Source organism: Salvelinus fontinalis, chromosome 15 (assembly GCF_029448725.1).
Source record: "Salvelinus fontinalis isolate EN_2023a chromosome 15, ASM2944872v1, whole genome shotgun sequence".
Classification (NCBI taxonomy): Eukaryota; Metazoa; Chordata; class Actinopteri; order Salmoniformes; family Salmonidae; genus Salvelinus; species Salvelinus fontinalis.
The window spans coordinates 42,073,109-42,195,004 of NC_074679.1; the positions used below are offsets into that span (position 1 = coordinate 42,073,109).

The 121,896-nt window shown below is 42.0% G+C and overlaps 2 protein-coding genes and 1 long non-coding RNA gene across 5 annotated transcripts; 2 read left to right on the forward strand and 1 right to left on the reverse strand.

Moving 5' to 3' along the window:
• Positions 1 to 7,670: 7,670 nt before the first annotated feature.
• LOC129812004 (uncharacterized) lies at positions 7,671 to 10,084 on the forward strand. Its single transcript, XR_008752970.1, has 2 exons — positions 7,671 to 9,344; positions 9,461 to 10,084. It is a non-coding gene; the product is annotated as an uncharacterized LOC129812004 (long non-coding RNA).
• Positions 10,085 to 12,245: 2,161 nt separating this feature from the next.
• On the reverse strand, positions 12,246 to 71,210 carry txndc16 (thioredoxin domain containing 16). 3 transcript variants are annotated; one of them, XM_055863871.1, is made up of 19 exons: positions 62,662 to 63,205; positions 61,920 to 62,002; positions 61,541 to 61,614; positions 61,291 to 61,365; positions 59,543 to 59,664; positions 59,107 to 59,197; positions 52,871 to 53,033; positions 52,369 to 52,535; positions 51,929 to 51,989; positions 48,669 to 48,780; positions 48,230 to 48,376; positions 44,362 to 44,421; positions 43,760 to 43,934; positions 42,781 to 42,917; positions 42,609 to 42,693; positions 35,415 to 35,553; positions 26,912 to 27,087; positions 26,319 to 26,509; positions 12,246 to 13,450 (listed from the first exon to the last, which is right to left on the reverse strand). In XM_055863871.1, exons 1-19 carry the CDS (start codon positions 62,816 to 62,818, stop codon positions 13,206 to 13,208), a joined length of 2,460 nt encoding a protein of 819 aa, XP_055719846.1. In that variant the 5' UTR covers positions 62,819 to 63,205; the 3' UTR covers positions 12,246 to 13,205. The 3 variants fall into 3 exon arrangements, with proteins under 3 accessions (XP_055719846.1, XP_055719848.1, XP_055719847.1); XM_055863873.1 differs by lacking the exons at positions 61,541 to 61,614; positions 62,662 to 63,205 and adding an exon at positions 70,877 to 71,210; XM_055863872.1 differs by lacking the exon at positions 61,541 to 61,614 and having other exon boundaries at positions 62,662 to 62,752.
• gpr137c (G protein-coupled receptor 137c) lies at positions 63,556 to 121,667 on the forward strand. Its single transcript, XM_055863874.1, has 7 exons — positions 63,556 to 64,253; positions 100,205 to 100,254; positions 101,852 to 102,104; positions 102,478 to 102,627; positions 107,143 to 107,268; positions 112,019 to 112,143; positions 114,125 to 121,667. The coding sequence occupies exons 1-7, from the start codon at positions 63,867 to 63,869 to the stop codon at positions 114,351 to 114,353; spliced, it is 1,320 nt and encodes a 439-aa protein (XP_055719849.1). The 5' UTR covers positions 63,556 to 63,866; the 3' UTR covers positions 114,354 to 121,667.
• The last annotated feature ends 229 nt before the right edge of the window (positions 121,668 to 121,896 follow it).

A 121,896-nucleotide genomic window follows, 5' to 3' on the forward strand; every position in this document is an offset into this window, starting at 1 on the left:
ACCATGCTCAATGAAGATCTCCAATAAAAGTGTTTTTTTAGTCCATGACTTGACTTAATCTGTGTCTGGGAAACCATCCCTATAACTGTGAAATAATTCAGAGTAGGTCAGAGAAAGCCTATCTAAATGCTTGCTTGCTGTCAGGTCATGTACTGTATACACGTGTGCCCCACAAAGGTGCGTGCTCAGTCCCCTCATTCACCCATGAGTGCATGGCCACGAACGTCTCCAACTCAAATCGGTGGTCGTAGTCAAAGTAGTTTTTAACTGTAATGCAGTTGATTGATGAGAACATGAACATGTATTGGGCTTGACATCCATTACATTCAGATTTTTACTTCAACATAAACAGTAGCCTAAATGTAGGCTAATTTTGCTGGGGGGAAATGGGGAAGATTCGGGATGGAGATGCAGGTGTGAAAACGGTGCAGCCTATTTATGTCATGCTATCTTGGCTGAGCTCCTATGTCAAACACCGGGAAACGGACTCCAACATCTCAGAAGAGGTAAGGTCTTGTCTTTTTGTTCAGCCAGTTGCTTTTAATTAGCTGGATGGCTATAGAGATTAGCCCTGAATCACTACGAGTGGTGAGGTGCAGACCAATTTATTGGATGCGTATGAAAGCTCCCCGAAGCATGAATACTCTGACTTCTGTGAAGGCCGCATGTCAGTAAAGGCTGACCATTCTGAACCAGTCAGCCATGCCACAGTATAGATTCAATGTTTGGAGGAAAAAGAGGATCTTACTAACATCTCATAAGAGGATTAATACCACAAGTGTGTGGGTGTAAGTGTGAGAGAGGAACAGAGAGTGGAGGCATGAATACTCAATAATGACCACTCGGCACTTCTACTTCTCTATACTTGGTGTAGCTCTGAGGTAAGACTGTCAAAAATCTGTTACCTTGAACCATGATTGTGTTCTCATGTCCAAATCCCACAATCACATGCGTTTTAGTCTTCATTAATCGCAGAAACGAACTGCGTAATTTCACATAACAACCAGTGAGTCTACTGGACGAGGCCAGGTTTCTTTAAAGCCACAATCAGGAGTTTGTGTTTTCAGCACAGCGGCAGTCCTGGCCGCAACTTGGTTTGAGGGATGGGGCCTTGAAAAACCCTCTTACATTTTTAGACTGAACTACGGATGCAAGAAAGGACAGACAGTCCATGAGATCTATATAAAAGTCCTTAACATATGTTGAAGGTACATCTGGATTGCATACAAAGACCCAACACCAAAAACATTATGGAGTTACACAACCCTAAATTTGGGGTTATGATAGGTGAAGATTGTTGAACCATACATTTCAGTTCTTCGAGAGTCAATAAGGTTATCAGTAATTAAAATGACCCTTCATTGCCCCCAATGGAAATACAATGCACTTCCGGGTTGGAGGGAGTAGTCGCATTCCGCTTCGCTCCACAGGTAGTATTACCATTTCATTTTCATTACAGTACAACGGTTTGATTTGTTTGATCTTAGCTAGCTACATAGCCGTCTTTGTATCAAACATAATTGTGTAGTTATTGAGGTTCGCTAGCCAGCTATTTTCGTCCTAACGTAACGTAACGTAGTCAACACTGCTAGCTAGCCAGTTAGCCACCGAATAGCAGCACTGTAGAAACGATTGCATTACAACGGAACGACTTGATTAGTGTAGTGTTAGCTAGCTACACAGTTGTCTTTGCTATCTTTGATTTGTTTGATCTTAGCTAGCTACTTAGCTAGCTACATAGCCGTCTTTGTATCAAAGATAATTGTGTAGTTATTGAGGTTCGCTAGCCAGCTATTTTCGTCCTAACGTAACGTAACGTAGTCAACCCCTGCTAGCTAGCCAGCTAGCCACCGAATAGCAGCACTGTAGAAACGATTACATTACAACGGAACGACTTGATTAGTGTAGTGTTAGCTAGCTACATAGTTGTCTTTGCTATCTTTGTATCTAAGATAATTGTGTAGTTTTGGGTAATTATCGGTTAACTAGCCAGCTATTTTCGTCCGCCGCGCTGCCGTTCTCCTACCTAGTCAACACTGCTAGCTAACATTGCTAGCTAGCCAACTTCTACCGAATAGCAGCACTGTATAAACTTACATTACAACGGAACGACTTGATTAGCGTAGTGTTAGCTAGCTACATAGTTGTCTTTGCTGTCCTTGTATCCAAGATAATTGTGTAGTTTAGAGAAATTTAGAGAAATTGTCGAGGTTACCTAGCCAGCTACACTTTCAACAACGCAGCCACTGCTAGCCAGCCTACTTCACCAGCCAGCAGTACCATATCATTTTAGTCAATAAGATTTTTAATTTTTTTTTGCAACGTAAGCTTAACTTTCTGAACATTCGAGACATGTAGTCCACTTGTCATTCTAATCTCCTTTGCATTAGCGTAGCCTCTTCTGTAGCCTGTCAACTATGTGTCTGTCTATCCCTGTTCTCTCCTCTCTGCACAGACCATACAAACGCTTCACACCGCGTGGCCGCGGCCACCCTAACCTGGTGGTCCCAGCCCGCACGACCCACGTGGAGTTCCAGGTCTCCGGTAGCCTCTGGAACTGCCGATCTGCGGCCAACAAGGCAGAGCTCATCTCAGCCTATGCTTCCCTCCAGTCCCTCGACTTCTTGGCACTGACGGAAACATGGCTCACCACAGATAACACTGCTACTCCTACTGCTCTCTCTTCGTCTGCCCACGTGTTCTCGCACACCCCGAGAGCTTCTGGTCAGCGGGGTGGTGGCACCAGGATCCTCATCTCTCCCAAGTGGTCATTCTCTCTTTCTCCCCTTACCCATCTGTCTATCGCCTCCTTTGAATTCCATGCTGTCACAGTTACCAGACCTTTCAAGCTTAACATCCTTATCATTTATCGCCCTCCAGGTTCCCTCTGAGAGTTCATCAATGAGCTTGATGCCTTGATAAGCTCCTTTCCTGAGGACGGCTCACCTCTCACAGTTCTGGGTGACTTTAACCTCCCCACGTCTACCTTTGACTCATTCCTCTCTGCCTCCTTCTTTCCACTCCTCTCCTCTTTTGACCTCACCCTCTCACCTTCCCCCCCTACTCACAAGGCAGGCAATACGCTTGACCTCATCTTTACTAGATGCTGTTCTTCCACTAACCTCATTGCAACTCCCCTCCAAGTCTCCGACCTCTACCTTGTATCCTTTTCCCTCTCGCTCTCATCCAACACTTCCCACACTGCCCCTACTCGGATGGTATCGCGCCGTCCCAACCTTCGCTCTCTCTCCCCCGCTACTCTCTCCTCTTCCATCCTATCATCTCTTCCCTCTGCTCAAACCTTCTCCAACCTATCTCCTGATTCTGCCTCCTCAACCCTCCTCTCCTCCCTTTCTGCATCCTTTGACTCTCTATGTCCCCTATCCTCCAGGCCGGCTCGGTCCTCCCCTCCCTCTCCGTGGCTCGACGACTCATTGCGAGCTCACAGAACAGGGCTCTGGGCAGCCGAGCGGAAATGGAGGAAAACTCGCCTCCCTGCGGACCTGGCATCCTTTCACAACCTCCTCTCTACATTTTCCTCTTCTGTCTCTGCTACTAAAGCCACTTTCTACCACTCTAAATTCCAAGCATCTGCCTCTAACCCTAGGAAGCTCTTTGCCACCTTCTCCTCCCTCCTGAATCCTCCTCCCCCCCCCCCCCCCCTCCTCCCTCTCTGCAGACGACTTCGTCAACCATTTCGAAAAGAAGGTCGACGACATCCGATCCTCGTTTGCTAAGTCAAACGACACCGCTGGTTCTGCTCACACTGCCCTACCCTGTGCTCTGACCTCTTTCTCCCCTCTCTCTCCAGATGAAATCTCGCGTCTTGTGACGGCCGGCCGCCCAACAACCTGCCCGCTTGACCCTATCCCCTCCTCTCTTCTCCAGACCATTTCCGGAGACCTTCTCCCTTACCTCACCTCGCTCATCAACTCATCCTTGACCGCTGGCTACGACCCTTCCGTCTTCAAGAGAGCGAGAGTTGCACCCCTTCTGAAAAAACCTACACTCGATCCCTCCGATGTCAACAACTACAAACCAGTATCCCTTCTTTCTTTTCTCTCCAAAACTCTTGAACGTGCCGTCCTTGGCCAGCTCTCCTGCTATCTCTCTCAGAATGACCTTCTTGATCCAAATCAGTCAGGTTTCAAGACTAGTCACTCAACTGAGACTGCTCTTCTCTGTATCACGGAGGCGCTCCGCACTGCTAAAGCTAACTCTCTCTCCTCTGCTCTCATCCTTCTAGACCTATCAGCTGCCTTTGATACTGTGAACCATCAGATCCTCCTCTCCACCCTCTCCGAGTTGGGCATCTCCGGCGCGGCCCACGCTTGGATTGCGTCCTACCTGACAGGTCGCTCCTACCAGGTGGCGTGGCGAGAATCTGTCTCCTCACCACGCGCTCTCACCACTGGTGTCCCCCAGGGCTCTGTTCTAGGCCCTCTCCTATTCTCGCTATACACCAAGTCACTTGGCTCTGTCATAACCTCACATGGTCTCTCCTATCATTGCTATGCAGACGACACACAATTAATCTTCTCCTTTCCCCCTTCTGATGACCAGGTGGCGAATCGCATCTCTGCATGTCTGGCAGACATATCAGTGTGGATGACGGATCACCACCTCAAGCTGAACCTCGGCAAGACGGAGCTGCTCTTCCTCCCGGGGAAGGACTGCCCGTTCCACGATCTCGCCATCACGGTTGACAACTCCATTGTGTCCTCCTCCCAGAGCGCTAAGAACCTTGGCGTGATCCTGGACAACACCCTGTCGTTCTCAACTAACATCAAGGCGGTGGCCCGTTCCTGTAGGTTCATGCTCTACAACATCCGCAGAGTACGACCCTGCCTCACACAGGAAGCGGCGCAGGTCCTAATCCAGGCACTTGTCATCTCCCGTCTGGATTACTGCAACTCGCTGTTGGCTGGGCTCCCTGCCTGTGCCATTAAACCCCTACAACTCATCCAGAACGCCGCAGCCCGTCTGGTGTTCAACCTTCCCAAGTTCTCTCACGTCACCCCGCTCCTCCGCTCTCTCCACTGGCTTCCAGTTGAAGCTCGCATCCGCTACAAGACCATGGTGCTTGCCTACGGAGCTGTGAGGGGAACGGCACCTCAGTACCTTCAGGCTCTGATCAGGCCCTACTCCCAAACAAGGGCACTGCGTTCATCCACCTCTGGCCTGCTCGCCTCCCTACCACTGAGGAAGTACAGTTCCCGCTCAGCCCAGTCAAAACTGTTCGCTGCTCTGGCACCCCAATGGTGGAACAAACTCCCTCACGACGCCAGGACAGCGGAGTCAATCACCACCTTCCGGAGACACCTGAAACCCCACCTCTTCAAGGAATACCTAGGATAGGATAAAGCAATCCTTCTGACCCCCCCCCCCCCCCCTTAAAAGATTTAGATGCACTATTGTAAAGTGGCTGTTCCACTGGATGTCATAAGGTGAATGCACCAATTTGTAAGTCGCTCTGGATAAGAGCGTCTGCTAAATGACTTAAATGTAAATGTAAAATGTAAATACATTTGAAAACTTTGTTACCCACAATGATTTTAAATACATTTGATCCACATGTTGTGGAATTGTGCTTTCAAAACCCTTGAATTGAATGGGAATCTTACGGGCTGTGGTTTTAATGGCAACTGTGTTTTGTACACACACCCCCCCCCCCCCCCCCCCCGCCACACACACTTTAATGTGATGGTGATTGTTAAAGTTAATGTAAGTAACCAAATACATAGGTCATTTTCCTGCTGGTAATTGGCCAGACCCTTACATATCCTTTCCATAGCACAGACACTCTGGAATGGAAAGGAGAATGGTGGGGAAAACAGCCAGGAGCCAATCAGAGAAACCACAGGCCCCCATCAGGAACCAATAAGAGGACATTTCCATGACACAAAATCTCAGAATGGATTGATACTTTTGATCATTAAATAGAATACAAAACAAAAGTGAGGAATATTTTAAAAAACGGTGAATACTACTCACCAGTACTCACCATTTGTTTTATATTCTATTTGACGATCTGTCATTATTTTCTACTCACTGAGTAGTCTACATACGTACTTAAAAGAAAATGCATGAGGTTTCGGAAAGACACTAAACACAGAAGAAATGAATGAGGAAGTTCAGGATTTTGCAACTTGATGTTTTCTCACTCTGAAAGTTGTCTCCTGGGCCTGAAAAAACAGTCATCCATGGTTTGGTTCTTTAAACAGCTGCTACAAACTTCAGCTAACTTTAGTTTCCATTAGCTAACAATCAATTTGAAGTGAATGAGGTGTGTGCATGTTCTTTTTAAATGGCCAAATCACCTTTAAGTAGCATCAAACCAAATTTCAAATCAAAAAGTTTATTGGTCACGTACATAGATTTGCAGATGTCATCGCAGGTGCAGCAAAATGTTTATGTTTCTAGCTCCAACAGCTCAGTAATATCTAGAAGCAGGGGCGCAACTGGGGACAGGGGGGACATGACCCCCACACATTCTGAATATGCATTTTTGTCTCCCCCAGTTTTATCATTGCACTGTGATATAAAAAGTGGCAACAGTGTACTTTAGGACCATGCAGACGCCTCAGAGCTGTCAGGTAGGCTGTTTGACGGTTTCAACCAGCTGGATTTAGGACTACACGGACACCACAGAGAGTGCAAACAGAGGCAACTGTTGTCTGTGTGTTTTATGCTTTTTCTCCGAGTTGTAAAAAGAAGCAGAGCAGAAACTGTCTACTCTTTATTTGACTGATGTAGCTGACAAAGTAACTGCTGTTTGACTTAACAGAAAAAAGTATTTATTTCCAGTGCTAAGCCAGTAGTGTAACTGACATGTAATGGTAGCTAACGTTTCATTCTCTCTCGACTGAAGTGACTAAACTCTCTAACTAACATTAGCTAGCTAGTAGCTACCACAGCCAGTTCACAGCTGTTGTGTGGAAATGTTTTGCAGCCTTTGTTTTGTCCCATTTCAACAGAAGTACATTAACTTGGCTAGTTTTCGCCAGTTGATGTAGCTACCATTAGAGCTAGCTAGCTAGCTCACAATCTTTAGCTATTATTTTTTTACCTCAATCACACTAGACCTGAATCAAATGATGAAAGCAGAGGCCAAACATTGAAGACGGATATTCTGACGTTTTTTGACAACGCAATGTGAGTTTTTATTAGAGTCAGTATAGCGATGTAAGGCTAATGTTGGTAATTCCCTACTTTTCACACTGACACGGTTTATAAACAGCTCTACAGGCTTCACTGTCATGGTGCACAGTCATTACACAACACTATGCCCATCATACAAGGATCTTAAGAGAATCAGATGGTGACAGGTGTTCCAGCAGGGTCAGACAGCCAGGGAAGACCAGTATACAGTGCTCAGGTGAATTTTGCAGTATATGAATGGATACAAAGTTCCATCTTGAGTTGATGGTAGGCTACAGTCTGGGATGTGGGAATAATGGTCCTTTAAATTATTGAACCATTGATTATATTATTGGATAATATAATGTATAAATAAACCCCAAGGTAATTCTTTGTCATGCCTCATCTGAGCAGGACCAGATGGTGACAGGGGTCTCACCAGGGTCAGGAAACCAGGGAAGACCAGTCTGTGACAGCGCTGAGGTAAACTTTTGCAGATGCAACAGTTTATTCTCTCTGTGCAGCAAACACTGGACAAGCCAGAAGCTTCAAAGATTGAAACTATTTTAAGGAAGTCTGACAAACCTATAAAATTGATTTCCAAACTGTATCAAGGTTTGATAGAGGCTTTTCCTGATGACACAAAACATGTCAAAACAAAAATGTGAGTTCGACCTGGGAGACACTATTGACAAGGATTAATGAATACAGACGTGTTTGAATGCCAAGTCGTGTTCTTAAATCTCAGACATAAATGACTGCAGTTTAATACCATCCACAGAACATACTATACTGAACAAAAATATAAATGCAACATGTAAAGTGTTGGTCCCATGTTTCATGACCTGAAATCAAATATCCCAGAAAAGTTCCATACGCACAAAACGCTTATTTCTCTCAAGTTTTGTGTACAAAAAGTTTATTTAACAGCTTGATCATTACACAGGTTCACCTTAGACTGGGGCCAATAAAAGGCCACTCTAAAATGTGCCATTTGTCACAACACAATGCCACAGATGTCTCACATTTTGAGGGAGTGTGCAATTGGCATGGTGACTGCAGGAATGGCCACCAGAGCCTATGGCAGAGAATTTAAATGTTTTTCTTCTCTACCATAAGCCGCCTCCAACTTCGTTTTAGAGAATTTGGCAGTACATCCAACCGGCCTCATAACCGCAGACCACGCCAGCCCAGGACATCCATATCTAGCTCTTTCACTTGCGGGATCGTAAAAGACCAGCCACCCGGACAGCTGATGAAACTGAGGAGTATTTCTGTTTGTACAGTATGTATGTATGTATTCAGAAAGAATTCAGACCCCTTGACTTTTCCACATTTTGTTACATTACAGCCTTACTCTAAAATTGATTATATCGTCTTCCCCCCTCATCAATCTACACACAATACCCCATAATGACAAAGCAAAAACGGTTTATACAGTTGAAGTTGGAAGTTTACATACACTTAGGTTGGAGTCATTAAAACACATTTTTCAACCACTCCACAAATTTCTTGTTAATGGCTGCAGGGGCAGTATTGAGTAGCTTGGATGAAAGGTGCACAGAGGTGCCCAGAGTAAACAGCCTGCTCCTCAGTCATAGTTGCTAATATATGCATATTATTATTAGTATTGGATAGAAAACACTCTGAAGTTTCTAAAACGGTTTGAATTATGTCTGTGAGTATAACAGAACTCATGTGGCAGGAAAAAACCTGAGAAGTTCCACTTCCTGTTTGGATTTTTTTTCTGAGGCTGCTAGATTTTCAACCAAGCTCCCATTGAAATTACAGCAAGATATGGATGAGTTTTCACTTCCTACGGCTTCCACTAGATGTCAACAGTCAATAGAACTTTGTCTGAAGACTCTAATGTGAAGGGGTGCCGAAGGAGACAGGAATGATTCACCACTGCCATGAGGTGACCACGCATTGAACACGCGCATTCACCGGAGAGGCAGCTCCGTTCCATCGCTCAACTGAAGTCAATGTAATTCTCCGGTTCTCTGATTGATGAAGGCATGTCATCCAGCAAAGGCAGCAGCGCAGTCATCCTATGAAGGAAGCGCTGTGACATGGGTCAACATCCCACTGCTGGTTGGACTGGAGGATGGTACGGTGCTGGTGGAAAGCTATGGCTGGCAACAACACCTGACTCTGACCAGACTCTGGCCACTGCCACAGATCAAGCAGTACCAGCACTTCAGGTGAATATACTTTTAATTGCATTGTATGAGGTTAATCTTATCTAAACTTGGGAGGTGAATTGATGTTGTGTAATGTAATGTCTTTACATTATTTGTTGTTATTTCCTGTTATACAGCTTTGATGCCCTGGAGCCTGGTGTTGTTGTAGCCAAGGAGCGTTTGGACTCAGTCGGGACCAGGATTCAGTTGTTGCGCAACGCTGACAATCTTCCTCCCATAGATGGCCTGCCTGTACAAGCACCACCTGGACTGGACACAGCTAAACAAACTTATAGTTTGAGAAGATCAGGGAATTTTGGGACGAAGAGGCTATGGACATCACATGACCTGCACCAAAGTCAAGGGCAGGACAGAAACAGGCTCTCCGAATATATATTCCCTTGTTCATGCGTGGTTTGGAAGGACCAGCTGCAGTGCCTCTTTTATCCTGCTGCTCAGCCACTTTACCCCTGATTGTATGTCTATAGCTAACTCGTCTATCACTGATATTATTATTGTACATACTGTATATTATTTTATTTATATTGGCACTATCTATTTCTGATATTGCTACTATGCAAGTAACCATTTGGCTGTACTGTTTATACCTTCTGTAGAGACCCATCCACTTAGCAAGATGTGGCCAGTGGTGTAAAGTACTTAAGTATTTTTGAGGGGTATCTGTACTAATTTACTATTTATATTTTTGGCAACTTTTACTTCACTACATTCCGAAATAAAATAATGTACTTTTTACTAAATACATTTTCCCTGACACCCAAAAGTACTTGTTACATTGTGACAGGACAATTGTCCAATTCACACATTAATCAAGAGAACATCTCTGGTCATCCCTACTGCATCTTATCTGGCAGACTCACTAAACACAATTGCTTAGTTTGTAAATTAATGTCTGAGTGTTGGAGTGTGCCCCTGACTAGCCGTCAAAAAAAAAAAAAAGTAAATACATTTGTGCCATCTAGTTTGCTTAATATAAGGATTTTGAAATTATTTATACTTCTACATTTGATACTTAAGTACATTTTAGCAATACCATTTACTTTTGGTACTTAAGTATTTTTTAAAAACCAAATACTTTTAGACTTTACCTCAAGTAGTATTTTACTGGGTGACTTTTACGGGAGTCATTTTCTATTAAGGTATCTTTACATTTACTCAAGTATGACAATGTAGTACTTTTTCCACCACTGGATGTGGCTGGGGGTTATAGCATTTCTTTCACATGACCCATCAATTTAGACAAGTGTGTCTGAGTGTCATCTAATATTTATCAAATATTTTCATCTGGACACTTTATTACGTGGAACTTTTCCTCATTGTAGGCTACTACTTTTAGTCTTAATCTTTACTACACTACTCATTGTTTAGCACATGACCTCACATGTGAATCCTTAATGAGATGGGTGGGGCTGGCTTAAGAGGGTGTGAACAATGCTGAAGGGGTGTAGACAAAGGAGAGCTCTCCAGTAGGTACCAAAATTATTTAAAGGCCCTTTTCTCAAAAGTGAGTTAACAAGTTTATCTATTTTCAAAGCAGAATTACTTTCCCATTGTTCCTCAAAAATGCAGTGTATGATATACCATTCTGTAGCTCTGAGTCTACTTTTATCCAATGTAAAAAACACGATTTCTAATTTTGCTACATAAGACCGATTTGAGCCGGTTGGTCACATTTGTGCATCCATAGCTTTCTCAGTCATTATTCACACTTCATTCAGGATTATCCATAATCATGGTAGCATCCACATTCATGTGGAAGTGTTTTGAAACATATTTTCTTAATTACAATAAAAGTGTCCCCAAAAGGGACATATGTAGATTGTGTATAAATGCAGGAAACGAGCTATGTCCCCCCCACTTCTAAAACCAAAGTTGTGCCAGTCTAGAAACAATATTGGGGGAAAAAGTATATAAAAAATTAATCAACTTCTGTTGATTGTTCACTAGTGTAGTGTGTGTTGCGACAACCAAACCTTACCTTACTTTCAGGGTGAGTAACCATCTAACATCAAATTGTAACAATTAACTATTCCATTAAGTATAAATACAATCTGTGAATATATATACATTCTGTGAATATACAAACTCAGCAAAAAAAGAAATGTCCTTTTTCAGGACTCTGCCTTTCAAAGATAATTTGTAAAAATCAAAATAACTTCACAGATCTTCATTGTAAATTATGAGTCAGATTCGCATTTATCGTCGAAGGAATGAGCGTTACACCGAGGCCTGTACTGGGGCGGTGTGTCACAGTATCATCGGACTGAGCTAGTTATTGCAGGCAATCTCAATGCTGTGCGTTACAGGGAAGACATCCTCCTCTCTCATGTGGTACCCTTCCTGCAGGCTCATCCTGACATGACCATCCAGCATGACAATGCCACCAGCCATACTGCTCGTTCTGTGCATGATTTCCTGCAAGACAGGAATGTCAGTGTTCTGCCATGGCCAGCGAAGAGCCCGGATCTCAATCCCATTGAGCACGTCTGGGACCTGTTGGATCGGAGGGTGAGAGCTAGGGCCATTCCCCCCAGAAATGTCTGGAAACTTGCAGGTGCTTTGGTAGAAGAGTGGGGTAACATCTCACAGCAAGAACTAGCAAATCTGCTGCAGTCCATGATGACGAGATGTACTGCTGTACTAATGCAGCTGGTGGCCACACCAGATACTGACTGTTACTTTTGATTTTGAACCCCCCTTTGTTCAGGGACACATTATTCAATTTCTGTTGGTCACATGTCTGTGGAACTTGTTCAGTTTAATGTCTCAGTTGTTGAATCTTGTTTTGTTCATACAAATACTTAAACATGTTAAGTTTGCTGAAAATAGTTGACAGTGAGAGGATGTTTCTTTTTTTGCTGAGTTTAAGTACATACATACATATTACCAGTCTAGAGTATGGACACCTCATTCCATGGTTTTTCTTTATTTTTACTATTTTCTACACTATGAAATAACACATATGGAATCATGTAGTAACCCCAAAAAGTGTAATTTTATATTTGAGATTCTTCAAAGTAGCCACCCTTTGCCTTGACAGCTTTGCACACTTGGCATTCTCCCAAACAGCTTCATGAGGTAGTCACCTGGAATGTATTTCAATTATCCATATCTGCAGCACTCCACCAATCAGGCTTTTATGAGAGTGGCCAGATGAAAGCTACTCCTCAGTAAAAGTCACATGAAAACCTGCTCCAGAGCAATCAGAACCTCAGACTGGGGTAAAGTTTCACCTTCTAACAGAACATTGACCCTAGGCACACAGCCAAGACATCACAGGAGTGGCTTCAGGACAAGTCTTTGAATGTCCTTGAGTGGCCCAGCCAAAGCCCAGACTTGAACATCTCTGGAAACCTGAAAATAGCTGTGCAGCGACAATCCCCATCCAACCTGAAAGAGCTTGACAGGATCTGTGTGCAGGTGTGCCAAGCTTGTAGCGTCATACTGTACCCAAGAAGACTGGAGGCTGTAATCGCTGCCAAAGGTGCTTTAACAAAGTACTGAGTAAAGGGTCTAAATACTCATGCTAATGTATTTTGTGTGTGGCTATAATGTCTAAAAACCTGTTTTTGCTTTGTCATTATGGGGTATTGTGTGTAGATTGATGAGGATCTTTTCAGTCCATTTTAGAATAAGGCTGTAATAGAACAAAATGTGGAAAAAGACAAGGGGTGTGAATACATTCCCAATGCACTGTAAAACAGCTAAACCACATACTAGGAGGCTCAGTGGATCTCACAGCCCATAAAGCTATCACTATCTAATAGCGTCAGTGTAGCTTATCTGTTAGAGGTGATTCTGATCTAAGCAGTCATTGGTTTCCTCCAGCCTTCAGAGGTCAGGGCTGCTGTTCTAGCCCCCTCATAGCTCAGAGTGGTGGTGAGGCGTCTGTGGAGGCTTGGTGGTGGGTGACCCTTGGGGGTTGTGTGCTCCAGCTCGGGCTTGTCTTTCACCACTGCTGCTCTTCTCTCCCTCTGCTCTCTCAATCCGGCTTGTTTTAGTCTTAGCGCTCCTCTGGGAGGCATAGCCCGGTACTTCCTGGTCCATGACGGACAGGAAGTCGTAGAAGGGCATGGAGGGCATCCATTTCTCATCCACGATCACACCTGGGTGGGGGAGAGAGAGAGGAACAGAAGCAGAACCTGTTTAGAAAGCACCAGAAAAACCCGAAGAAACAGAAACAAGAAAAACAAGACAAATCCGTAAAACGATATAACCCATGAAAAGATGTGCTAGGGGTTATTTTTTGACAGAGCATACAGTAACGTTATAAGAGAACAAACTTACTCAGGCTGGTTATAGGCAGACTATCACATTCCACCTATACCGTAGCCCATATATCCTATTTAAAAAGGACTGAATACAAAACAGATCATTTGGTTCCATTTCTACCTACCTACAGTTGAAGTTGGAAGTTTACATACACTTAAGTTGGAGTCATTAAAACTCATTTTTCAACCACTCCACAAATTTCTTGTTAACAAACTATAGTTTTGGCAAGTCGGTTAGGACATGTACATGACAAGTCATTTTTCCAACAATAGTTTACAGATTATTTCACTATCACAATTCCAGTGGGTCAGAAGTTTACATACACTAAGTTGATTGTGTCATTAAACAGCTTGGAAAATTCCAGAAAATGATGTCATGGCTTTAGAAGCTTATGATAGGCTAATTGACATAATGACATAATTTGAGTCAATTGGAGGTGTACCTGTGGATGTATTTCAAGGCCTACCTTCAAACTCAGTGCCTCTTTGCTTGACTTGGGAAAATCTAAATAAATCAGCCAAGACCTCATAAAAATGGGTAGACCTCCACAAATCTGGTTCATCATTGGGAGCAATTTCCAAACGCCTGAAGGTACCATGTTCATCTGTACAAACAATAGTATGCAAGTATAAACACCATGGGACCACGCAGTCATCATACCGCTCAGGAAGGAGACACGTTCAGTCTCCTAGAGATGAACGTACTTTGGTGCGAAAAGTGCAAATCAATTTCAGAACAACTGCAAAGGACCTTGTGAAAATGCTGGAGGAAACAGGTACAAAAGTATCTATATCCACAGTAAAACGAGTCCTAAATCGACATAACCTGAAAGGTTGCTCAGCAAGGAAGAAGCCACTGCTTCTAGGCCAAGTCTAGATTATGGCAAGAGCAGCTCAAATAACCATAGAGAAACGATAGTCCATCATTACTTTAACCTGTCTGGCACCCCCCCCCCCTCCCCCCACATTCCACTGAAAAGGCAGAGCCGCGAAATTAATAAAAAAAAATAAGAATCTTGGGCAAAGAATCCTTTCTTGGGTCTAATCGTCTTTTGGTCGAAAGCTGTCCTCTTGCCATGTAGAAATGCCCATTGCGTTCGGCATGAACTGGAACCGTGCCCAGAGATTCACAGTGTCTCAGAAATAAATGTCCCAAAATCGCACTAAACGGATATATATTGCTATAAAACGGTTGAAATTAACTACCTTATGACGTTTTTAACTCCTATAACGAGTAGAAACATGACCGGAGAAATATAACTGGCTACACTAATGCTTGGAAAAAGAGTATGTCGGTGTCCTCCGCGCGCCTGACGCACCTGGAAAAGAGTTCCTACCTACACGTGTTTTTGTTTTATAGGGGCTGTGATTGCGCAATCGATACCATTCAAAGCATCATCACGTAAAGGCATCCAGGGGAAGACGTAAGCAGTGTCTGTATGCTCATAGCAATAACAGTGACCTTTTAACTGACTCCAGATCAGGGGCTAAAATGTGTGAAATCTGACTCCATGTCAGGGAAATTGCTGTAGAATGAGTTCTGTTCCACTCAGAGACAAAATTTCAACGGCTATAGAAACTAGAGACTGTTTTCTATCCAATAATAATAATAATAATAATATGCATATTGTACGATCAAGAATTTAGTAGGAAGCCGTTTCAAAAATTACACGATTTCCATAAATAGTGACAACAGCACCCCCTAGCCTCAACAGGTTAAGACTTGACGGTAAGTCAATCCAGAACATTTCAAGAACTTTCAACGTTTCTTCAAGTGCAGTCGCAAAAACCATCAAGCACTATGATGAAACTGGCTCTCATGAGGACCACCACAGGAAATGAAGACCCAGATCCTCTGCTGCAGAGGATACGTTCATTAGAGTTACCAGCTTCAGAAATAAATGCGTCACAGAGTTCAAGTAACAGACACATCCACATCAGCTGTTCAGAGGCGACTGCGTGAATCAGGCCTTCGTGGTCAAATTGCTGCAAAGAAAGGACACCACTCATAAAGGAAACCAACAATAAGAAGAGACTTGCTTGGCCAAGAGACACGAGCAATGGACATTAGACTGGTGGAAATCTGAGATTTTATTTTTTATTTTTGGTTCCAACCGCTGTGTCTTTGAGACACATAATAGGTGAATGGATGATCTCTGCATGTGTGGTTCCCAATGTGAAGCATGGAGGAGGTGGTGTGATGGCGTGGGGATGCTTTGCTGGTGACACGGTCTGTGATTTATTTAGAATTCGAGGCACACTTAACCAGCATGGCTACCACAGCATTCTGCATCGATACACCATCCCATCTGGTTTGCGCTCAATGGGACGATCATTTATTTTTCAGGACAATGACAGGACAATGACCAAACACACCTCCAGGCTGTGTAAGGGCTTTTTGACCAAGGAGAAGCGTGAGGGAGTGCTGCATCAGATGACCTGGCCTCCACAATCACCCTACCTCAACCCAATTGAGATGGTTTGGGATAAGTTGGTCCGCAGAGTGAAGGAAAATCAGCCAACAAGTGCTCAGCATATGTGGGAACTCCTTCAAGACTGTTGGGAAAACATTCCTCATGAAACTGGTTGAGAGAATGTCAAGAGTGTGCAAAACTGTCAAAGGCAAAGGGTGGCTACTTTGAAGAATCTAAAATATATTTGGATTTGTTTAATAAGGAGCATGTCGACGCTGCACTTGATGAATTTATGAAATTGCTTCTTCAAATATTGATAAAACATGCACCTGTTAAGAAACTGCCTCAGGCTCCATGGATTGATGAGGAATTGAAAAACTGTATGGTTGAAAGAGATGGGGCAAAAGGAATGGCTAATAAGTCTGGCTGTACATCTGACTGGCTTACTTACTGCAAATTGATAAATTATGTGACTAAACTCAACAAAAACAAAAAGAAACTGTATTATGAAGCCAAGATCAACGATATAAAGAATTATGGAAAAAAAAATTGTAGTTTAAATGGAATTATGGGCAGAAAGACAAATTCAACTCCATCTTTCATTGAATCAGATTGCTTATTCATCACAAAACCATTTGATGTTGCCAATTAATTTAATGATTACTTCATTGGCAAAGTGGGCAAACTTAGACAGGAAATCCCAACAATGAACAGTGAGCCATCGTATTCATGCATAAAAAAACTAATAATGAAAAAAAAGCATTACAAGTTAGAATTTTGTAAAGTTAGTGAGAGAGGTGGAAAAATTATCGTTATCGATCAACAATGACAAACCTGCTGGCACTGACAACTTAGTCATCTACCATCCTCAGTAGCTTTCCATCTATTGCCAGTCCTTAATGTCATATCTTTAATCTGAGCCTAGAGGAACGTCTTTGTCCTCAGGCCTGGAGGGAAGCCAAAGTAATTCCGCTACTCAAGGGTGGTAAAGCGACCTTTACTGGTTCTAACAGCAGACCTATAAGCCTGCTGCGAGCTCATAGCAAACTGTTGGAAAAAAATTGTGTTTGACAAATTAACAGACTTTCAGCATGCTTATAGAGAAGGGCACCCAACATGTACTGTACAGATGACTGATGATTGGTTGAAAGAAATTGATAAGAAGATATGTGGGAGCTGTACTGTTAGATTTCAGTGCAGCCTTTGATGTAATTTACCATAACCTGTTGTTGAAAAAAAACTTATGGCGTTTCAACCTCTGAATCCATGATATGGCAGCGCTATCTAATAGAACTCAAAGGGTTTTCTTTAATGGAAGCTTCTCTCATGTCAAACCTGTAAAGTGTGGTGTACCGCAGGGCAGCTCTCTAGGCCCTCTACTCTTTTCTATTTTTACCAATGACCTGCCACTGGCATTAAACAAAAAATGTGTGTCCTTGTATGCTGATGAGTCAACCATATACGCATCAGCAACCACAGCTAATGAAGTCACTGAAACCTTTAACCTGTTGAGGATGGGGGCGCTGTTGTGACTATTTATGCTAATCGTGTAATTTTTGAAACGGCTTCCCACAAAATCCTTGATCGTACAATATGCATATTATTATTATTATTGGATAGAAAACAGTCTATAGTTTCTATAGGAGTTGAAATTTTGTCTCTAAGTGGAACAGAGCCCATTCTACAGCAATTTCCCTGACATGGAGTCAGATTTCAGAAATGTTGGCCCCTGATCTGGAGTCAGTTAAAAGGGCACTGTTATTGCTATGAGTATACGGACACTGCTTACGTCTTCCCCTGGATGCCTTTACGTGATGACGATTTGAATGGGGTCGATTGCGCGTTCACAGGCACTACAAATTAAAAAACCCTGAGGCTAGTCACTCTTTTCTTGGTGCGTCATGCGCCTAGAGGACACCGACCCGCACCTGTTCCAAGCATTAGTGGAGGGAGTAATATTACTCGGGTCATGTTTCTACTCGTTATGGGAGTTAAAAACATCATAAGGTAGTTAATTTAAAGCGTTTTATAGCAATTTATATCCGTTTAGTGCGATTTTGGGACATTTATTTCTGAAACGCTGTGAATTGCTGGGCACGCTTCCAGTTCATCCCGAACGCAGTTGGCATTTCCACATGGCAAGAGGACAGCTTTCCACCAAAAGACGATTACTCCCAAGAAAGGATCCTTTGCCCAAGATACTGATGGAAGAACAGCTCAAAGTAGGACATTTTTATTATGATAAATCGTGTTTGTCGAAAAATGTTAGTGGCTTAGGACGCCATGTTTTTTGACGTAGCTTCGCTTGGCGCAAACTGTATTGAAAAGTAAGGATAAATAAAAAAATGTAATTCCGCGATTGTATTAAGAATTAAATTGTCTATCAATCCCTGTCCACCCTATATTTTTTAGTCACGTTTATGAGTATTTATGTATAAGAGTAGATCACTGTCTAAGTGGCGCACGGACATTTTCTCACCAGCTTGGCTACATTTCACATTGTCTAACCATGATTTTGGTGGCTAAATATAAACATTTTCGATCAAACTCTATATGGATTGTGTAATATGATGTTACAGGAGTGTCATCTGAAGAATTCTGAGAAGGTTAGTGAAAAAATTAATATATTTTGGCGATGTTGATGTTATCGCTCACTTTGGCTAGAATCAATGCTGGGCTGCTATGTGCTATGTGCTATGCTAATATAACGATTTATTGTGTTTTCGCTGTAAGACACTTAGAAAATCTGAAATATTGTCTGTATTCACAGGATCTGTGTCTTTCGATTAGTGTATGCTGTGTATTTTTACGAAATGTTTGATGATTAGTAAGTAGGTAAACACGTTGCTCAATGTAGTTATTCTAGTCCATTTGTGACGGTGGGTGCAATTGTAACCTATGCCATCTACCTGAAATATGCACTTTTTTCTAACAAAACCTATCCCATACCATAAATATGTTATCAGACTGTCATCTGATGAGTTTTTTTCTTGGTTAGGGGCTATAAATATCTTAGTTTAGCCGAATTGGTGATAGCTACTGGTGTTGGTGGACAAATAAAAGATTGTGGATCATGCTAATGTGTTTTTAGGTAATAGATGTACATCTTTACATATTGTGTCTTCCCTGTAAAACATTTTAAAAATCGGACATGTTGGCTGGATTCACAAGATCTGTGTCTTTCATTAGCTGTATTGGACTTTAATGTGTGAAAGTTAAATATTTAAAAAAAAAATATTTTTTGAATTTCGCGGCTCTGCCTTTTCAGTGGGGGGGGGGGGGGGGGGGGGGGGAGTGCCGCTAGCGGCACCCTCATCCTAGACAGGTTAACAAAGGAGTTGCAGTCCATTTTGGAATGGGTGGCCAGTAATAAACTCATCTCAAACTAAGAGCATTGTATTTGGTACAAATCATTCTAAGTTCTAGACCTCAGCTGAATCTGGTAATGAACGGTGGCTGTTGAACGAGTTGAGGAGACTACAATCTAAGGTAACGCCAAGTAATTTAAACTGTCATGATCAAAACATATACACTGCTCAAAAAAATAAAGGGAACACTTAAACAACACAATGTAACTCAATGTAACATTTTGCAGGGCTCTGGCAGTGCACCTCCTTGCACAAAGGCGGAGGTAGCGGTCCTGCTGCTGTGTTGTTGCCCTCCTACGGCCTTCTCCACGTCTCCTGATGTACTGGCCTGTCTCCTGGTAGCGCCTCCATGCTCTGGACACTACACTGACAGACACAGCAAACCTTTTTGCCACAGCTCGCATTGATGTGCCATCCTGGATGAACTGCACTACCTGAGCCACTTGTGTGGGTTGTAGACTCCGTCTCATGCTACCACTAGAGTGAGAGCACCGCCAGCATTCAAAAGTGACCAAAACATCAGCCAGGAAGCATAGGAACTGAGAAGTGGTCTGTGGTCACCACCTGCAGAATCACTCCTTTTTTGGGGGTAATTGCCTATAATTTCCACCTTTTGTCTATTCCATTTGCACAACAGCATGTGAAATTTATTGTCAATCAGTGTTGCTTCCTAAGTGGACAGTTTGATTTCACAGAAGTGTGATTGACTTGGAGTTACATTGTGTTGTTTAAGTGTTCCCTTTATTTTTTTGAGCAGTGTAGATTCAATGGTTGCAGAGATGGGGAGAGGTCTGTCCATAATAAAGAGATGTTCTGCTTTTTTGACACCACACTCCAAAAAAGTTCTGCAGGCTCTAGTTTTGTGTAATCTTGATTATTGTCCAGTCATGTAGTCGGGTGCTCCAAGGAAATACCTATTTAAGCTGCAGCTGGCCCAGAACAGAGTGGCACGTCTTGCTCTTCATTGTAATCAGAGGGCTGATATAAATACTATGCATGCCAGTCTCTCTTGGCTAAGAGTGGAGGAGAGAGTGACTGCATCACAAATTTTTATAAAGAAACATTGTTGAAAATCCTAAATTGTTTGCATAGTCAACTTACACACAGCTTTGACACACACACACACACACACACACACACACACACACACTTATCCCACCAGGGGTCTTTTCACAGTCCTCAAATCCAGAACAAATTCAAGAAAGAGTACAGTATTACATAGAGCCATTATTGCATGGAACTCCGTTCCATCTCATATTGCGCAAATAAACAGCAAACCTGGTTTGAAAAAAAATAAGCAAAACCTCACGGCACAACACCTCTCCCCTATTTGGTCTAGATAGTTTGTGTGTATGTATTGATATGTAGACTACGTGTGTGTGCCTTTGACAAAACATTTTTTAATGTAGTTCTGTCCTTGAGTGTTTCTGTATTATGTCATGTTTTATGTTTTGTGTGGACCACAGGAAGAGTAGCTGTTGCTTTTGTGACAGCTGATGGGGATCCTGATAAAATACCAAATATGCAGCTGGATTTTAGTGCAAGGTCAAGGATAGGTTGCTGAACATAAGGAATAATTCCATGACAACATGTGGAACTTAAATTTAGAATTAGATTTTCCACTGGCGCTCTGAAATAGATACAGCAGGAGAAAAAGTCTAAAATGACCAGCAGGATCAAACACCAGATCCGTAGTGCACAGTTAAAGGGATAGTTCACTTAACATGCAAATTGCATCACAGTTTTTGCTCTGTACTGTAAGTTTTCCATCTTTAAAACCTGACTACTGACATGCACACTTGTTTAGGGTTGTATTAACAAATGGACTAATGAACAAATACTAAAATCGTCTTTGAGTGACCTATACCTCATGTTAATAATAACACCACCACATTGGGTTCTAGAAAAGTGCTATATACACCCAAAGACGTTTATGTGATAGCCTGTACACTTTTGTAGCACTAAAAGTAAGGGTTTGACCCTTCACAGATAACTCATGATCTATATATACAGTCAGGTAGAAAATTATTGTCACCCTTGATAAAGAGGAGCAAAAAAAGTACTGTAATAATAATATAAATACTGAGCTATATTGATTGTACGGTCAAAAACATGGGAAAATTATATTTTATACTAATTCAATTGCTCAGAGAGATTTTGTTCAACAAAATGTATTTTTTTAATCTAGAAAATATATTGGCACCCGTTTTCAATCATCTATAACCCTCCCCTTGCAGATAAGGGAAGGGAAAGGGGGATACCTAGTCAGTTGTACAACTGAATGCCTTCAACTGAAATGTGTCTTCCGCATTTAACCCAACCCCTCTGAAACAGAGAGGTGCGGGGGGGGGGGGGGGGCTGCCTTAAAATCGACAACGTCTTCGGGGCCCGGGGGACAGTGTCAGCTCAGATAACAGATCTGGGTTCAAAGACTGCCAGGTATCTCAATTACCTTTCATTAAAATGTCAAAACAAGTATTCAGATAACCCTTATATGAAAAAACAACAATAGTTGAATATTGGAATGCATTTGAAAATACTATTTGGAAAGTATTGCCATGTATTTACAATTACTTCAAATACATACAGTATCGTTGGACGTATTTGAAAGAGTATTTTTAAATTAATATTTGGTATGTATTTGAAAATAGTTCTGAATGTAAATGATTTCAAATGAAACCAACAACTCTTACACGTGAATGTTACTTTCTGCATATGCGTCCGTTCTCCAACACCAAACCCACCACTGGTGTGTGTGGCCAAAGAGCTCGATTTTAATGTCATCTGACCATATAAGCATATCAAAAAAATACCTCATATCTACTGTAAAATTTGGTGATGGATCTTTGATGTTATGGGACTATTTTGCCTCCACTGGTTAAAATCAACGACACCATGAACGTTACCAAGTACCAGGACATTTTAGCCAAAAACCTATAAAAAAACAAAACCAAAAAAAACTTTACTTAACTAGGCAAGTCAGTTAAGAACAAATTCTTATTAACAATGACGGCCTACCCCGTCCAAACCCGAACGACGCTGGGCCAATTGTGCGCCGCCCTACGGGACTCCCAGTCACAGCCTGGATTTGAACCAGGGACTGTAGTGACGCCTCTTGCACTGAGATGCAGCGGTCTAACAATAACCCCAAGTACATCAAATGCTTAACTGACCACAAAAATCAACATTTTGCAATGGTCATCTCAGTCCCCGGACTTGAACCACATTGACAACCTGTGGTTTGAATTGAAGAGAGCAGTTCAGAAGTGCAGACAAAGGACATCAATGACCTGGAAAGATTCTGTATGGAGGAATGGTCTAAGATCCCTCAAATATTTCAAACGTTTTAGAAAAAAAGCTCAGTGTCGTTATCCTTGCAAAGGGAGGGTGTTGGAGTATTGAAAACAGGTGAGCCAATCATTTTGGTGCCTATCTTTGAGATTTGTTAAACCAAAATCTCTGAGCAATTAGTATAAAAGATTCACTTTTTTGTTGTTATTGCATACAATATAGTTCAGTGTTATTTATTATAGTCTTTTTGCTCATCTTTATCAAGGGTGCCAATCATTTTGAACCAGACAGTAGCTTTGTCTCTCCAGACGGGAATATTGCATTATATACAACTTGTGCTTTTACAGCAGTTACTTAATATGGGGCCAATTCCATCTCCCATTTCCATGCTTACAGAGACTGACTAAGAGACTTTGTGGCCGTCTCTAGGAAATGGACAATAAAGTCATCATCTTCATTGTGCGGTGAGTGGAATGCATAAGCCGTCAATGTGTAGAGAGGGGTAAATGTGAGCCAAAAATCCACTCTACTGTCATTTCAGGCTTTAGTGGGATTGGGCTGGTCTTTAAAAGTAACTGTCTGAGTACATGACATTTACAACAATACAATGCTTGAATTACACAGTAAAGTCATGATGTAGGTTGTGTACATTATCACCTGGTCGACCATGAAAGGAGTAATTTTGTCACCTTGCCAATGGGTGCAGATCCTAGACGTGAGAGGCGTGCCATCAACCAGAGGGTTGCCGTTTCAAATCACAGGTCTGTATCAAATCCTAGATGCCATCTCCTGCATTTGTGCCCTGCTCCAGGCTTTACTATGGCTGACCCTGTGCTCAAAACTCGTCTCGCTGTGTGTGTGTGTGTGTTTTTCAAAGAGTTGGGATGAAGCAGTCAAATTTTCAGCTCTGTGATAAATGGACAATGATCATCGTGTGGAGAGTTGAACGCATTAGCAGTTAATACGTAGCGAGAGAGGGGAGAAACATGAGCCAACACACTACTGTCAAATCAGGCTTTAGTGCGATTGAGAGCATCTTTGAAAGTAACTGTAACATGGCATGTACTTAGACAATGAGTCAATGCTTGAATTACACTGTAGAGTAATGATGCGGGTTTTGTGCATTATTGCCGGGTCGACTGAAAGGTCAAATTTACAGTCGGATTTGATACAAGCCACTTTGTCAACCTGACAATGGGTGTAGAGGTTAAAGAGGGGTGCCAGCAACAAGAGGTACTGAAAATGTCTACTGGTAGGGGTAGCTGGTATCAAATCCTGAAGGCCATCTCAAACGGTTGTTCCCTTTAGCAAGGCATTTAACCTAAACTGCTCCATTGTCCCTTTACCATGACTGACCCTGTGCTCCAACCTCTCAAATGTGAGTGTGTCTAGAAGGTGTGAGTGTGTCTATAAAACACAAGACATGATATGGCATTAGTCATCAATGCGTAGAGAGGAGAGAAATGTGAGCCAACGACCCACTCTACTGTCAATTCAGGCTTTAGTGGGATTGGGCTTGCCTTTGAAAGCAACTGTAAATGTCATATACTCAGACTGAGACAATGGATCGGTTTTGAATTACACATAAATGAGAAGCCAAGACATATGAACAGGATGTGTGCATTATCGCCTGGTCGAGCTTGAAAGGAGTTATCTGCCATACTCTCAATGGGTTTGGATCCCTCTGGTAAATGCAAGCAGTTTGGTGGGAAAGACCTCGGATTTGTTCGGGAGGGTGAAATGTTACCAAACGTCCAGACAGAAATGTATTGTATAGAGCAGACTGGTTCACAGTCTGTGGAATTGGGAGTAGTGTCAGCTCCAGACATCGCAGCGCTATCTGCAACGGTATACAGAATAGTCGAGATTGAATTCTTAACGCATCTAAAAATGAACTTCTTCCAAGTATGATTTTTTCCTAAACGATATTTCCACATTTCGTAACTGAACAAAATGTTAATACGGATCAAAACCCAAATCAAATGTAAGATACAGTAAGCTTAGTATAGAAACACGAGTATCATAAGATGTCCTAACAGCAAATGTACCTTTCCGTCAAAGTTTAACCACCATACTACTGAACCACTGTAATTGATGTCTATAGGGTTTCTGATTATGATGGATGAATACAAACTCTCGTATTCATTAAAAACAAGCGTTTCTTATTGGACAACTCCAGGTAGGCCATCCCCCTTTCAGTCCGTTTTCTTCCGTTTGATGCCTAATGAACACAAACCAGAAAGAGGGGGCGTTAGCCTGAAAAAAAAACTAAATCTATGGTGAGTGCTGTATGATGACTCAGGACTATAACTGGCAACCATCAGACACAATTAAGAGATACAGTTCCCTCCAGAGACAGAGGATGTGGATTGGAAGCGTCTCAGGAAAACACCCTCCTTCTTCCTCTACTGTACTTCCTTCATTTTCAGCTCCCTCTGTGTCACTAGAAGTGGAATAACTGAAAGAAAAACCTGACGCCTAGTCTTTGGAGGTCTGTCGATGAGTGTGCATTTTGGGTAGAAACCAGCAGTCTGTCACACACATATACAATACTAATCCGCCCACAAAACAATAGCGATTGGATTAGCTCAAAAAGGCACTGGAGAAAGAGGTTTGAATGAATGAATAAATAGAGGTGGTGATCTCATGAATGGTGGTGAGACGGAGCTGTGTGGTACAATACACAGACACCTGAGATTAGTCTCTTGGCAAAGTCTCAATTGACAGGAAAGCACATACAGTACGTACACAGAATGGCTTGAATGACACAATCAGGAAAGAGACCATAAGATCAGCCTACTCCATTATTCACTGACCCATAGAGTAGAGAATGGGAAATGTATAATGTGATTAATACGTTGTGTTGACATGACTACAGATTATGTGTGTGATGTGGAGCATGTGACGCAATGCACATTTCTGTGCATGAAGACAAAGTACCATCTCAACACAACCAGACACGCTTACATTTGCATATGTAGCACAACACTTTTATACACAAGTAATACATATGGACAGAGGCAGTGGTGAATGAATTAACTGATGTTGGGAACGTGCAAATAGGAGCTGGTAGTCAGAGCCTTCAACTTGCAGCCATGGCAGCAGGGCTGTGCCCCCTTAAAACTTATCTAGGATAGGGAGCAGCATTTTCACATTTGGATGAAAAGCATACCCAAATTCAACTGCCAGCTACTCAGAAGATCCCCAGAAGATAAGATATGCATATTATTAGTTGATTTGGATAGAAAACACTCTGAAGTTTCTAAAACTGTTTGAATCATGTCTGTGAGTATAACATAACTTATTTAGCAGGCAAAACCCCGAGGACAAACCATTCAGATTTTTTTTCTGCATTTCCTCTGGTTTTTGGCCAAGTGGGACAGTAGCGTCCCGCCTACCCTAGAGAGGTTTTAAAGGCCAGAAACTGCAGGTGCAAATGCAGCATTCGTCAATCATCATAGAGTGCACTTCCATAGGGGGAAGCAAACCAAAGTTATTTTTCTTTAACTGTTCTTTGCTGATAAACTTATTTCTAACAGTGGTCATTTTGGTCACTGCCAGTGTAAAGTGTGTCAATCAAGGAGACACTGGACTAACCAAGTACTTTAACCCCCCCCCCCCCCCCCATACCTGTAGGTGGTTCTTCACCATCCTCCACTCTCTGTAGCCACTGCAGAATGGGCTGTACCATTAGGGGTCTGCCAGTGGGGTAGTGGAAGACCTCTCCTCCTGTGGCCAGCTGGGAGACCACCAGGGCAGGAAGCAGGGGCAGGAAACCCAAGTATGCCTCCAGGACAGCCTTACCTGCAGGGGTACGACCCCTGGAACACACAAGATACCCATCAACACCAAAATACACCCTGCATTCACTGGTTTTTCCATCCAACCATGACTCAGTCAATGAGCTGAGATTCAATTCAAAGACAAAAGTAAAAGACAATCCGTGTTGAATAGTGGGTCATTGGCAGTTGAAAAGACAATGGAGTTATAAAACCCCAATTCTGAATCATACTTTGCCTTGAAACAGTATATTGAATTGTTCCTCCCAAGTGGACGACAAGATAAAGACAATGACGAACATTTAATGCTAATGCCACTAGAACTAAACCTTTCAGTCACATAATTGGGCTATGGCTGCCTTGCCCTGAACTTTGTGTTCCCGACACTCTGAAACCCACTGTAACCCTTCATTGACGTGGAACACGTAATACTCCGGTACATACAGGTGGATCCAGCAGGGCAGGTAGGGGTTGATCAGTCCTGTGTTCAGCAGACTCCTCATATCCTCCAATACTCTCTTGTTCTCTTTCCTCCCCCTCTCCTCTTCTCCCACAAACAGCACCAGAAGTTGTTTTTTTAGCTCCAGATACAGGGGCAGGTTCTCCACTGTCAATTCCGGCTGGAAGGGGTACAGAGAGAGCAAAAAAAGGTGATCAATAATAAATACAGTGTGTTGCAAAAGTATTCATACTCCTTGGATTTTATTTTGTTACAAAGTGGGATTAAAATTGATGTTCATTCTTTTGTCCACAATCTACACAAAATACTGTCAAAGTGGAAGGAAAATTTGATTTAAAAAAAGAAAGAAAAGCTAAATAAAAATCACACACATACAGTTGAAGTCGGAAGTTTACATACACCTTAGCCAAATACATTTAAACTTTTCCTGACATTTAATCCTAGTAAAAATTCCCCGTCTTAGGTCCTTCCTGAGCGGTATGACGACTGCGTGGTCCCATGCGGTTTATACTTGTGTACTATTGTTTGTGCAGATGAACGTGGTACTGTCAGGCGTTTGGAAATTGCTTCCAAGGATGAACCAGATTTGTGGAGGCCTCAATTTTGTTTCTAAGGTCTTGGCTGATTGCTTTTGATTTTCCCATGATGTCAAGCAAAGAGGCATTGAGTTTGAAGGTGGACCTTGAAATACATCCACAGGTCCAATTGACTCAAATGACGTCAATTAGTCTATCAGAAGCTTCTAAAGCCATGACATCATTTTCTGGAATTTTCCAAGCTGTTTAAAGGCACAGTCAACTAAGTGTATGTCAACTTCTGACCCACTGGAATTGTGATTAAGTGAAATAATCTGTCTGTAAACAATTGTTGGAAAAATGACTTGTGTCATGCACATAGTAGATGTCCTAACTGACTTGCCAAAACTATAATTTGTTAACAAAAAATTGGTGGAGTGGTTGAAAAACGAGTTTTAATGACACCAACCTAAGTGTTTGTAAACTTCCGACTTCAACTGTACACACGCACACACTAGTTACATATGTGATTTAAGCCAAAATTGGCTTAGATGGGCAAGCCTAAATTTAGGCTTCAATCACATAAATTACATGGAAAATAATAGAGGTTGAAATTATTTTTGAATGACGAAGGGAGCATTTTGAAAGCCTCAAAGGTCAGCCATTGGTAGATGGGTAACAATAACAAACCAGACATTGAATATCACTTTTTTTTTTACTCCCTTTAACTCCCCAATTGGTAGTTACAGTCTTGTCTCATCGCTGCAACTCCCGTACGGACTCGGGAGAGCCGAAGGTCGAGAGCCGTGCGTGCTCTGAAACACAACCCAACAAAGCTGCACTGCTTCAAGACACAATGCCCACTTAACCCGGAAGCCAGCTGCACCAACATGTCAGAAACACTGTACATCGTGCACTGCCCGCCACAGGTGTCACTAGTGCACGATGGGACAAGGACATCCTGGCCAGCCAAACCCTCCCCTAACCCGGACGATGCTGGGCCAATTGTGCACCGTCTCATGGGTCTCCAGGTCATGTACTCAAACCCAGAATCTCTAGTTGCACAGCGATGCAATGCCTTAGACCACTGCGCCACTCAGGAGGCCTTGAATATCTCTTTAAGCATGGTCAAGTTAATAATTATGCTATGGATTATGTATTAAACTAGCCAGACAAAGACAGCCGTCCTTAACGGAGCTGTAGGATAGGAAGGAAACTGCTCAGGGATGTTACAGGCCATGGGTGATGGTAGAAAACTGAGGATGGATCAACATTGTAACAACTCCACAATAATTACTTACATTTGTATTACCTTTATTTAACTAGGAAAGTCAGTTAAGAACAAATTCTTATTTTCAATAAGGAACAGTGGTTAACTGCCTTGTTCAGGGGCAGAACGACAGATTTTTACCTTGTCAGCTCGGGGATTCAATCCTGCAACCTTCCGGTTATTAGTCCAACGCTCAAACCACTAGGCTACCTAACTCCCCATGACAGAGTGAAAGGAAGAATACAAATATACAGAACATGCATCTTGTAAGCAACAAGGCACTAAAGTAATACTACAAAAAAAACATGGCAAAGGAATACACTTTCTGGCCTAAATGCAAAGCCTTATGGTTGGGGCATATCCAACAATACATCACTGAGTAACTGCAGCCTTATTTTCAAGCATGGTGGTGGCTGCATCATGGGATGGGTATTCTTGACATCAGCATATACTGGGGAGTTTTTCCAGGATAAAAAGAAACGGGATGGCGCTAGGCAAAGGCAAAATCCTAGAGGAAACCTGCTTCAGTCTCCTTTACACTAGACACTGGGAGAGGAATTCACCTTTCAGCCGGACAATAACCTACAACAGAAGGCCAAACCGACACTGGAATCGTTAACCAAGAAGCAATGGTGTAAAGTATTTAGGTAAAAATACAAACTTTTTTTTTTGTATCTGCACTTAATTTATGCTTGACAACTTTTACTTCACTACATTCCTAAAAAATGTAATGTACTTTTTACTCCATACATTTTCCCTGAAATCCAAAAGTACTCGTTACATTTTGGATGCTTAGCAGGACAGGAAATTGGTCCAATTCACACACTTATCAAGGGAACATCCCTGGTCATCCCTACGGTCTCTGATCTGACATACTCAATAAACACAAATGCTTCATTTGTAAATTATATCAGTGTGCCCTTGGCTATCCGGAAAAAGAAAAACAAGTGTGCTGTTATGGTTTGCTTAAAAGATAAGGAATTTGTAATGATTTATTACTTTTACTTTTGATACTGACAGGTTTGGTTTCTGAGCTTTATATATTATTAATCATTAGGTATAATAGAGACATGAGGGGAGTCATCAGTAAGTTTGGAAAGGGCTGAGTGCAGGGAAAACAATCACATGTAGCAGCACTTATAAGGGGAGGAACCGCGTAAGGCCCATATCACTCAGCTCCCTGCAATAATGATGCAATGTTTAGTGATAAGGAGGAGACTACAACCAAAGCGGGGAATGTATACTACCACGGGTAAAACCATGTTTTTGTCTAATGCAGCTGTATTGACCCTCTGGACAGAATAAACTTGGTTTAAAGCTTTCTTAGTGTCCGTTGAGTTTGCACTCTGAAAATTAGAACCTAACAATACTTAAGTACATTTAAAACCCAAATACTTTTACTCAAGTATAACAATTGAGTACTTTTTCCACCACTGCCAAGTTGAAAATGGCAAGACTTCAAAATTGCCATCAGAGAGCTTAATATTTTATTTAAGACAAAAAAATAAGCTACTATTGCATAATCCAGGTGTGTAACGCATTGACTTGGCAGCGACTACAGCTGTGTCTTGGGTAAAAGTGTTTCTAACATGTATTGACTAAGGGAGCTGAATACTCATGCAACAACTATATTTTAGTGATTTAACTTCTATGAATCTTTAACAAATGTTGAAAAAAAATTGTCCACGTCGACAGTGTATTTTGACTTAAAATATTGTATTAAATACATTTTAAAACACACTATGTAAGAATATCAAGTGAAGAAATCCAAGAGACCAAGATCAAAGCACTCTATATATCTGATTAACACTCAAAGTACGAGAACATTATAATTAAAACAATTAAGAATAATCCATTAGGAAATTTGGTAATACGCATTTATAAAATTGACTACCTATGAAAAGTAGAGGAACGGCCTCCCGAGTGGCGCAGCGGTCTAAGGCACTGCATCACAGTGCTTGAGGCGTCACTACAGACCTGGGTTTGATCCAAGGCTGTCGTAGCCGGCTACAACCAGGAGACCCATGAGGCGGCGCACAATTGACCCAGCATCATCCGGATTTGGCCAGCTGGAATGTCCTTGTCCCATTGTACTCCGGCGACTCGTGGCGGCCGGGGAGCAGTGTTTCCTCCGACACATTGGTGCGGTTAGCTTCCAGGTTAAGCGAGCAGTGTGTCAAGATGCAGTGCGGCTTGGCAGGGTCGTGTTTTGGAGGACACATACCTCTCCTGAGTCCGTGCAGGTGTTGCAGTGATGGGACAAGACTGAACTACCAATTGGTGTAAAAAAAAAAAAATACCACAAAAAGTAGAGGAGCACATCACTACAACGCTTGTCTCCATTTGCTCATTCCCAACATACTCCATTACACTACGAAATACACTCCTTCATACATATTTGGACAGTGAAGCTAAAATGTTTTATTTGGCTATACTCCAGAATGTTTCATATTAAGCGACAGTACAGAAGTCAGCTTTATTGAGGGTATTTCATACATGTTCTGCTGTTTAAAAATGTAATTAAAAGCATTTGTATCTAGTCCCCCCATTTGAAGAAGTCATAAGTATTTGGACAAATTCACTTACACTGCCTTCAGAAAGTAGTCACACCCCTTGACTTTTTCCAAATGTTGTTGTTTTACAGTCTGAATTCAAGACTGATTCAATTTTGATTTGTCACCATCTACACACAATACCCCCATAATGTCAAAGTGGTATTAATTTGACTAATTAATACAAAATGAAAAGCTGAAATGTCTTGAGTCAATAAGTACTCAACCCCTATATTTTAATAAGTTCAGGAGTAAAAATTTGCTTAAGTCACAAGTTGCATGGACTCTGTGCAATAGTGTTTAACATGGTTTTTGATTGACTACCTCATCTCAGTAACCCACACATACAGATAATTGTAAGATCCCTCAGTTTAGCAGTGATTTTCAAACAGATTCAACCACAAAAGACCAAGGAGGTTTTCCAATGCCTCGTAATTTAAAAAATATATAAAAGCAGACATTGAATATCCCTTTGAGCATGGTGAAGTTATTAATTACACTTTGGATGGTGTATCAATACACCCAGTCACTACAAAGTGCTGGCATCCTTCCTAACTCAGTTGCCAGAGGACGGAAACCACTCAGGGATTTCACCATGAGGCCAATAGTGACTTTAAAACATTTACAGAGTTTAATGGCTGTGATAGGAGAAAACTGAGGATGGATCAACAACATTGTGGTTACGCCACAATACTAACCTAAATTATAGGGTGAAAAGGAGGAAGCCTGTACAGAATAAAAATATTCCAAAACATGCATCCAATTTGCATTAAGGCACTAAAGTAAAACCGCATTTTTTTTTAAACTTTATGTCCTGAATACAAAGCGTTATGTTTTGGGCAAATCCAATACAACCCATTACTGAATAAAACGCCATATTTTCAAGCATGATCGTGGCTGCATCATGTTATAGGTATGCTTGTCATCAGTAAGGACTACGGAGGTTATGATACAAAGAAACAGAATAGAGCTAAGCACAGGTAAAATCCTAGAGGAAAACCTGCTTCAGTCTGTTTTCCAACAGACACGGACACAAATTCACCTTTCAGCAGGTCGATAACATTTTTACATTTACATTTTAGTCATTTAGCAGACGCTCTTATCCAGAGCGACTTACAGTAGAGTGCATACATTTTATTACATTTACATACTGAGACAAGGATATCCCTACCGGCCAAACCCTCCCTAACCCGGACGACGCTATGCCAATTGTGCGTCGCCCCACGGACCTCCCGGTCGCGGCTGGCTGCGACAGAGCCTGGGCGCGAACCCAGAGACTCTGGTGGCGCAGCTAACACTGCGATGCAGTGCCCTAGACCACTGCGCCACAGTGGTCTAGGGTTAGTGGTCTAACCTAAAAAACAAAGGTCAAATATACACTGAAGTTGCTTACCAATACAACATTGAATGTTCCTGAGTGGTCTAGTTACAGTTTTGAATTAAATCGACTTGAAAATGGCTGTCTAGCAATGATTAACAGCCAACTTGCAGAGCTTGAAGAAACTTAAGAATAAATGTGCAAATATTGTACAATCCAGGTGTGCAAAGCTCTTCGAGACTTACCCAGAAAGACTCACAGCTGTAATCACTGAAAAAGGTGATTCCCCATGTATTGACTCAGGGGGTTGAATACTTACCTAATCAAGATAATCTGTATAAGTGTTTTATTTTTCATGATTTCTTTTCAAATGTTCGAACTTTTGTATAGAGGCGACTCTATGAAGAGGTGACTCTGGGATGCTGGCCTTCTAGCCTGAGTTGCAAAGAAAAAGCCATATCTCAGACTGGCCAATAAAAAGAAAAGATTAAGATGGCTAAAAGAACACAGACACTGGACAGAGGAAGTCTGCCTAGAAGACCAGCATCCCGGAGTTGCCTCTTCCTTGTTGACGTTGAGACTGGTGTTTTGTGGGTACTATTTAATGAAGCTGCCAGTTGAGGACTTGTGAGGCGTCCGTTTCTCAAACTAGACACTAATGTACCTTTCCTCTTGCTCAGTTGTGCACCGGCACATCCCACTCTTTCTATTCTGGTTAGAGCCAGTTTGCGCTGTTCTGTGAAGGGAGTAGTACACAGCGTTGTACAAGATCTTCAGTATCTTGGCAATTTCTCACATGGAATAACCTTCATTTCTCAGAACAAGAAAAGACTGACGAATGGCCACAAACTTCTTTGTTTGTGGCCATTTTGAGCCTGTAACTGAACCCACAAATGCTGATGACCCAGATACTCAACTAATCTAAAAGGCCAGTTTTATTGCTTCTATAAATCAGAACAAGTTTTCAGCTGTGCTAACATTTCAAAAGGGTTTTCTAATGATCAATTAGCCGTTTAAAATGATAAACTTGGATTAGCTAACGCAACGTGCCATTGGAACACAGGAGTGATGGTTGCTGATAATGGTCCTCTGTACGCCTATGTAGACATTCCATTTTTTTTTTTTTTTTTTTTATCAGCTGTTTCCAGTAACAAGTCATTTTCAACATTAAATGTCTTCACAGAATTTCTGATCAATTTGATGCTATTTTAAAAATGGACCAAAAAAAAAGAAGCTTTTCTTTCAAAAACAAGGACATTTCTAAGTGTCCCCAAAAATTTGAACGGTAGTGTATGTTGACTGCCTGTCGGAGGTAGAGTTCCAGAGCTCACAGGTGTGCCTGGCATGGATTGTGACTCCATCTCGTTCCTCGCCCTCTTCAACTGTGTCATTCACCGCCTGGCTCTGGACCAATGCATCAGCTGTCGCCCGTATCGCTGCCCTCAGATAATGTTTCTCTTTCTGCTTGGTGTGATCCTCTCAGCGCCGGCTCATTTCCTCTGGTGGTACGGGCCTAACCCTGGAACGGGTAGCACCATAGAAAGAAGCTGGTTTGATGAAAAGGATGTCTGTTCTCTTTTCTCACAATGTCATTTTTTTTTGATAAACAGCTCGTTTTTGAATAGTAACTGTGTTAAGGGTGGAGTTGGGGTCGGGGGGAGGAGTACTGGAAAGGTGTGACTTATCTTAGAATAGGCCATAAGTATCTAGGAGATCGCCAATTCTCCTCACTTTGATTATGCTGTAACAACATACTGTAGCACCATAATGAGGATTTCTATTCATTTAAGTGAGCAGATTAGGGCTTTCAGGAGGAATGGAAAATCTAGTACAGCTAATAAAGTATTTTTTTAATCAATTAGTATATTTGAGTTTAACCACAATATTTGTTGTATTATTTGTTCTGTCTTTTCTGGTGGATTAAACTGAAATTGCAACCAACTTTCTCTGGCTTGTTTAAAACATGATTTTGTTTTCAAATAACCTGAAGTGAACGAGAAAAAGGCCATTCTTGAACATGGGGTGAGACATTCTTACTAATTTGGAAATAAAGCCATTTTGTTATTTATAATTATTTTAGAGGGAGATACATTACCTCTAAATCTCACAGCATAATCTCAAAACTTAGTTGAGCAACCACTGTAGGGTGGCCGGAAATAATCTGTTAAGTACTCGTAATTGAGATGCCATAATGGGAACGCTTTTGTCATCTTAACAAATGGCTTGTGTGTGTCAAAACATTTGTGATTTGTGTCTCATATCTGGTAGTGAGAAATTGTTATTTCTTACAGATATGTGGTGGCAAATTGCAATCAAAGTGTTTCTACGTTTTTCATAGAAATAAATCAGATTGCCTGATGCGACTTCAAATAAATACGACTTCAAATAAATACGACTTCCTCTGTTTTGTTCAGAGGAAGATGATACACTCATCCTGGTTCAACTACTCAAATTATTACAATGACCAAAAATATGATATATTAGAAGAACGCTGTACAGATGAACACACGTATAGACGGACAGACAGACACCCTAGTATAAAAACACTGGCGTACCCCTTCATTTTTTAGGTCGATGTTTCTTAAATCCTAGTCCTGGGGACCCAAAGGTGTGTACATTTTTGAACTAGTACTACACACTTGATTCCACCAATCAAATCTTTGAATCAGGCCATATATAGCCCCTCTCTTTCTCTGTCTGCACATACAGTATGTGTACACACAGCAATAGTGTTTTTCAAATAGTTAAAAAAGCCTATATCCATTCAAATGTTTGATGGATTATTTTTGGGGGGGTGGCATTTCTATCAAACTGTTATACAAACAGACTTACAAATGTATCCAGTAATGCTCTCTGGATGTGTGTGACCAGTTGGTCCGGCATGGAGAGGTTGAGAGAATGAGCCTCAGTTTGGCCTGTAGGTCCTCGTGACACCAGAATGGCAGGCAGCGTCACAGAATACTCCACAGCCCTGAGAACAGAAATACATTAGAATAACTTTTTCCCCTCCCAGAAGGAACATCAATATTCATTATATTACAACAACAAAAAAGATAGCTTCTCTCAAACACACATAATATACACACACTGTGGTACTGACATCAAGCCATTCCTGGTACATACAGTACCTTCCCTCCAGAAGACCGAGAGATATGGTTAGATATCTTTCGCAATTTCCAGAGGAGCCCACACCCACACACCCTAAATTTGCAATGGCCCTTAGAATACCAAGGATATATGCATATACCCAAATAAGTACCCTATTCCAGATAAATACTTGGTGGGGTTGGCATATCTATTTTACATTCATTGTAGTCTCTTCCCACAGTCGCCGTATGAGCGCCATGAGTCGAAGTGAGACTAGTACATACATTTTTGTCATGATATCAGATATATGCAGTCTAGTTGGATCTTTTGACTGGTGACCCAAAGCATTTCCACGTTCTGTCTCCGTACTGCTTGTTGTGACTTGGCTACCTGCTCAACTTTTTCACCTCTGAATAACGTATTTAATCAAACTCGGTATTTAACACGCTTACCAAGGTCTTCATTTTGCCTTTTTAATTCAATGCCTTATCTGGACATAGATCTGCAGGACCTCCTCCGGCCAAAATATAAAAGCTAAGTAACATTATGCCTTCTGATTGCAGTTGCCGTACTCGTAATACAGTGACTTCTGAAAGTATTCAGATTCCTTGACTTTTTCCACATTACAGCCTTAATCTAAAATGTAATTATTTTTTCTCAGCAAATCCACACACAAACACACCCCAAATAACAAAGCGAAAAACAGGTTTTAAGAAATGTTTGCAAATTTAAAAACTTAAATATCTTATTTACATAAGTATTCAGACCCTTTACTATGATACTTGAAATTGAGCTCAGGTGCATCTGTTTTTATTGATCATCTTTGAGATGTTTCTACAACTTGATTAGAGTCCACCGGTGGTAAATTAAATTGATTGGGCATGATTTGGAAAAGCACACACCTGTCTATATAAAAAGGTCCCACAGTTGACAGTGCATGTCAGAGCAAAATCAAAGCTATTATGTCGAAGTAATTGTCCGTAGAGCTCCAAGACAGGATTGTGTCGAGGCTCAGATCTGGGGAAGGGTACCAAAACATTTATGCAGCATTGAAGGTCCAAGAACACAGTGGACTCCATTATTCTTAAATGGAAGAAGACTCTTCCTAGAGCTAGCTGCCTGGCCAAACTGAGCAATCGGGGAAGAAGGGCCTTGGTCAGGGAAATTACCAAGAATCCAATGGTCCATCTGACAGAGCTCCAGTTCCTCTGGAGATGGGAGAATCTTCCAGAAGGACAACCATCTCTGCAGCACTCCACCAATCAGGCCTTTATGGTAGAGTGGCCAGACGGAAGCCGGTCCTCAGCGAATGGCAAGACAGCCCGCTTGGTGTTTGCCAAAAGGCATCTAAACACTCTCAGACCATGAGAAACCAGATTCTCTGGTCTGATGAAACCAAGTTTGAACTCTGGCCTGAATGCCAGGAAATGTCTGGAGGAAACCTGGCACCATCCCTACAGTGAAGCATGGTGACAGCAGCATCATGCTGTGGGGATGTTTTTCAGCAGCAGGGAATGAGAGACTAGTCAGGATCGAGGGAAAGATGAACAGAGCAAAATATGCAGATCCTTGATGAAAACCTGCTCCAGAGCTCTCAGGACCTCAGACTGGAAGGTGAATCTTCACCCCAACAGGACAACGACCCAAAGCACACAGCCAAGATAATGCAGGAGTACTTTCGAACCAAGTGTCTGACTGTCCTTGAGTGGCCCAGCCAGAGCCCGGACTTGAACCAGATCGAACATCTGTGGAGAGACCAGAAAATAGCTGTGCAGCAACGCTCCTCATCCAACCTGACAGAGCTTGAGAGGATCTGCAGAGAGGAATGGGAGAAACTCCCCAAATACAGGTGTGCCAAGCTTGTAGCATCATACCCAAGACAGTGAATGCTGCCAAAGGTGCTTTAACAAAGTACTGAGTAAAGGGTCTGAATACTTATGTAAATTTGAGATTTCAGATTATTGTTAATACATTTGCAAGAAAAAAAATGTAAAAGGGGTATTGTGTGTAGATTGATGGGGGGAAACTATTTAAACCTTTTTTAATAATTAGGCTATAACGTCAAAAAAGTGGAAAAATGAGTCTGAATACTTTCCAAATGCACTGTATACAGGAGAACTATCGCCTTGTGGTGAGGATAGCCGAGATGCAAGCTCCGCTGCAGACACAAATCATTAGGCAAGGGCAATTTAAGTGTAGGAAAGAAGGATCCAGCATCTGTGCACACCAATAAATACAGGTACTAGTGTTAATTCCCCTGCACAGTCCCCGCAGCTGGACAATATTCCCATGACTTCTGGAAAGAAATGCTGGTCGGCATGCTCAACAGGTGTCGCTCATTCAGTCGATAGACACATTCAACCGGTTCCATCCACTAAGCAACTAGCCAGAGTCAGCCTTCTCAGGTCTGCGTTAAGCGCAGGGGTGGGCAATTCCAGTCTTCGGGGGCCTGAGTGGTGTCACAGCTTTGCCCCAGCTAACACATCTGACTCCAATCACGATCTTCATTTTAGAATGCAACTTGATTCAAATCAGCTGTGTTTGCTAGGGATGGAGAAAAATAAAGAAAGTGTGACACCAAATCAGGCCCCCGAGGATTGGAATTGCCCACCCCTGCTAACAGGGTCTGAGCCACCGAAGCCTCGCACCATTAGCTCTGGCAAATATAAAACAAATCATTGGCGACTCCATTACCCACAATATTAGACTTAAAAATAATCATCTTGCAATCATACATTGTTTACCGGGGGAAATGGCTACCGACAAAGGCTAATCTTAAAAATAAAATAAGGAAAATTAAAATGTTGATACAGTAGTGGCTGTGTACAGTCGTGGCCAAAGGTTTTGAGAATGACACAAATATTAATTTCCACAATGTTTGCTGCTTCAGTGTCTTTAGATATTTTTGTCAGATGTTACTATGGAATACTGAAGTATAATTACAAGCATTTCATAAGTGTCAAAGGGTTTTATTGACAATTACATGAAGTTGATAGCAAAGAGTCAATATTTGCAGTGTTGACACTTCTTTATCAAGACCTCTGCAATCCGCCCTGGCATGCTGTCAATTAACTTCTGGGCCACATCCTGACTGATGGCAGCCCATTCTTGCATAATCAATGCTTGGAGTTTGTCAGAATTTGTGGGTTTCTGTTTGTCCACCCGCCTCTTGAGGATTGACCACAAGTTCTCAATGTGATTAAGGTCTGGGGAGTTTCCTGGCCATAGAAATATCTATGTTTTGTTCCCCGAGCCACTTAGTTATCACTTTTGGCTTATGGCAAGGTGCTTCATCATGCTGGAAAAGGCATTGTTCATCACTGTTCGTGGATGGTTGGGAAAAGTTGCTCTCAGAGGATGTGTTGGTACCATTCTTTATTCATGGCTGTGTTCTTAGGCAAAATTGTGAATGAGCCCACTCCCTTGGCTGAGAAGCAACCCCACACATGAATGGTCTCAGGATGCTTTACTGTTGGCATGACACAGGACTGATGGTAGAGCTCATCTTGTCTTCTCCGCACAAGCTTTTTTCCAGATGCCCCAAACAATCGGAAAGGGGATTTGTCAGAGAAAATGACTTTACCCCAGTCCTCAGCAGTCCAATCCCTGTACCTTTTGCAGAATATCAGTCTGTCCCTGATGATTTTCCTGGAGAGAAGTGGCTTCTTTGCTGCCCTTCTTGACACCAGGCCATCCTCCAAGTCTTCGCCTCACTGTGCGTGCAGATGCACTCACACCTGCCTGCTGCCATTTCTGAGCAAGCTCTGTACTGGTGGTGCCCCGATCCCGCAGCTGAATCAACTTTAGGAGACGGTCCTGGCGCTTGCTGGACTTTCTTGGGCGCCCTGAAGCCGTCTTCACAACAATTGAACCGCTCTCCTTGAAGTTCTTGATAATCTGATAAATGGTTGATTTAGGTGCAATCTTACTGGCAGCAATATCCTTTCCTGTGAAGCCCTTTTTGTGCAAAGCAATGATGACGGCACATGTTTCCTTGCAGGTAACCATGAAAGACAGAGGAAGAACAATGATTCCAAGCACCGCCCTCCTTTTGAAGCTTCCACTCTGTTATTCGAACTCAATCAGCATGACAGAACGATCTTCCTCCTTGTCCTCGTCAACACACACACCTGTGTTAATGAGAGAATCAGCTGATCCTTTTGTGGCAAGGCTGAAATGCAGTGGAAATGTTTGTATGGCAAAGAGGGACTTTGCAAATAATCTGATCACTCTTCATAACATTCTGGAGTATATGCAAATTGCCATCATACAAACTGAGGCAACAGACTTTGTGAAAATATATTTGTGTCATTCAACACTTTTGGCCACGACTGTACTCTCATGGTCCACAAGACACCTACTAGACTGGGGTAAGAACTGCCAGACTAAATGTCTAAGACCCCCGCCTAGAGCCTCGCCGCGTCCCCCTGCATCCATTGAAGACCAAGACATCTCCGCTCTCCCTCCCGAAAACATCGACCTCCGGGAGGCCTTCAGTAAGAGGCAAGCCGACACCCTCCCTCCTCATTGTCTATACGACTGCACCATAGAACTCCTACCGCCTCCACCACTCCCCAGGCCTGTCTTTACTCCCTCTCGATCCCTGAAGCTGTTGTAATGGACAATTATATTCAGGAGTCGCTGGAGGCAGGTTTCATTCACTCCTCAACATCCCCAGCTGGTGCAGGTTTGGAGGTGTGCGTCTTTGCGTCGACTACCGAGGCCTGAACAGGATCACAATTAAGAACCGTTACCCCCTACCCGATGTCTGCCGCCTTGGAGCTGACCGAGGGGGCTGAATTCTTTACCAAATTAGACCTCCGCAACACTTACAATCTGGTGAGAATCAGGGAGGGAGATGAGTGGGAGACCTCCTTTAACACCCCTAGTGTCCACTATGAGAATTTAGTCATGCCATTCAGATGGATCTAACTGGCAATCTTCCAAGCATTGGTCAATGACACTCTTAGGGATATGTTGAATCGGTTTGTCTTTGTTTACCTCAATGACATCCTGATCTTCTCCAAGACCCTTCCGGAACACATCCTGCAAGTCCTGCAAGTCCTGAGATGCCTCCAGCAGTTCCTTGGGCTCCTAGGCCATTTTTACAGAACTTTGGTGCAGTGGCAGTGACTCTCACAGCCCTACCCTGCAAGTAGGGGTAACATCAGGCAAACCGCCACCGAAGGCCTCTTCGGTTCAACGAGTGTGGCTATTCACCGGTGATCTTCCCTTAAAAAGTAGGACTCGGGCCTCCCGGGTGGCGCAGTGGTTGGTCTAAGGCACTGCATCGCAGTGCTAGCTGTGCCACCAGAGACTCTGGGTTCGAGCACAGGCTCTGTCGCAGCCGGCCGCGACCGGGAGGTCCATGGGGCGATGAACAATTGGCCTTGCGTCGTCCGGGTTAGGGAGGGTTTGGCCGGTAGGTATATCCTTGTCTCATCGCGCACTAGCGACTCCTGTGGCGGGCCTGGCATAGTGCACGCTGATCAGGTCGCTAGGTGTACAGTGTTTCCTCCGACACATTGGTGCGGCTGGCTTCCGGGTTGGATGCGTGCTGTGTTAAAGAAGTAGTGCGGCTTGGTTGAGTTGTGTTTCGGAGGACGCATGGCTCTCGACCTTCGTCTCTCCCGAGCCCGTACGGGAGTTGTAGCGATGAGACAAGACAGTAACTACTAACAATTGGATCCTACGAAATTGGGGAGAAAAAGGGGGTAAAAAAATAAATAAATAAATTTAAAAAAAAAGTAGGACTCGCAGAAGCTCGCTCCATGCAAAACAGGACCATTCAAGATCCTGAGTCACATCAACCCAGTCACCTATGTCTACAGCTTCCCATGTCTATGAGGGTCTGTTCATCCTTCCATGTCTCAAGCTGGTAAGGACCAGTCCCTTCTCTCCCCCCCGCCCAGCCTACACTGTCCGGCGTCTTTTGGAGGCTCGTCGGGTTCTAGGCACCGTGCAGTACCTGTTGGACTGGAAGGGCTATGGCCCCGAGAAGCGGGCATGGCTGCCTGCTCGGGACATCCTGGATCTGGGACTCCAACCAACTACGTGGTAGTCGCTCTGGCTCCAAGGCTGGAGCCGCTCCTAGAACGGGGAGGTACTGTCCTGCCATGGTTCCACCTGTCACCAGAGGGCGGCATAGACCGTCCTAGGGCCATTAACGACACTCAGGTGTGTCCTATTTAATCGTTATGATTTCCCTGTTAAAAGGTGTGTTTTCAGTTGTCCTTTACTGAAGTTTGAATTACGTGCCGTGTGCGTTTGTCGCCTGAGTTTGAGACTTAGTGTTTGTTGTTTTCCCAGTGTTACTGTGATCCTTCCGTTACAGTTTCTCAGTAAAGTATTACGTTTATCCCTAACCACTGATTCCTCATCTGGTCTCTTCTCTGCACCTGGGTCCAACCTCACCATGTCACATTCCTCATCTGGTCTCTTCTCTGTACCTGGGTCCAAACTCACCATGTCACAGAAAGATGTTGGCATCAATTAATTGTCTTTGTCCCCATGGCAGTGTTCGCCTTAACAATCTCACTGGAATAAAGACCTCCTCCATTCCAGTCATTATTGAAAGAGATTGTGATAATATCTCAAAATTGGACTACTTAATGTTAGGTACCTCACTTCCAAGGCAGTCAGTCAATTAAACGAATCACTGATCATAACCTTGATGTGTTTGGCCTGACTGAAACATGGCTCAAGCCGGTTGACATTTACTGTGTTACATGAGGCCTCTCCTCCTGGTTACAATAGTGAAATTAAAAATCCTAAGAGTATGAAACACTTTGAGAAGACTGAAAAAAAGAAGTCCCCACACACTTGGATAAATAAATACTACTTTTAGTTCTTATGTTCCTGCAACTAAACTAGCTTGTTGGGTGTGATAGATTCCTCCAGTATGAAACACACACACACAATTTCAAATTAGCACTGTACCATATTTCTGCCTGTCTGTCAGCAAACAACCCGACCATCGTCTCTCCTCTGAGTGCTTTTGCTGCTTCCTTGAACACTGACACACCTGAGAGACACACACACATTATGAGACGAGAGAATTCCATTTTAACTCATGATTGTTATATTTGTCAATGCCACACACACGCGCTACCTGCGTCTGCTGTGGAGCTGAACAGGCCTAGTACTGTGACGGGGGCGATAGCTGCATGTCGCTGGTACAGGTCCCCCTTCAGGAATGATGTCACCTCATCAGGAGAGGACAGGAGGACAGGGGACACCAGACGACTCCTGGGTCACACACCAAAAAAGAAAAAGACATGGTGATGTGCAGGCCCCATGGTTTGACGGTCTTATCACATGTACACAACCGCTCAGACAGGGGTTTGATCCCTTTCTCCACCCCTAATCTTTCTCCCCCGCTCTTTCTAAGTTGTCTGACTAACACGCAAAAATGCTTTACAATCTTCATGAGAAAAAAAAATGTCTGGCACCCTTTAGAACAGTGGTTCCAAAAAAAAATGTCACACACACACACCCAACAAAGCACTCATCTTCCAGATGAGAAAAGAATGCACCCGTTTTAAGAACAAATGGATAAATGTGCAGAAAAGGGTGAAATTTGAGAAAGGTAGGTAACATGTAAACAAAGCATTAAGGTAACATGTAATAACACACTACCATGTCACTTTGTTATTATTATAATATGTAAATGAAGGCATTACAGCAAGTAAATTAAGCTAGAATCCAGCCCAAGCCTACAATAGCCTCCGCTATTTCCTGATCACATTTTTTTTAAATTCTGAGCACTTTCAAAGTTCGACTGACATTGTAACCTAACAGCAGCGATTCCCATTCTTTTTTCTCTCTACATAATGGACTTTTAATGGAACATGTAAATTAAGGTATTACAGTAACATACATGTAAATTAAGGAAGTTCTAGCTTTAGTTTTTTGAGCCTTTCTTCGAGGGTAAACAATATATCTACTGTACACAACACATTTATAGCTGAACATTCTGTAACTTTGAACCCACCTGAACTGGCCCCATATACCTAGTTTGAAGGAGATGTCCATAAATGCAATAGAATATTCTATATGTTTTATTTTACTTTGGTGGAGGTGTCACTCACAGCATGATGAACCTGTTCAGGCTCTCAGTACCCAGCGTGCCTTGGTAGGGCTGGCTAGGCTCCTGTGGGCGGTACAGACGGACGGTGGGAAAGAAGCTGATTTTCTGAGCGCTGCACACGTCAGTCCACTCCCCACAATCCAGCACAGCCAGCTCAACGTCGCTGACGTCAGCGTCTTAGAGATACATCCGGCGAGACAGGACACGTTAGATACATGCATAAAGTCAACTGACACATTGGTGTCAAATGGATCGGCTACATATACAGTTCACTGTCACATTCCTGAAGATGCCAAATAGATGCAATCAACAGATCTGGATATCAAATACATAAAGATATACAGACAAATGGCATAAGTATCCGACAGTCAGACATATTGATCTGACGGACCAGAGGAAAATAGTTCTATTGACCGAGCCTAAATTGTCTTATCGACCACAAGGTCTTTGTGGGACTCGTCTTATTGACTGAGCCAAAAGAAAGGTCATATTGATTAACTGTCAAGATTATCAGGGAACTTACCTAACCCCTTTTGCTTCAAGTATAGCGATTTACAAGAACTGCTGAATCAACCATTCAACTGCACGTCTTAAATGCAATACCTTCTAGGGATTCTGACACCTCTATGTAGGACTGCATGAAAGCCATGGAGACAGCATCCCCTGGTGGAGAAAAATAGAATGACTTACATTTCAATACAGCAATGTAGTGTGATTGTAACATAATTGTAAAAGTAGTCAAATAAACATTTTATGGATGCCACATTATCTTAAAATAACAGGACCGAGGGGTGTCTTTTACACTAGCCTGGGCACCTGTCATCATCATTTGGTATGGCAAGGAGTTGACATGATAGCACAAACAGATCTGAGACCATGCTACTTGTACACTGACTGGCTTATTCAGAACTGTGTGTGAGACTTTCTTTGCAATGGCAATTCTGAATCATAAAATACATTTGAAAATGATAATCAAAGGAAAATTGGTAGAATGTATAGCAACTAGGGCTGACCTCATTTAGTCGACAGGTCGATAAATCTCGGTCGACCAACAGCCTTAGTTGAGCGGTCGCAAGTTCTATTTTAAAAAATTATAATAATTAAATAGTCTGATTCGCACCCGTCTCAGTGGACTAATCCATTGAGGAGGCCACGGGGATAGCACAGTCCATTTTAAGACGTGATACTGAAATTGTATATGGTCATATTAAGTTAAAAATAATAATAATAATAATAATAAATCTATATTGAGAACAATGCAGCAGAGGCAACAGCAGACGAGGAAACAGCCCTATTCGGACGGGAATAGTTTTACTGGGGGTGGTCGGGTTATGCAATTGTGCACAAGCACAAAACACCACATTAGGTCATTTTAGTCCCGTTCGCATATGCCATGTCAGGAGTAACAATTCCAGATGGTTTAAAAACCATGCTCGAGTTCAGTGTAGCCCTGTACTTTATTTCAAATGTACTGATCACCATTTACATTCTACCTCTCCCCAGCCTACGCTGGCGGCCAGCTCGAGTTTGAGAATGCGAGCAACACTGGGAGGTACAAGCTCAGAAACATAGCCATGGTCCGCTGGCATAGCCGACACCTGTCTGAGCAAGGTTATTATAGTTTGGGGATTTTAGTTTTAATTTCTATTTCTTTTTTTAATTCAGTGTTACTTTCAGACTGGATTTGCTCATTTTTATTTAGTTACATAAAAATATTTCTACACATACAGTGCATTCGGAAAGTATTCAAACCCTTTGACTTTTTCCACATTGTTACATAACAGCCTTATTCTAAAATGGATTAAATTCAAATGTTTCCTCAATCTACACACAAAACCCCATAATGACAAAGTGAAGAAATGTTGGCAAATCTATTACAAATAAAAAAAACAGAAAAATGAAATTTACATAAGTATTCAGACCCTTTAGCACCTTTGGCAGTGATTACAGCCTTGCGTCGTCTTGTGTATGACACTACAACCTGTATTCGGGGAGTTTCTTCCATTTCCTCTAGTTCGTTTATGTTGGATGGGGAGTGTCACTTCACAGCTATTTTTCAGGTCTCTCCAGAGATGTTCAAGTCTGGGCTCTGGCTGGGCCACTCAAGGACATTCAAAGACTTGTCCGAAAGCCACTCCTGCGTCGTCTTGGCCATGTGCTTAGGGTCGTTGTTCTGTTGGAAGTTGAACCTTAACCCCAGTCTGAGGTCTTGAGCAGGTTTTCGTCAAGGATCTCTATCATTTGCTCCCTTCATCTTTCCCTTGATCCTGACTAGTCTCCCAGTCCCTGCAGCTGAAAAACATCCAGAAAGCATGATGCTGCCACCACGCTTCACCGTATGGATGGTGCCAGGTTTCCTCCAGACGTGACGCTGGCATTCAAGCCAGAGTTCAATCTTGGTTTCATCAGACCAGAGAATTGTTTCTCATGGTCCAAGAGTCCTTTAGGTGCCTTTTACTGAGGAGTGGCTTCAGTCTGGCCGCTCTACCATAAAGGCCTGATTAGTGGAGTTCTGCAGAGAGGGTCATCCTTCTGGAAGGTTCTCCCATATCCACAGATGAACTATGGAGCTCTGTCAGAATGACCATTGGGTTCATGGTCACCTCCCTGACAAAGGCCCTTCTCCCCCGATTGCTCTTTGGCCAGGCAGCCAGCTCTAGGAAGTTTCTTGGTGGTTCCAAACTTCTTCCATTTAAGAATGGAGGCCACTGTTCTTGGGGACCTTTTAAGCTACAGAAATGTTTTTGAACCTTTCCCCAGATCTGTGCCCACACAACTCCTTCAACCTCATGGCTTGGTTTTTGCTCTGACATGCAGGGTCAACTGTGGGACATTAGATAAACAGGTGTGTGCCTTTCCAAAATCATTACCACAGGTGGACTCCAATCAAGTTATCGAAACAAAGGATGCACCTGAGCTCAATTTCAAGTCTCATAGCAAAGGGTCTGAATAATTATGTAAATAAAGGTATGTTAAAATTATAAATTTGCTAACATTTTACTTTGTTATTATGGGGTAGTGTGTGGATTTGAGGTAAAAAACGTAGTTAATCAATTTCAGAATAAGACTAACGTCTAGGAGCTATTTGGGTTAGTATAGTTGAGTTATTTAACTAGGCAAGTCAGTTCAGAATAAATTCTTATTTATAATGACAGCCTACCAAAAAGGCCTTCTGCTGTGACGGGGGCTGGGATGAAAAATAAAATGGAACAAAAACACACATCACGACAGGAGAGAACACTACATAAAGAGACCTAAGACAACATAGTATGGTAGCAACACATGGTAGCAGCACAAAACATGGATCAAACATTATTGGACACAGACAACAGCACAATGGGCAAGAAGGTAGAGACAACAATACATCACACAAAGCAGCCACAACTGTCAGTATGAGTTGTGCACCGGGGCCACCCACTCCTTTTTCTATTCTGGTTAGAGCCAGTTTGCACTGTTCTGTGAAGGGAGTAGTACACAGCATTGTACGAGATCTTCAGTTTCTTGGCAATTTCTCGCATGGAATAGCCTTCATTTCTCAAAACAAGAATAGACTGACGAGTTTCAGAAGAAAGTTCTTTGTTTCTACAACACCTTCGTGGGAATCTGTGTTACAACGATGCACAGTACGTGTATATTTTGTATTTGTAAAATAATTTTTGGGGTGCTAGGAATGTAGAATTTCTGAGGATTCCAAAACCGTATTGCATGCGGTGGTTATTAACGTGTAGACAGAGCGTCGGTAAAGTTGTGGACATTGGCCCCGCTGTGGTCAATTGTTCAAATGAGAGCCTTATAGCTGTATGGCCTTCTGTTCGAGAGCTAAAGTTGAAAGTATAAAAGTCAATCTCAATGCGACTTGGATTTAAAAAGGGAATAGAGCAAAGACTGGTGCAAAATATATGGTGAAAGGAAACGCTCACACCCATGTTAAAACCAGTGGTGGAAAAAGTATCCAATTATAATTCTATAGTAAAGGTAAAGATTAACTTAATAGAAAATGACAGAAGTGAAAGTCACCCAGTAAAATACTACTTGAGTAAATAAATAAACTTAAGAATCAAAAAGTAAAAATCATTTCACATTCCTTATTTTAAGCAAACCAGACAGCACAGTTCTTCTTCTTTTTTTTTAAATGTACAGATAGCCAGGGGCACACGCCAACACTCAGACATCAATTACAAAACAAAGCATTTGTGTTTAGTGAGTCTGCCAGATCGGAGGCAGTAGGATTGACCAGGAATGTTCTCTTGGTAAATGTGTGAATTGGACCATTTTACTGTCCTGCTAAGCATTCGAAATGTACTTTTGGTTCTCAAGGGAAATATATGGAGTAAAAAGTACATTATCTTCTGCCTGTAGCCTAAGCATTTTCATTCTCGCCTCATTTCATCCTGTGGCCACAGGTGATAAATAAAATAACAGATTACACATCAAACCCTCATACAGAATGATATAAAAGCAACATGCTCACATTTCACGTAAAACAGCACCACCGTGTAGTCACTCTCTGCCACTGCGCTGTGGAAAATGTCAGCAGTGAGTTCTGTGACAGCGTCCATGTCCAGACTCTGGCCCCTGTCTCTGTACACAGACTCCGCCACCTCATCATCAAGCACATCTTGTGACAAAGAAACAGTCAACCAATCAGCCCAGAAATACAAAAGGATATACAGAATGTCATACAGTGGGAGCAGAGTTCTATAAACATTTAATTTAATGCACATTCATAAACAACCCACTTCTTTCTACAGCAGAGAACTGAAAGTGAAAATTAAAAAATGTTGTTTAGTGTCACCATTTAAATTCTGTGATCTAGTTTCTTGTTCGCATTACAATACATGTACAATTTGGTTATGACGTTGACCTGAAACAAGGAAATAACAAAAATATACAACAAGACCCCTTCTTACCAAGAGTAGCCCAATTATCATCGTCCTCCTCCTCCTCCGGAGTGCTCTCATCTCTGAACAGGTCGATAACCTCCTCTAGGTTGTTCAGAATCAGGTACTTGACCTCTGAACCCTGACAAACACAGCATATTGTTAGTGTTTAAGTGTGTATGTAACTTTTGAGCTGTGGAAAGAATTTCTCCTTGAAAGACAACAAACACCAATCAATATACGTCTGCTGAAAATGAGGCCATTTTGATTGTACACTACTGTGGTAACAAACAGGACTTCTTAATACCACATACAGTGAGCTCCAAAAGTATATCCTCACATGGTCTCTCCTATCATTGCTATGCAGACGACACACAATTAATCTTCTCCTTTCCCCCCTCTGATCACCAGGTGGTGAATCGCATCTCTGCATGTCTGGCAGACATATCAGTGTGGATGACGGATCACCACCTCAAGCTGAACCTCGGCAAGACGGAGCTGCTCTTCCTCCCGGGGAAGGACTGCCCGTTCCATGATCTCGCCATCACGGTTGACAACTCCATTGTGTCCTCCTCCCAGAGTGCTAAGAACCTTGGCGTGATCCTGGACAACACCCTGTCGTTCTCAACTAACATCAAGGCGGTGACCCGTTCCTGTAGGTTCATGCTCTACAACATTCGCAGAGTACGACCCTGCCTCACGCAGGAAGCGGCGCAGGTCCTAATCCAGGCACTTGTCATCTCCCGTCTGGATTACTGCAACTCGTTGTTGGCTGGGCTCCCTGCCTGTGCCATTAAACCCCTACAACTCATCCAGAACGCCGCAGCTCGTCTGGTGTTCAACTTTCCCAAGTTCTCTCACGTCACCCCGCTCCTCCGCTCTCTCCACTGGCTTCCAGTTGAAGCTCGCATCCGCTACAAGACCATGGTGCTTGCCTACGGAGCTGTGAGGGGAACGGCACCTCCGTACCTTCAGGCTCTGATCAGGCCCTACACCCAAACAAGGGCACTGCGTTCATCCACCTCTGGCCTGCTCGCCTCCCTACCTCTGAGGAAGTACAGTTCCCGCTCAGCCCAGTCAAAACTGTTTGCTGCTCTGGCACCCCAATGGTGGAACAAACTCCCTCACGACGCCAGGTCAGCGGAGTCAATCACCACCTTCCGGAGACACCTGAAACCCCACCTCTTTAAGGAATACCTAGGATAGGATAAAGTAATCCTTCTAACCCCCCCCCCCCCCCTTAAAAGAGTTAGATGCACTATTGTAAAGTGGTTGTTCCACTGGATATCATAAGGTGAATGCACCAATTTGTAAGTCGCTCTGGATAAGAGCGTCTGCTAAATGACTTAAATGTAAATGTAAATGTATTGGGACAGTAGGCAGGTTTTCATGGATGGAGATTCATTTGTCTAAAGAATTTGTCATAAACATTTCGACATGTGTAATGGAAACGGCAGATCAGAGACATTTTCTAAAGCTCGACAACATTTTAATCCGTTCGACGGGTGGATTTTTCTTCTGTCAAACTTTCTTTGCGACAAATGCTAGAAAGTGTTTCTCGAATAAATGATGATTGCTGAATGCTTTTGAAGGTACGCAGGGCACGTGATATCATGTAACTATAAGCTGCACTCCACATTTAATTCTAAATGCCTAGTGTACTTCTAGAAAAATACATTTATTGGAAAAAATGTATATATATTTGCAGGACAAGGACAGTGGTTTAAAAATCTCCAAAGTATCACAGCTGGAGAATTGCAGAACTTAGTTGGGTCTTGCGGTCAGAATGTCTCAAAAACTACAATCAGACGCCACCTACATAATCACAAGTTGTTTGGGAGGGTTGCCATAAAAAAGCCATCAAACAAAATGAACTTGTTAGGACACATGGTATCATGGACTCCAAGTACCAGCAGATATTACATCAAAACCTGACTGCCTCTGCTAGGAAGCTTAAACTGGTCCGTGGTCAGATCTTCCAGCAAGACAATGTTCCAAAGCACACCTCAAAAACACAAAAATGGTTCACTGACGACAGAATCAAGGTTTTGCCATGGCCATCCGAGTCCCCTGACCTAAACCCCATAGAAAACCTGTGGGATGAGCTGAAAAGAGTCCACAAGCATAGACCTTGGATCTGAAGAGATGCTGTATGGAGGAATGGTCTCAGATCTCTTGCCATGTGTTCTCCAACCTCAACGCATTTAGGAGAAGACTCATAGCGGTTCTTGGCAAAAGGAGGTTGCACAAAGTATTGAATGAAGGGGTGCCAATAATTGTGGCGCACATTATTTGTTTATGATAAGAATTTTTTCTTTCAATTATTTTACTTTAAAAAAAGGTTCGATTTGTGTGAATATTTTGTATAAAAGACCAAGAGGATAAACAATAGACTTTTTTCACAGCCCGTTTTGCTGATATTTACCAAGGGTGCCAATTAGTGGAGGGCCCTGTAAATGATGTATTGTGCAATTTGAGTCACTTATTTTAAATAAGAATAGAATACATTTCTAAACACTTCTACATTAATGTGAATGCTACCTTGATTACAGAACCCTGAATGAATAGTGAATAACGATGGGTAAGAAAGTTAGACGCACAAATATCATACCCCCTCACCATTACAATAACTGGGGAGGTTAGCATTTTTGGGGGGGGTATGATTTGTGCGTCCATAGCTTTCGCACTCATCATTATTCACAATTCATTCGGGATTATCCGTAATCATGGTAGCATCCACATTAATGTAGCAGTGTTGAGAAACATTCTATTCTTATTTACAACAAAAAAGTGAATCCAATGACAACACAATTTACCATTAATTTCTAGTGGGCACAAAATAATCTGAAACACAACCAAAACAGTAGGTGCATCCAACAAGTTTGTAGGGTCACAACCTTGATGTAGTCATTGCATGCTAGGAATATGGGACCTAATACAACACTTTTTATTATTTTAATACACAAGTGAATTTGGTCCCATCAAATGGGGTAGACTATGTATAAAAAGTGCTGTAATTTCTAAAAACGGTTCACCCGATATGGGTGAAAATCCCCTCAAATTAAAGCGGACAGTCTGCACATTTACCTCATTGTATCATTTAAATTCCAAAATGCTGGAGTATAGAGCCAAAACAACAACAAAAAAGTGTCACTGTCCCAATACTTTTGGAGCTCACTGTAACTAAGCCTGGTGGTATGGCCATCACAAATAATATTTTGTTGGGAGAAATGGATTGCTTTCTATAAAGCAATTTATGTAACTTGCTAAATAACAAAAAAGGGACTCACCTCTCCTGGTAGTCTGTAAGCAGCATTGTATTCCAGTGGGATTTTTACATCAGGACTCTCCCTGCCACAGATCGGAATAGATTACATGTTAATTCAATGATCATGTCAAGTACATCTGAAAGGATTGCATAGGTACACACAATACAGGGGGGGCTATAACCAGGGTAATGTTAAATTAGGGAACACTGAAGCAAAACGTTTCAAAATCCCCGGTTTGAAAAAGGGAATGACGTCGCTCTGGATAAGCGAGTCTGCTAAATTACTCAAATGTAAAACATACAAACAAAAACAAGCATTTCTTATAAGACAAACAGATAGTACCCCTACTACCAACCTGTTTAACTCAATTTCAGACTGCTTTCTTCCATTTCATGACAAATTAACACAACCCAACAAAAAGGTAGGATGAGCCAGTGTTGTCAAGGCCCACTGGTACTGACCTGTGGATGAGCACCAGGCCCACCTGGCCTCTCAGCCTCCAGGCTAGAGTTTGGGCAGTGACCCGGTCAAGGGCCACCGTGTGGGGCTGAGAGAAGAGGAAGAGCAGGGGCACCTGGAGGTGGCTGTGGACCATGTTCACCTCTGAGGGCTCCACTGAGGCCTCACTCTGATAAGGAGAGAAATTGTAAACTTTTTAAATCCCAGACATGAACAATAACGGCAAAAAGACGGAGCAAAAAACACTAGAGTTCCAACAACAAGGGATATATGTATTCTGCCTGTAGCCTAAGAAACACTAATCAAACTGTTGTCTTAACATGAAGGCTGTTTTATTTGCTTGTTTTGAATTTATCTTTGAAGTTAATATATTGTTGATAAGGGACACATAGACACTGTGGCAGGGACTGCCAGAAGTAAGGTGGCTCCAGTATTCACTGTCTGAAATCAACCACCAGCTAGGGAGTAGAGACTGATTTGAGACTGGGCAACCTGGCTTCTCACCACCAGTGGGGCTTCCATCAGCTGGAGGAAAGTGTAGATGTGGAGGGTGGTGAGGGGTCTCCTTAGGGCCGTGTGTGGACAGGGGTCTGAGTGCTGGGACTGGGACGCACCCTTACAGTGCAGGAACCACAGACCTGCTGTCAGAGATGAAATATCCTCCACCCTGCAATGTAGCACAAGAGGAAGATGACACCAATAGTCGTAATATGCCGAATTGTAAATTGTGCACAGGCACCTACCCTTTTGTGTGATCTGAAAGAAAGAGATGAGTAAGCAATATTGGAATAAGTATATTTAGGCTATCAATGACTCGGGTATCCAAACTTTCAGATCTACACAAAATGTCTAGGGGTTATTTGGGAGTTGAGCAAAAGTCTAAGCCATATACACTGCTCAAAAAAATAAAGGGAACACTTAAACAACACAATGTAACTCCAAGTCAATCACACTTCTGTGAAATCAAACTGTCCACTTAGGAAGCAACACTGATTGACAATAAATTTCACATGCTGTTGTGCAAAGGGAATAGACAAAAGGTGGAAATTATAGGCAATTAGCAAGACACCCCCAATAAAGGAGTGGTTCTGCAGGTGGTGACCACAGACCACTTCTCAGTTCCTATGCTTCCTGGCTGATGTTTTGGTCACTTTTGAATGCTGGCGGTGCTTTCACTCTAGTGGTAGCATGAGACGGAGTCTACAACCCACACAAGTGGCTCAGGTAGTGCAGCTCATCCAGGATGGCACATCAATGCGAGCTGTGGCAAGAAGGTTTGCTGTGTCTGTCAGCGTAGTGTCCAGAGCATGGAGGCGCTACCAGGAGACAGGCCAGTACATCAGGAGACGTGGAGGGGGCCGTAGGAGGGCAACAACCAAGCAGCAGGACCGCTACCTTCGCCTTTGATGCAAGGAGGAGCACTGCCAGAGCCCTGCAAAATGACCTCCAGCAGGCCACAAATGTGCATGTGTCTGCTCAAACGGTCAGAAACAGACTCCATGAGGGTGGTATGAGGGCCCGACGTCCACAGGTGGGGGTTGTGCTTACAGCCCAACACCGTGCAGGACGTTTGGCATTTGCCAGAGAACACCAAGATTGGCAAATTCGCCACTGGCGCCCTTCACAGATGAAAGCAGGTTCACACTGAGCACATGTGACAGACGTGACAGTCTGGAGACGCCGTGGAGAACGTTCTGCTGCCTGCATGACCGGTTTGGCGGTGGATCAGTCATGGTGTGGGGTGGCATTTCTTTGGGGGGCCGCACAGCCCTCCATGGGCTCACCAGAGGTAGCCTGACTGCCATTAGGTACTGAGATGAGATCCTCAGACCCCTTGAGACCATATGCTGGTGCGGTTGGCCCTGGGTTCCTCCTAATGCAAGACAATGCTAGACCTCATGTGGCTGGAGTGTGTCAGCAGTTCCTGCAAGAGGAAGGCATTGATGCTATGGACTGGCCCGCCCGTTCCCCAGACCTGAATCCAATTGAGCACATCTGGGACATCATGTCTCGCTCCATCCACCAACGCCACGTTGCACCACAGACTGTCCAGGAGTTGGCGGATGCTTTAGTCCAGGTCTGGGAGGAGATCCCGCAGGAGACCATCCGCCACCTCATCAGGAACATGCCCAGGCATTGTAGGGAGGTCATACAGGCACGTGGAGGCCACACACACTACTGAGCCTCATTTTGACTTGTTTTAAGGACATTACATCAAAGTTGGATCAGCCTGTAGTGTGGTTTTCCACTTTAATTTTGAGTGTGACTCCAAATCCAGACCTCCATGGGTTGATACATTTGATTTCCATTGATAATTTGTGTGATTTTGTTGTCAGCACATTCAACTATGTAAAAAAAAAAGTATTTAATAAGAATATTTCATTCATTCAGATCTAGGATGTGTTATTTTAGTGTTCCCTTGATTTTTTTGAGCAGTGTATATAGAAAGAGGATTCTAGTTACCTTGTCTTGGTGCAGACCCATTTGGTCATACATTCCATGCATACCACATAGGCATCTACGTATATCATCCAGGGTTATTAGACATCTGACTTTCCCATTTCATACAGAAGAGGGAACGATGTTTCAATAGCATATTCTTTCATACACCGTTTCATCACGGTCATGTTCAGTAGAGAGAAAACGGTTTGAAACAAGAATGAAAGGGGATGTACATCCTGTGTTTGACCAATATTTCTCTCTTCTTTTTCGTTAGACTTGGGCGGTATCCAGATTTTCATACCTTCATAAAGACCTTGTGCCATCCCTGGATATTTGGTAATACAGACACTGAACACAAGGGGCACTATTTTCAAACCCCACTGAGGCCCTGTAATCTGAAGGTTAGCAATGCTAACAAGTATACGTAAATGTCCATAGCTAAATGCTACTGAGCGCATTGAGAGCATCTTATACCGTCTCAAACTATTTGCAGGTTAGACATCCCAGCTCATCAAGTTATACAAGTAACTAAAAAAACTGCAGATTTTAGACAGTTAACCCTTGTAGTTATAAGATATCTAGTTGGCAAACGGTTGTGAATTACAGACTGCAACTATATACAGTGGTTGCTCCACTAAAAGTCTAGCAATTATGCGGCGGGGTTTAGAGGTAATTTGTGGTTTAGTACGGTACCCTGCGTCACCACTTCATTGCTCCAGACCAGCGCAAGGGGGAGTTGGACCGAAAAGCATAATCAGTGCTCTTACTGTGTCTGACTGACTGGGCGACAAACCTAAATAGAAACTGATAATTGTGCACGACTTCAGAATTACTGACTGAAACTGTTGTTACTAAGGTTATTTTACCCTTACTGTAGTACTTTATATTCTCACAGATATTTAATAACCCTGTTATTAGCAGGACAATATATATTGGTCATGGTTCCCGAGTGGAGCACAATGGGATTGCCTTGCAGTTCTCCAGCTGTATCCACTGAAAGCGTGCAAGGTTCAAGGCACGAGAGCAGGGGGACACGGGACGGGCAGCAGAGCTGCGCACAGAAGACCGACCTAGCCCATAGGGAAGGGAGGAGGAGGGTGGGGTGAACCCCCACCCCGGGTAGCACAGAGTAACAGGCTGACTACACCGCTCGCATGGAGGGTGTTGCAAAATAAATTTTGAAATCTATATTATTCAATTATTGAGCCAACAAAGCATCTGCGTTGCGAAGAGCTGAAGTTAGTTCTATTTCTGACGCAGATCGCACTGCAAGTCCTGCCTCTCCCATTTTCTCATTGGGTTATAGAAGCAGGTACCCACGTGCCATCTCCTCATTGGTTATACCCACATGGGTGACTGAAAGACTAAATAGGTCAGTGGCGGATACCTAATTTATGAAAGTTGCCAATCGCAATATAAAGTCAAGAGAAGAGAAAGCTTGGAAGGAGGAGAGATGACTAGAAACGATTCGGTTGACCGTTTAATGTGTGGATTAATTGGTGGAGTAGAGGACCTTGTGCATTTCAGGTAAAATAACAACTCAATGCTTATATCCCAGGACAAATTAGCTAGCTAAATAGGACAAATTAGCTAGCAAGTGCAAGCTAGCTAGCTAAATTGCCATACATGTTTAATGCTTTTCAACCTGTCCCCAAATTAATATAATTGGTTCAGAGTTTGTTTTGATATTTTAACCTGCGTTTTGTGATCGCGTTTGTTGTGGGGTGACAAAATACATTTATGCACGATGGCGTATGCGCACAGTCGGTTTGGTTTCCGTGTAACACTTTAAGGGGCATTGCACTAATAATGGCGCTGAATAGGGAAACGTTCCCCCTGTTCTGTTCTTAGTGCTAGTCTGCACGTTCAAACTAAAACAATGTAAATCAATTTTATTTTTCACTGAATCTCTGTTTGGATATTGATTAGACTACAATTATACAGTAGCAATGTTATGCTCTTAGTGTCACCTTTATTTAAATAGCCCAGTACTGTACTCCCGACCGTCACATTGTACAGCGCCATATTTTCCTTTCCATCCTAACGGAAAGGAAGAGGTTTTTTAGTTTTTTTCTTGGAATAGAAACACCATAATATTAATTTAGCTAAATTTCTTAAAGTCAGTCCTAAATACTATGTGCTTATAAAAAAAATAGGTTTTAGAGGGAGCTGAACAGGGCGGGATTAAAGTTGATTTAAATCCTCTAATGTGACGCGAGTGACCAATCAAAGCGCACCATAGTTTCCAACCTCTACTGGATTGACTGACAATGGCTGTTAATAAACTCAGCAAAAAAAGAAATGTACCTTTTTCAGGACCCTGTCCTTCAAAGATAATTTGTAAAAATCCAAGTAACTTCACAGATCTTCATTGTAAATGGTTTAAACACTGTTTCCCATGCTTGTTCAATGAACCATAAACAATTGATGAACATGCACCTGTGGAACGGTCGTTAAGACACGTTAGGCAATTAAGGTCACAGTTATGAAAAATTAGGACACTAAAGAGGCCTTTCTACTGACTCTGAAAAACACCAAAAGAAAGATGCCCAGGGTCCCTCATCTGCGTGAACGTGCCTTAGGCATGCTGAAAGGAGGCATGAGGACTGCAGATGTGGCCAGGGCAATAAATTGCCATGTCTGTATTGTGAGACGCCTAAGACAGCGCTACAGGTAGACAGGACGGACAGCTCATCGTCCTCACAGTGGCAGAGCACTTGTAAGAACACCGACACAGGATCGGTACATTCGAACATCACACCTGCGGAACAGGTACAGGATGACAACAACAACTGCCCGAGTTACACCAGGAACGCACAATCCCTCCATCAGTGCTCAGACTGTCCACAATCGGCTGAGAGAGGCTGGACTGAGGGCTTGTAGGCCTGCTGTAAGGCAGGTCCTCACCAGACATCACCGGCAACAACGTTGCCTATGGGCACAAACCCACCGTCGCTGGACCAGAGAGGACTGGCAAAAAGTGCTCGCCCCTTTGTCTCACCAGGGGTGATGGTCAGATTTTTGTTTATCGTCAAAGGAAAGAGCGTTACACCGAGGCCTGTACTCTGGAGCGGGATCGATTTGGAGGTGGAGGGTTCGTCATGGTCCGGGGTGGTGTGTCACAGCATCATCGGACTGAGCTTGTTGTCATTGCAGGCAATCTCAACGCTGTGCGTTACAGGGAAGACATCCTCCTCCCTCATGTTGTACCCTTCCTGCAGGCTCATCCTGGCATGACCCTCCAGCATGACAATGCCACCAGCCATACTGCTTGTTCTGTGTGTGATTTCCTGCAAGACAGGAATGTCAGTGTTCTGCCATGGCCAGCGAAGAGTCCGGATCTCAATCCCATTGAGCACGTCTGGGACCTGTTGGATTAGAGGGTGAGGGACATTTCCCCCCCAGAAACATCCGGGAACTTGCAGGTGCCTTGGTGGAAGAGTGGTGTAACATCTCCCTGCAAGAACTGGCAAATCTGGTGCAGTCCATGAGGAGTGCAGTACTTAATGTAGCTAGTGGCCACACCAGATACTGACTTATTGTTGATTTTGATCCCCCCTTGGTTCAGGGACACATTATTCTATTTCTGTTAGTCACATGTCTGTGTTACTTATTCAGTTTGTCTCAGTTGTTGAATCTTATGTTCATACAAATATTTACACGTTAAGTTTACTGAAAATAAACACAGTTGACGGAGAGGGCGTTTCTTTCTTTGCCGAGTTTACGTAGCACTACCTAGCACCCACATTAGGAGGAGTGACACTTGTATAGTATAAACAGACAGTAAGTGACTCAGATCTCTTGTCGTTGTGTGCTTGTAAACAAACACCACGTGACTGGGGATTACCGGTGAGCGTCATAATGGAATATATATATATATTTGGAAAAAAACAAATACAAAATAGAACCTGGTTGTTTTCACCCACACTAAATGTGATTTTTTTATGAAAATGTGATTTTTTTTCTCTAGTTCTAGGTTGTTTTTTCAAAAAACGGCCGTGGATATAGTGGAGGCTCAGTTGAGAACACCGTTGAGTACGGCTATTTTTTTATTTTTTATATATATACTGCAAGAGTTGACTGCAGGTGTTTCCTTAAAAGTATTCACATCTATAAAAACACTTTTCCAAATAACTCCCGTATACACGTCTACTGCCCAAACCTATTTTCCTTTGAAAATTGTTTTGCCACGCTGTTCCCTACTGAACACAGCCAAGCTTTATCTTGTGACTGGGGAGAGGTGGCCTCTTTAGCTTAGATTGGGTTCCCGAGGGGACTATGGATGGAAGAACACTAACCCCATGTTCGTCAGCACTGGGCCTCCTGTGGTCAGCACAAACTGGTACTTGACTCCGTACACAAACGCTGTCTCCATCAACGCTCGGTGCTCTGGATAGAATGACAGGGACGTGAAGGTTACACCGAATGACAAAAAATCAAAGAAGTTGGTACAAAGTGTTAGGCTGCACTAAAATGGAACCAAGGGGTTGAATAGCTAAATCATTTTCTATAGCTTTGGATATAAAGAAATGTATGATATATGAAAACTACTTTCATCCTTGGCAACAAGTCGATAGTCAAATGGATTTCTCTTAAATCTGAAAACCCGTGCTGGGTGAAAGCAATATGCCCTTTGAGATGAGGAGTGAGGAAACAGACTAATTGAGATGCACCCCTTGTGGTTTCCTTCCTTATTATTAACCTTTAAAGGTAGTGTGGGAGACTGGACCTTACCTGGTAAGCCCAAGACCTGGACATGGCCTAGCACAATGTCAGCCTTGCCTTTAGCTGCCCTCTCCACTGACTGTAGCTCAGCAATTGTATGGACGTACCTCACCTCATCAAAAAGCACAGTGCTGAGAGAGGGACAAGTCACATACATACCATTACATTACATATATATGGCCATGCAAATAAATAAATTCCCTCGCCTAGCAGATTACTGTACACAAATTAGTGAAATGCATTCGTACATGTTCATGTTCCATTGTGCAACAGCACTCAAGATTTACTCAACCCTACAATACTTCAAATGAATAAAAAGTCCCTTCATACAGTGCTTTCAAAGGGTATAATTTATTGACTGTGCGTCACAAAATAGCACAATCAATAATAGAAACTCTGCAAGCAAAGTGTGTGGGAGTTTCTATTCATTATGTACACACAAATGAAAAATGGTATGTCACTCTATATCGTACATGTTGAATTAAAGAGCAACTGCCCCTAAAAACCAACGTATATATATATATATATATATATTTTTTTAAAACAGCCTATGAGTCAGAAGCATTTATTATACTGTCAAAATTGCCTACAAAGTGTAAATAGGTTAATATTGGTCATAAGGTCAGTCTCGTCCAAAACAGTTTTGTGAGACTTGTGGTCGTCATTGCATCACAACGTAAATGAAGGTTGGGTTTGTTTCAATCCTGCCCACAGCTTTCAGCACACAAGTAAACATCAATTCAGATGACCCAATCATAATGTGTTTGGTAAATTTGGGTTGCCTTTGGTTAAATGAACCAAATCTAAAATGAGGCCAAATACAGAAGTGCAGTCACCCTTTAAAGTGACCGGTAATTTCTTGATACACAAATTTTATTTATTTAACTTCGATCTAACAACCAAGTCAGTTAAGAACAAATTCTTATTTACAATGATGGCCTAGTAACAGTGGGTTAACTGCCTTGTTCAGGGGCAGAACTACAGATTTTTACCTTGTAAGCTCAGGGATTCCATCTAACAACCTTTCAGTTACTGGCCCAATGCTCTAACCACTAGGTTACCTGCCGCCCCGGGTCTGTCAAAGCCTATTCCTAACAGTGAGGCTACAGCGCATCCGCTGAAGCGAGAAGCTGCCTAAAGCCAAGCTCAAAGTATGGATTAGCTCAAATAACCCATCAGTTGTCTCCATTATTTGTTACTTGGAGACACCATCTACAAAGACACTGACTCGGCAGGCACCGACTTACTGAGTTGCCAGAGTTCCAAAGGTGAGAGTTATACATCGATTGACCCCTAGGTGAGCTACTGTACTCCCAGCTTAAGTTAGAAGTCGCCCCTAACCATAGATCTAGGATCAGATTACCCTACCCTTAAAGGGCCAACCTGTTTCAGTAAAAAGCTGAGGGATGGGTCTGGAGAAATGTATTCACTGAAATTCAGTCATGATATCACAATTATAGTTTTAACCATATTTTGAAGCTATACAGCATTTTATTTATTTACTTTGTTTACAAACATTGGAATAGAGGCTTATCTGGATTCTTATGGGTACAACAGTTAAACTAAGCTCATGAGGCATTTATAAGTTATTCTTCAAGAATATAAGAATCAAATGGGTACATACTGTATCATAAATGTTTACAAGTGTCCAAAAATGGATGTAGCAAGCAACTGCTGATTGCCCCTTCAACCACTATAGAGGTTTTACAATATCTGTATCAGTGTTTAGGGGAAATGTTTACAAACACTTTACTCACAAGAGAACGTGAGACACTATGGCGTTCACGTCGAAGACGGTGTCTGTGTCGAAACTCTTCAGGACATTGCCACCCCTGTAAGACAACAAATAATATAGTAGTTATTTGTTCATTTTTGTGAGAAACATCTGTTCATCTTAAACCTTAAGGTGCGTTCTAAAATGACATTGTATAGGTGTAATATGCATGTACTGTTAGCACAATATTTAATCAAGCTGCTTAAGATCCACAATGGATATACAATACACACCTGAACAAATAAACTTTTTTCATCAGCTTCTCTCCAGTGCAGTACTTTTCTATGTGTTCATTAGTACAATTTACCTGCAAACGTGCATAGACATTGAAAACAATTCATTTCAAACAGATGTTTTGTTTACTTTTCTCCTCACATAAGTGTACTTGTAGTGCAAAAGTGTACTTGTAGTGCTGTGTTCTCAAACAATCCAGCACTCCAGTGATGTCAAAATAAAATTATTTTATATGACAGATATGAAAATATATCTAAACAATACCACTACAACCTCCCAAGGTTCCCATCAATATCTAATTTCTCCTTGTGCAACATTGACTCAGCAAAAGCCAGTGGTGCTTGAGTAAATCAAGGGATAAAGATTTGTGTTGGTTACCATAGCAACTGAAATACCATAATCTTCTAGAGCATCTGCAGACTTCTCCAGCTGTTCAATGAAGAGACGTATGGTTGGATTGACTTGTAATCAAAAAGAAAAATAAATGGAATTATAAACTGTGGGGTTAGAATAGTAAACAATTGTGTTAAATACATTATTCAACTGCACTACAAAAGGCAAGCATACTGTAACGAAACAAGGAAATAGCACGAGGTAACTAGCGAGCAGTGAACCCAATGATAAATGCCCTAACCAATAACCACAACACTAATTATGATGTAATCCCCATGGGGAAGGTAGTATGGCAATTATTAACTAGGGTCATTAGAATACAATTTAGTATTTTATTCCCCCATACCTAGGTAGGCTCATTACAATCTCAGAGTGAGTTAACCCTATTAGAGCAGTGGCTAGCGAGTTTGCCTGCAGGCTGAGAGACCCTGGTTTGAGACACGCAAGTGTGTTGCACTATCATCGTTCGTTACAAACTAAGTCACTCCTCGCGTGCGCCTCAAGGGTCCCATTCAACTCCTGACACCAATTTAGCAAATGGTGCTAGTGCAACGCCCCTTGTAAGTCTTGAACCCGGGCCTTCCAGACACTTTGGGGAGATTAATGTCCCTACCTGAGCAAGGGTCGTGAACTGCAATTGTTAGAGTATTCAGTGCAATATGTCCACCAGCAAGTCTACAGGGCATCTTGGGGGCTCATATTTTTCTCACCTGTTAATGTCACTTACCTTGTTTTCCAAAGTATATAAAATACATCTTTCCTGATTGCATTTTCTCGAAAAATTGGTCAGCTGTGTGTTCAATGAGTTTTGAGGCATTTCCAGTGGTGCATTGCTCACTTTTTGAGCAGAGCAAAAGTATGACGACACATATGAACCATGCCATGGTCGATGAAGGCTCGAACCTAACAGATCAATTGAACCGACAAAATCTAGTAGAGATGAATGGAATAAGTTACTTTCGACGATGCAAGCTGGCTAGGTCTGTTATGGCATAACGCCTTGACTCCGCTTTTCAGCTAACGTTACCTAGCTAAAGTAGCCAGACAAGGGCCATTTAAATTCCATGACCACGATATGGGCACTCTTATTAATACATTGCAGAAGCATTTTATATAACTAGCTTTTAGACAATTTACACGACCTGGTAACGAGCAGTTTTTTTCACTTGCTTTTTGTGAAATTATGTAGCTACACTACCCAAATGAAAGAGTGATTCTAGAACATTTTTGCTGTTTCATCTTCCTGTGTCCCACCTAACTATCCAATCAGAGTGATGGATTTTTAAAAGCAGTTGACAGCCAATCCAAAATGAAGAGGCCTGCACCTTCGGAGCTGACATCATTGCAAGCCAATCACAAAGAAGGATTCTGGAGGTTGGGTACCATACTGACCAATGTTGAAATAGTGGGTGGAGAGAAAACTCTAAAAGGTGATATGGACTGAAAATGGACACCATTGTGGTTCTAAGGCGAGGGATTTCAGTGATTTCAACGCAATATGTGATGGAAAGGGAGCCAAGATGGCGTTGATTGATAGCTAGTTCAAGGCTGCAGCTTATTGGTCAGTAGGCGGGCTCTAAACTGCAGCTTCACTCAGCTGATCTCTCCCTACTTCACGTCCCCTTTTTTCCTGAGTTGTTTTTTTTGCACAGATGAGCTGCTTTGCAGAGACTGGAGGGTTTTCTTGTTTATCTGTTTTATAGCTATAGCTGTTAAGTCATCCGCTCTGTCGCTAACCCTCGGATTTATGTCGGTAGGTGGTTAGTTAGTTAGTGTAGTTTTATCAAGCTCGTGCTTTTGTTTTTGAGTGGACATTAAAATAATTATACCAAATTCGTGGAAAATACATCAAAAACTGGATCTTCTACTATTTTAGAATAAATCATTAGATATGCTTTTTTAAGTCGTTGTTGTTACACTTATCCGTTCGCTATGTTGTTGAAAGAAAACCAGGTCAGCCTAAGTGTTTTCACGTCTGTAACGGACTCAAGTGATGAATCGATTCGAGCTGCGGTTCCTCAGTCTGTGGAGCTCGGACTCACCATTGTGTATACCATCCTATATTCGCTACTTTTTGTGTTTGTTTACTTGCAACTTTGGCTCATTTTGCGTTATGGACACAAGCGCTTCAGTTACCAGAGTGTCTTTCTTTTTCTCTGTTTGCTGTGGTCAGCGCTAAGGACTACATTATTTTCATTCTACTTCAAGAACGTTGTCCAAGCAAACCAGTTGCAGCCTTTGCCTTACTGGCTGCTGTACTGTTTTCCAGTATGCCTCCAATTTTTCACTCTGTGTCTGCTCAATCTTTATTTTGCACAGGTAAGTGCATGTTCATACATTTTCTGATGTTGCCAAGTCATGTTTTTCATGTACACACAATCAGACTTCTGTCATACGTCATCTTTATTATAGGCCTATCAACTAAACATGTTTATCATATTTTTTTGTACATGTAATTTATCATGCTAAATTTATGAGTAAAGAGTATGTCTCCAGACAATATGCCTATAGGGCCATTTCCATGTAAAAGGACCCATGAGTACCAACATGTAAAGTTCACAGGCACATGACAAATTGGGTGTCAAATGAAAGCTGAGTCTGTATTTTTGAGAAATTAAGGCAAATATAATTTTTTTAACTGTTTTTCATCCCAAAAAAATTACAAATAAGAAATGGTTTTGAATTCTTGTCAGACAGATTGAAAAGGGGTCTTGTATTATTATTTTTTTTAAGATATTAGAAATACATCAAAACACAATAATGTGGAAGTAAAGACCCCAGCCAACTAATATCAACATATATTTATTTTAGGGGGGAAATTCTGCCTTTAAGAAACATTGCCCTGTACCTTTAAATTCCGTTACCAAAAACACACATATCTTGAAGATATTGTCTCATTTATCTCCCTCATGAGGAGGGAGGATAATGAAAGTTCACAGAAGTAAAACGTAAAGGTAGAACTATGAATCAGTTCGAGTGTTTTTACTAATATCGACTTTGTTATTAATTATTAAGTGATTAAAATCGGTAACACAATTTCCGAAAAATTGCTAGCTACAATGGGAAATCATAGTAGTCACAAGCCACAGTTGGGTCATCTCCTTTCCACTGGCATAGTCCTGTTATGTTCAGCTGATAACTGTTTTCTTTCTCTTTCTGTCATCTGATGGTCAAAGCAAGAGTGTGAACTGTCTAGACAACCCCTCTCTCTAATTAATGCCACCTTTCCCGGATCTTACTAACACCTTTTTAAAAATATAAAAATTATTTTACCTTTGTTTAACCAGGTAGGCCAGTTGAGAACAAGTTCTCATTTACAACTGCGATCTGGCCAAAATAAAGCAAAGCAGTGTGACAAAAACAACAACACAGAGTTACACATAAACAAACGTACAGTCAATAACACAAAAGAAAAGAAATATAGAAAATCTATGTACAGTGTGTGCAAATGGTGAAGAGTTAGGAGGTAGGCACCTACCGATGAGCCCCCTCTCTTTCCATTTACTATAAGCAGCATCCTCACCGACTGAGCACCGACCAACACCGGAAGTCCATGCATTTTGAAAAGTAGTTGACATTTGGTCAGTCCGTCCTGGCCTTGATTCCAACATCCAAGGAATGTCTGGACCAGCCTTAATTTGGCCCAAACTTAGACGTTCAGATTTGGTCTGAACCAAACATAGACGTCTATGTTTCACAAGTATGGACAGTACAGTAGAGTAGAGCGCAGTACAGCACATTAAAGAAAAGTATAGTTCAGTACTGTACCTTAAAGAAAGGTAGAATATAGTTCAGTACTGTAGTGTAGAATAGAGTGGAGTAGAGTTCAGTACAGTACACAGTAGAGTTGAGTATACTGTACTGTACTGAACTATACTTTACTTGACCTTCCTGTACTGAACTCTACTGTGCTTGACACTACTCTACTGAGCTCTATTGTGCTGTACTTTTTTAGTGGTGGAGCTCATTAAAATAATAGCAAGTGTGTAGAATAATACCCAAATATGCAAAGGAGGATATTGTATATTTCTACCTTTGTTTATCTATTTAGGATGCATCACTATCAACTGGAAAAATAGTCTCAAAACGAACCTATAGTCATTTACAGGAAAATCCAGTTCAAAAGAGTAGATCTCCTTTGCATACTAAAGCCAACCCTGCTATCATGACTATTCACCTGGTTCCCACAGCCTCAAAACCTATCTTTTTTGTTTAAATTTGACTCTTATCACATCTGAAAATATTTTGATGCTTGCTTCCAATCAGCTCTTCTTCACACTGTAGGCTACAGCAGTCACTCTCACGCACCCTTTCTCTTGTCTTTGTTCCACTGTGGACTGACTCACTGCGCACAGCAGCAACAACAACCCTCAAACCTGTAAGACAATCCCTACTGTGTCCCAGAGCAGTACTGGCAGCCTCTGTGTGGCATATGTCCATCGCTTGGAGAGGAGCAAAGAGAGGGGTGTGTGAATGTTTTTCTCTCCCCAAGTCTCAGCAAAGCGAAGCTTCTCTTGCTCGAGCGAAAGACTGCAAGTGCACTGATACCGCCACAAGGTGGCATTTAAACACGGTAGCCAATCAGAAGCATAACATCACCCCTTTCTTTGTCCTGTACTATTCCAGTCACACAAAAAGGGGTTTGTAGGCAGCGAGCAGTATAGGAGTAAAGCGCTCTAGCACTCTGCCTCACATATAGCATAAATCATCTGAAGTCTCCAAATATCTGCCAAATCTGCCAAATATAGACCCTTTCTTGTGAAGATGGATAAGGATGGTCATAGTGTATTGGAGGGGTTGTTGTGTGAGGAAGATGGGGGGGGTCGCACCTGGAAGCATCCCATTACCGTTGGCAGTGACCTTCATCATCTGTTCAATGTATGTTCGTCATGAGTTTATGAGGACAATCAGTGGAATATCCCTTGGTACCTGCTGTTGCAATTTTCAAATAACACATGCCCCAATTAGTTGATGATTTGTGTTTACAGTCCGAATGGTGCATCATGATGACAGTTCTGATTGAAATAGGTCATCTCTGGGTAACACTATAATATACCTAGGTAATTGTGGTAATCCAGTCAAGTTGGTGATTTGCTCATTCTTTTCTTTGTTCTGACATTAGGGCCGGGAAGATATCAGTATCGCGATACTCGTTGTTATCGCGACAAGGAAACAAAACACGAAGCATATTTAACTTCTTTAGGAAAACAGCCCCTAATGTTGGAAACACACTTCATTATGTTCTCATCCAGAGTCCCAGTTATTTATTTTCCTGGTTTTAAAGGACCAAAGAGTTAGGTCTGCTTCATGATTTTATTTTTTGCCATGGAAAAAAATATTGCAGTACTGGTATCGTCACAGCCCTATCTGACATGGCATTCCATCAAGGGGAGGCTAGGTCTGGAGTTGTTGTCATAAGGTGTGTGTGTTGACTGTTTCACAGACAAGTCAGGTGTCAAGGCCTTTTTGTCCTCTTTTCCGATGACACAGCCATGCATGAGGTGTCATGTGCTTTTATATTCCCCTTGTAAAAGTCTACCTCTATCCATCCTCCCTCTCCCCCCTCTCCTCCTCCCCTCCCACCTCATCCCAGGAGATGGGGGCGAAGTGATAACCAATTCATTTGTCAGATTACACTTTCAGCAACTCTCCTGGTGGCGTGGCAGAAACACATTATGGCTTGCTGTGCCTTGAATACCAACTGTACATTAAACAACCATTCCCCGGTGCATGTGATCTGTGCAAATTGCTGTCTGGCCTAATGCATGCATTGCCGGAGCCTGGCTGGCTGCTGTGTGCTGTTACAGTTAAACTGACATGTGACTTATGCAACAGTGAAAAGAGCAGAGAGAAAAAGCGAGGGGGGGAGGCAGACAGCAAAATGGTACCATCTTGACTAAAGACTCTTTGTCATCAAAAGGCGTGTCATTCTCTGCCCAAACTGGGAAATATTGATTCCAACTTTTAGGGGATTCACTCTATTTCAAACACCTGAGAATGAACAAGTGTGTAACAAGTCAGCTGGTGTGTCCTTGCAAAGATAATGAGTTCCGACTGGATGTCGCTATGCAAGCCCTGACGATATAAATGATCTGAGAGCGGAAGATTGAAGAAAAACAGGAGACTACCCAAACTCCAACACAGACAAGTGGTCTCGTGAAGATTTCTTCACCACTATTGACTGATTGGAGCGGTGTTGAACGTAGTACTGTGTAGTAATGTTTAACTATCTAGGCCAGAGTTGGCACTATGACACAGTATTGGCAGCCAAAGCCCTATGAATTCTACAGACCTGGCCGTGGGATACGCTCCGGGGTGAAGTTTACCCTACATTTTAGGATCAGCTTTCCCTCCCCTAATCCAAATCTGGGGAAAATGCAAAACTGACCCAAGATCTGCGTATTGGTGCAACTTCACCCTACATACACAGTGGAAGTAGGTAACCAGACCAGTCCAACAGAGCTCTTATTCACCGGTATCGTTTGTTTCGTTTCGGAATACCAGGATTCAGGAATGTTGTTTTGTTTCTCCCCCTGGACTTGCCTGAATGTGGTTATCAATGAAATCAAGAAATTGTCCGTCCTTCGGTTTTTCTTCCGTCGTGATTGCAAATGAAAAGCATAGCCCATTGATTACAGTTTTTGAGGATGTGGATAGGATAGTTAGTCTAGCTACATCGGCCATATAGGTGCATGTCTCTGCTACCTCTGTGGTAGCCTCTGCTTATGCTCCTGAGAGTGGCATGAATGTGACTGCCCGGCCGCAGGTGTTGCACAAACGTTTGTGTAACATTACACCAGTCATTTACATGTGACATGTGACTCAGACAGTATGGGCCATGTGTGGAGTGTCATCTGCATCTGACTCAACAACATTTCCACCATGAGTTTCCTGTTCCTCACAACCTAAATCTCCTTTCTTTCTTTCGAATGTCTATCTCTGTTGTTCTCTCTCCCAGTCTCGCTCTCGGTTTTTTGATCCGAGTCCCTCTGTTGTTTTCTCCCTCCCAGTGTCTATCTCTTTCTCTTGCTCCCTCTTTTAGTCGCTCACTCTCTCATTTGCTCTTTATCTCCCAGTGTCTCTATTTTTCTCTCTCTCCCCTCTGTGAGTGATGGAGAGAAGGCTGGGAACCGGGGCCTGTCTCTGTTTGTCTACCTCCGGTTGGACAAACAGGTTTTTCTTTGTAGCAAGAGGACCATGCATTGAAAACAGAGGCCCTTCCAGGTCTCAGTGTTTTTGTCTGTCAGATTATCGTGTTCAAGTTCCAGTCAAATGGTTTTTACAGCCTCTCCACAAGTCATGAATGAAACTGGGTTAAGGCCAGTCGTGAAGTTGTCAAAGCCAGCGCTAGACCCTGAGGACACAATAGAATCTTGCATTCCTCTGACTTGAAGTCATGACCCTGCATATCTTCACAATACTGAAGTCATATAACCTACGGTTCGATCTCTCCCATATAAACATCTGTCTGCTGAAATCTGCATCGTGTTCATTAGGGACAAAAATGTTATGAAACATAGTCAAATGGGGAGGTGCCTGAACTTTTCCAATAAGAACACTGCTTTTTTGTTTGTTTTTATTGCAAAGTGTTGTGTGACAGTGTGCGCTACTGAACACATCCCAGATGTATTAACCCAATGGGCTTCCTTTCCTATTGCATCAGTGCAATAAAATCCTTCCTTATGCTCAAAATACTTTTGTCTCATCTACTACTCTCAGCTTTAGCCCTCAACTGAAAGCTTCTAAAGTTTAGATGTGTTCCTCTGTGGCTTAATTAGTAGAGCATGGCGCTTGCAACTTCAGGATTGTGGGTTTGATTCCCGCTGGGGCCACTCATACAGAAAATGTATGCACGCATAACTATAAGTCACTTTGGATAAAAGTGTCAGCTAAATGGCATATATTAATCGATATTATTTATAAAGCTGTTACTACAATCATAATAACTTTTTTTTAATAACATACGTTTTTGAGAAATTTGCGTAGACACATCTCTCAGATTTGATACCTCAGTATACATTGATCTTTACCTTAGAGTCAGTCCACTGTGATTGACTGAAGGATTACATTACATTAACCCTTTACACTCATGGAAATTGGCATATGTGGATAAGGCAAAATGTAAATGTTTCTAACAGAATAAATATAAAATGCATTTTGGAGATTATGGGGAAATTATTAGACATAAGATTACTGTTGATTTTATGTGCATTTTACACTGTACTTATTGAAGCATTTTTCAAATAACAAAATCTGAAAATACTCTGGATACATTCAGTAATATAAAGAAGAATATTCCTTGAATTTGTGGGGTAGTTGCATCATAAGAAAAAAAACTATTACAAGGGTTTGAGTGAGAGGACTAACTGGTTTCTCCAAGTGGCTACACATCTCTCCAAACGGCACAGTTCCTACGTAATTTTAATGCACTTTATGACTCGAGGAAAGAAAGAACCTTCAAATATAAGGGCCTTTTTCTTTGTTGCTCTACTAGCTTTGCTGTTGAGGAACAGAAACAAGCACATGGTCGTTTTTTGAGGTTTGGAACACAGCTCTGTATCGCCACCATAACCCAATTACTGTTGTTGTTTACTCAATGCAAAAACATTCCATTATAAGTCTTAATCTGGGTCAGTTGGGCAGAATTTGAACTATTGCCAACATGACTAGCTAAATTATACAATACGATCTCTTTTTAAATGGTATTTTACAGATCTTACAGTGTTAGGCTTTCACAAGGCACTTAATTGAGTCATGAGGGCATTCGAGTGTGTGTTCCGCAACTAACTTTCTTCACAATACGGCTCATTCTGTTCAGGACAACCCGGGGTATGACGCATGTCATCCTACTGACTGTACATCATTCATAGCGATCATAAATGTTTCTACTATAAATGAAATGAGTTTACATTTTGAAATGTGAAATGCACATTTGTACTCACCCCGTGTGTGGGTTTACTTGCATGACATCAAAGGGGTATTTATTATAATCCTCAACGTCTCATCTTTCAGAACACATCAACTCCTCTCGAATTTACTGCATTGCCCTCACTCAGATAGCAACAATGGGGATGGCGGCATCTTTTTGTTGCGCTTGGTACACACATTTAGAATGGCTCAGTTGAAACCCATACAGCACGGTAAAGCGAACAGATTGAGCTCTGACATCATATATAGTATGTTACTGTACAGCCACTGCGTTCCAATTGAGGCACATTTCAATGACCAAATCTACCATTTTTAACCCGTGTACACAATGACAGGGGCTGTGAGTGTAAAGGGCTACGGGATGCTTCTGCAGTTCTGAATGGGTTGTTCATCCTCATAGAGAGGGAAAAGGTCAACAGGAAATGATGTGTTAAGCCCCTGTAAATCTGCCAGAGAACCACGGAGACAGCCAGGGATAAAAAGGGTAATTTAGTTGAAGAAGCTTATTTTTTTTTTTTGCTGAGTCATCAGACGGACGCATTACCAAGAGTGTGTCTGTGGGCTTTCTCACAGTAGTTATATAAAAGCTATGCCAAGACTCCCTGCCTAGTGACACAATAGAAGATAGGGCAAAGCTTGATAATTAGTTGAATATTTGAATCAGCTGTGTAGTGCTTGGGCAAAAAACAAAATGTGCATCCCTTTGGGTCCCGAGAATCGAGTTTGGGAAACCCTGAGAGAAGGCATTTTTCTGCCGAGGTGTAGGTAACTGTTTTGTGTTTGTATTACTATGCAGTATATACATTTTTATATAATATATATTTCTGGCTTTTTACAGCTTTATCTCCCCAATTTTGTGATATCCAATTGGTAGTTACAGTCTTGTCCCATCGCTGCAACTCCCGTACAGACTCGGGCCAATTGTGCGTCGCCTCATGGGTCTCCCGGTCGCGGCCGGCTGCGACACCGCCCGGGATCAAACCCGGATCTGTAGTGATGCCTCAAGCACTGCAGTGCCTTAGACTGCTGCGCCACCTGGGACGCCTTTTACTATGCAATATTGATCTAAGATTATTTTATCTCAGTAGATATGGGCCATTCTACAGAAGTGATGCAGTGATGCACATTTTTATCCTATTTTTCCCCCCAAAAAATCAGCACACATCTTCCATCATATGTCAGGTAGACATAAATACTACTCACACACTTAGTTTGTGTTGCATATTTGAAATATTTACCTGAATTCCTTACCACCCCACTAAATTTGTCAATATCGAAACAACATAGTGAAAAAGTTGCAATAAAGGGAGAACCATGCACAGTAGTGATAATGTTGATGTCCAATGCAGCCATTTTTATCTCTATCAAATCATTTCTGGGTAACAATTAAGTACCTTACTGATTGTTTTTAATCAAAATGGTGAAAAAGAAACAAATCATTTTTTGCTAGGTGCTTTTGCTAGGTACTTAATTGAGAGAAAACAAATGCCTGCATTGGACATTCAAGAGTGGTCAACTGGGTTGTCAGTGAATATTGTCTTCTTCTTCAAATTGTATTGCCTATGGTTTATAAACCAAGTACTAAGTTAAAACTTCTTATGGCTGAAGGGGCAGTATTGAGTAGCTTGGATGAAAGGTGCCCATATCAAACGGCCTGCTCCTCAGTCATAGTTCCTAATATTTGCATAGTATTATTAGTATTGGATAGAAAACACTCTAAAGTTTCTAAAACTGTTTGAATTATGTCTGTGAGATTAATAGATTTTTTCGAACAAAACAAACATTTATTGTGGACCTGGGATTCCTGGTGTGCTTTCTGATGTAGATCATCAAAGGTAATGGAATATTTATCATGTATTTTTGTGTTTATGGTGACGCCATCTTTGCAGCTGTGGTATGCTATTTTTGAGCGCCGTCTCAGATTATAGCGTGCATTTCTTTTTCCGTAAAGCTTTTTTGAAATCTGACATAGCGGTTGCATTAAGGAGAGGTATATCTATAATTCAATGTGTATAACTTGTATTATCATCTATATTTATGATGAGTATTTCTGTTGAAATGATGAGCTATGCAAAGTCACTTGATGTTTTTGCATTTAGTGAATCTAGTCGCCTCAATGTAAACTCAGATTTTTTGATATAAATATGAATTTAATCAAACAAAACATGCATGTATTGTGTAACATGAAGTCCTATGAGTTTCATCTGATGAAAATAATCGAAGGTTAGTGATTCATTTTATCTCTATTCTGGTTTTTGTGAAGCTATCTTTAGCTGGAAAAAATGGCTGTGATTATTGTGGTTTTGTGGTGACCTAACATAATCGTTTGTAGTGCTTTCGCTGAAAAGCCTATTTGAAATCGGACACTTTGGTGGGATTAACAACAAGATTACCTTTAAAATGATATAAGGCACATGAATGTCTGAATTTAAATTATGAGATTTCTGTTGTTTTGAATTTGGCGCCCTACACTTGGACTGGCTGTTGTCATATCGGTCCCGTTACCGGGACTGCAGCCATAAGAAGTTTAATATTCAGTATCATGCCAAGACCAAGATTTATACCATGACATTGATCCCATGATCCAGACCCAGTGAGTTGAGACCATGACAAGTTAAAGACCGAATGTATGTGGTTGTAAGAAATGTAACTAGAGTAAACTTGAGTAAGGTACAGTAGAGCACAGTAGGGTACAGTAGAGCACAGTAGAGTATAGCACATTATAGACATCTATGTTTTGGCCAAATTTATCTCAATGTTTGGGCTCTTGGAGGGTTGGAGTGCTCCTGCTGGCTATGCATCTCAATATTCTACACTTTTTCCTAAAGTGTGTACTTGTCCTCTACCCACATGGTGCTTCTCTGTAACTCAGTTGGTAGAGCATGGCGTAGGCACATTTAAAAGAAGAGATGGCTTCAATGGTGCTGCCTGTGCAGTCACAGACGCCATAATGGCACAAATACAAAGATGAGCTCTCTATGCTGTCAATTATTTTGTTTGTGATTGTTTTGTTTATTTTGTACTTCAAAGAATCCCTGTAGCTAGCATATGGCTGGCTATCTTCCATTTGGACAGATGTATACTGAACAAAAATATAAACGCAACATGCTACAATTTCAAAGATTTTGCTAAGTTACAGTTCATATATAGGAAATCAGTCAATTGAAATAAATGAATTAGGCCCTAATCTATGAATTCCAGTCTTTCCCCACAAAATGGTGGATGGACGAACTACCAAATTCTCTAAAACGATATTGGAGGCAGATTATGGTAGAGAAATTAACATACAATTATCTGGCAACAGCTCCCGTGGGCATTCCTGCAAGTCAGCATGCCAATTGCAGGCTCCCTCAAAACTTGAGGCATCTGTGGCATTGTGTTGTGTGACACAACTGCACTTTTTACAGTGGCCTTTTGTTTTCTCCAGCACAAGGTGCACCTGTGTAATGATCATGCTGTTTAATCAACTTCTTGATATGTTAGACTTTCTGGTGTGTGGATTATTTTTGCAAAATACAAATCTTCACTAACAGGGATATAAACAAATGTGTGCAGGATTTGAGAGAAATATGGGGTGGGTGGGTTCTCATGAAAGATGGAACCAACACTTTACATGTTGCATTTATATTTTTGAGATAAAAATAAGCTTTTTTATTTCTGCTCATGAAAGATGCGACCAACACTTCACATGTTGCGTTTTTATTTATTTATTTCCCAGCAAACATATGTTTTAGTCCCAAGACCGTACTTTACATATTTCTTGAAATATTAGATCAGGGATGGGCAGCTGGCTTGGCACAGGCCACCCACTTTTGTATGCCCCGCAGATCAATTTCACATTTATAATTGTTTTGGAGCTCAGTCGAGGTCTTAACTTAAAGTTGAGAGTTAGTGTAGTAGAATACTCAAGGTGCAATTTAGAAATGTGGTTGTGCTCAGCACTTTTTCTCTTGTCACTGACATTCACTCAATTAACCCATGTCAGGAATTATTTTTACATTGGTAAGTTAGTCTAGCCAGCTATCTAAACTAGAGGTCGACCGATTAATCGGAATGGCCGATTTAATTAGGGCCGATTTCAAGTTTTGGACACCGATTTATTTTGTTTATTTTTTTACACCTTTTATTTAATCTTTATTTAACTAGGCAAGTCAGTTAAGAACAAATTCTTATTTTCAAAGACGGCCTAGGAACGGTGCGTTAACTTCCTCGTTCAGGGGCAGAACGACAGATTTTTACCTTGTCAGCTCGGGGGATTCAATCTTGCAACTTTACAGTTAACTAGTCCAACGCTCTAACCACCTGATTACATTGCACTCCACGAGGAGCCTGCCTGATACGCGAATGCAGTAGAAGCCAAGGTAAGTTGCTAGCTAGCATTAAACTTATCTTATAAAAAACAATCAATCAATCATAATCACTAGTTAACTACACATGGTTGATGATATTACTAGTTTATCTAGTGTGTCCTGCGTTGCATATAATCGATGCAGTACGTATCGTTGCTTCAATGTGTACCTAACCATAAACATCAATGCCTTTCTTAAAATCAATACACAAACGTATATATTTTTAAACCTGCATATTTAGCAAAACGAAATCCAGGTTAGCAGGCAATATTAACCAGGTGAAATTGTGTCACTTCTCTTTCGTTCATTGCACGCAGAGTCAGTGTATATGCAACAGTTTGGGCCGCCTAATTTGCCAGAATTTTACGTAATTATGACATAACATTGAAGGTTGTGCAATGTAACAGGAATATTTAGACTTATGGATCCCACCCGTTAGATAAAATACGTAATGGTTCCGTATTTCACTGAAAGAATAAACGTCTTGTTTTCAAGATGATAGTTTCCGGATTCGACCATATTAATGACCTATGGCTCGTATTTCTGTGTGTTATTATGTTATAACTAAGTCTATGATTTGATAGAGCAGTCTGACTGAGCGGTGGTAGGCAGCAGCAGGCTCGTAAGCATTCATTCAAACAGCACTTTTGTGCGTTTTGCCAGAAGCTCTTCGCTGTGCTTCAAGCCTATCAACTCCCGAGATTGAGCTGGTGTAACCGATGTGAAATGGCTAGCTAGTTAGCGGGGTGCGCGCTAATAGCGTTTCAAACGTCACTCGCTCTGAGACTTGGAGTAGTTGTTCCCCTTGCTCTGCATGGGTAACGCTGCTTCGAGGGTGGCTGTTGTCGTTGTGTTCCTGGTTCGAGCCCAGGTAGGAGCGAGGAGAGGGATGGAAGCTGTACTGTTACACTGGCAATACTAAAGTGCCTATAAAAACATCCAATAGTCAAAGGTTAATGAAATACAAATGGTATAGAGAGAGATAGTCCTATAATTCCTATAATAACTACAACCTAAAACTTCTTACCTGGAAATATTGAAGACTCGTGTTAAAAGGAACCACCAGCTTTCTCAGGTTCTGAGCAAGGAATTTAAACGTTAGCTTTCTTACATGGCACATATTGCACTTTTACTTTCTTCTCCAACACTTTGTTTTTGCATTATTTAAACCAAAATGTTTCATTATTTATTTGAGGCTAAATTGATTTTATTTATGTATTACATTAAGTTAAAATAAGTGTTCATTCAGTATTGTTTTAATTGTCATTATTACAAATAAATAAAATAAAAATCGCCCGATTAATCGGTATCGGCTTTTTTGGTCCTCCAATAATCGGTATCGGTATCGGCGTTGAAAAATCATAATTGGTCGACCTCTAATCTAAACTTGTAGTAATCATGGTCAAATTATGACTGGGGGGTCCTACATTGATTTTGTTTGTCACTCTCACTCGGATATCATATTTAAAACTGCAAATATTTCTTTCCACCCTATGTCAACATTTCTAAAATTGCAGGGCCGATTAAAATTATTTGCTCAAAACAACATTTCACCTAGTGCCCCCAAATGGCTAGGGCCAGCTCTGACTACATGTGTGGGTATGGATGTGGATACTCAGACCCACGAGCCACTGTGGCCCCTCATAATGAGTTCATATTTTTTATGGTGCTCGCCCCCATCAAAGTTGCCCATCCCTGTATTAGATGTTCGGTAGTGACACAAATACATTCAGATTTACCAACTTGCTCATTCATTTTCTCCCAAATGTTTGCAGACATACTCACGATAAGGCCATGCTAAGACGAGGAGACAGGTGCAATTCTGTCGACTGGGGATATTTGTAAGATTGTGGTTTAAGGCACATTCATTCTACTGTCTTTCAATGTGTGTTTCGATAGTGACATCAAAAAGGTGGGACAGCGTTCTTTAGAGAAAGTACTAATTAGATAAATCAAATCAAATTTTATTGGTCACATACACATGGTTAGCAAATGTTATTGTGAGTGTAGAGAAATGCTTATGCTTCTAGATCCGAGAGTACAGCAATATCTAACGGGTAATATCTAACAATTCCACAACAAAACCTAATATCTGAAAAATTCCACAACAAAACCTAAAACACACAATTTAGTAAAGGAATGGGATGAGAATATATAAGTATAAAATATATGAATGAGCAGTGACAGAGCAGCTAAGATGCAATAGATAGTAAAGAATAGATAGTGAAGTACAGTATATACATATGAGATGAGTAAAGCAAGATATGTAAACATTCTTAAAGTGGCATTATTAAAATGACTAGTGTTCCATTTATTAAAGTGGCCAATGATATGTATGTAGGTAGGCAGCCGCCTCTCTGTGCTGGTGGTGGCTGCTGTTTAACAATCTGATGGCCTTGAGATTGAAAAACAGCATCTATCTCTGTCCCAGCTCTGATGCACCTGTACTGACCTCGCCTTCTGGATGGAAGCGGGGTGAACAGGTAGTGGCTCGGGTGGTTATTGTCCTTGATGTTCTTTTTTGCCTTCCTGTGACATCGCGTGTTGTCCTGGAGGGCAGGTAGTTTGCCCCCGGTGATGCGTTGTGCAGACAGCACCACCCTCTGAAGAGCCCTGTGGTTGTGGGCGGTGCAGTTGCCGTACAAGGTGGTGATACAGCCCGACAGGATGCTCTCAATTGTACACCTGTAAAAGTTGGTGAGGGTTTTAGGTGACAAGTCACATTTTTTCAGCCTCCTGAGGTTGAAGAGGCGCTGTTGCGCCTTCTTCACCACACTGTCTGTGTGCGTGGACCATTTCAGTTTGTTGGTGATATGTACACCGAGGAACTTAAAACCTTCCACCATTTCCACTGCTGTCCCGTCAATGTGGATAGGGGGTGCTCCCTTTGCTGTTTCCTGAGTACTGTATCTTTCAATATATTATGCAACAGCTGGGTCTAATACTAGATTCTGATTGGTTAAAACCGCGTTCCAGACGGTGTCTATTCCACAAGTTACCCCCGGCTAAGGCTATGACATTAAAATGCCTGTTCACTGTTCCATCTCACTGTGCAATCCACTGTCTCATTAGCCCAGCCAGGCAATTTATAAACGTGATCTCCACTGTAAAAAGCATCTAGACATTTGTATTAACCTTGCTGTCTGTCTGACATTTGCAACATTGTGTCAAACACTGATTCAACCACAAAGACCAGGGAGGATTTCCAATGCCCCTATTGGTAGAAGGATAAAAAAAGCAGATATTGAATATCCCTTTGAGCATGGTGGAGATATTAATTACACTTTGGATGGTGTATCAATACACCCAGTCACAACAAAGATACAGGCATCCTTCCTAAATCAGTTGCCAGAGAGGAAGGAAACAGCTCAGGGATTTCACCATGAGGCCAGTTGTGACTTTAAAACAGTTACAGAGTTTAATGGCTGTTTAACTTTTCTCAATAGGGGGTGCTGTTGGCACTTTGTAATAATTACGTTCCCAAATTAAACTGCCTCGTACACAATTCTTGCTCGTACAATATGCATATTATTATTACTATTGGATAGAAAACACTCTAGTTTCTAAAACCGTTTCAATTATATCTGTGAGTGAAACAGAACTGGACTTAGAGCAATTTTCCTATGTGGATGTGATAATGCAAAATTTTGCTGGCTGTTCTCAGATCTGTTTATAAATCTGCCTGTCTTCTATTGGTTGAGATGCACTGCATACGCCTTCCCCTGGATGTTAGCGAATAGGGAGACTTGAAATGGAGTCTCTACGTAGATCTGAAAGGTTATAGATGGCTTGGGAAGAAAAGTACTGTTTTTTTCCCTCTTCGCTCTGACGCACGGAGGACCTTGGCATATCGTACTAGAACCTTCGGTTATAGCTCTTAGAAATTTCCGGCTATGTTTTTATTCGATATAGGCTTTAAAGACATCATAATGTTGTTATTTTAAACCGAATTATATTAGTTTATGTCAGTATATTGCGATTTTCGGGTATTTATTTTTGTGGCGTTCTAGGGATTTGGGTATCTCTGTCTCAAATGCTAATGTTTACTGCTAATTGCAAAGTTGAAGAGGACGTTCTACAACCGAGCAACGATTCTTTTGGACAAAAGACACCTTTCCCAAGATTCTGATGGGAGTTCATCAAAAAGTAAGAACTATTTATGCTGATAATTCGTTGTTCTGTTGAAAAATGTAAATTGCATAAGCCGCCATTAATTTCAGTGCAGCCTCGCTTTAACGCACGCTGTATGTTGAAGTAACGTTAATTTTAAAAATGTAACCCAGCGATTGCATTAAGAACTAATTTGTCTTTCAATTGCTGTCCAACCTGTATTTTTTTAGTCAAGTTTAGGATTAGTTACTGATTAGAATAGGTGCCTCTCCCAAGATTTCTCCCGACATTTTCTGGGCAGCTTGGCTACTTTTCTCATGGTATAACCATGATTTGTGCCGCTAAATATGCACATTTTCGAACAAACTCTATATGCATTGTGTAATATGATGTTATAGGACTGTCATCTGAAGAATTCTGAGAAGGTTAGTGAAAAAAATTAATAAATTTTGGTGGTTTATATGTTATCGCTATTTTTGGCTTGAATCAATGCTGTTGTGATGTTTGCTATTGTGGTAAGCTAATATAACGCTATATTGTGTTTTTGCTGTAAAACACTTAGAAAATCTGAAATATTGGCTGGATTCACAAGATGTTTGTCTTTCATTTGCTGTACGCTGTGTATTTTTAAGAAATGTTTTATGATGAGTAATTAGGTAATACACGATGGTCTCTGTAGTTATTCTAGTTGCTTTGGTGAGAGTTGTGATGGTGGCTGCAATGGAAAACTATGATTTATACCTGAAATATGCACATTTTTCTAACAAAACATATGCTATACAATAAGTATGTTATCAGACTGTCATCTGATGAAGTTGTTTCTTGGTTATTGGCAATTTATATCTTTATTTGGTCGAATTTGTGATAGCTACTGATGCAGTAAGAAAATGGTGGAGTAAAAAAAGTGGTGTCTTTTGCTAACGTGGTTAGCTAATAGATTTACATATTGTGTCTTCCCTGTAAAACATTTTAAAAATCAAAAATGATGGCTGGATTCACAAGATGTGTATCTTTCATCTGGTGTCTTGGACTTGTGATTTAATGATATTTAGATTCTACTATTTACTTGTGACGCTAGGCTATGCTAGTCAGCTTTTTTACTGATGGGGGTGCTCCTGGACCCGGGATTGGGAGGAAGTAGAAGTTAAAGGCTTTCCAGACAGATTACCAGGATGTGTACTCAGAGCATGCGCGGACAAACTGGCAAGTGTCATCCCTGAAATGTTCAACGTCGACCGAGTCTGTAATACCTACACTACCGGTCAAAGGTTTTAGAACGCCTACTCATTCATTGGTTTTTCTATATTTTTACTATTTTCTACATTGTAGAATAATAGTGAAGACATTACAACTATGAAGTAACGCATATGGAATCATGTAATAACCAAAAAAAAGTGTTAAACAAATCAAAATATATGTAATATTTGAGATTCTTCAAAATCCACCCTTTGCCTTGATGACTGCCAAGAATGTGCAAAGCTTTCTCTCAACCAGCTTCACCTGGAATTCTTTTCAAGCAGTCTTGAAGGAGTTCCCACATTTGCTGAGCAATGGTTGGCTGCTTTTCAATTTGGTTGAGGTTGGGGGATTGTGGAAGCCAGGTCATCTAATGCAGCACTCCATCACTCCCCTTCTTGGTAAAATAGCACTTTCACAGCCTGGAGGTGTGTTGGGTTATTGTCCTGTTGACACAGCTGACATAACTTGTCATAACCTGTGATAATATAGTCATAACACTGTCATTACACGACTATTTACACCTGTAATGACATATATTGCGTTATTTTATGGATGGTTATGACTCCTGGACAATGGCAATTTTAGCATGTACATTTTGGTGGGGCAAGCAACAACAAAGAAATTGGGGGATGCATGCCAGCAAAGCCACTACACAACACTAAGCAATACATTAATTGCACTATAACGGTGACAAACGGTGCCCACAAACCTTTAGGGTCTACATAAAGCTGTCCCAACAGCAGAGCCACAGCAGTCCCAACACATCATCGGAGCCTTGTCTGGCAGCAAAACCGTTCATTCAGCCTCATTTACTGCCTTTAAAAAAACATAGCTGATATGGCTGACTTGCTTAAACAAATGTGGTTTCTACTAACAATTGAGATATACAAACTATGGCATAAGGGGACGATTAATTTCGATTAAGACAATAATGAGTGAGCTAGGATGGACGTAGTCAATATAACTTTGTTCAGAACGTTTGAAATGTATAATGACTGAATTCAGAAAATGGGCCATTCTTACAGTATTCTCCCTGTACACCAAGTCAGAACCGTAGAATAAATAAAGGGCATATAAGCAGACAATGAAAGATTTTACAATATTTGATAATTACATTCCTCTAAAACAGGTTAAAGACTACATGTGCATCGACCAAATTATTAGAGTGAGGCACATGGGCTACTAACAGCTTACTACACAACATACACTTAGTATTACTTTCTTAGCTACAGTATTCACGTCTCCCTGGCATATTATATAATTTATGCAGCAGCATACAATTCATTTTTGGACTCACCTTGTTGTGCTGTGCTCACTTGAACAGGAAGGTGGTGCGGCGGTCCTTCGTGGGCAAATTTTGCCATCAAACCTTGTCATCAATGTCTGGCATTCTCTTGATTTATTGTGCTTTCAAGACAACTGGGAACTCGTAACAAAAAAAATCATTACTGACGTTAGTAATCTTCAGGACGTAACTCTAGAAAGAGGCCCAGTTCCCGACTTACAATTCGAGTTGGATGACCGTTCAAAGGTATTTTCCCAGTCTGAGTTAGTTTTTTTCCTGAGTTCCCAGTTGTATTGAACTCACTGAAGTCAGATTTCCCAGTTCTGAGTTAACAGTTTTGAGCGCGGCAAAAATCATGCCTCATTGATGGCATGGCCAATGTTGAATGTTAATCATGTTAAGTTTGGAAAAGAGACTTGAACCGAGAATTGGGACCACACCCCCACTCCACTGAATAGCAAGCTAGTGATTGCTTTGCTTTGCAATGCCGATACGTTTTATCTACAATTTCTCTTCATATGACAAGAATTGAAAAGGATTTGCCAGTAGATTGTCGACTTGATTCATGACTGCTAGCTAAGATTTTGAAAGTATGATGTTGACATGATCAGTCCAATCTAAGCTACTGTAGATATAACTTGATTTGACATCATTTTATCTGTGGCCAATGACCTTGAGCCTTCTTGGATGGGCACTTCTAATGTAACTCTTTGGCAGCACCCAAGGGGCTTGAATTTTCGAGCTCTACTTTTAGATTTGGCAGTGACGTTGTGTCCCCATGAGTGACCCAACACTGAGCCAATCACGGCGCAACTAGAGAACATTACCAAACCCTCCACTCTGTATTTTCCTCTTGCTGCCCCACCACCACAGAAAGAACTGAGCTAGTCTGAAACTCCTGCATTTTGGAACTGGGTGCTGTTTTCACTTTGTAAAAATTTCGTTCCCAAATTAAACTGCCTCGTACTCAATTCTTGCTCGTACAATATGCATATTATTATTACTATTGGATAGAAAACACTCTCTAGTTTCTAAAACCGTTTGAATTATATCTGTGAGTAAAACAGAACTCAAGTTGGAGCAAACTTCTTGTGAGAAATCTGAAATCAGGCAGGCTGTTCTGGGGTCAGTTTATTAATTTGCATGTCTTCTATTGGTCGAGATGCACTGCATACGCCTTCCCCTAGATGTCAGCAAATAGTGAGAATTGGAATGGAGTTGCTAGGCAGATCTGAGGCCATATAAAGGGTCTGGGAACGTGGGGTGCACTCTTTTCATCATTCGCCATGACGCAAGACAGACCTCAGGATGGCGTTCTGGGAAGCTCCCGTTATAGGCCTTAGATATATCCGGCTCTGATTTTATTCGATATAGGTGTTAAAGACATCATAATGTTGTTATTTTAAACCGAGTTATATCAGTTTATATCAGTATATTGCGATTTTCGGATATTTCTTTGTGCTGCGTTATAGTGAGTTGGGCACGTCTGGGCCACATGGCTAATGTTTACTGCTAATTCCAAAGTTGAAGGCGACAATCTACAACCGAGCAACGATTATTTTGGACAAAGGACAACTTGCCCAAGATTCTGATGAAAGCTCATCAAAACGTAAGAACTATTTATGATGTTCATTCGTTGTTCTGTTGAAAAATGTAAAACTCCTATTCCGCCATTTAATTTCGGTGCGGTCTCGCTTTAACGCACGCTGTATGTCGTAGTAACGTTAATTTAAAAGATCTAACACAGCGGTTGCATTAAGAACTAATGTATCTTTCATTTGCTGTCCAACCTGTATTTTTTAGTCAAGTTTATGATTAGTTAATGATTAGATTAGGTGCCTTCCCAAGATTTCTCCCGACATTTTGTTGGCAGCTTGGCTACTATTCTCATTGTATAACCACGATTTGTGGCGCTAAATATGCACATTTTCGAACAAACTCTATATGTATTGTGTAATATGATGTTATAGGACTGTCATCTGAAGAAGTTTGAGAAGGTTAGTGAAAAAATTCATATCTTTTGCTGGTTTATTCGTTATCGCTATTGTTGGCTTGAATCAATGCTGTTGTGTGGTTGGCTATTGTAGTAAGCTAATACAATGCTATATTGTGTTTTCGCTGTAAAACACTTAAAAAATCTGAAATATTTTCTGGATTCACAAGATCTTTGTCTTTCATTTGCTGTATGCTGTGTATTTTTCATAAATGTTTTATGATGAGTATTTAGGTAATTCACATTGGTCTCTGTAGTTATTCTAGTTGCTTTGGTGAGAGTTGTGATGGTGGCTGCAATGTAAAACTATGATTTATACCTGAAATATGCAAATTTTTCTAACAAAACATATGCTATACAATAAATATGTTATCAGACTGTCATCTGATGAAGTTGTTTCTTGGTTAGTGACTATTTATATCTTTATTTGGTCGAAATTGTGATAGCTACCTATGCAGGAAAAAAATGGTGGGGGAAAAAAGTTGTCTTTTGCTATCGTGGTTAGCTAATAGAAATACATATTGTGTCTTCCCTGTAAAATATTTTAAAAATCAAAAATGATGGCTGGATTCACAAGATGTGTATCTTTCATCTGGTGTCTTGGACTTGTGATTTAATGATATTTAGATGCTAGTATTTACTTATTTACTTATGCTAGGCTATGCTAGTCAGCTTTTTTACTGATGGGGGTGCTCCCGGATCCGGGATTGTGATGAAGTAGAAGTTAAGAAAGCAAAAAAGAGACCATGTTTGGAGGCTTTATTAACTCAATTATTATTATTATTATTATTATTATTTTTTTTTACATTGTTTGCAAACTGATATGTGACACGTATTAATGCCAAAATAAGATGCAAAACAGGCAAACCCCCTCAAAAAAATTATATATATATATCATTATGTAATTTTTTTTAAATTGCAAAAAAATGTGGGGCTCAAAACAGGTGGGGCTCCTGTGTCACTTTAATTGGACTAAAACATAGTTTTTAAATCATATATGCCAGATAAGCCTATTACGTGCATGCCCTTGTGTCAGTCATCAGTCCTGCTCCTAAAATCTGCTCCTGTATTCATCCAAGTCATCAGCAACAGAGCTTTGCGGTAGGTGTGTGTCTGAAATCAATGTCTGTGCAATTACAATGATCTTATATGATCAATTTCAGAAAATGTTATATAACATAAACATACTGTTGATAAGTACGCTTTGGTGTAATGGAATGTTTTGCCTTGTGTGGTAGGTTTTGTGGGTTTTGACGCTCTTGTGTAGGTGTCATAACCAGCCATAAAATAATGCAATATATGTCACAACAAGTCTAAATATATGTCATGACAGTGTTATGACCTTATTAGGACAAGTTATGTCAGCTGTTATGACATATTATGGCATGGTTATGAACATGTCAAAATGTGTTATGATTCTGGGTGTCAATAAATGTCCTAAATTTTGTAACTTTTTTTGTGGGGTGGGACTGCAATTTGTAACACTTCTGTAGAATCACCCATATACAGATGCTACCTGAGTTTCACACTAGAGAAAAGTGCCTCTTATCTGTGGTGGTTGGAAGTGCTTGAGTGCGATAGAAAGAAGAACAGAAAGCGGGAGAGATTAATGCTGCATTCATAACCAAGTGGGAAGGTGGAAATGACCAGTTGTGAAGTGGTAAATACCAGTTGGATGTATTCACGGGCTTTGAACTTGTTGAGAAACGCAGATTAGCTAATGGCCAACAAGCTGCTTCAACCATAAACTAAAAGTACAGCTACAGTATCGTGCTTATAACCAAATGATAGTGTTCAAAAATCATATTCATAGATTGCCTTTTTTGTTGTTGCATTTAACTGCTGAAAATGTTGATATCAAGGTAATTTCCGTAGTATGTGCTGTCAGAGGTCAGCATGTGGAAGAAGTCAGAGCTCAGGGTTAAATATATGAGTTTCCCACCAGTAATTACTAGTTGGAGGGATGTTCAAGTGGATTTTTCCCAGTTGTATGAGATAAATACCACCTTCCCACTTGGTTATGAAAGCAGGGTAAGAGGAAGAGACGTTCGTACGGTGGAGGGGACAGGAGGTCAAGGTAACCTTGAGGTACTGCAGGGTGGACGTCTTGATATTGGATTCTTGGTTAATAGGGAAATGTGAGGGTGAGAAAACAACAAACACATCTTTGGAGAGGAAAGGGTAAAGCTAACCCTGAGGTACTACAGGGGTGACCACGCACACACACACACACACACACACACACACACACACACACACACAGTGACAAAGTGCTGTTCAGGAAAATAAAGAAATATGTGCTTTGTGGCAAAGGAGAGAGTAAGAGGAAGGATAAACCAAGATAGCGTGCAAAGCAAACCACAAGAACCATATACATACAGTGATTTTCAGAACAGGTTCTCAGTAATATGACACATTTCTGAAAAAGTTCACATATTCAGGGCTATATTTTAACAAACCTAAAGCAATGGTACATCTAAGCAGTGGCGGTAGTGTTATTAGGCCGGGGGGTGAGTCAGAAATATTTTTGCTATTTTCACAACCGGAATTATGAGCACAGTAGGTGGCGGTGGCGTGAAAGGGCTGGGGTTTGATGAATAAACAAGTCGTAGGCGTGATGAGGGCTTGGCCACTTATCAGCCAATCAACGTGTTCCATGGCTTAATACTGAATGCGTTTGTCTCAAGTTCTGTAGGTTATTGAAGGTCTTTGGGTTGTCATCAACTCCAATTCGGCTGGGGGACTGAATATTCTCCTCCTTGTCCATTGTGGATTGATACTACAGTTTATTAAATAGCATAGGCCACAGTAAAATAATATCATCCAGTGTTTGTTCAATAGCCTATGTTTGGAGTGTTGGCAGTAGACATTGTTGTAATTGGTTTCAATGAGCCTAGCCAACATGTCTTTATGCATCGCACTTCTCCTAAAATAGGAAATACTTGGCTTCCGTAAATTGTATTGTACGTGTGATACACATTTTATAAGCAATATATAGCCTAGGCCTACTTTTGATACTGCAATATAGGACTGAATAATTTAAATACGTTTGGAGGTGCGTGTCTTTGGTAACCGCATGAGTCTCTCTCTTTTAAAATGGGGATGGATACTTGAACAAGCGAAATGACGTATGCAGGTAGGCATATGTGTGTATGTTTTAGGATGTGCAGTATATTTTCAATTCAAGGCACTCTAACATATAGACCATTTAAACACCTTTTATGGTTAGGCTACTTTTCAAGGCCAAGATTTCTTTTTTAAAGGCATGACGCATTGCTGTTGAACCAGCCTTCGTTATAGTAGCCGAGGCCAAGGGTAAGGGTAGCCTATGAACAGGGTTGGGGGAGTAACAGATTACATCATTGACACTTCTCTGTTTTCTAAATGACATTCAAATCAGCATTGAAAAAGGCACAAGTTTAAGTTTGTTCCACCTGAGTGTGTCGGACCACAAGCCACTATGATGACACACCAAATGTGTTTGATCAATCGCGGGAAAAGAGCAGGAAAAGGCTTTTGGAAGGCTACAGTCCAAGCTATGTCTTCCAATGGTGCGATTGCTATCGGCATCCAAAGATTTTCCAACTTGAATAAACGCTTGGAGGTAAGGATGAGAGGAGTGGTATAGTCTACGGCAATACGGATATCACTTATTATTGATATCTGCATGGCGCATTGACGTGAATCACACTGCTGCTCTCTCATTTAGCTATTTGCGCCTTGTGGATTGTGGTTGTTGTGGATGGCTGTTCAGAAATATAGATGTGTATTTGAACACAATAATTGTTGAATTGAAGAAGTTTAAGCTGCCTATCAATCATTGTTATTGAAACCAGATGTTTGGCCAGGATTGAAAGATGCACCTATGCGATGCTGCTAAACCAGCCTTGATTAAGGTGAGGGTAGGCTATGCTTGGTTTTTTATCAAATTAAACAAAATGCGGAGAAACCAAGCGTTTTTGTAATATTTCTAAATATGAGATTCACGGCATTAAAATGCACATCTCTCCTTCCATGGGTACTGTGCGTCATGGCTGGATAGGCTGCACTTCCACTCTCAAAATCCATGACATTATCAACTGCGTTTCAGTTAAGACCTGCTTTTGTGGGTCTTAACTTCCCGTTAGCGCAGCATAAAATGGTCACTTTTCAAATCAAATCATCAAATCAAATTTGATTTGTCACATATACATAGTTAGCAGATGTTAATGCGAGTGTAGCGAAATGCTTGTGCTTCTAGTTCCGACAATGCAGTAGTAACCAACGAGTAATCTAACCTAACAATTCCACAACTACTACCTTATACACACAAGTGTAAAGGGATAAAGAATATGTACATAAAGATATATGAATGAGTGATGGTACAGAACGGCATAGGCAAGATGCAGTAGATGGTATAGAGTACAGTATATACATATGAGATGAGTAATGTAGGGTATATAAACATAAAGTGGCATAGTTCAAAGTGGCTAGTGATACATGTATTACATAAAGATGGCAAGATGCAGTAGATGATATAGAGTACAGTATATACATATACATATGAGATGAGTAATGTAGGGTATGTAAACATTATATTAAGTGGCATTGTTTAAAGTGGCTAGTGATACATTTTTACATAAATTCCATAAATTCCCATTATTAAAGTGGCTGGAGTTGAGTCAGTATGTTGGCAGCGGCCACTAAATGTTAGTGGTGGCTGTTTAACAGTCTGATGGCCTTGAGATAGAAGCTGTTTTTCAGTCTCTCGGTCCCTGCTTTGATGCACCTGTACTGACCTCGCCTTCTGGATGATAGCGGGGTGAACAGGCAGTGGCTCAGGTGGTTGTTGTCCTTGATGATCTTTATGGCCTTCCTGTGACATCGGGTGGTGTAGGTGTCCTGGAGGGCAGGTAGTTTGCCCTCGGTGATGCGTTGTGCAGACCTCACTACCCTATGGTGAGCCTTACGGTTGTAGGCGGAGCAGTTTCCGTACCAGGCGGTGATACAGCCCGACAGGATGCTCTCGGTTGTGCATCTGTAGAAGTTTGTGAGTGCTTTTGGTGACAAGCCGAATTTCTTCAGCCTCCTGAGGTTGAAGAGGCGCTGCTGCGCCTTCTTCACAACGCTGTCTGTGTGGGTGGACCAATTCAGTTTGTCCGTGATGTGTACACCGAGGAACTTAAAACTTTCTACCCTCTCCACTACTGTCCCGTCGATGTGGTTAGGGGGGTGCTCCCTCTGCTGTTTCCTGAAGTCCACAATCATCTCCTTTGTTTTGTTGACGTTGAGTGTGAGAGTGAGGTTATTTTCCTGACACCACACTCCGAGGGCCCTCACCTCATCCCTGTAGGCCGTCTCGTCGTTGTTGGTAATCAAGCCTACCACTGTAGTGTCATCCGCAAACTTGATGATTGAGTTGGAGGCGTGCATGGCCACGCAGTCGTGGGTGAACAGGGAGAACAGGAGAGGGCTCAGAACGCACCTTTGTGGTGCCCCAGTGTTGAGGATCAGCGGGGTGGAGATGTTACCTACCCTCACCACCTGGGGGCGGCCCGTCAGAAAGTCCAGTACCCAGTTGCACAGGGCGGGGTCGAGACCCAGGGTCTCGAGCTTGATGACGAGTTTGGAGGGTACTATGGTGTTAAATGCTAAGCTGTAGTCGATGCACAGCATTCTCACATAGGTATTCCTCTTGTCCAGATGTGTTAGGGCAGTGTGGTTGCGATTGCGTCGTCTGTGGACCTATTGGGTTGGTAAGCAAATTGGAGTGGGTCTCGGGTGTCAGGTAGGGTGGAGGTGATATGATCCTTGACTAATCTCTCAAAGCACTTCATGATGACGGAAGTGAGTGCTACGGGGCGGTAGTCGTTTAGCTCAGTTACCTTAGCTTTCTTGGGAACAGGAACAATGGTGGCCCTCTTAAAGCATGTGGGAACAGCAGACTGGGATAAGAATTGATTGAATATGTCCGTAAACACACCAGCCAGCTGGTCTGCGCATGCTCTGAGGACGCGGCTGGGAATGCCGTCTGGGCCTGCAGCCTTGCGAGGGTTAACACGTTTAAATGTTTTACTCACCTCGGCTGCAGTGAAGGAGAGCCCGCAGGTTTTGGTAGCGGGCCGTGTCAGTGGCACTGTATTATCCTCAAAGCGAGCAAAAAAGTTATTTAGTCTGTCTGGGAGCAAGACATCCTGGTCCGCGACGGGGCTGGTTTTCTTTTTGTAATCCGTTATTGACTGTAGACCCTGCCACATACCTCTTGTGTCTGAGCTGTTTGTAAGGACACACCTCAAATAGTGCCACCCCTCCCACCTCAGCGCAACGAGGTGATGTTAGACAGGAAAATTGTCGAACCTGGCATTAGGGCTGGAAAATGCAAGTGTGACATTTTTTACGTGACGACATTGCAAACTAACGTGCGTTTGACGCTTGTGCCGCCTTAGCCTCAGCAGAAAATAGAGCCCTCAGTCTTAGGAATAACTTACGAGTAAGAGATATGAGGAGAGAGGGGGATCCAAACTTTGGTATGCTGGTGGCGAGTCTTCTCACATGCATTGCCTGACACCTAATAGTGAAAACGTCTGTATGGACATCAGAGAGGACGATAATTGTTTTCATCGGCATGGCCTTATTTCTATTACAGCATATTGGATGACTGTCATTCATATTCCATTCACCCATCTCAATGTAACATTGATATATTTAGGCTACTACATGATACTCGAATGTCTCTACTCATCATGAGGTTGCTACAACCTAGCCTATGAATGAAGGTTTACAAAGTAGGTGCACAGGTCAAGATCTTTTTTAGTAATCAAGGTGAGAGACAGTGACATTCATTACCGCCTTGCACACACTTGCCTGCATTTAGCTGATCTAGGGTGTAATCATTAGTCCAACAGTTGCAAACGAGTATCTATTGGTTAAATTCAGGTATGTTTATCCCGGTTTAGTTCCTTTTGCTTCCATTTAAAAAAAAATAATTCAATAGAATCGATGGAATCAATACACCCCTGATTACACGCAAACACAGTTCACTTTCATAGCAGCCAAATACAAACAGCATGATCAATTTTCTCATTGTAATTCGTTCTCGCATCTACGCTCTCGCCTCCTCTCTCAACTTTTCCCTTTGCTTGTGGACTTCAGTTCACAACACATCAGCTGTCTGTGACCAGGCGAAAAAACCTTTCCAAGCCAAACCTTCATATGATAACCGCTAACGGCTACACACAGCCTACATCGTTGTCACCATATTATCTAACGTCATAGTCATCATAGATGATAGAACTAACGTATTAGTAAACCCACTACAATCATGCAGTACACTCAGCAAGCACTTTAGCAGTTACATCGGTGGGCCCCGGTGGCAATAAAATAGTAAAACCAAAAGCTTACATTGACTTGGAAGAGTTCCAGTGTTGAATAGCCATAGCCAACTAGCTAACATAGCATCTCTCTCTGTTTGAGCCTGGTGTTCGAGTAGGCTAAACTAGCTAAGTAAGTGAAAGTGAAAAAATAACTAAGAAATACAACTAGAGCGCTCCCTCTCTTTCTTGTCCTTCATCTTTGAAGAAATGTTTGTTAATTAAAAATGAACTATTGCCTTTCTCTCTGTTTTAGTCAACTACTCACCACATTGTATGTACTGCAGTGCTATCTAGCTGTAGCTTATGCTTTCAGTACTAGATTCATTCTCTGATCCTTTGATTGGGTGGAAAAAATGTTAGTTCATGCTGCAAGAGCTATGATAGGTAGGAGGAAGTTGTCATAATTAATATGTAAGTCTATGGAAGGGGGTGAGAACCATGAGCTTCCTAGGTTTTGTATTGAAGTCAATGTACCCAGGACGGAAACTAGCTGTCCTCCGGCTACACCATGGCGCTACCCTACAGAGTGCTGTTGAGGCTACTGTAGACCTTAATTGCAAAACAGTGTTTTAATAAATTATTTGGTGACGTGAATATATTTATTATAGTTGTTGTTATTATTATAAAAATATATATTTATTTTGTGATATGCTGTTGGTAGAACACAGTCTTGTCCCATCGCTGCAACTCCCATAACAGACTTGGGAGAGCCGTGCGTCCTCCGAAGCACGACTCCGCCAAGCCGCACTGCTCCTTGGCACAATGCTCGCTTAACTCAGAAGCCAGCCGCACCAGTGTGTCGGAGGAAATACCGTACACCTGGCGACCGTGTCAGCGTTCCTTGCGCCCAGCCCGCCACAGGAGTCACTAGAGCGTGATGGGACAAGGACAACCCAGCCGGCCAAACCCTCCCCTAACCCGGATGAAGCTTGGCCAATAATTGTGTGCCGCCTCATAGGTCTCCCGGCTGCAAATGTTTATTATAGTTTTATAAAGAAGTATAGCTTTTTCAATGTTTCACCTTTTTTTTTATGATAAAAAAATATATATATGAACTTCACTTAGGATGACGGTCCTCCCCTTCCTCTGAGGAGCCTCCAGAGACATTGCCTAAGGTACATTTATATTCACTGTTGACAGTCAGATCTACTATAGTAAACAACACATTTGCCCAATCCTGGGTCCTCTGACTCAGTGTTGTTTCTCACTGACCTACTTATGGGAGTCATGTTTACATGTTGTGCTCACGAATACACTCCTGTCTGTCACTCTCAAGATAGGGTGTTTGTTTACTCACACACACACACACACAGCTTATTTATTTCTTATTTCTTACTTATTTCTCTCAAGTGTAGGTAACAGGTAAATACATTGCTCTTTATTCTGACTCAGCACACGCACAAACGGTGTGTGTGTGTGTTTCCATGCGCATGGGTCGATTACATATCATATTGAGATGCAAGGGAAAGCTGTCCTTCCTTCTGTTTCCATAGAGGTGTTTGGATGTTAGTGGGCTTTCAGTGCACTGCACAGGGGATAGCTGGAGGCAGGGGGAGCATGGCACACACAAACACAGGCACACACACACATAAACTGGTATACATCCTCTGTACCAGGTTGTTTTTCCTATACGTTATTGTACACACACACCATCTGGTCATTTCCAGGGACGTTAAACACAAGTGCAGTTTCACTGTTTATTTGGGTCTGATTTCCTCCACGTTAATACTTCATGTCACAGGAGAAGGTCTGTGTGGGTCAGAGTGATATCAACAGCTCGACCTACCTAGATATCTGGGCTCTCTACTGAAGAGTGGTTGTTGTTTGGGATACTGTTTCGTGGTACACACACACAGTATCTTCTATACATTGTTCTTACTGTCAGTCCTCATAGTCTAGCTTCCAGGGAAGTCTGTAAACAAGTCAACCCTTGGTCCAATGAAGTGGGTAGTCCTCTGGTTCTCTGGAGCAGTGGTTCCCAACTGGTGTGCCTTGATGAACTCACAGGTGTGCCACAAAAAAAATTCTAATCTTGATATAAAAATGACAAACTCACCTATAAATATAATTAGTAAAGTAATGAACAGATTCCCCCCCAAAAAAATACTTGAATAATAAGTACTTTACACCACTGCCAAAATGCCTTCACATCAGTACATTAGCATACTTTATATACTGTTACACACACACTTTTCACATAGTATTCCATATATAAGTTAAGGCCATGGAACATGAGTTGAAACCTGAGTGAAGTGCACATGTACAGTATATGAACAGATGAATGAACCATATATTTATGTGGTGGACATTTGATACGGTCACATGATATTGTTGTGGTTTCTCACAAAATCATGTTATGGCCACAAATATACATTTTCTATATCAATATTTTGCTAAGTCTTGCTAAGTGGATGGGTCTCTACAGAAGGTGTAAACGGTACAGCCAAATGGTTACTTGCATAGTAGCAATATCAGAAACAGATAGTGTCAATATAAATAAAATATACAGTGTGTACACAAACAATATCAATAACAATAGGGATAGACGAGGTAGTTACAGTTGAAGTCAGAGTTTACATACATTTAGGTCATTAAAACTCATTTTAAACCACTCCACAAATGTCTTGTTAACAAACTATAGTTTTGGCAAGTCGGTTAGGACATCTACTTTGTGCATGACACAAGTTATTTTGCAAACAATTGTTTACAGACAGATTATTTCACTTATTCTGTATCACAATTCCACTGGGTCAGAAGTTTACATACCCTAAGTTGACTGTGCCTTTAAACAGCTTGGAAAATTCCAGAAAACGATGTCATGGCTTTAGAAGCTTCTGATAGGCTAAATGATGTAATTTGAGTCAATTGGAGGTGTACCTGGGGCCTACCTTCAAACTTTTCAAGGCCTACCTTCAAACTCAGTGCCTCTTTGCTTGACATCATGGGAAAATCAAACGAAATCAGCCAAGACTTCAGAAAAGAAATTGTAGACCTCCACAAGTCTGGTTCATCCTTGGAGCAATTTCCAAACGCCTGAAGGTACCACGTTCATCTGTACAAACAATAGTTCGCAAGTATAAACACCATTGGACCATGCAGCCGTCATACCGCTCAGGAAGGAGACACGTTCTGTCTCCTAGAGAAGAACGTACTTTGGTGCGAAAAGTGCAAATCAATCCCAGAACAACAGCAAAGGACCTTGTGAAGATGCTGGAGGAAACAACAGGTACAAAGTATCTATATCCACAGTCAAACGAGTCCTATATCGACATAACCTGAAAGGCAGCTCAGCAAGGAAGAAGCCACTGCTCCAAAACTGCCATAAAAAAGACAGACTACGGTTTGCACATGGGGACAAAGATCGTACTTTTTGGAGAAATGTCCTCTGGTCTGATGAAACAAAAATTGAACTGGCCATAATGACCATTGTTATGTTTGGAGGAAAAAGGGGGAGGCTTGCAAACCGAAGAACATCATCCCAACCGTGAAGCATGGGGGTGGCAGCATCATGTGGGGGTGCTTTGCTGCAGGAGGAACAGGTGCACTTCACAAAATAGATGGCATCATGAGGAATTAAAATTCAGATAGTGCTGATGACCGGTCCGTCCGAACCACGCATGAACAAGGGAATCTATTTTTGGAGAGCCTATTTAAAAAAAATAAAAAATAAGACATTACAACCTTGCACAACGTCAATTCACCTCCCAAGTTTAGATAAGAAGAATAACCTCATACAATGCAATGAAAATTATATTCACCTGAAGTCCTGATACTGCTTGATCTGTGGCAGCGGCCTGAAGTACGGAGTCAGGTGTTGTTGCCAGCCATAGCTTTCCACCAGCACTGTACCATCCTCCAGTCCAACCAGCTGTGGTATGTGAGATCAATAAAAGTAGTGCCAATCATGTTGGAGGTCAGGAAGACACGTCTGGAGCCGGTGATCAAGGCACCTTCTTGCCATCCCCAGACTCTATGTAGGGTCTGTGGTAAACTATTCCTCCAACATCATGTAGCCCCCAACTGGGTGATCCCAGATAAGCGCTGCTAGGGCGCCAAAGGATCACTGCACTACTGGAAAAGTCTTGGAGTAACCACTTTGGAGATCCGCACAATTTCAACAAGATTTTACAATCTCCGAGCCAATTCTTCTGTTTTTCAAATTAAGACAATGGCTAAGTAGCTAGTTAGCTGGCCTCTCAGTTATCTTAGCACACCAACTGACTAGCCAGTCTTAAAACTGTGGATCGATTATATTTATAATCAATACTAAATAAGCTAACAAAATAAATGAATAAAAGAATACGTAAAAATAATACTTAAAAACAATACACATTTACAGGAGCTCTCTGCCTAGGCTGCTACTATGGCGCCATGGCAACTATCAAACTCATAGATCCATCAAGGTGTTCCACGGTTCAAAAAAAAGGTTGGGTACCACTGCTCTAGAGTCAGAACACTTTCCTGAATCCTGACATCTCTCTAACCTCCCTGCTGTCTGCTTTCTATTGAACTTCTGTTTATCTGAGTTAGCCTCATTGAGAGAAAAAATCTGTTTTTCACTACCATCGTAGAACCTTAGCGGTGCTTTCTCATGGATCTTCACAGGATGTTTTAGTTTCCGATGAGACACCCAAGAAAAAAAAACACACCACCAATATTCCCTCTAATCTTTTTTGGCATTGAGCAAATGTCAGGTCCCGCTTTGTTACAATTTTAACATTTGCCAAGTAGGATACTGTGGCTGTTTGATCATAATGTAGGCCTACCAGAGTGGCCTACCATCAAAAACAGTGGAGAAAATGCAACCCATAACATTTTAACATGGAAATAGCTATTCTATCATTCAGCCTACAGTAGCAGCCAATGTGAATCCTGACTCGCTTTTCAAAGATGTCTAGAAATGAACGTTTTTTTTCTCTTGTAGAAAGCAATCACTCCCCTATTGCTGACTGCAAATTATCTGTAACTGGGCTAATACATCTTTAACTAGCAAAGGATATGAACAAAATGTGCACAAGTGGCTACATGCAAATGTTGCTTTGATCTCAAAACAATGCATCTACTCACGACCACAGCTGTAAACACAGTCCAGTTCAAAGTAAAGGGCACATATCCATATATGGCAATGCAATTTGCATATAGGCTTACTACAGCTCTGATTGCTTATGCCGAACCGATCTACGGGCAGTCATACACAATAGAATCCTACTCCGATGCGTTAAGCCTTTTGTTTCGGTATGTTGCATTGAAAGTGGCTAATATTGCATTGATTTGATCACAATGTCCACGGTTAAGGGAAATGTTGATATTGTTAACTAACATGGAAAACTCGAAAGTTAAGTGAAGTTCAATCTCATCCTTCTCTCCATGGGCTGATATTTCCTCTGCGCACACGCGCAGCTTAGTGGGGACATTGCCTACCATTTATGCTAAGAATCAGGTGACTTAGATTGACTGACAGACATTAACAAACCAATAGTCAGTGTTGTAGACAAGTAATCCTAGCCCAGGAGTCTTAGGATTTAGCATCAGGCTGAAATACAAACAAAATGTTGCTAATTTTCGCAATTGTTTCACTCTCGAAATGGAATGGTGAACAAAATTCAGTGTGGATTCCCGGGTAGCTAGTCGAATAGGGGACAAGCAGGAATTACTAACAAAGGTGTCATGCCATATGGGGCATGTTTAAAAAATGTGTCCTGTTCAGATTTGTCCTGTTAAAAAAAAAAAAAAAAAAGGATATACATTTTTTGGTTTCTCTGTAATACCACTAGCCACCTAGCAATTTTATGAAGTTGACTTTAGCTTGCCCACATAGGTTCCCAATCTCCCAACCTCATAAATAGCTACCAATAAGCCATTTCAGGTTATCAATGATGTTAGTGGCTAGCTTGTCTAACTTTCTTAGCTAGCATGCCTGCTGCCTGCTGGTAGACATGGTAGAAGCAAGCCATTGTTTAATGTACTGAATAAGACTCACATTCCTTTCAATCTTTCACCCAGATTTTAGCAGAGTTGTAGAGCAGCATATTTAGTTTCATTTTAAAAAAAGAACCACCAGTCAGGAGGATACAAACAGCTCAAGAGGTATGCTTAGATATGCAGAAAAATCAACATTTTTGACATGGAAACCAGTCAGGAGGATACAAACAGCTCAAGAGGTATGCTTAGATATGCAGAAAAATCAACATTTTTGACATGGAATTAAGCATAATGATTATGGCTCTAGCGTGCAGGGAAAGGGTGTTTACATTTTACTTTTTCAATTTAAGAACACGGGCCTAGCCCCGCCGAATCATCCTCACGTACTTTGTGCCCCCACAGATTTTTAGGGTGCATGACGCCCTGATTACTAACCCTCCTTTCCCAGCTTTGTTGTCTGCCTTCCACCTCAGCCCTCTCTCTATCTGGCCCAGTCCAGCCTTCGTCTGCAATCAGATTAGCTTCAGGCTTTCTGCCTGGTTGGTTGACTGGCTGGCAGGCTGGAGAGACTGGGAAACCTCCACTACACAGGTGTTAATCCTTTCCCAAACCCCCTCAACACACTGACACTGACTGACACAAGCACTCTGACGCAAACATGAAGAGGAAAATTCAGATGCACACATAGACACACACACACACACACACTTTTACACCGACATGTACAGGAACATTCAGATACAGACCCATAAACTAGTACACGTTCTCTGAACTGGGTAGTATTTCAACACATTATTACATTGCACACACACACACAACACACACTGCATGCTCATGAACTCTGAACCTGGTCATTTGCAAGGTATGTATTTTAGAGCACACAACATTTTAGGCCCACACACACACAGACACACACAAACACGTCCTCTCCAATAAATAACTGTCAGCATCAGGTGATGTGTAGAGTTCAGTGTCATGGAATCCGAACCCTCTCGTTCTCTCCCAAAGGTGTCAGGGAATTTCGACACAGACTCTGAATTTCACAGTTGTTCCCTAAATGGACTAGGTCAGCACGTACCCACTCTTCTACCCTTTCCACATTTTGGAACTTCCTTCAGCCCTGGTCCTAGCTTCCATTTTTAGGGAATTCTGTTGAGGATACTGATGTTTTGTGCCCCTATTTGACTATTTTCACACTATTGTGCTGATCCGAGTTCGCACTATTGTGCTGACTCTGTTTTTGCTTCACATTATACTTTCCAGCATGGTTCCAGTAACTATGGTGGATGTGTGCAAGCCAGCGAAGTACAGCTTGGCTCGGCTTAGTATTGTGAAAAGAGTATTTGAGGTTCCTTTGCAAGATGAGTTCAGTTTCTGGTGGTGCTGGCCATTCCCATAACAAATCGGGACAGTAATGTAGACACTGGACACCCCTATAAGTGTTAGAATATAAATGCCATCAAACTATTTTTGTGCACTTTTTTGTGCAGGAGTCAGTTTGTAGATTCTAATGAGAATCCCGGGCCCTTGAGTATCTAGAGAAACACAAACGTATACACAATGAAGAGAGCTGAGTGCTTGCAAAGCTGTCAACAAGAGTACAGATAAAGTGTTACCTGTTTGTTTTATACTTAGTGTGTGCATATTGAAGCTTTCAAGGTGTGTGTGTGTTTGTGTGTGTGGCTTGCTATAATTATTGATTCGCAGTGGCCGTTGATTCACTCAAAATGTGTTAAATATCTAGTACGGTGTGTCACTCAACTGTCCATGGTGTCAATGACAAGCACTCTCTCTCTTCTTTGCTCACACATTATTTTTCTCTCTCATTCTCTCTATATTGCTCTCGCACACACACACACACAGAGATATAGCTCTACCAGGGGAACAAGTGTTGGGAACCCATTGTACAGGCACTTCACCACTAAGTCAGATATCAAAGATCCCCCAGACAGAGCTCTGCTAGGGTGACCAGTGATACTGATAATAACAGCGTGAAATGGCCTGCTTTGAAGACCATTGATAAATGGGAGAAGCATCTGCGAGAGAATGTTTTCTGGATGTCTTTCATCATGATGGCTGCCTTTTTTGTGGCAGTGTCCTTTTTGATGATGTTTTGTTAGAATCTTTGTTAGAGATTCAGGGCATCATTGCCATAATGCAACATAATTGTGCAAAGTGCAAAAATGATAAAGCTATAAAAATGTCACCCTCAGAATATTAAAGGCCACTATTTTGTCCCATGGCACAGTCCGAGACAATCACATTCGACATGAAATAGAAATAGAGGACAGTTTCCTTGCCTTGTTAACATTATCCTCATGTTGTGTAAACTGCTGTATCGAGGAATGGGTTTATAGGCCCCATGATGGCTCTGTGCTCTACTCTTTTTGCTCTGGGACTGCTTCCTCAGTGAAGATTAGAAAGAAGGGAAGGGACAGAGCGGTTCAGAGGTGGAGGAGAGTAAAGAGCAGAGGGAAGAGGAGAAGAGTCTGTCTCCCCCACTGCTCCCCCTCTCTTCATCTGGCTTCCAGCCAGCCCCACAAATTTAGCCAAGATTTTAGGCCTATCTGGGCACAGCCTCAGTTATAGACGCTGACTGATAATTTCTCAACAAGCCTCTGTGGCAGAATGCCAAGGAGCTGTCACTACAGACCGTAACCCCATCGGTGTCTGCAGAACGGTTGGGGTCTCCTTTGTCCCCAGAATTGTACCTTTTTCACACTATTGTGCTGTCCCAAACTGTACTGGCTTGGATCTTTTCTTTTCACATTGTCAGCAACTATGGCGGACCGTGGATGTGTAATCAGGGCAGCTCAGTACAGCTTGGTTGGGCTCGGCTCTGTTCAGCTCAGTAGTGTGAAAAGTACTTTGAAGACCTAATACTGATTGCATGTATTCAATGCTTTACCCCCTTCCGTAGCCCACCAGCCCGGCACCCACCTTTGTGATTCATGTTGGTGTCTATTTCTATCTGTTTTGAGTGCCACTGCTGCTACCACATGCTTTTCTGTGCTCCTCAGCAATATCAATGTGTGAATGTTTAATGATGAGTAAACTGTTAATAACAATGTGTCCCTTCTCTGTCTCCCCAGGTAATGTTTAAAGCCAAAGCAAAATATTCTCCGGAGCTCAACAAATACAAGTTAGTGAAATTTTAGCTGCTCTGTGTCTGGGTTCGTCTAACTGAGTTTATACTGATTGGGGTGAGGCGAGGGACAATGCAGGGGAGAGGATGTTGGGCAGTAGGGCATCAAATGGCCAACAACCCAAATGAAAGCTCGTGTATGGGAATGGACAGTGTTTTCTTAAAACGATGCCATGAGAGTTGAAATGCTATGGCTGTTTGAAAAGACACACAATATCAAATAAAATCATATTTATTTATATAGCCCTTCTTACATCAGCTGATATCTCAAAGTGCTGTACAGAAACCCACCCTAAAACCCCAAACAGCAAGCAATGCAGGTGTAGAAGCACGGTGGCTAGGAAAAACTCCCTAGAAAGGCCAAAACCTAGGAAGAAACCTAGAGAGGAACCAGGCTATGAGGGGTGGCCAGTCCTCTGGCTGTGCCGGGTGGAGATTATAACAGAACATGGCCAAGATGTTCAAATGTTAATAAATGACCAGCATGGTCAAATAATAATAATCACAGTAGTTGTCGAGGATGCAGCAAGTCAGCACCTCAGGAGTAAATGTGAGTTGGCTTTTCATAGCCGATCATTAAGAGTATCTCTACCGCTCCTGCTGTCTCTAGAGAGTTGAAAACAGCAGGTCTGGGACAGGTAGCACGTCCGGTGAACAGGTCAGGGTTCCATAGCCGCAGGCAGAACAGTTGAAACTGGAGCAGCAGCACGGCCAGGTGGACTGGGGACAGCAAGGAGTCATCATGCCAGGTAGTCCTGAGGCATGGTCCTAGGGCTCAGGTTCTCCGAGAGAGAGAAAGAGAATTAGAGAGAGCATACTTAAATTCACACAGGACACAGGACACGAGAGCCATGTTGCCACCAAAGGTTTGAATGATCCCATTCTAGTAAGAACGTACTAGAGTGTCATTTTCATGTTATGTTATTCCCTTAAAGTGATTTGTAATTGGAATAAATGGTAGCAATTCGTTCAGATAGTCAGGAGCCCAAAACCAAGTTGGCCAAGCTCTGTACAGTATCAATGATTGACTTTAACTGAATGCCTAGACTGTGTTATTGTAGATACAGTGGAATGGACTGATGAAGTAACCTTGATGAGGTCTAATAATGCCTCTGAGCTTCGTCTCAGCTGTCTCCACCCTTGGCTGTTTGATGTGGACTGGGGAAGGTGGTGTCTGAATTTCTGGACTAATAAACACTTTGATCACCCAGCCGATTAATGTCTGATGCGAAATGAAAAGCTGCAAGCTCAAAATCCCCAAATCCACCACACCCTCCTCCCCCCTTTCCATCCCAGTCCTCTACAATCCCCAGCACCACACACGTAGGCACACACACATGCACAAATGCACGCACACGCACATTCACAAACACAACCCATACACACATCCTGCAAGGGGGAGGGGGGTAAAGGAGAAGAGCAGGTGGAGAAGGCAAAAGGGGGAACTGGGAAGATTGACTGAGCCAATGCAGTAGAATGAAAGGGGGTTTTGGGGTTTTTAAGCTTTATTAATTTATTGTTGTGTAGAATTATTGTAATGTTGTGTATTGTAAGCTAGTTCTTGTACCACCTATAATTGTGTTTTTTTCCGCAGGTTTCCCATGCGTCTGGCGTTCATCTCTGCCAGTCTTTTCTTCCTCGTGGTAAACCTGACATGCGCAATGCTGGTGCAGGGGGGCATAGGGGGTGGCATGGGGGGCGAGGCGGGCGAGGCAGAGGTGCGGCAGGTGGTGCTGGCCCGGGTGCTGGTCAACGACAGCCTCTTCGTACTCTGCGCCATCTCGCTGGCTGTGTGCATTTTCAAGATTGCCAAGATGTCCTCGTCCAACGTCTACCTCGAATCCAAGGTACTGGACGGTCCATCAATCAAGCATTAAATCAATCAATTAGCCAATAAGTCACTTAACCAATTAACCAACTAACCAATCAGTTACTTAATCAATCAATTCATTGATTAATCATCTTTATCATCCCTTAGTGCTCTAGAGGTGCACCATACGGCAGGTAGCCTAGTGGGTAAGAGCATTGGGCTAGTAACTGAAAGGTCGCTGTTTCGAATCCTGAGCCGACTAGGTGAAAAATCTGTTTGTGCCCTTGAGCAAGGCACTTTACCCTAATTGCTCCTGTAAGGCGCTCTGGACAAGTGTCTGCTAAATGACTAAAATCCCAAAAAATGTAATACAATATCTCTCTCTCACCCTCTCCCTACCTACGCTGTAGGGTACGTCAGTGTGCCAAGCTACTGTCATAGGTGCTGCAGTCATCCTGCTCTACACGTCCAGGGCCGGCTATAACCTGGTGGTGGTGGCTCTCTCTCCAGAGAACCGTCCCAGCGCCTTTAACTACAGCTGGTACAACGTCTCTGACCAGGTAGGATAGCCGTGGTTAGGAATACACACACACGCGTAAAATGTTGACGATGATCATGAAGATTGTTAGTGTTAAGTCACTGTGAGAGGACTAGGGGCGTGTGTGTGAATGTGTGTCCGGCCTGTTCACCTTCAGTGAACCCTGCTGTCCTAGATATTCAAAGCTTGCTGTTCTGCCAGCCAAACAGTCACCCTGGGTGTCTGACATAATTAATCATCTATTATAGGGCTGATCTGTGTGTGTGTGTGTGTGTGTGTGTGTGTGTGTGTGTGTGTGTGTGTGTGTGTCGGTGTGTGTGTGTGTCGGTGTGTGTGTGTGTCGGTGTGTGTGTGTGTCGGTGTGTGTGTGTGTGTGTGTCTGTATGATTAGGCTATGTCTGCAACTAATCGGCAGTCACATCCATTCTGTGTTAGTTACATAGATGAAAGTTCAAACACATTTTTGGGGGTTTTCTCTGTCTCTCAACAGTGCACACGTGTATGCCCAATTTAAGTGTCAATGTGTGTACAATGTGGATATGTCTGTGTGTGTTCTGCTTTTACATGACTCTGTGTGTGTGTGTGTGTCTGTGCGCACGTACGCTCCGATGAGCGTTTGTGTTTGTGTGCGTGCATGTGTTTGTGCCTGTGAACACTAAGCTCTTTTATATGACTCTATATTTAAGCGTTTATCCCACTTATACAACCGTTGCCAAAGCAAACAACACTAAAGCACACATGTACTCGTAGAAATAACATGTTTTCAATTATAATTTCATTTTGATAACTGAATTCATACTTTCTCATCTATCCACAAAATCCGGTTGTTAGATCTTTAAGGACGAGCACTATATGTACCGTATGTGTGGATGAGTCCCTCTGTGTGTATCTGTGCATACATCTCATGTTTACGACCATTCTCCATAGTCTCCCTTCTAAGTTGACACTTGGCTTGAGTTCCATCCGTCCAGAAGACATTGATGACAGAGCCATTCTATCCAGATCTGTTTGCTGAGTGGCTGAGCGCTCTGTGGCTTCTGCAGCTACAATCCATTTGAGGGGAGTTGGGAGGATAAGGGCTCTGTAGGGGAAAGGTCTTCATTTGTCTATAAATAACCCAGCTAGGCCAGGCGAGGAGAGGGGGGGATCACAGCAAAGGACTGCCTGGTGCTAGTGACCTAGATCTGGTCTCAAACCCTGAGACAGACGGCCCTGTACTGGAGGTTTTCCTAGTTCCCTAGGCCAGTCTTAAGCCACTGCGTGTGTTTGGGTGTCTGTCTGTCTTGGTTCATTGGTTTAAATGTGTCTTGTTGAGTAGGTGTGTCACAATTACATACACTCGCAGACACAGACACACACACTCACGTGTCTTTTTTCTGTTTCTATGTCTACAATCTTATCTATCTAATCTATCCACGTCGGTTTGTGTCTGTATTTGGGATTATCTGAGAAATTATCTTAAAGTATGTTTCTGTCTCAGTTGAGGGCTGACCCCATTTTGTCGAATGGTCGATTGTTTGGTTGATAGGTTGTTGGTTGGCCAAGATTTTTTTGGCAAACCAACAAATTGTCGCAAACAATACTGTGCAAAAATATAAATGCAACATGCAACAATTTGAATGATTTTACTGAGTTACAGTTCATATAAGGAAATCAGTCAATTGAAATCAATTAATTAGGCCCTAATCTATGGATTTCACATGACTGGGCAGGGGTGCAGCCATGGGGAGCCAGGCCCAGCCAATCAGAATGAGTTTTTCCCCACAAAAGGGCTTTAATACAGACAGAAGTACTCGTCAGTTTCATCAGCTGTCCGGATCGCTGGTCTCAGACGATCTCGTTGGACATACTGCCAAATTCTGTAATTATGGCTTAGGGTAGAGAAATTCGCAGGCAACAGCAGTGGTGGACATTCCTGCAGTCAGCATGCCAATTGCACACTCCCTCAAAACTTGAGACATCTGTGGCTTTGTGTTTTGTGGCAAAACTGCACATTTTATTTTCCCCAGCACAAGGTGCACTGTGTAATGATCGTGCTGTTGAATCAATTTCTTGATATACCACACCTGTCAGGTGGATGGATTATCTTGGCAAAGGAGAAATGCTCACTAAAAGTGATGTAAACAAATTTGTGCACAGAATTTGAGAGAAACATTTCTGGGATATTTTATTTCAGCTCATGAAACATGGGACCAACACTTTATATGTTGAGTTTATATATTTGTTCAATATATATACAGAGCATTCAGAAAGTATTCAGACACATTGACTTTTTCCACATTTTGTTACGTTACAGCCTTATTCTAAAATGTATACAATTATTTTTTCCCCTCATCAATCTACAGTCGTGGCTAAAAGTTTTGAAAATGACACAAATATTAATTTCCACAAAGTTTGCTGCTTCAGTGTCTTGAGATATTTTTGTCAGATGTTACTATGGAATACTGAAGTATAATTACAAGCATTTCATAAGTGTCAAAGGCTTTTATTGACAATTACATGAAGTTGATGCAAAGAGTCAATATTTGCAGTGTTGACCCTTCTTTTTCAAGACCTCTGCAATCCGCCCTGGCATGCTGTCAGTTAACCTCTGGGCCACATCCTGACTGATGGCAGCCCATTCTTGCATAACCAATGCTTGGAGTTTGTCAGAATTTGTGGGGTTTTGTTTGTTCACCCGCCACTTGAGGCTTGACCACAAGTTCTCAATGGGATTAAGGTCTGGGGAGTTTCCTGACCATGGACCCAAAATATCGATGTTTTGTTCCCCAAGCCACTTAGTTATCACTTTTGCCTTATGGCAAGGTGCTCCATCATGCTGGAAAGGGCATTGTTCGTCACCGAACTGTTCCTGGATGGTTGGGAAAAGTTGCTCTCGGAGGATGTGTTGGTACCGTTCGTTATTCATGGCTGTGTTCTTTGACAAAATTGTGAGTGAGCCCACTCCCTTGGCTGAGAAGCAACCCCACACATGAATGGTCTCAGGATGCTTTACTGTTGGCAGGACACAGGACTGATGGTAGAGCTCACCTTGTCTTCTCCGGACAAGCTTTTTTCCGGATGCCCCAAACAATCGGAAAGGGGATTCATCAGAGAAAATGACTTTACCCCAGTCCTCAGCAGTCCAATCCCTGTACCTTTTGCAGTATATCAGTCTGTCCCTGATGTTTTTCCTAGAGAGTAGTGGCTTCTTTGCTGCCCTTCTTGTCACCAGGCAATCCTCCAAAAGTCTTCGCCTCACTGTCCGTGCAGATGCACTCACACCTGCCTGCTGCCATTCCTGAGCAAGCTCTGTACTGGTGGTGCCCCGATCCCGCAGCTGAATCAACTTTAGGAGACGGTCCTGGCGCTTGCTGGACTTTCTTGGGCGCCCTGAAAGCCTTCTTCACAACAATTGAACCGCTCTCCTTGAAGTTCTTGATGATCCGATAAATGGTTGATTTAGGTACAATCTTACTGGCAGCAATATCCTTGCCTGTGAAGCCCTTTTTTGTGCAAAGCAATGATGACGACACGTGTTTCCTTGCAGGTAACCATGCTTGATAGAGGAAGAACAATGATTCCAAGCACCACCCTCCTTTTGAAAATTCCAGTCTGTTATTCGAACTCAATCAGCATGACAGAGTGATCTCCAGCCTTGTCCTCATCAACACTCACACCTGTGTTAACGAGAGAGTCACTGATATGATGTCAGCTGGTCCTTTTTATGGCAGGGCTGAAATGCAGTGAACATTTTTGGGGGGGGATTCAGTTAATTTGCATGGCAAAGAGGGACTTTGCAATTAATTGCAATTCATCTGATCACTCTTCATAACATTCTGGAGTGTATGCAAATTGCCATCATACAAACTGAGCCAGCAGACTTTGTGAAAATTAATATTTGTGTCTTTCTCAAAACTTTGGGCCACGACTGTATATACAGTACCAGTCAAAAGTTTGAACAGACCTAATCATCCCAAATAGGGCTATCTTCTGTATACCACCCCTACTGTACCTTGTCACAACACAACTGATTGGCTCAAACAAATGAAGAAGGAAATAAATTCCACAAATTAACTTTTAACAAGGCATACCTGTTAATTGAAATGCATTACAGGTGACTACCTCATGAAGCTGGTTGAGAGAATACCAAGCGTGTGCAAAGCTGTCATCAAGGCAAAGGGTGGCTACTTTGAAGAATCCAAAATATAAAATATATTTTGATTTGTTAAACACTTTTTTGTTCACTAAATGATTCCATATGTGTTATTTCATAGTTTTGATGTCTTCACTATTATTATACAATGTAAAAAAGAAAAACCCTTGAATGAGTAGATGTGTCCAAAACTTTTGACTGGCACTGTATATGTATAGTTTCAGCTGGAGATATGTTTTTTGCATTAGAATGCATCTCAATCCACCGCATCCACCGATCGTCTGTAGCTTCCGAACTGTTTGGCCTACAAACTATTATGTGCGCTTGTGTGTGTCTCCATGTGTGTATTTTTTCTGTGTTTCATTTCTCTAATTGTTGGATCTGTGTGTGTTTTCCCTCCAGGCAGACATAGAGAAGATCAGTGGAGAGGCCTACATCATCTTTGGGATCATCCTCTTTTTCTGGGAGCTGCTACCCACCAGTCTGGTCGTGGTCTTCTTCAGGGTACAGAGGCCCAATCAGAACCTAGTAAGACCATTTACTTCATGTATACTATCCAATCAGTACAGATTAAGACAATTGACTTCCTGATGGTATACCAGTCAATCAAGGAGCTACGGCTAGGCGATATGGCCTAAAACTAATATCTAAAAAGATGTCAAACTTATGGGCGATTCACGATATATACTGTATCTCGATTTGTTTTACGTTTTCTCTAAATAAGCTTTGTTGTACAATTGAAGGTAAAATACACTTCATTTAAAACAGTCAGCAATAATCAAATGAATTCAGAGCTTGTGAGATTATTCCTAGGCTGAATATATGCGGGGTTGGCAGGTAGCCTAGGTCACAGCATTGGGCCAGTAACCGAAAGGTTGCTAGACCGAAACCATGAGCTGACAAGGTAAAAATCTGTCGTACTGCCCCTGAACAGTTAACCCACTGTTCCTAGGCCGTCATTGTAAATAAGAATGTATTATTAACTGACTTGCCTAGTTACATTTTTAAAAAATAAAGAAAGTATGCCTTCCATAACCATAAGACCCAATAATAATGTCATTATTTGATCAATATAGTTGTACCTGCTTTTGTTGTTGTTGCAATAATCACTGATCTGGCTTCCAGGTCTGTCTATAAAAATGCCCTTGATGTTACACATTTAATCAGAACCATGCATAATGCCCATTCACTAATAATGTAGCAGGCATAATAGAAAATGAACACCGGTCTCATTAGCAATCTCCCAAGCACAAGCCCACATGCTGGTGAGTAGCCAGCTAATATTTATATTTCAAGTTTAGCCAACTTGGATCTAGGTTTAGTTACACAAGCTCTGAATTCAGGTAACACGGCAAAACAGTTCTTATAAACACAACCTTCTGTCCGTCTCCAACTGTTTGAACAGCATGCGCGCCTGTCCTCTGTGTTCACATGTTGAAGTCGCTACCTTATTTCTCAGAATGAGAACAAGTTGACAATTCCTTACATCACTGTTTTATGCTTGTTGCGCATTTAGAAAACACAGACTAAACAGCCGGTGTATCTTTATCTGACTAAAATGCCGCTAGTGATACGTGGTACTGTAATGCGCGTGCGACAAACTGAGCCTTCATTTTCCAAAATGAATTTTCATTGTACATCTGTCTTAGTGTGTCTGCTCTGCTCGAAATTTGAGGTTCGAAAGGTTACCTTCTCCTCTATTACAGTAAAATAATGTCTCCATGCGTTTCGGTGTCCATATGACCGATTCTGTTGGACCAAACCTCAAATGCAAATAGTGAGTGAGTGGCGCAGTGGTCTAAGGCACTGCTAGCTGTGCCACTGGAGATCCTGGTTCGAGTCCAGGCTCTGTTGCAGCCGCCCGCGACCGGGAGACCCATGGGGCGGCGCACAATTGGCCCAGCGTCGTCCGGGTTAGGGGAGGGTTTGGCCAGCAGGGATGTTCTTGTCCCATCGCGCACTAGCGACTCCTGTGGCGGGCCGGGCGCAATGCACGCTGACACGGTCGCCAGGTGTACAGTGTTTCCTCCGACACATTGGTGCGGCTGGGTTCCGGGTAAAGCGAGCAGTGTGTCAAGAAGCAGTGCGACTTGGCTGAGTTGTGTTTTGGAGGACACACGGCTCTCGAACTGTCCCTCTCCCGAGTCCGTACGGGAGTTGCAGCGATGGGGCAAGACTGCAACTACCAATTGGATACCACGAAAATAAATTATACAAAAAAAACTTTTGTCAGAGAGGTAGAAGTGATCTCTCATTTTTGTTGTTGTTGGGGGGGGGGGGGGGCTTGGGAGAAAGATGCGAAGCGAGAGGTTTCGCTCGCAAAAATCTGTCAAAAATAAGCCCTATGCGCTTATTTTGAATTGTCCCAAAGGTCTGCCTTTGGGACAACGACTCCCATTGTTAGGGCAGAGATATGAGCATCTCATCATTACATACAGATGTCTGGTGTAAAAGGGAAGGTGCACAGTACAGAAGGAGCGAATGAGACGAGACCAAAAAGACAATGTGAACAAGCTGACATAAACGCTCATAAAAGTGAAAAATATTTTTAAAAACTTGATTCTGCGAGACAGGCATTTGGAATATCGCGCAAAAACATACATTCAAATTAATTGGATATGGCCTCCCGGGTGACGCAGTGGTCTAGAGCACTGCATTGCAGTGCTAACTGCGCCACCAGAGTCTCTGGGTTCGCCCCCAGGCTCTGTCGCAGCCAGCCGCGACCGGGAGGTCCGTGGGGCGACGCACAATTGGGCTAGCGTCGTCCGGGTAAGGGAGGGTTTGGCCGGTAGGGATTTCCTTGTCTCATCGCGCTCCAGCGACTCCTGTGGCGGGCTGGGCGCAGTGCGTGCTAACCAAGGGGGCCAGGTGCACGGTGTTTCCTCCGACACATTGGTGCGGCTGGCTTCCGGGTTGGAGGCGCACTGTGTTAAAGAAGCAGTGCGGCTTGGTTGGGTTGTGCTTCGGAGGACGCATGACTTTCGACCTTCGTCTCTCCCGAGCCCGTACGGGAGTTGTAGCGATGAGACAAGATAGTAATTACTAGCGATTGGATACCACGAAAAATTGGGGAGAAAAGGGGATAAAATTTAAAATTAAAAAATTAAAAAAATAAATAAAATAAAAATTTAATTGGATATATTGCCCAGCCCTACAAGGAGCTCACATTAATCATATGTGTTTGAATGCACATTCATCAAATATTTGCCTACCTCGATACAGGGTAGCTTAACACAGCATTAGGTTCTATGTGGCCTTTATTTTAATCTTGTTCTCAGTTTCTCTCATCTATGCTGAGCAAATACATAAACACAACATGTAAAGTGTTGGTCCCATGTTTCATGTGCTGAAATAAAAGATCCCAGAAATTACTCTCAAATGTACAAATTTGTTTTACATCCCTGTTAGTGAGCATCTCATTTGCCAAAATAAACCATCCACCTGACAAGTGAGGAATATCGAGAAGCTGATTTAAACATCATGATCATTACACAGGTGCACCTTTTGCTGAGAACAATTAAAGGCCACTCTAAAATGTGCAGTTTTGTCACACAACACAATGCCATAGATGTCTCAAGTTTTGAGTGAGTGTGCAATTGACATGCTGACTGCAGGAGTGTCCACCAGAGCTGTTGCCAGAGAATGTAATGTTAATTTCTCTGCAATAAGCCACCGCCAAAGCCGTTTTAGAGAAATTGGCAGTCCGTCCAACAGGCCTCACAACCGCCGACCACATTTAATCACACCAGCCCAGGACCTTCACATTCAGCTTCTTCACCTGCGGGATCGTCTGAGACCAGCCACCCAAACAGCTGATAAAACTGTGGGTTTGCACAACCAAATAATTTCTGCACAAACTGTCAGAAAACATCCTAGGGAAGCTCATCTGCGTGCTCGTCATCCTCTCCAGGTTCTTGACCTGACTGCAGTTCGGCGTTCTTTGGGTAAATGCTCACCTTCAATGGCCACTGGCACGCTGGAAAAGTGTGCTCTTAATGGATGAATCCCGGTTTCAACTGTACCGGACAGACGGCAGACGTATGGTGTCATGTGGGCGAGCGGTTTGCTGATGTCAGAGTGCCCCATGGCAATGCACAGAGCTACCGTGACGAGATCCTGAGGGCAATTGTCATGCCATTCATCACCTCATGTTTCAGTATGATAATGCACAAATATGTCCCATGTCGCAAGGATCTGTATGCAATTCCTGGATGCTGAAAATGTCCCAGTTCTTCCATGGCCTGCATACTCACCAGACATGTCACCCATTGAGCATGTTTAGGATGCTCTGGATCAACGTGTACAACAGCATGTTCCAATTGCTGCCAATATCCAGCAACTTCACACAGCCATTGAAGAGGAATGGGACAACATTCCACAGGCCACAATCAACAGCCTGATCAACTCTATGTGAAGGGCTGCGTGAAATGGTGGTCACACCAGATACTGACTGGTTTTCTGATCCACGCCCCTAACTTTTTTTTTAAGGTATCTGTGACCAGTCATGTGAAATCCATAGATTAGAGCCTAATGAATTCATTTAAATTGACTGATGTCCTTATATGAACTGTTACACAGTACAATCTTTGAAATTTGTTGCGTTTATGTTTTTGTTCATTGTAAATTGACATTCTGTCACGATCGTTGGAATAAATGGACCAAGGCGCAGCGTGCTTAGGGTTCCACATGTTTTAATAAATGAAACTCACCAAAACAAATACAGAAACAAACGAAACGTGAAGTAATGGAGTGCTCACAGGCAGCTACACAAAAACAAGATCCCACAAACAACAGGTGGAAAAGGCTGCCTAAATATGATCCCCAATCAGAGACAACGATAGACAGCTGCCTCTGATTGGGAACCATACCAGGCCAACATAGAAATGCAAAGACTAGAGTACCCACCCTAGTCACACCCTGACCTAACCAAATTAGAGAATAAAAAGGATCTCTAAGGTCAGGGCGTGACACATTAATTTATCAGACAGTTGCAAGGTACAACCACACTGACTTTGAAACGCAAATAATGACCATTTAGTCATTTAGCAGTGCTACTTTTTCATACTGGTCCCCCGTGTGAATCAAACCCACAACCCTGGCATTGCAAGCGCCATGTTCTACCAACTGAGCCACATGAAAACTATGTACTTAAAAAACTATGTACTTACAAGAATATTTCCAGTCTTATTACTATGGTATAAGTTCATGTAAATTCTTTAAGAATGTTTTTCTTGTCATATATTACTTATTAAGTTGTGAGTGTGTCCCTTTTCCCCAGGCACCAGGAGGAATGATCAACAGTCACAGCTTCAGTTCCAAGGCCTATTTTTTTGATAACCCCCGGAGGTACGACAGCGATGATGACCTGTCCAAGAGCAACAACTCCAGAGCAGATCGACCGAGGTGGGTTACAGGCTACTCTATCACTTATAACATCCTATATTGTAAATTCCGTCACCTATAACATCATGTATCCCCTGTACACAGTCACCTATAACATCCTATATCGCTCAACTAAATTTCCCTGTAACATCCTAAATATCGCTGGTGAAAATTTGCCTGTTACATCTTTTACCCCCCACAGTCACCTATATCATCCTGTATCCCGCGTACACAATGCTAACATCCTACATTCCAGCTATACAGTTGCTTATAGCATCATATTTCCCCTGTACACAGTCATCTATAACAACCTACAGTGCCTTCAGAAAGTATTCCTACCCCTTGACTTATTCCACATTTTGTTGTGTTACAGCCTGAATTCAAAATTAATTAAATCAATTTTTTTCTCAGCCATCTACGCACAATACCCCCTAATGACAAAGTCAAAACATGTTTTTAGAATTTACACAGTATTCACACCTGAGTCAATACATTTAATACATTTTTGGCACACACTCTTATTCAGAGCGAGTTACAGTAGTGAGTGCATACATTTTCATATTTGTTCGTACAATACATGCTAGAATCATATTTGGCAGTGATTACAGCTAAGAGCTTTGCACACCTGGATTGTACAATATTTGCACATTATTCTTTGAAAAACTCTTCAAGCTCTGTCAAATGGGTTGTTGATCATTGCTAGACAGCCATTTTCAAGTCTTGCAATAGATTTTCAAGCCAAATTAATTCAAAACTGTAACTAGGAACATTCAATGTCATCTTGGTAAGCAACTCCAGTGTATATCTGGCCTTGTCCTGCTGAAAGGTGAATTTGTCTCCCAGTGTCTGTTGGAAAGCAGAACCAGGGTTTCCTCTAGGATTTTGCCTGTACTTAACTCTATTCCATTTCATTTGATCAGCAACAACAAAATACCTAGTCCTTCCCGATGACAAGCATACCCATAACATGATGCATCCACCACCATGCTTGAAAATGAAGAGTGGTACTCTGTGATTTGTTGAATTTTGTCCCAAACATAACGCTTTGTATTCAGGACATAAATGTAATTTCTTTGCCATTAAAAAAATAAAATAAATTCTGCTTTATTGCAAACAAGTTGCATGTTCACTCTGTCATTTAGGTAAGTATTGTGGAGTAACTACAATGTTGTTGATCCATCCTCAGTTATCACCACCATTAAACACTGTAACTGTTTTAAAGTCCCCATTGGCCTCATGGTGAAATCCATGAGCGGTATACTTCCTCTCCGGCAACTGAGTTAGAAAGGATTCCTGTATCTTTGTAGTGACTGGGTCTATTGATACACCATCCAAAGTGTAATTAATAACTTCACCATGCTCAAAGGGATATTCAATATCTGCTTTTCTTTTACCCATCTACAAATAGGGGCATTGGAAAACCTTCCTGGTCTTTGTGATTGAATCTGTGTTTCAAATTCATTGACCGACTGAGGGACCTTAAATATAATTGAATGTGTGGGGTACAGAGATGAGGTATTCATTCAAAAATCATGCTAAACACTATTATTGTCAATACAACTTATTTTGTGACTTGTGAAGCAAGTTAATTAACAAAAAATGATAAGCTGAAATGTTTTAAGTCAATAAGTATTCAACCACTTTGTTATGGCAAGCCTAAATAAGTTCAGGAGGAAAAAAATTGCTTCACAAGTCACAAAATAAGTTGTAAATATTTCTAGAAACATAATTCCACTATTTTGTGTAAGCCAGTGACACACAACCTCATTTTAATAAATTTTAAATTAAGCCTGTAACACAACAAAATCTGGAAAAAGTCAAGGGGTGTGAATACTTTCTCAAAGCACTGCATATGCACCACAGTCACCAATAACTTCCTATAGTCCCTTTACACAGTCGCCCATACAGTCACATATAACATTCTACATCCCCCAGTCAACCTAACGTCTTATATCCCCCATAGATACAATGCTGAGTTAAGCCTGTCCCTTCCATTCCACAGTAGTTTCCTGTCCTCGACGTCCCAGTTGGACCCCAGCTGGTACAGCTCCACCCAGAGGAACGGCAGCCTTACGGGGATCCCCCATCTCCCCGCCGGCCCTCAGACCTCCACTGCACCCCTTCTCCTAGCCTACGGCAACATCCAGACCAACCAGCACCATAACTACTATTCCACCCCCCAGAACTACTATTCTACCCCCCAGAATCACTACTGCACCCCTCAGAACTAACCACCCCTGCCGTCCCCAGTAGATACCCCTGAAAGTAATCCGGAAAACACTCAGGAAACGGGCGCTCCTGACCTTCAGCTACATGGCTACGACCCTCTGGGTTACCCTGGCGATCCTGTGACTGGCGCTGTGTGGCCACGCCTCCCTCATTCCAGCTTTCGACCCGGTCCCACCCCACCAGGGCTACTTAACTACCCGTCTTGTTGTAGGCATGGTGACGACCTTTGGGATTTCTGGGGCTAGACGAGGGGAAGATCATTTGAGGTCAGTGGTGGTTAGGGAGTGGTCAGCTGAGTGATATTCCTTTTATTAAAAAAGCTTTCCAACATGTCTATTACCATAGTCGTGGAACAGAGGTCTGCTACCCGACCCGAGCCAAACGGGCCCCGACATTATACACCGGGTTAGGGCCAGGTAGGGTCTATTTTTTTCATCAATAACTAGAGAACGGGCAGGGCTCGGGTATCACTAGATTGATCACTAACATTTTGAAGCTGAACCATTTGTGCGTGCTCTGCTGCGCAGTACAGTCATATTTAACTACGTTCTTCAACCACATTACATATAAGACAGGAGAGATGATTTCACAGAAAATAATAATGTTCCTGGAGTTTTTTAGGAGTTTAAAGTGACGAAAAGTAGCCCAAGCAGAGCCATTACTATGGATCCTCAGAGCCACCATGAGCTGAGCGGATGCAGAGCGAGTGACAGACAGGGAGGAGCAGCTAATGGATTTACAAACTGAGGAAGTTATTTCTGATTTGGGTTTTTTGGCAGGGCCTTAAATTTGGCAGAAGCAATCGGGCCTGGGTAGTGTAGGGCCTGAACGTTGTGGGCATGGGTAGGGCTCGGGCTTTGCATTCATGTCCGTGCAGGGCTCTTTCTGGAACATTGTACTATTCCTAAAGAAATGTTTGTATGGAAAGGATCGTGCTTCTCAGCTTTTCCACACACACATACTGTATGTTTGTCGGACATCAAACAGAAAAGTTAGTCCTCTATCTCTTTCAAGGACCAGACAAGTACATGGACCAGCACTTTTGTTTTTGCACCCCAAATTTCCTATTTTGCTTTGGTCCAGTGGGCAGTTCTCCCCGCTGCCCCATGCACACAGACTCCCCTCCATGAGTCGGGAGGTGACATTTGTACTTGAAAAAAATCCCCACACTTCACATTCTGAGGACAAGACCCTGGCTTTAATGTAGACTTGGATCTTTATACAATCTCAGACTTTGTGTTCCTTCCCTGGACCATGTCTCATTTCCCTGTAAAGACCAGTTGTTATCTGAGCAATGAGACATCCATGGCCATGTCCTTCTAAAGCAACACCAAACGGGTCTGGAATCATGGGCAATGCTCTCGGCATTCGAGCCCAATGTGCACTGGGACACCGTGGGAAGGGTTAATACTTTGTGTGTTTGAATCTTTCACACGGTCAACGACTGAAAGAGGAAGGCCACTTTTGCCAAAGAGCGCACAGATCGAGAGTCGGGCCTAAAATGTAGTCTCGAGCCTCCAGCTTTCCTAGCTGCTTGGGAACTCCGTTTCGACGAGAGGCCCCTAATGGAGCATATAGACTGTGGGGAAACAATATGTTTCTGAATGAATTTTCGGATCTGGACCCAGTAAAGTGAATGTACGGATTAAGTGTGGATCGGCGGAGTGATCAGATCAAAGTGTTGTGGTCCAGTTTCATAGTACAGTAGGCTACTCCCTGCAGAGCCCTAGCAAGGTCCCAGCTCAGTTTGTGCTGTCTTTACAACTCTAATGGTCATTGTCGCCAGACAGCACAAAGATATCTGGGACCAGGTTAACTGGTGACAGAGAGGGATAGATGGGCTTAAAGACGCCCTCCCTCTCTTTCTATATCCTGACTATAATAGTAGATGTATTCATGTGGTAGTTTACAGCATCAAGATCACCATCATTAGCCTGTACCCAGGTCTGTTTGTTTTGTCTTGCCAGCTACTCTGGTCATAGTCACCCCATTGGCCATAAGAGTTGGCAAAAATAGCACAGACAGATCTGAGACCAGGCTACACCACCATACAGGGACACCTGAAAATGTGCCATTACATGTTACTGTTTGTTTATTTTCCTTGTGGAAAACGTCTTACACAAAATATCGAAAATTATTAATACGCTTTATGACCTACTTATTTCAATTTTAACTGGATTCTATGTTTGTTTTTTATACTCCATGGCTACTAATTTGGACTTTTCCATGTCGAGATAGTGGTACGGCCCAGGTGTACAGGGCGAGTATGTGTTTGCTAAACATGCTTATATGCACAGAAAGTGTTTAGGTAGGAGGTAAGAAAACGGTTGATTGTCTTTCCTTTCCTGTTACGATGAGCGAAGGGAGGGAACCCAAGAGCGGACTCAGAAGAGGAAGCCGGGATGAATGCACAAAAAGGTTTATTGATCACAGAGAAATGGGGAGTGCAGAACCGGGGTAGCTCAGATGAGTTGCAGAAACCAGGAGTGTAGAGTGAGGTTGGAGTTGGTTGAGTAGAACAGGGCCCGAGGGGAATCCAAGGTAATAGTGGTGAGTGATATCCAGAGCAAGGTGGTTGGTGGTGAGATGTGGAACAGGAGCCAGAGACAGAGACAAAGCGGTAACTGCAAGGAGAGGACAAAAATGGCGTAAGGCAGGAAAACGAGCAAAGCAGAGCAACAGGATCTTGAGAATAGACAAAAGGCTAGAGTGATAACTGACTGAGCAGAGATTACGATCTGGCAGGGATGAGTATATGTAGAGGTCTTGATTATGGGATGATTTGCAGCTGGTAGGGACCAGCTCTGACTCCAGCACACCTGTCTCCAATCACACCAAGGGAGAGAGAGAGAGTGTATACAGGGGGAGAACTGAAGGTTAAGAAGACACCGGATGAACACGAGAGGGTGTTGTGGGCGCAATGTGACACTTTCCTTTGTTTGTTACTGTTGAACAGAGTTTTGTGTTTGCAAAAACATGTTCAGAGAGGGCAAGAGGAATTGCTCTCTACACACTTGATATGCCTTCTAGTAATATTTTATTTTGTTTTATTTTGCCATTCTTTTCTTGTTCCCTTGCCTTCCTTCCATGAATGTCTGAGATCAAGTGTTATACGAGTTGTGTAAATTAATATCTGCTGACAAACACAATCAGTGTGCGAATGCAATCATATTTTAAGTATATTATTTTTATTTATTTTTAAATGGACCCCCTTTTCTCCCCAATTTCACTCCAACTCCCCAACGGTATCCTCCGAAACATGACCCGCCAAACCGCGCTTCTTAACACCTGCCCGCTTAACCCAGTATTTAGCTGCACCAATGTGTCGGAGGAAACACCGTTCAACTGACGACCGAAGTCCGCTTGCAGACTCCCAGCCCACCACAAGGAGCCGCTAGTGCACGATGAGCCAAGTAAAGCCACCCCGGCCAAACCCTCCCCAAACCATGCTGGGCCAATTGTGCGCCGCCCTGTGGGACTCCTGATCACAGCCGGTTATGACACAGTCCGGGATCGAACCTGGGTCTGTAGTGACACCTCAAGCACTGCGATGCAGTGCCTTAGACCGCTGTGCCACTCGGGGGTCTTTTTAAGTATATTCTATGCTATTTTTTTAAGTATATTCTATGCTATTTTCTCCCAACATCTCTGTGTTTGGGACTGATGTCATTGCATCATATGGCTGATGTCACCTTTTGACCTTTGGTGCTGTGGAGGACATACAGGAAAGGTCCAGTTGGACAGGAAGTGAAAAAGTATAACCCACAGAGAATGATAGAGGCCTCTAATGGCCAAAAGGCTGTTTTAGCATGGGCAGCGCCATTGAGGGCTTCCACCATTTTAATGTAGGCAACTGGGTGGGACTTCCATCTTCATTAGCTGATCCCTCCTGATGACCCAGTTGGAGTCATGTCCAACTGGGTCATTAGGAGGGATTAGCCAATTGAAAATGTACTATTTTAGAATGGAGATAGCCTTAATGGAGCTGCTGTCTAAGACCCTAGAATGGCACAGATACAAATATGAGTCCTCTATCTATCTCTACAGTATAACCGCAGGTTGAACTTCCTTTCACCCTCCCAGGGCCATACGCCAATTCCGGCCAGCCAGGAGAACTGCTTTTAAAGATTTTTATTGTATTTTATTCCCCCTTTTTCTTAAAAAATATAATTTTAGAGGTGGATTCTGCAGGGTAATGGATTTGGGTGTAGGAACAAACAAATGGTTGTCTTTCCCTTAATTTGCTTTGGAGTCTCACACTAAGTTGCATACATGTGTGATGGTTGCAACAAATCTCTGTCAGTAAGCAAAAGCGAGCAGACAGCTATAATCAATGGGAAAAGACTGGCAAATGTTTATATTTTCACTCTTATATCCAAGAACATACAGCATTCTATCTGGCATGATTGCAAATTATCCTTACTTAACGCAGAGACATTTGTATGTCTCTGCGTGAAGGGAGTTAGAGGTATTTTCGTGAGCCAATGCTAGCTAGCGTTCAATAGACTATTGCTATAACGCTAGTTAGCTATAATGCTAGTTAGCAATTACACTATCGCTAGTTGGCAACTTCCTTCAAACTGAACACAGAGACATAAAAATGGTATCCATGGGTTCATCTGACTCTGGGGACGTAGATAAAGGGCTTCTTTGCAAAAATATTAAACTATCTGTTTAACAGCAACTTATGTTCAAATGTATGTGTTGAAAGTATTGTATTTTTTTGCTGATTTTGTTTCTGTGAAATCTATTGCTATATAAGCTCTTGTGTCTCGCAAAGAGCAGGTTTAGCCTTTTTATAATAATAATAATTTGTCTCAAATTCTTTATTGGTGGCCAATGAATGTAACACGTTTACCCATCTTTCATAGATCACTAAAGAGGTTTGCAAGCACTACCATGTTAAAATAAAGCTTTTCAACTGAACACACAAGGTATAACAAGAGTCCTCTGCAGAACTAGAGGCTGCATTCAAGGGCATGATCGAGCCCCACTGTGGAGGTGTCATAATACCCCAAAAACCTAGCGGTCAAACAGGGAAATGGTTCCAATCGTTTTCCACCATTCATTTTTCCCATAGGGGATTTTAGAAACACTTAAAATAAGGGCTGTGTTTCATGTAGGCTTACCCTGGCGAGACGTTTTTATAACAATATAAATCTCTCTCGGACAAGGTGACTTTCGTCAATATATTTGGCTCTATTTACTCTGATTTGAAAATGATAATTAGTATCAAAGTAGACATCATGAAAAACTACAAATCCCTGCAAACTCCTACAAGTCATCTCTAGCTGACACCTTTGCTAACAGGTATTGTGTTAATTTAAAATGTGCATAAGACAGTTCACAGAATTGTCCATTTAAAGAAATTTTGCCAATTTATTCATTACTACATTTAGCTAACATTAGATAGTGTCACGTCTACTCCCGTTATAGATAGTTCATCCAGATATTCTTACCTTTGTCTCGATTTTGGCAGTCTCATCCAGATCATGGCATTTGTAGTTTTTTTAGGATAGCCACATTAGCAGCTAATTAGCATTTCTATTTTGGGAGGTAAATACAGGTGAATCTATTGATAAATGTCACCTTGTTCTAAAGAGATTTACACAGTTATCAAAACATAATGCCAGGGTAAGCCTACAAGAAACACAGACTTTATTTTAAGTGTTTCTAAAATGGTGGAAAATGATTGGAACCATTTCCTTGTTTGACCCCTAGGTTTTATGGGTATTAGGACTCATATTGTGGTACTCTATACATAGCAAAATAACAAAGAGGGGGAGTGTTTATTAAAACATGCAGTGGACACCGTTTTAAATTGTTTTGCAACAGAAAATGTACATTTGCATATCTTATTTGATGTCCAGGTAGTCTCTCCCTGTTTCACTGGGTTTTGAACACAATGAACACAGCCCAGTTCTCTGAAGGCTCAAGAACCCTCTGGTTATCAATGTGACTGCAATTGACAAATCAACCATAAATATGAATCGCCCACTTTCTTTGATGGTGCAAACCATAACCAGTGTGTTAAGAGTTGGTTTGCATTCCTAAGTCCTGACCAACATGATCAGCTCAGAGGTTTCTCTTGTCTGTGAACGACTGGATGTCGAAATTGGGTTTTGTGTCTTGGCCGAACCCTCGACTACAATTCAATTACACGTGTTTTAAAGCAGATCAGGTTTGAGCTCCTGTGTGTTTTGACACGACTTTTCATTCCACTGTATTCACACTCATCTCTGATTTAAGAAGATTTATGAGCCAGATTTGGCTTCACAGATTCGCATCTGATCACGCAACTGATGTTGATTCACAGTTGATCCATAATCAACACCCTTCTGCCTTTACCAATATTCACAAGGATGCTCAAGCATGTGGTCAAAACAGTCAGTGTGAGGAGTTATCAGAGCCAGTGTTTTGCATCACTTGGAACAGAGGAAACCCACAGCAGATAGGCAGTGAAATGCATTATAAAAGCGTTTAAAAAACAAACATGTTTGTGTACTGGTGATGGCGCAAGTAAAGTATATAATCATTGATGTGCTGGAGGAGGAGGATTGGAAATGACAATGATACATGTGTATAATTTCAAAGGCTGCTGACCTTGATGGGGAAAAGATAGCCAGTCGCACATTCATCTCTTCTTTATTTTACAAACATTTTGGCTAAAGAGCCTTCATCAGAGTATTTCACCCTGATTAAGACTCTTATATGAAACCGTGAAACTGATTGCCACTCAGAGATTAGCCTGAGATTGGAAGGTTGGGTGAGTCAATCCCCGGGTGAGTCATAACCAAAGACGACTCAACACCTCTCTGCTTGGCACTCAGCAGAAGGGCGTGCGATAGACTAGCTTTTTGTCCATGGGGTGTACTTGTACATTAATCTGCCTCATGCTACAGGAATAGGTGATAGGCTCTCGCCCTATGGACCTTTCTGGCTCAGACAAAGCTATTTACTCTTACAGCAAGAAGAGATGAGTGTGCGACTTTATTTTTTATTTGTATAGTATCTTTCGCTAGTCAGCACCTCGCCAAAAGGGTGTGTGTTCTTTGTGTTTTTACTTAACAGATTGTGTACAGACCAATATTTATTTCAGTCATAGAAAACAATCTCTACATCACATTACATTCAGTTACCTTACAGCCATTCTGCCATTGAGAAAGAGTGGATAAGCACTTCGAAAGGCCCTGAGAAGTGTACACATTCTATCAATGATTGGTCAACACGTTTGACATGTGTATACAAAATATTTCCTGTGAATAACATTCACCATTCACCAATAAATTCATTATGAAAAGCTATTGCAAGAAAAATTGTGCAAAGTATTATTTTTTTTTACCCTGATACAGTATCAAAGTGCCATTTAGCCGAAAGGGTATTGGTTACGGTCCATGTTCCTGTATTTGTTTTGTTAGATCCCTTGTAAGTCAGTTGTCAGGACTTTCACATTTCAATGTACCCAGTGGAGGACGGAAACTAGTTGTCCTCCGGCTACACCATGGCGCTACCCTACCGTGCTGTGGAGGTTACTGTAGGCCTTCA

What these genes read in the sequence shown, in the direction of transcription:
- txndc16 (XM_055863871.1), bottom strand. Translation starts at nt 62,818, where the DNA reads ATGGCATGGTTCATATGTGTCGTCATACTTTTGCTCTGCTCAAAAAGT. An exon ending in GGTGTCAGAATCCCTAGAAG is followed by an intron (nt 43,935 to 44,361) that starts GTATTGCATTTA and finishes TGTATCTCTAAG; the next exon opens with ACGCTGACGTCAGCGACGTT. An exon ending in CAGCTCCACAGCAGACGCAG is followed by an intron (nt 42,694 to 42,780) that starts GTAGCGCGTGTG and finishes TGTGTCTCTCAG; the next exon opens with GTGTGTCAGTGTTCAAGGAA.
- gpr137c (XM_055863874.1), top strand. Translation starts at nt 63,867, where the DNA reads ATGTTGTTGAAAGAAAACCAGGTCAGCCTAAGTGTTTTCACGTCTGTA. An exon ending in CCGGAGCTCAACAAATACAA is followed by an intron (nt 100,255 to 101,851) that starts GTTAGTGAAATT and finishes TTTTTTCCGCAG; the next exon opens with GTTTCCCATGCGTCTGGCGT. An exon ending in TCCAGAGCAGATCGACCGAG is followed by an intron (nt 112,144 to 114,124) that starts GTGGGTTACAGG and finishes TCCATTCCACAG; the next exon opens with TAGTTTCCTGTCCTCGACGT.